Source organism: Scyliorhinus canicula, chromosome 7 (genome assembly GCF_902713615.1).
Source record: "Scyliorhinus canicula chromosome 7, sScyCan1.1, whole genome shotgun sequence".
NCBI lineage: Eukaryota > Metazoa > Chordata > Chondrichthyes > Carcharhiniformes > Scyliorhinidae > Scyliorhinus > Scyliorhinus canicula.
Genome location: NC_052152.1, coordinates 206,048,854 through 206,165,487, shown reverse-complemented (window position 1 = coordinate 206,165,487; position 116,634 = coordinate 206,048,854). Strand labels below are relative to the sequence as shown.

Below are 116,634 nucleotides of genomic sequence, written 5' to 3'. Positions count from 1 at the left end.
AAAGTATCTTCTGTCAAGCTTTGCCTTTATAACTGTCCCAACTTCATCCCGCAGTGGTTCCATTAATTCCCTGACTGCCCATTGAGTTCTGATAGAAACACCAGGAAGAGGCAGTGAGCTTCTTCAAATCATTCATCGGAAAGGCCTCAGAAATCCCTCCAATATAATATTCACCAACAAAGAATTGTCCCATTGCCCACCAGTCACTTCGCTAGAATCATTTCACATCATTTGTCCAAAACGAACATTTTGTATTTACGAATTAGAAAGCTAATTAGCTACATCAAGATTACCAATTGTCCAGATGTGTGTCACGGCTAATGGATTGGACAGCATTGTCTCAAGTCAATGCTCACTACTTTTGTACCTGTCTGTAGGGCCGTTACCACATTCGTCATGTCTAATATGCCTAACCTTTGATGCCAGTTGCCAAAGTCAGTTCCATATTTTACCGTTGTGCCTTTCTGCTCTTATTCACTTTGTTCCTTCCCCTCATTTCAGGATTTTCTCTCAAGAATGCATTGGGTGAGGCCAAGGATAATACAGACTTGGCTTTGCTACACATATTAGAAACAGACATACCACTGTGAAATTAAAGAAAACAAATATGTTTCTTCCCCCTTCAAAACGTCACAGCGCTTTGCTCCACGGGAGCTGGCATGGACTTGATGGGCCAAATGGCCTCCTTCTGAGCCGTAAATGACTCTTGAGAACCCACAGAAGATGTAATGTGCTGTCAACCCAGAAGCTCGGTCTCATCACGGAGCTTTACTGATAGTCTCCCTATGATTCCACCGCCATTTGTGTCTGAATGAACAGTCCAGGGGGTAATGGTCATTACTGGTTACTTTTGCCCCCTGACCTAGAACGTTTAATCAGACGTTGGAGTCTATGATGTACCATCAATTGGACTCGAGACACGATGAAGATCCAAACTGTGGCTTTAATCAGCTAGTTGTTAGCCCGGTGGTCGACTACAGAGAAAGGCCGACCGCCAGGAACTCTGGGTACTTATACCCTGCCTCGGAGGCGGGGTCTACTTGCCTCTCGACCAATTGGTGAGCAGTCACATGACTAGTCCCAGCCAATCGGACGAGAGGCACGTGACCAGCCAGAGCCAATGGGAAACCCATGCTCTGCACCAATGGCAGTGCTCACATTCATACCACCACAGTCTAATTGCTACAATGTGCTTCCTCCATTTAGAGGGACACCTGGTGTTCAACTCAAATTATGCAAATTATTCCAATCAAAATTGGAAGTGGCAGCCGCCTATTGCTCAGGTTGCTGATTTCAGCCTGCTTTGTGTTGCTTCTCTCTGCACACAAAGGTCAGCCACTGAGACTCAGTTCATCCTGTCCTACACTGTTACACAAGAATCGTCCAGCAGGAAAACCGGATTGAGCTCCCTCGCTGCTGTGACGGGTGGAATTGGCAAATCCGGTTGGACAATAGTGATGGAGGTGTCATCGTGCAACATCCCATCCCCAAACACCCTTCCCCTCCCTCCTCCGCATTCCCGCACCCCTTACCCCGCTCTCCCACCATTGGTCACCCCGACATGTCAACCCCGACAGTGTCCCGCCAATCAGACGGTGGATAGACTCTTCCTTACCTGATTGGATAACTTTTGATAGCCAGTGAGGTTTCTGCCCCAATTTCGCTACTTTGGGGTCGCGAACCAAACTATTCGAAGGAAGGTTTAAGACAGCTTTTTTTTTTTTAAAGCCTCAGTGATTTCTCTCCTGGATTTTCCACCCGCAGCAGTGTCCTGGAGGTTGATATTTAATTGCTGGGGACTCCGGGCCGATCCTGGGGTCAATCCCTAATCACACCCCTGACTCTGAACTCATTGTTTGAAAGGTTAATTCTGTGTCCAAATGAGAAACTCACTTTATAAGGTATGTGCATGGGAGTTGAGGAAGTAAAGTTGTGAAAATGGAATGGGTATACAAAGGTCGATCTTTGCTCAAAAATAGAAAAACAAATACTACAAATCTGAAACAAAGGGAAGTGCTGCCAATACCAGCAGGTCAGACAGCATCTGGGGAACAGGAAGGTAGGGTTCGCCTTTCAGGTTAATGACCCTTTGTCAGAAGTCCAGATCTCAGCTGTTCCCTGAAATATCAGAAATATGAGGGTGCAGCGCAGACTGGGTGCACTGACAAACCCTGAAAATGTGCAGGCCTCCCAACAAATTTAAAGGGACCACGCATTATAAAAACTAGCACGACAGCAAAGCTTTGAAGGGAACATTGATCTGCAGCCCGATCACTATCGAGCAACGTTCTGCAGGAACACCAGGCGTGTGTAGGTACCCAACCAGGGAAAATCTCCTTGTTCATAATGCTCTACACAGTCAACCATCTTTCCATGTCCTGCAGCATTGGAGCGGGGCTCGATGTTCCGGGGGGGGAGGGGGGGGGACGGAAATTGGGTGGGGCGGGGTATTTTTTTTAACCTTTATGGTAGCACAGTAGTTGGCACAATTGCTTCACAACTCCAGGGTCCCAGGTTCAATTCCCGGCTTGGGTCACTGTCTGTGCAGAGTCTGCATGTTCTCCCCGTGTCTGCGTGGGTTCCCTCCGGGTGTTCCGGTTTCCTCCCACAGTCCAAGGATGTGCAGGTTAGGTGGATTGACCATCATAAAATTGCCCTTCGTGTCCAAAAAGGTTAGGTTGGGTTACTAGGTTACAGGGATAGGGTGGCGGTGTGGGCTTAAGTAGGGAGCTCTTTCCAAGGGCCGGTGCAGACTCGATGGGCCAAATGGCCTCCTTCTGCACTGTAAATTCTATAAGCACTGGTCATATTAGAATCCCTACCTCTCTGCACATCCTGCAGTTGCAAACTGCCTGGGATTCCACCATAATCATCTTTTCGTGGTGAGATGTTCCTCGCCCGTAAGCAGGAGCCAACCCTAACAGGTGATGGTTGGGTCACAGTGAAAGTGCATGGTTTCCACATAGAACTACACATCACATCGCACCTAACTAAGCCACCCCATACCCAGTCACAAAGAGGTGCTGGTGGACAGATGCTTCTAAGGTTTCAAGGGTCCCTGACAGGGTGCAGAGGAGACTAACCTGAATGTTTCCAGGCATGAGGAATTTTAGCCACAAGATTAGGTTGGTGAAGCCGGAGTTGATCTTCTTGGAGATTGAGGAGAGATTTGATAGAGGTGCAGAAGATGATGATTGGTGGGGCGGGGCGGTTAACTCAGTTGGCTGGATGGCTGGTTCGTGATCCGCAGCAACGCCAGCAGCCTGGGTTCAATTCCCATACCAGCTGAGGTCATTCATGAAGGCCCGCCTTCTCAACCTTGCCCCTCGCCTGAGGTGTGGTGACCCTCAAGTTAAACCACCAGCCAGCTCTCAAAGGGGGGGTGCAGCCCATGGTCCCCTAGGACTGTGGCGACATTTACATTTTACAAGACGATGCCAGGTTGTCAAAGAAAAGCTGTTCCAGTCAGCTGATAGTACGAGGGCTAGGGGGACACATGTTGGCCAGAGATGCAGAGGGAGGAAGAAATTGTTTGACTCAACAAGTGGTAATGACCTGGGACTCAGTGCCTACAATTTCAAGAGGAAATTGGATGGACACTTGAGGGAAATAAACTGACAGTGTGAGGGAGAGAGCAGGGAAATTACACTTGGGTTGCTTCTCAGAGAGCCAGCCTGGACTCAATGGGCTAAATGGCCTCTTCCTGTGTCGAAATGACTCTATGAATATTCTGGAAGGTGGTCCAGTCCAGAAGTAGTCCTGGGTAAAGTCCTGATTTTGGACTTAATTTCTTCATCCAAGTTGCCTGAGAATAAAACGTTTCTCCCATTGCAGAGTTTCTCGTCGATCTGCTTGATCGTGGGTTTAAAACCTTGGGGCATGAAGGGGAAAGGATTGGTCAACTTGTTTAAAGTTCAACAGTAGTCATTAATACTTCATTCGCAATTTTTTTCCAATATGTTTGTCACTTGTTTGATATGTTTGTTCTCAATCTGTTTCTGCACTTAACTTGGAGTCAGTGTTCCCCTTCAATGTCACAAAGGGATAATAAATGTCTATTTGCCTTTGTCAGAGTAAAATTAAAACTCTCCATATTACCTAACCAGACACTTTTTTTTTCTACAGTGTTTTTTTTTGTGGGGGATGTGGTAGTCTGTGTAGAGGTATTACGGTACCTAGTAATGCTGGAACACCATGGTAGATATTGTATGCTTGCTATTGGTCGAGCCTGTATGGTAGCTTCGTCCACATGTAAAGGGTGCGGCAAAAAGAGCCACTTCGTGGCGGTATGCCAGGCCAGGGCGGTTGCTGCGGTCTCCGCCACTACAACCCTCTCCACGGGCCCCGTGCGGCCAGCGAGCACCGCCATCTTCCTCCTCCAGGGCCACGTGTGGCCTCTGGACGATGCCATCTTGTTCCGCGGACGCCGCGTGCGATGGATGGGCGCCGCCATTTTGTGCACCCGCAGCCATGTGCGACCAGTGGGCGCCGCCATCTTGGATGGACTCCCAGGACCTCGGTGCAGATGACCACACACCGCCCGACGAGAACACCCAGCTGCTGCCACGATGAACCTCGGTGACCCTGGACCAGTCTCGGCCTCAAACACTCTCAACAATGACGGTGCTCATCAACGGACACGGGACGTCCTGCTTAATCGACTCTGGGAGCACGGAGAGCTTCATACACCCCAACACGGTAAGGCGCTGTTCTCTCCCCGTCCATCCTGTTAATCAAAAAATCTCCCCGGCCTCCAGTTCCCACTCAGCAGAGATAAAGGGGTTCTGTGTAGCAAACCTCACGGTCCAGGGAAGGGAGTGCAAAAATTACCGGCTCTATGTCCTTCCCCACCTCTGCGCAGCCACACTCCTAGGGTTAGACTTCCAGTGCAACCTCCAACGTCTAACTTTCAAATTCGGCGGCCCTATACCCCCTCTCACTGTCTGCAGCCTGGCGACCCTCAAGGTCGATCCGCCTTCCCTGTTTGCGAACCTCACCACGGATTGCAAACCCGTCGCCACCAAGAGCAGACGGTACAGTGTCCAGGACTAGATCTTTATTAGGTCAGAGGTCCAACGGCTACTGAAGGAAGGAATCATTGAAGCTAGCAACAGTCCCTGGAGAGCTCAAGTAGTGGTGGTAAAGACCGGGGAGAAGAATAGGATGGTCATCGACCACAGTCAGACCATCAACAGGTTTATGCAGCTGTACCCTGTCCCCCGCATATCCGACCTGGTAAACACGATCGTGCAATACAAAGTCTTCTCCACGGTGGACCTTAAGTCCGCCTACCACCAGCTCCCCATCCGCACGAGTGACCGCAAGTACACTGCCTTCGAGGCAGATGGGCGGCTCTACCACTTTTTAAGGGTTCCCTTCGGTGTCACTAATGGGGTCTCGGTCTTCCAGCGAGAGATGGACCGAATGGTTGACCAATACGGTTCCCGTATCTCGATAATGTCACCATCTGCGGCCATGACCAGCAGGACCATGACACCAACCTCCGAAAATTCCTCCAGACCGCGAAAATCCTTAACCTTACGTATAACAAGGATAAATGTGTGTTTAGCACCGACCGCCTAGCCATCCTCGGCTACGTAGTGCGAAATGGAGTTATAGGCCCTGACCCTGAACGCATGCGCCCCTTATGGAGTTCCCCCTCCCTCACTGCTCCAAGGCCCTGAAGCGCTGCCTCGGTTTTTTTTCTTACTACGCCCAGTGGGTCCCCAACTATGCAGACAAGGCCCGTCCTCTGATCCAATCCACAGTTTTTCCCCTGTCGATGGAGGCCCGCCAGACCTTCAGCCGCATCAAAGCAGACATTGCAAAGGCCACGATGCACGCCATCGATGAATCCCTCCCCTTCCAGGTCGAGAGCAACGCGTCTGACGTAGCTCCGGCGGCCACCCTCAACCAAGCGGGCAGACCCGTGGCCTTCTTCTTACGTACCCTCCATGCTTCCGAAATCCGCCACTCCTCAGTCAAAAAGGAGACCCGGGCCATAGTAGAAGCTGTGCGACATTGGAGGCATTACCTGGAAGGCAGGAGATTCACTCTCACTGACCAACGGTCGGTCGCCTTCATGTTCGATAATGCACAGAGGGTCAAGATAAAAAACGATAAGATCTTGCGGTGGAAGATCGAACTCTCCACCTATAACTACGAGATCTTGTATCGTCCCGGGAAGCGAAACGAGCCTCCTGATGCCCTGCCCCGCGGCACATGTGCCAACGCACAAGTGGACCGCCACTTCTAGCTTATTAAAGCCTCCAGTTGGACTACAACCTCGCTTTAGTAGTCATTGATCATGCATCAGGGGGGAATGTGGGCCACTCAGGAAATCCTTGCCCATCGTTAGTTACCCCTTGGGAAGTGCTGTCAACCGACCGTTACACCGGGAAACACGACAAGTTTTCTCCAATTGTTTTTGGGGGAAAATATAATTTTCTTAATCCAGCAACAGGCAAAGACCAAAAGGCCTAATAAGTGACGGTACGCACCTTCTCACCCGACAGCGCCAGCCCTGGGCTCAGTATCTCTCGCCTCCGAATTAGAAGGATTGACATTCAAGCCCTGCTCCAGAGAGTTGAGCATGTAATTGAGGCTGGCCTTTCGGTGCAGTTCTGAGGGACTGCCGCACTCTTGGACATTCAGTTAGACAGCAGCCTCACCTGCTCTTTCAGGTGAGTGTAAAATATCCACCAGAAAAGTCCACACGCTGCAGATTCTGGAAATCTGCAGTCCAAACAGAAACTGGTAGAAGTCCAGAGCAGGACTGACAGCATCTGCGAAGAGGAAAACAGAGGGAATGGGGGGAATTTCTGGCCACTCTTGCCCTTGGGATCTTCTGGCCCCTCTGACACGGAACTCCCGTCGCAGGTTTTATCTTGTCGCTTTCATTTTTGATACACGGATCTGTAATGGAGACATATCTTTAATGGAGCAAAGGAAGTGAGCTTTCAGCGCCCACCATGGAGGCTGGAAGTTGGACTACTCGCAGACGAGGCGGTGTGTGAGAGGCTGAGGAAATGCATGCAGAATTACCTGCAGGTGAACGATGCTGGAGAAGTCTCGGCAGCGGTGCTCTGGGAGGCACTGAAGGCAGTGGTGAGAGGGGAGCTGATTTCAATCCGGGCGTACAGGGACAGGACGGATAGGGCAGAGACGGACCGACTGATTAAGGAAATTCTACGGACGGACAGGAGTTACGTGGAATCCCCGAGGCCAGAGTTACTCAGGAAACGACAGAGGCTGCGGCCGAGTTTGGGGTGCTGACTACGGGCAAGGCTGTAGAGCAGCTTAGAAAGGTAAAAGGCGCAATTTATGAGCATGGGGAGAAGGCCAGTAGAATGCTTGCGCAGCAACTGAGGAAGAGGGAAGCGGCGAGGGAAATAGGGAGGGTAGAGGATGGGAAAGGTAATCTAGCGGGTGATCCAGCAGGGCTGAACAAGGTCTTTAGGGACCTTTATAGGAAGCTGTACACTTCGGAACCACCCGGGGGACCAGGGGAGATGAGGTGATTCCTGGACGGACTGACCTTCCCAAGAGTGGAGAGGGGGTTGGTGGATGGACTGGGGGCCCTGGTCAGGATCAAAGAGGTATTGGGGGCCCTGAAGGTCATGCAGTCGGGTAAAGCCCTGGGGCCGGACGGGTATCCGGTGGAGTTTTCCAAAACATTTGTCGGGGTAGTGGGGCCGGTGCTGGTCAGGGTCTTTAACGAGGCAAGAGACAGAGGGAGTTTACCCCCGACAATGTTGCAGGCCACCATCTCGCTCATTCTGAAACGAGATAAGGACCCGGAGTCTGTGGGTCATACAGGCCGATCTCCTTGATCAACGTAGATGCCAAGTTACTGGCCAAGATTTTGGTGTCCAGAATTGAGGACTGCGTACTGGATGTAATTGTGGAGGACCAACCGGGTTTGTAAAGGGGAGGCAGCTGGTGGCCAACATAAGAAGACTGCTCAACGTGATTATGATGCCCCCGGAGTAGGGAAGTGGAGATAGTGGTAGCCATGGATGCTGAAAAGGCTATTGACCGGTCGAGTGGGATTATCTGTGGGAGGTACTAGGACAGTTCGGGTTCGGGGCGGGGTTCATCGACTGGGTTAGGATATTGTATTAGGCCCCGGAGGAGAGTGTAAGGACGAACAGAATGACATCGGACTACTTTAGCCTGCACCATGGGACAAGACAGGGCTGCCCTCACTCCCCACTGCTGTTTGCGCTGGCCATAGAGCCGCTGCCAATTGCACTGAGAGCTTCTTGGGGTTGGAAAGGGCTGGTCCGGGTTGGGGGGGGTGGGGGGGGGGTGGAACAAAGTCTCGTTATACGTGGATGATCTGCTGTTATATGTATCGGACCCAATGGTGGGGATGGACGGTATTATGGCAACCCTGAGGGAATTTGGCCGGTTCTCCGGATACAAACTGAACATGGCTGAGAGAGAGTTGTTTGTAATTCAGGCGAGGGGGCAGGAGAGTAGGCTGAAGGGGTTGCCGTTCAGGCTAGTGGGGGGAGAGTTTCCGATATTTGGGGATTCAGGTAGCACGGGACTGGGGCAGGGTGCATAAGCTCAACCTGTCCCGACTGGTGGAACGAGTGAGGGAGGAGGTCCGGAGGTGGGACGCGCTCCCGCTGTCATTGGCAGGGAGGGTGCAGACTGTTAAGGTGACGATTCTCCCGGTGTTCTTGTTTGTTTTTCAGTGTCTCCCCATTTTTATCCCGCGGTCCTTCTTTAATACATAGATTTACATAGATTTTACAGTGCAGAAGGAGGCCATTCGGCCCATTGAGTCTGCACCAGCTCTTGGAAGAGCACCCTCCCCAAGGTCAACACCTCCACCCCATCCCCATAACCCAGTAACCCCACCCAACACTAAGGGCAATTTTGGACACTAAGGGCAGTTTTTCATGACCAATCCATCTAACCTGCACATCTTTGGACTGTGGGAGGAAACCGGAGCACCTGGAGGAAACCCACGCACACACGGGGAGGATGTGCAGACTCTGCACAGACAGTGACCCAAGCCGGAATCGAACCTGGGGCCCTGGCAGTGAAGCGATTGTGCTATCCACAATGCTACAGTGCTGCCCATAAAGAGGCTGAATAAAATTATTCTGGGATTTGTATGGGCAGGGAAGTCCCCGCGGGTGAAGAGGGTGATGCTTGAAAGGAACAGAAGAGAAGTGGGGCTGGCATTGCCGAACTTCAGCAACTATTACTGAGCGGTCAACATAGCGATGATAAGGAAATGGATGGTGGGTGTGGGGTCGGTTTGGGAGCGGATGGAGGCTGCTTCTTGCAGCTCTGGTACGGCGCCTCTGCCGCTTTCGCCGGCACGGTACTCTACCAGCCCGATAGTGGTGGCGGCTCTTCGGATCTGGGCCAGTGGAGGAGGCATGTGGGGGAGGTAAGAGCATCGGTGTGGACCCCAATCTGCGACAACCACCGATTTGCCCCGGGGAACATGTACGGGGGGTATCAACTGTGGAGGAGGGCGGGGATTGTGAGGATGGGGGATCTGTTCCTGGAAGGGAGCTTTCCGAGCATGAGGGCGCTGGAGGAGAAGTTTGCGCTGGCGAGAGGGAACGACTTTAGATACTTGCAGCTGAGGGATTTTGTGCGCAGACTGGTGCCATCCTTCCCACGTCTCCCGCCGAAGGGCAGGCAGGACATGGTAGTTTCTAGGGGAGAGGTGGGAGAGGGTAGAGTTTCAGACGTCTACAAGGAGCTAATGAGAGCTGAGGATACGCAGACCAAGGACCTGAAGCTTAGGTGGGAGGAGGAGCTCGGGTGGGAGCTGGAGGATGGTATTTGGGCAGAAGCCCTGAGCAGAGTAAACACGACCGCAACATGCGCCAGGCTCAGCCTGATCCAGTTTAAGGTCGTGCACCAAGACCACAGGATGGCGGCCCGGATGAGCAGATTCTTCAGGCTGGAGGACAAGTTGGCTAGATGCGCCGGAGGGCCGGCTAACCATGTACACATGTTCTGGTCGTGCCCTAAACTCAGGGGGTATTGGCAGGGATTCGCAGATGTCATGTCCCGGGTATTGAAAACTGGGGTGGTAATGAGCCCGGTGGTGGCAATCTTTGGGGTTTCGGAGGACCCGGGAGTCCAGGAAGAGAGAGAGGCCGACGTTCTGGCATTTGCTTCCCTGGTAGCCCGGCGACGAATACTGCTAGCATGGAGGGACTCAAAGCCCCCGAGGGCTGAGGTATGGCTATCAGACATGGCGAGCTTTCTTGGCCTGGAGAAAGTCAAGTTCGCCTTAAGAGGTTCGCTACTAGGGTCGCCCGAAGGTGGCAGCCATTTATTGACTTCTTCGCAGAGGAGTAAGCGTCAGCAGGGGGTGGGCTAGGGTAGAGTAGAGTAGAGTAGGGGGATATTGAGGCAGGTCCATGTGTGAACAGAGCCGTGGTTTGCACTATGTTTAATTTATAATTTGTGTCTTGACTTCTTTTTGTTTTGGTACTGTACAATGTCACTTTTTCAGTATGCATAAAATACTTTAATAAAATTGTTTGTTAAAAAAAAGTGAGGCCAGTAGCCGGGGTTCAACCTCTGTACCGGCTGAGGTTTCCCATGAAGGGCTCACCTTCTTAACCTTGTCCCTCGCCTGAGGTGTGGTGACCCCCGGGTTAAATCACCACCAGTTAGCTCTCCCCCCCTCAAAGGGGTTGAAAGCCATCAGGGACTATGACAACTTTACACACTGAACAAAAAGTCCTCAATTGACTCTAAAGCACTTTGGGTCTTTGAAGTCGCAAAAGATGCAATGTAAATGCAAGTCTTTTAAAAATTTGCAGAGGCAGGAGGCTACACCTCATTTGCAATGGGGTTTAATTCAAAGCCGCCAATTCAAAAAGCCGTGTTCTCACTCACTGTGGAAGACAATCCTGCATTCCCTTCATTTCTGACTTGTATGAACATGAACTTCAAACCCTCCTGAAGGTTGGGCCTCACTTGCGTTGCTGAAAACTCAGAACTACACCAGGTTGAAGCCGAACGCCTCTGCAATTTAACTTTCCAAAGTAACCGATATATGCTTTACGCTTTCATGCTGTGCTGCGATAATAAGTTGAGGATTAAATATAGAAGCATCAAACAAGACAGCAGGATATAAAAAGGACACAAGATCTCAGACACTTCCCCTTATGCAGGAAAGGGTGTAACATATTCAGAACCAGCTGACTTCTCTGTGCTCCTGCAATTCTGGCCTCTTCGAGTATGGCAAGCTTCTTATGGGTGACCATTCATCAGCTGCCTGGGCCCGAAGGTCTGGAATTCCCTACCTAAACCTCTCCACCTCCCTCTCCTCCTTTAACAATATCAATTTATATCAATATCAAAGCAAAGATTTTTTTTTATATAAATGTTTTGTATTGAGTTTTCATATTTTATATATGACAAATTACAAATTATTAGAGAGAAAAAAAGAAAACACAAAAATTTTACATCTATATTTACAGGTAAGCATCTTCATAACAACAGTTGTGGCCGCCCCCTTTAGCCGGCATACATATTTTACATTCCCCAATATGGCCGAGGCACATGTTTATAGGCATTTATTTATAGTTTGGTTTTGGGCCTTAGCTTGCCATCAAACCCCCCTAAACGAACCCGTAACCCCCCACCTACCTTCCCCCGATTCCCGTCCATTTTCCCCTGATTCTTGGCCACCCGACTATTCTTCCTCTTGTTCGTCAAAGCAAAGATGAGACAAGACCATCGGGTTCATCTGCAGTCACAGTGTCCACTTGACAACACAGCCCTTGTCTGCTACCCCACTGCCTGCCAGTAGTGCTAAGAGCAAGAGATGGTTCTGCTTTTCCAATTCGCAATCCTGAGTGTTTCCGGTATTTTCTATGCCGCTTTGATAATGCGCGGTAGCACAGTGGTTAGCATTGTTGCTTCACAGCGCCAGGGTCCCGGGTTCGATCCCCGGCTTGGGTCACTGTCTGTGTGGAGTCTGCACGTTCTCCCTGTGTCTGCGTGGGATTCCTCCGGGTGCTCCGGTTTCCTCCCACAAGTCCCAAAAACCGTGCATGTTAGGTGAATTGGACATTCTGAATTCTCCCTCGGTGTACCCGAACAGCGACTAGGGGATTTTCACAGTAACTTCACTGCAGTGTTAATGTAAGCCTACTTGTGACAATAATAAAGATTATTATTATAGAACATAACATAATAAAACGTCCCAAGGTGCTTCAGGAGCATTATAAAACATAGTAGGATGCTGAGCCACACAAGTACATATTCGAACAAATGACCAGAAACTTGATCGAAATGGTAGCTTTGAAAGAGTGTCTTAGAGGGGGGAAGCGAGATAGAGATTCAGAGAGGTGTAGGGAGGAAATCCCAGAGCTCAAACGGAACTGAAGAGACGGCCACAAATGGTGGAGGGATTAAAGTTGGGGATGCCTGAGGAGTCTGGATTAAATGCCCACAGAAATCCAAGAAGTGAGTGGGGCTGGTGAAGATTACAGAAGCAAGGAGGGACAGGCCAAGGAGGGATTAAAAACTAGGCTGAGAATTGAAAACTCAAGACACTGGTTCACCAGGAACCACCGGGACGTCAACACACCTCAGTCACAAAAATTGACATCTTCGACCAAGCCTGACCTAATTATCACCATTTTGATTGTATTCTGGTCAAACATCTTGGGATAATACACAAATTATTTTGTATTCCCTGGAATTTATAAAGTCAAGCGGAGATTTGGTCAAGGTTTTCAAGATATTCAGGCGAGCAGATAGAGGGAAAGCATGTCAGCTCTTTGGAGAGCGTGGGCTCGAAGGGAAATCTTTCCAGGGTGCAATTTGAATACATTTGTACACTTAAAATGGCAGAAGTTCGGACGTCTCTTCCACAAACGGAAGAGAAATTGTTTCCTTTAAATCAGAAATTTATAATTTTTTGGGATTAAAAGGCATTTAGGGATATGGTGCAAAGGTAAGTATATGGACTGAGATCAGGAATAAACCGTGAACAGACTGAACGAGTGGAACAGGCACCAGGGGTTAAATCACCTCCTCCAGTTCCGATTCTACACCATGTTGCACTGTCGTGGCTCAGTAGGTTACATTGGGCAGAGATGGTTGCCAGGGTGGGAGGTCAGGAGACATGAATAAAAGTGGGCCTCCACTATTTTCACTGCAAGGCTGAGTGAATCATTTCCACTCATGAGGCCAGGAAATACAGCAGAAATCTCTCCCCACAATTGGCCCTAAATACATCTGTGTGATGTCAACCTGTTTCAATGATGTTGACTGAGGGATAAATAGTGGCCAGGACATGGTAATAACGCCACTGCTCCTCGACAAAATAGCATAATGGGTCCAATTCCTCAGTACTGACCCTCTGACAGTGCAGCACTCCCTCAGTACTGACTCCCTGACAGGGCAGCACTCCCTCAGTACTGACCCTCTGACAGTGCGGCACTCCCTCAGTACTGACCCTCTGACAGTGCAGCGCTCCCTCAGTACTGACCCTCTGACAGTGCGGCACTCCCTCAGTACTGACCCTCTGACAGTGCGGCACTCCCTCAGTACTGACTCCCTGACAGGGCAGCACTCCCTCAGTACTGACCCTCTGACAGTGCGGCACTCCCTCAGTACTGACTCCCTGACAGGGCAGCACTCCCTCAGTACTGACCCTCTGACAGTGCGGCACTCCCTCAGTACTGACCCTCTGACAGTGCGGCACTCCCTCAGTACTGACCCTCTGACAGTGCAGCACTCCCTCAGTACTGACCCTCTGACAGTGCGGCACTCCCTCACCTCAATACTGACCCTCTGACAGTGCAGCACTCCCTCAGTACTGACCCTCTGACAGTGCGGCGCTCCCTCTGTACTGACCCTCTGACAGTGCAGCACTCCCTCAGTACTGACCCTCTGACAGTGCAGCACTCCCTCAGTACTGACCCTCTGACAGTGCGGCACTCCCTCAGTACTGACCCTCTGACAGTGCGGCACTCCCTCAGTACTGACCCTATGACAGTGCGGCACTCCCTCAGTACTGACCCTCTGACAGTGCAGCACTCCGTCAGTACTGACCCTGTGACAGTGCAGCACTCCCTCAGTACTGACCCTGTGACAGTGCGGCACTCCCTCAGTACTGACCCTCTGACAGTGCGGCACTCCCTCAGTACTGACCCTCTGACAGTGCGGCACTCCCTCAGTACTGACCCTGTGACAGTGCAGCACTCCCTCAGTACTGACCCTCTGACAGTGCAGCACTCCCTCAGTACTGACCCTCTGACAGTGCAGCACTCCCTCAGTACTGACCCTCTGACAGTGCGGCACTCCCTCAGTACTGACCCTCTGACAGTGCGGCACTCCCTCAGTACTGACCCTCTGACAGTGCAGCACTCCCTCAGTACTGACCCTCTGACAGTGCGGCACTCCCTCAGTACTGACCCTCTGACAGTGCAGCACTCCCTCAGTACTGACCCTCTGACAGTGCAGCACTCCCTCAGTACTGACCCTCTGACAGTGGAGCACTCCCTCAGTACTGACCCTCTGACAGTGCGGCACTCCCTCAGTACTGACCCACTGACAGTGCGGCACTCCCTCAGTACTGACCCTCTGACAGTGCGGCACTCTCTCAGTACTGACCCTCTGACAGTGCAGCACTCCCTCAGTACTGACCCTCTGACAGTGTGGCACTCCCTCAGTACTGACCCTCTGACAGGGCAGCACTCCCTCAGTACTGACCCTCTGACAGTGCAGCACTCCCTCCGTACTGACCCTCTGACAGGGCAGCACTCCCTCAGTACTGACCCTCTGACAGTGCGGCACTCCCTCAGTACTGACCCTCTGACAGTGCGGCACTCCCTCAGTACTGACCCTCTGACAGTGCAGCACTCCCTCAGTACTGACCCTCTGACAGTGCGGCACTCCCTCAGTACTGACCCTCTGACAGTGCAGCACTCCCTCAGTACTGACCCTCTGACAGTGCAGCACTCCCTCAGTACTGACCCTCTGACAGTGGAGCACTCCCTCAGTACTGACCCTCTGACAGTGCGGCACTCCCTCAGTACTGACCCACTGACAGTGCGGCACTCCCTCAGTACTGACCCTCTGACAGTGCGGCACTCCCTCAGTACTGACCCTCTGACAGTGCGGCACTCTCTCAGTACTGACCCTCTGACAGTGCAGCACTCCCTCAGTACTGACCCTCTGACAGTGTGGCACTCCCTCAGTACTGACCCTCTGACAGGGCAGCACTCCCTCAGTACTGACCCTCTGACAGTGCAGCACTCCCTCCGTACTGACCCTCTGACAGGGCAGCACTCCCTCAGTACTGACCCTCTGACAGTGCAGCTCTCCCTCAGTACTGACCCTCTGACAGTGCAGCACTCCCTCCGTACTGACCCTCTGACAGGGCAGCACTCCCTCAGTACTGGCCCTCTGACAGTGCAGCACTCCCTCAGTACTGACCCTCTGACAGTGCAGCACTCCCTCAGTACTGACCCTCTGACAGTGCGGCACTCCCTCAGTACTGACCCTCTGACAGTGCGGCACTCCCTCAGTACTGACCCTCTGACAGTGCAGCACTCCCTCAGTACTGACCCTCTGACAGTGCAGCACTCCCTCAGTACTGACCCTCTGACAGTGCAGCACTCCCTCAGTACTGACCCTCTGACAGTGCGGCACTCCCTCAGTACTGACCCTCTGACAGTGCGGCACTCCCTCAGTACTGACCCTCTGACAGTGCAGCACTCCCTCAGTACTGACCCTCTGACAGGGCAGCACTCCCTCACTCAGCTGCTCCATATTCCCAGCCTCTCTCCCGCAGAGCGACTACAGGAGCCGCGCATGCGCCCATTAGTCCGCCCCGGCGCTTGCGCAGCGCTGGTTGCCCCGGAGACGGTGACGTCACGGTCCCTGCCGTGGCGCCCGGGAGACCCCGCGCGGAGCGGTTGCCCCGGTAACCGGGAGGGTGGGGGGAAGGGGAGGCACCGGAAAGGAGCGGGAGAGCGGCGGAGCTGAGACTGAGAGCGGCCCGAGGTGAGTGAGTGAGGGGCCGAGGCGCCAGCTGGAGGGCCGGGGGCTTGCGGGGAGGAGCCGCGCTGGGGGAAGCCGGGGTTGGGGGAGTGCGACCGGGCCCGGCCGCCAAACCACCCCCACCCCACCCGAACCACAGCAGCTCCCCCTGGGAGAGAGAGAGAGGGCAGAATAACAGAGAGAGAGAGAGGGCAGAATAACAGAGAGAGGGCAGAGTAACAGAGAGAGAGAGAGAGAGGGGGCAGAGTAACAGAGAGAGAGAGGGCAGAGTAACAAAGAGAGAGAGAGGGCAGAGTAACAGAGAGAGAGAGAGGGCAGAGTAACAAAGAGAGAGAGAGGGCAGAGTAACAGAGAGAGAGAGAGGGCAGAGTAACAGAGAGAGAGAGAGGGCAGAGTAACAGAGAGAGAGAGAGGGCAGAGTAACAGAGAGAGGGCAGAGTAACAGAGAGAGGGCAGAGTAACAGAGAGAGGGCAGAGTAACAGAGAGAGGGCAGAGTAACAGAGAGAGGGCAAAGTAACAGAGAGAGACGGCAGAGTAACAGAGAGAGAGAGGGCAGAGTAACAGAGAGAGAGAGAGAGAGGGCAGAGTAACAGAGAGAGAGAGGGCAGAGTAACAGAGAGAGGGCAGAGTAACAGAGAGAGAGCAGAGTAACAGAGAGAGAGAGAGAGAGGGCAGAGTAACAAAGAGAGAGAGGGCAGAGTAACAGAGAGAGAGAGGGCAGAGTAACAGAGAGAGAGAGGGCAGAGTAACAGAGAGAGAGAGGGCAGAGTAACAGAGAGAGAGGGCAGAGTAACAGAGAGAGAGAGGGCAGAGTAACAGAGAGAGAGAGGGCAGAGTAACAGAGAGAGGGGGCAGAGTAACAGAGAGAGAGGGCAGAGTAACAGAGAGAGAGAGGGCAGAGTAACAGAGAGAGAGGGCAGAGTAACAGAGAGAGAGAGGGCAGAGTAACAGAGAGAGAGAGGGCAGAGTAACAGAGAGAGAGAGGGCAGAGTAACAGAGAGAGAGGGCAGAGTAACAGAGAGAGAAAGGGCAGAGTAACAGAGAGAGAGCAGAGTAACAGAGAGGGCAGAGTAACAGAGAGGGCAGAGTAACAGAGAGGGCAGAGTAACAGAGAGGGCAGAGTAACAGAGAGGGCAGAGTAACAGAGAGGGCAGAGTAACAGAGAGGGCAGAGTAACAGAGAGGGCAGAGTAACAGAGAGGGCAGAGTAACAGAGAGGGCAGAGTAACAGAGAGGGCAGAGTAACAGAGAGGGCAGAGTAACAGAGAGGGCAGAGTAACAGAGAGGGCAGAGTAACAGAGAGGGCAGAGTAACAGAGAGGGCAGAGTAACAGAGAGGGCAGAGTAACAGAGAGGGCAGAGTGGCAGAGAGGGCAGAGTGGCAGAGTGGCAGAGAGGGCAGAGTGGCAGAGAGGGCAGAGTGGCAGAGAGGGCAGAGTGGCAGAGAGGGCAGAGTGGCAGAGAGGGCAGAGTGGCAGAGAGGGCAGAGTGGCAGAGAGGGCAGAGTGGCAGAGAGGGCAGAGTAACAGAGAGAGAGAGGGCAGAGTAACAGAGAGAGAGAGAGAGGGCAGAGTAACAGAGAGAGAGAGGGCAGAGTAACAGAGAGAGAGAGCAGAGTAACAGAGAGAGAAGGCAGAGTAACAGAGAGAGAGAGAGAGAGAGCAGAGTAACAGAGAGAGAGAGAGAGAGGGCAGAGTAACAAAGAGAGAGGGCAGAGTAACAGAGAGAGAGAGAGAAAGAGGGCAGAGTAACAGAGAAAGGGCAGAGTAACAGAGAGAGGGGGCATAGTAACAGAGAGAGACGGCAGAGTAACAGAGAGAGAGAGACGGCAGAGTAACAGAGAGAGAGACGGCAGAGTAACAGAGAGAGGGCAGAGTAACAGAGAGAGAGAGAGAGAGAGGGCAGAGTAACATTGAAAGAGGGCAGAGTAACAAAGAGAGAGAGAGGGCAGAGTAACAGAGAAAGAGGGCAGAGTAACAGAGAGAGAGGGCAGAGTAACAGAGAGAGAGAGAGGCAGAGTAACAGAGAGAGAGAGGGCAGAGTAACAGAGAGAGAGAGGGCAGAGTAACAGAGAGAGAGGGCAGAGTAACAGAGAGAGAGAGGGCAGAGTAACAGAGAGGGAGAGGGCAGAGTAACAGAGAGAGGGCAGAGTAACAGAGAGAGGGCACAGTAACAGAGAGAGGGCAGAGTAACAGAGAGAGGGCAGAGTAACAGAGAGAGGGCAGAGTAACAGAGAGAGGGCAGAGTAACAGAGAGAGGGCAAAGTAACAGAGAGAGGGCAGAGTAACAGAGAGAATGCAGAGTAACAGAGAGAGTGCAGAGTGACAGAGCGGGCAGAGTGACAGAGCGGGCAGAGTGACAGAGCGGGCAGAGTGACAGAGAGGGCAGAGTGACAGAGAGGGCAGAGTGACAGAGAGGGCAGAGTGACAGAGAGGGCAGAGTGACAGAGAGGGCAGAGTGACAGAGAGGGCAGAGTGACAGAGAGGGCAGAGTGACAGAGAGGGCAGAGTGACAGAGAGGGCAGAGTGACAGAGAGGGCAGAGTGACAGAGAGGGCAGAGTGACAGAGAGGGCAGAGTGACAGAGAGGGCAGAGTGACAGAGAGGGCAGAGTGACAGAGCGGGCAGAGTGACAGAGCGGGCAGAGTGACAGAGCGGGCAGAGTGACAGAGCGGGCAGAGTGACAGACAGAGCGGGCAGAGTGACAGACAGAGAGGGCAGAGTAACAGACAGAGAGGGCAGAGTAACAGACAGAGAGGGCAGAGTAACAGACAGAGAGGGCAGAGTAACAGACAGAGAGGGCAGAGTAACAGACAGAGAGGGCAGAGTAACAGACAGAGAGGGCAGAGTAACAGACAGAGAGGGCAGAGTAACAGACAGAGAGGGCAGAGTAACAGACAGAGAGGGCAGAGTAACAGACAGAGAGGGCAGAGTAACAGACAGAGGGCAGAGTAACAGACAGAGAGGGCAGAGTAACAGACAGAGAGGGCAGAGTAACAGACAGAGAGGGCAGAGTAACAGACAGAGAGGGCAGAGTAACAGACAGAGAGGGCAGAGTAACAGACAGAGAGGGCAGAGGAACAGAGAGAGAGGGCAGAGTAACAGAGAGAGAGAGGGCAGAATAACAGAGAGAGAGAGGGCAGAATAACAGAGAGAGAGAGGGCAGAATAACAGAGAGAGAGAGGGCAGAGTAACAGACAGAGAGGGCAGAGTAACAGACAGAGAGGGCAGAGTAACAGACAGAGAGGGCAGAGTAACAGACAGAGAGGGCAGAGTAACAGACAGAGAGGGCAGAGTAACAGACAGAGAGGGCAGAGTAACAGACAGAGGGCAGAGTAACAGACAGAGAGGGCAGAGTAACAGACAGAGAGGGCAGAGTAACAGACAGAGGGCAGAGTAACAGACAGAGAGGGCAGAGTAACAGACAGAGAGGGCAGAGTAACAGACAGAGAGGGCAGAGTAACAGACAGAGAGGGCAGAGTAACAGACAGAGAGGGCAGAGTAACAGACAGAGAGGGCAGAGTAACAGACAGAGAGGGCAGAGTAACAGACAGAGAGGGCAGAGTAACAGACAGAGAGGGCAGAGTAACAGACAGAGAGGGCAGAGTAACAGACAGAGAGGGCAGAGTAACAGACAGAGGGGGCAGAGTAACAGAGCGAGGGGGCAGAGTAACAGAGCGAGGGGGCAGAGTAACAGAGCGAGGGGGCAGAGTAACAGAGCGAGGGGGCAGAGTAACAGAGCGAGGGGGCAGAGTAACAGACAGAGAGGGCAGAGTAACAGACAGAGAGGGCAGAGTAACAGACAGAGAGGGCAGAGTAACAGACAGAGAGGGCAGAGTAACAGAGCGAGAGGGCAGAGTAACAGAGCGAGAGGGCAGAGTAACAGAGCGAGAGGGCAGAGTAACAGAGCGAGAGGGCAGAGTAACAGAGCGAGAGGGCAGAGTAACAGAGCGAGAGGGCAGAGTAACAGAGCGAGAGGGCAGAGTAACAGAGCGAGAGGGCAGAGTAACAGAGCGAGAGGGCAGAGTAACAGAGCGAGAGGGCAGAGTAACAGAGCGAGAGGGCAGAGTAACAGAGCGAGAGGGCAGAGTAACCGAGCGAGAGAGAGAGGGCAGAGTAACAGAGAGAGAGAGAGAGAGGGCAGAGTAACAGAGAGAGAGAGGGCAGAGCGAGAGGGCAGAGTAACCGAGCGAGAGAGAGAGGGCAGAGTAACAGAGAGAGAGAGAGAGAGGGCAGAGTAACAGAGAGAGAGAGGGCAGAGTAACAGAGCGAGAGGGCAGAGTAACAGAGCGAGAGAGAGAGGGCAGAGTAACAGAGAGAGAGAGAGAGGGCAGAGTAACAGAGAGAGAGAGAGAGAGAGGGCAGAGTAACAGAGGGAGAGAGGGCAGAGTAACAGAGAGAGAGAGAGGGCAGAGTAACAGAGAGAGAGAGAGGGCAGAGTAACAGAGAGAGGGCAGAGTAACAGAGAGAGAGAGAGGGCAGAGTAACAGAGAGAGAGAGAGGGCAGAGTAACAGAGAGAGAGAGGGAAGAGTAACAGAGAGAGAGAGAGGGCAGAGTAACAGAGAGAGAGAGAGGGCAGAGTAACAGAGAGAGAGAGGGCAGAGTAACAGAGAGAGAGAGGGGGCAGAGTAACAGAGAGAGAGAGGGGGCAGAGTAACAGACAGAGAGAGAGGGCAGAGTAACAGAGAGAGAGGGCAGAGTAACAGAGAGAGGGCAGAGTAACAGAGAGAGCAGAGTAACAGAGAGAGAGGGCAGAGTAACAGAGAGAGAGGGCAGAGTAACAGAGAGAGAGAGGGCAGAGTAACAGAGAGAGAGAGGGCAGAGTAACAGAGAGAGAGGGCAGAGTAACAGAGAGAGAGGGCAGAGTAACAGAGAGAGAGGGCAGAGTAACAGAGAGAGAGGGCAGAGTAACAGAGAGAGAGGGCAGAGTAACAGAGAGAGAGAGGGCAGAGTAACAGAGAGAGAGAGGGCAGAGTAACAGAGAGAGAGAGGGCAGAGTAACAGAGAGAGAGAGGGCAGAGTAACAGAGAGAGGGCAGAGTAACAGAGAGAGAGAGAGGGAAGAGTAACAGAGAGAGGGAGAGGGCAGAGTAACAGAGAGAGAGAGAGGGGCAGAGAGAGAGAGAGGGCAGAGAGAGAGAGAGGGCAGAGAGAGAGGGCAGAGAGAGAGAGAGGGCAGAGAGAGAGAGGGCAGAGAGAGAGAGGGCAGAGAGAGAGAGAGAGGGAGGGCAGAGAGAGAGAGAGGGAGGGCAGAGAGAGAGAGGGAGGGCAGAGAGAGAGAGGGAGGGCAGAGAGAGAGAGGGAGGGCAGAGAGAGAGAGGGAGGGCAGAGAGAGAGAGGGAGGGCAGAGAGAGAGAGGGAGGGCAGAGAGAGAGAGGGAGGGCAGAGAGAGAGAGGGAGGGCAGAGAGAGAGAGGGGGGGCAGAGAGAGAGAGGGAGGGCAGAGAGAGAGAGGGCAGAGAGAGAGAGAGAGGGAGGGCAGAGAGAGAGAGAGAGAGGGCAGAGTAACAGTGGGAGAGAGGGCAGAGTAGCAGGGGGCAGAGTAACGGGGAAGAGTAAGAGAGAGAGGGCAGAGTAACACAGAGAGAGAGAGGGCAGAGTAACAGAGAGAGAGCAGGGTAACAGAGAGAGGGCAGAGCGAGAGAGGGCAGAGTAACAGAGCAAGAGAGGGCAGAGTAACAGAGCAAGAGAGGGCAGAGTAACAAAGAGAGAGAGGGCAGAGTAACAGAGAGGGGGCAGAGTAACAGAGATAGGGTAGAGTAACAGAGAGAGAGGGCAGAGTAACAGAGAGAGGGCAGAGAGACAGGGAAATGTAACAGAGAGAGGGCAGAGTAACAGAGAGAGACAGGGCAGAGTGACAGAGAGGGCAGAGTAACAGAGAGAGAGAGAGGGCAGAGTAACAGCGAGAGGGCAGAGTAACAGAGAGAGAGAGAGAGCAGAGTAACAGAGAGCGAGAGAGGGCAGAGTAACAGAGAGAGAGGAGGGCAGAGTAACAGAGAGAGGGGGGGGCAGAGTAAGAGAATGAGAGAGAGCAGAGTAACAGAGAGAGACGGGGCGGAGTGACAGAGAGACGGGGCGGAGTGACAGAGAGACAGGGCGGAGTGACAGAGAGACAGAGCGGAGTGACAGAGACAGGGCACAGTGACAGAGAGATGGAGCAGAGTAACAGAGAGAGAGGGGGAAGAGTAACAGAGAGAGAGGGCAGAGTAACAGAGAGAGAGGGCAGAGTAACAGAGAGAGAGGGCAGAGTAACAGAGAGAGAGGGCAGAGTAACAGAGAGAGAGGGCAGAGTAACAGAGAGAGAGGGCAGAGTAACAGAGAGAGAGGGCAGAGTAACAGAGAGAGAGGGCAGAGTAACAGAGAGAGAGGGCAGAGTAACAGAGAGAGGGCAGAGTAACAGAGAGAGAGGGCAGAGTAACAGAGAGAGAGGGCAGAGTAACAGAGAGAGAGGGCAGAGAGAGAGAGAGCAGAGTAACAGAGAGAGAGGAGGGCAGAGTAACAGAGAGAGGGGCAGAGTAAGAGAATGAGAGGGGGCAGAGTAACACAGAGAGAGAGCAGAGTAACAGAGAGAGACGGGGCAGAGTGACAGAGAGACAGGGCAGTGTGACAGAGACAGGGCAGAGAGGCAGTGCAGAGTGACAGAGACGGAGCAGAGTAACAGAGAGAGGGGGAAGAGTAACAGAGAGAGGGCAGAGTAACAGAGAGAGGGCAGAGTAACAGAGAGAGGGCAGAGTAACAGAGAGAGGGCAGAGTAACAGAGAGAGGGCAGAGTAACAGAGAGAGGGCAGAGTAACAGAGAACGGGCAGAGTAACAGAGAGGGCAGAGTAGCAGGGGGCAGAGTAACGCGGGAAGAGTAAGTGAGAGAGGGCAGAGTAACAGAGAGAGAGAGAGGGGGCAGAGTAACACAGAGAGAGAGAGAGGGGGCAGAGTAACAGAGAGAGAGAGAGAGCAGGGTAACAGAGAGAGGGCAGAGTAACAGAGAGAGAGGGCAGAGTAACAGAGAGAGAGGGCAGAGTAACAGAGAGAGAGGGCAGAGTAACAGAGAGAGAGGGCAGAGTAACAGAGAGAGAGGGCAGAGTAACAGAGAGAGAGGGCAGAGTAACAGAGAGAGGGCAGAGTAACAGAGAGAGGGCAGAGTAACAGAGAGAGGGCAGAGTAACAGAGAGAGAGGGCAGAGTAACAGAGAGAGAGGGCAGAGTAACCGAGAGAGAGGGCAGAGTAACCGAGAGGGGGCAGAGTAACAGAGAGAGAGGGCAGAGTAACAGAGAGAGAGGGCAGAGTAACAGAGAGAGAGGGCAGAGTAACAGAGAGAGAGGGCAGAGTAACAGAGAGAGGGCAGAGTAACAGAGAGAGAGGGCAGAGTAACAGAGAGAGAGGGCAGAGTAACAGAGAGAGAGGGCAGAGTAACAGAGAGAGGGCAGAGTAACAGAGAGAGAGGGCAGAGTAACAGAGAGAGAGGGCAGAGTAACAGAGAGAGAGGGCAGAGTAACAGAGAGAGAGAGGGCAGAGTAACAGAGAGAGAGGGCAGAGTAACAGAGAGAGAGGGCAGAGTAACAGAGAGAGAGGGCAGAGTAACAGAGAGAGAGGGAGGGCAGAGTAACAGAGAGAGAGAGAGGGCAGAGTAACAGAGAGAGAGAGAGGGCAGAGTAACAGAGAGAGAGAGGGCAGAGTAACAGAGAGAGAGAGGGCAGAGTAACAGAGGGAGAGAGAGGGCAGAGTAACAGAGAGAGAGAGAGGGCAGAGTAACAGAGAGAGAGAGAGAGGGCAGAGTAACAGAGAGATAGAGAGAGGGCAGAGTAACAGAGAGAGAGAGAGGGCAGAGTAACAGAGAGAGGGCAGAGTAACAGAGAGAGAGAGAGGGCAGAGTAACAGAGAGAGAGAGAGGGCAGAGTAACAGAGAGAGAGAGGGCAGAGTAACAGAGAGAGAGAGAGGGCAGAGTAACAGAGAGAGAGAGAGGGCAGAGTAACAGAGAGAGAGAGAGAGGGCAGAGTAACAGAGAGAGAGAGAGGGCAGAGTAACAGAGAGAGAGAGAGGGCAGAGTAACAGAGAGAGAGAGAGGGCAGAGTAACAGAGAGAGAGAGAGAGAGGGCAGAGTAACAGAGAGAGAGAAGGCAGAGTAACAGAGAGAGAGAGAGGGCAGAGTAACAGAGAGAGAGAGAGGGCAGAGTAACAGAGAGAGAGAGGGCAGAGTAACAGAGAGAGAGAGAGGGCAGAGTAACAGAGAGAGAGAGAGGGCAGAGTAACAGAGAGAGAGAGAGGGCAGAGTAACAGAGAGAGAGGGCAGAGTAACAGAGAGAGAGAGAGGGCAGAGTAACAGAGAGAGAGGGCAGAGTAACAGAGAGAGAGGGCAGAGTAACAGAGAGAGAGAGGGCAGAGTAACAGAGAGAGAGAGGGCAGAGTAACAGACAGAGAGGGCAGAGTAACAGACAGAGAGGGCAGAGTAACAGACAGAGAGGGCAGAGTAACAGACAGAGAGGGCAGAGTAACAGACAGAGAGGGCAGAGTAACAGACAGAGAGGGCAGAGTAACAGACAGAGAGGGCAGAGTAACAGAGAGAGAGAGGGCAGAGTAACAGAGAGAGAGAGGGCAGAGTAACAGAGAGAGAGAGGGCAGAGTAACAGAGAGAGGGCAGAGTAACAGAGAGAGGGGGCAGAGTAACAGAGGGCGAGAGGGGGCAGAGTAACAGAGGGCGAGAGGGGGCAGAGTAACAGAGGGCGAGAGGGGGCAGAGTAACAGCGGGAGAGAGGGGCCAGAGTAACAGGGCGCGAGAGAGTAGGAGGCCGAGAGGGCGCGAGAGAGTAAGAGGGTGAGCTGCGGAGTAACTGAGAGAGAGGGGGCGAGGTGCGGAGTAACCGAGCGAGGGGGCGAGCAGCAGAATAACCGAGAGAGAGGAGGCGAGGTGCGGAGTAACTGAGAGAGGGGACGAGGAGCGGAGTAACTGAGAGGGGGGGCGAGGAGCGGAGTAACTGAGAGAGGGGACGAGGAGCGGAGTAACTGAGAGGGTGGGCGAGGAGCGGAGTAACACCGAGTGCGAGAGCGGAGTAACCGAGAGAGGAAGCGAGGAGTGGAATAACCGAGAGAGGAGGCGAAGAGCGGAGTAACCGAGAGAGGGGGCGAGGAGCGGAGTAACACAGAGAGCGGAGTAACCGAGACAGGGGGCATGGTTCGGAGTAACACAGAGCGAGAGCGGAGTAATCAAAATAGGGGGCGAGCAGCGGAATAACCGAGAGGGGGGAGCAGAGTAACTAAGAGAGGGGGCGAGGAGCGGAGTAACACTGAGAGCGGAGTAACCGAGAGAGGGGGCGAAGTGCGGAGTAACCGAGTGAGGGAGCGAGGAGCGGAGTAACACAGGGAGAGAGAGAGGAGTAACCGAGAGAGGGGGCGAGGTGCGGAGTAACCGAGAGAGGGAGCGAGCAGCGGAGTAACCGAGAGAGGGGGCGAGGGGCGGAGTAACACAGAGTGAGAGCGGAGTAACCGAGAGAGGGGGCGAGGAGCGGAGTAACCGCGAGAGGGAGCGAGGAGCGGAGTAACCGAGAGAGGGGGTGATGTGCGGAGTAACCGAGAGAGGGGGCGAGAGCGGAGTAACCACGAGAGGGAGCGAGGAGCGGAGTAACAGTGCCTCATTCATGCCCATGCATGAGTTACAAGATCTGTTTTAAGTCAATCCTATTTAACACAGTGGTGATCCATACAATACGAGGGAGGGTATTCCCAGAAACTGTGTCGTGGTAATCCTACCAATATTGTCATAGACAGGCATCTGTGGCAGGCCTGTTGGTGAGGATGAGGTCAAGTATGGTTTTCCCTTTTGTTGGTTCCCTCACCGGCTGTCGCAGAGCCAGTCTAGCAGCTATGTCCATTAGGACTCGGGCTGCACAGCATTTACTGCTGCAAGACCTCTATATACCTTTCCCGTTTTAGTGTATGTAGTGACCACTCAAAGTGATGTAATGTGAGGTCCCCCAGCCAGAGTACATTCTGCTACCTTGCCACCCTCTCTTCCAAGTGGTGTGGTATGTGGTAATCAGCGGATGCTTCCTTGCCTGTGTTTGATCATGTGTCATGTGACTTCAATGTTGATGCCTCCCAGGACAACTCTCTCCCGGCGGTATACCACTGTGCCGTCACCTCTTTGTCTTGTGGGATGGTGATGGTGGTGTCTGGGACATCATCCATAATGTTTCGTTCTGTGAGTATGACTGTGTCAGGCTGTTGTTTGACTACTCTGAAACAACTCTCCCAATTCTGACGCAAGCCCCCACACTTCTTCTCGGAAGGAGCGATCACAATATGGTGGAATTTAAAATACAGATGGAGGGTGAGAAAGTAAAATCAAATACTAGTGTTTTGTGTTTAAACAAAGGAGATTACAAGGGGATGAGAGAAGAACTAGCTAAGGTAGACTGGGAGCAAAGATTTTATGGTGGAACAGTGGAGAACCTTCCAAGCGATTTTTCACAGTGCTCAGCAAAGGTTTATACCAACAAAAAGGAAGGACAGTAGAAAGAGGGAAAATCGACCGTGGATATCTAAGGAAATAAGGGAGAGTATCAAATTGAAGGAAAAAGCATATAAAGTGGCAAAGATTGGTGGGAGACTAGAGGACTGGGAAATCTTTAGGGGGCAACAGAAAGCTACTTAAAAAGCTATAAAGAAGAGTAAGATAGAGTATGAGAGTAAACTTGTTCAGAATATAAAAACAGACAGTAAAAGTTTTTACAAATATATAAAACAAAAAAGAGTGGCTAAGGTAAATATTGGTCCTTTAGAGGATGAACAAAAACAAAGAACAAAGAAAATTACAGCACAGGAACAGGCCCTTCGGCCCTCCCAGCCTGCGCCGATCCAGATCCTTTATCTAAACCTGTCTCCTATTTTCCAAGGTCTACTTCCCTCTGTTCCCGCCCATTCATATACCTGTCTAGATGCTTCTTAAATGATGCTAACGTGCCCGCCTCTACCACCTCCGCTGGTAAAGCGTTCCAGGCACCCACCACCCTCTGCGTAAAAAACTTTCCACGCACATCTCCCTTAAACTTTCCCCCTCTCACCTTGAAATCGTGACCCCTTGTAACTGACACCCCCACTCTTGGGAAAAGCTTGTTGCTATCCACCCTGTCCATACCTCTCATAATTTTGTAGACCTCAATCAGGTCCCCCCTGAACCTCCGTCGTTCCAACGAAAACAATCCTAATCTACTCAACCTTTCTTCATAGCTAGCACCCTCCATACCAGGTAACATCCTGGTGAACCTCCTCTGCACCCTCTCCAAGGCATCCGCATCCTTCTGGTAATGTGGCGACCAGAACTGCACGCAGTATTCCAAATGTGGCCGAACCAAAGTTCTATACAACTATAACATGACCTGCAAACTCTTGTACTCAATACCCCATCCGATGAAGGCAAGCATGCTGTATGCCTTCTTGACCACTCTATCAACCTGCGTTGCCACCTTCAGGCTACAATGGACCTGAACTCTCAGATCTCTCTGCACATCAATTTTCCCCAAGACCCTTCCATTGACCATATAGTCCGCTCTTGAATTTGATCTTCCAAAATGCATCACCTCGCATTTGCCTGGATTGAACTCCATCTGCCATTTCTCTGCCCAACTCTCCAATCTATCTATATTTTGTTGTATTCTCTGACAGTCCTCCTCGCTATCTGCAACTCCACTAATCTTAGTATCATCTGCAAACGTGCTAATCAGACCACCTATACCTTCCTCCAGGTCATTTATGTAGATCACAAACAACAATGGTCCGAGCACGGATCCCTGTGGAACACCACTAGTCACCCTTCTCCATTTTGAGACACTCCCTTCCACCACTACTCTCTGTCTCCTGTTGCCCAGCCAGTTCTTTATCCATCTAGCTAGTACACCCTGAACCCTATACGACTTCACTTTTTCCATCAACCTGCCATGGGAAACCTTGTCAAACGCCTTACTAAAGTCCATGTATACGACATCTACAGCCCTTCCCTCATCAATTAACTTTGTCACTTCCTCAAAGAATTCTATTAGGTTTGTAAGACATGACCTTCCCTGCACAAAACCATGCTGCCTATCACTGATAAGTCTATTTCCTTCCAGATGTGAATAGATCCTATCCCTCAGTATCTTCTCCAACAGTTTGCCTACCACTGACGTCAAGCTCACAGGTCTATAATTCCCTGGATTATCCCTGCTACCCTTCTTAAACAAAGGGACAACATTAGCAATTCTCCAGTCCTCCGGGACCTCACCCGTGCTCAAGGATACTGCAAAGATATCTGTTAAGGCCCCAGCTATTTCGACCCTCGCTTCCCTCAGTAACCTGGGATATATCCCATCCGGTCCTGGGGACTTCTCCACCTTAATGTCTTTTAGAATACCCAAAACTTCCCCCTTCCGTATGACAAATTGACCGAGAGTATTTAAACATCCATCCCTAGCCTCAACATCCGTCTTGTCCCTCTCCTTTGTGAATACCGATGCAAAGTACTCATTAAGAATCTCACCCATTTCCTCTGAGTCCACGCATAAATTCCCTCTTTTGTCTTTAAGTGGGCCAATCCTTTCTCTAGTTACCCTCTTGCTCCTTACATACGAATAAAATGCTTTGGGATTTTCCTTAACCCTGTTAGCCAAAGATATTTCATGACCCCTTTTAGCCCTCTTTATTGCGCGTTTGAGATTCGTTCTACTTTCCCGATATTCCTCCAAAGCTTCATCAGTTTTGAGTTGCCTCGATCCTATGAGAAGGGAGTTTTAATAATGGGAGATGAGAAAATGGCTGAGGAACTGAACGGGTTTTTTGGGTCGGTCTTCACAGTGGAAGACACAAATAACATGCCAGCGACTGATAGAAATGAGGCTATGACAGGTGAGGACCTTGAGAGGATTGTTATCACCTAAGGAGGTAGTGATGGGCAAGCTAACGGGGCTAAAGGTAGACAAGTCTCCTGGCCCTGATGGAATGCATCCCAGAGTGCTAAAAGCGATGGCTAGGGAAATTGCAGATGCACTAATGATGATTTACCAAAATTCACTAGACTCTGGGGTGGTCCCGGTGGATTGGAAATTAGCAAATGTAACACCGCTGTTTAAAAAAGGAGGTAGGCAGAGAGCAGGAAATTATGAAATGAAAATCGCTTATTGTCACGAGTAGGCTTCAAATGAAGTTACTGTGAAAAGCCCCTAGTCGCCACATTCCGGCGCCTGTTCGGGGAGGCTGTTACGGGAATCGAACCGTGCTGCTGGCTTGCCTTGGTCTGCTTTCAAAGCCAGCGATTAGCCCTGTGAGCTAAACAGCCCCTGTTATATAATTATAAATTATAAGCCAGTGAGCTTAACTTCGGTAGTAGGGAAGATGCTGGAATCTATCATCAAGGAAGAAATAGCGAGGCATCTGGATGGAAATTGTCCCATTGGGCAGATGCAGCATGAGTTCATAAAGGGCAGGTCGTGCCTAACTAATTTAGTGGAATTTTTTGAGGACATTACCAGTGCAGTAGATAACGGGGAGCCAATGGATGTAGTATATCTGGATTTCCAGAAAGCCTTTGACAAGGTTCCACACAAAAGGTTGCTGCATAAGATAAAGATGCATGGCATTAAGGGTAAAGTAGTAGCATGGATAGAGGATTAATAGAAAGCAAAGAGTGGGGATTAATGGGTGTTTCTCTGGTTGGCAATCAGTAGCTAGCGGTGTCCCTCAGGAATCCGTGTTGGGCCCACAATTGTTCACAATTTACATAGATGATTTGGAGTTGGGGACCAAGGGCAATGTGTCCAAGTTTGCAGATGACACTAAGATGAGTGGTAAAGCGAAAAGTGCAGAGGATACTGGAAGTCTGCAGAGGGATTTGGATAGGTTAAGTGAATGGGCTAGGGTCTGGCAGATGGAATACAATGTTGAAAAATGTGAGGTTATCCATTTTGGTAGGAATAACAGCAAACGGGATTATTATTTAAACAATAAAATATTAAAGCATGCCGCTGTGCAGAGAGACCTGGGTGTGCTAGTGCACGAGTCACAGAAAGTTGGTTTACAGGTGATTAAGAAGGCAAATGGAATTTTGTCCTTCATTGCTAGAGGGATGGAGTTTAAAACTAGGGAGGTTATGTTGCAATTGGTTAAGGTGTTAGTGAGGCCACACCTGGAGTATTGGGTTCAGTTTTGGTCTCCTTACTTGAGAAAGGACATACTGGCACTGGAGGGTGTGAGGAGGATATTCACTAGGTTAATCCCAGAGTTGAAGGGGTTGGATTATGAGGAGAGGTTGAGTAGATTGGGACTGTATTCGTCAGAATTTAGAAGGATGAGGGGGGATCTTATAGAAACATTTAAAATTATGAAGGGAATAGATAGGATAGATGCGGGCAGGTTGTTTCACACTGGCGGGTGAAAGCAGAACTAGGGGACATAGCCTCAAAATAAGGGGAAATAGATTTAGGACTGAGTTTAGGAGGAACTTCTTCACCCAAAGGGTTGTGAATCTATGGAATTCCTTGCCCAGTGAAGCAGTTGAGGCTCCTTCATTAAATGTTTTTAAGATAAAGATAGATAGTTTTTTGAAGAATAAAGGGATTAAGGGTTATGGTGTTCGGGCCGGAAAGTGGAGCTGAGTCCACAAAAGATCAGCCATGATCTCATTAAATGGCGGAGCAGGCTCGAGGGGCCAAATGGCCTACTCCTGCTCCTAGTTCTTATGTTCTTGTGTTAGTAAGGAAGCCTTGCAGGGTCGACAGGGCTCAGTTTGCCATTGCCGTTTCCGGTGCCTTGGTCGATGCTGGATGGTCTGTCTGGTTTCATTCCTTTCAGACTTTTTAGACCATAAGTCATTGCCAGGTGACTCCAGATCCACACCTGATTTCCTCCCTTAAAGGACATTAGTGAACCAGATGGGTCATTTTTAATTCCACATTTTTTTTCATTGAATTAAAATTCCACTGTCTGCTGAGATGGGATTCAAAGCAGAGCATTCCCCTGGGTCACTGGATTACCGGCCCTGGGACAATACCAATAGACCATCGTCTCCTCTCCAGCAACAGAGGGAGATGAGAGTAACTAGGGCAGATCTGAGTAGGAGTGGCACATCAGAGTAACAGTGGGGAATCAAGAGTGACAAGATAAATTCTAGTCACGGGGTAATCGTGGCAATAGATAGTTCAGAGTGATTGTAGTATATCAGAGATCCGGGTTACAGAGTAGCAAAGAGGAATCCAAGTAATGGAGGAGTGTGGGAGGAACGGGGGAGTGTGGGAGGAACGGAGAGGTGTGGGAGGAAGGGAGGGGGTTAGGGAGGAACGGGGGGGAGGGTTAGGGAGGAACGGGGGGGAGGGTTAGGGAGGAACGGGGAGGGGGTTAGGGAGGAACGGGGAGGGGGGTTAGGGAGGAACGGGGGAGGGTGTGGGAGGAACGGAGGAGTGTGGGAGGAACGGAGGAGTGTGGGAGGAACGGGGGTGTGTGTGGGAGGAACGGGAGGGTGTGGGGAGGGGTGGGTGGGAGGAACGGAAGGGGGTGAGGAACTCTGAGTGAGCAAGATCAGAGTAACAGGCATCCTAGTTACTGAGGGAAATGGGAGTAAGAGAGATCAGAATGACAGATTGGAAGAACAGATCACCCTAGCGGAGTGACCAGAGCAACACAAAGATCGGAGTAATGGCTTTTAATATAGTGGAGAGATCAGAGCGACAGAGCACATTGGAGTGATAGTGGGAGATAAGGGATAATAGAATTGAGAGTAATAGAGGGAGATTGGAGTAATAGATGAGAGTAACAGAGCGATAAGCCTAACAGAGTCTGGTGCTATCGACAACTAACTGGAGTTGTGGAGCGGTAAGTAGGTGAGGCCAGCGTAACAGGGCAGCCACTGGGTTAATTGGAGGAGACGGGAGTAATGCATCAGTAACTGACAGAATCTGCAGTCATTGGTAAATGCTGGAATATGTATTAACAGAAGGGAAAATTGCATTGAGCATTATGTCTCAAAGCAGCGATGTGCTGGGGTGTATAAAAAAATTTGATAATTTGGCAGTAATACAGAGAGAGACTAGAGCAATAATGGAGTAACACAAAGAGAGTGGAGTAACAGTCCAGGAAGATTAGAATAATAGTGCCGCTGCACAGCGGGCCGTGGAGTAATGCAGCTTGGGGATGGTTTGATTTATTGTCACGTGTACTACGTACAGACCAGACAGATTGTTCCATGCATGAAAAAACATAGGACATACATAAATGAGTGACGCATTGCATTCATTTAGGAGTAATCATGCAGGAACAACAGGGAGACAACAGAATTACAATAAAATCTCAGAGAATAATAATCATGTGAGAACATTGGAAAGAGTGACAATGGGGCAGAAATGCATTGAACATGCAAAAAATGGTTGCCTCGGGAGACTACAAGTAAGGGCATCAATGAGGACAGTGCAGTCGCGGCACAGAAGTCGAGATTGAGACCAGGGTAATACCACAGTTTTGTTTTATTAATTTACTGGTACGGGCATCACTCTCAAGGCCAGCGTTTAATACCAATCCCTAATTGCGCTCGTGAAAGTGGTGTTGAGCTGTCGCCTTGAACCGTTGCTGTCGGTGTGGTGTAGACACACCCATAGTGCTTTTAGATAGGGAGATTGGTGATTTTGACCCAGTGATGACGAAGGAACGGTGATATCGTTTCAGGTCAGGATAGTGTGTGAATTGGAGGGGAACTTTGGTGTTTCCATGTACCTACTGCCCTTGTCCTTCTGGGTGGTAAAGGCTGCGAGTTTGAAAAGTGCTATCAAAGAAGCCTCAGCAAGTTGCTGCAGTGCATCTTGAATATGGTACACACAGCTGCCAGTGTGCACTGGTGGTGGAGGGAATGAACGTTTAAGGAGGCACTGATCAAGCAAGGCTGCTTTGTCCTGGACGGTGTCCAGCTTCATGTGTGTTGTTGGCGCTGCACTGATCCAGGCAAGTGGGGAATATTCCATCACACTCCTGACTTGTGCCTTGTAGATGGTGGACGGCCTTTGGAGAGTCAGGAGGTGAGTTACTCAGCACACAATATTCAGACTGATATTGGCTGGTCAAGTTATGCTTCTGGGAATTGTGCATTTGCAAAGGGAAACTGGAATGACAGCATGGCATATCAAAGGAGACAGGCAAAATAAGGAACTAACAGAGGAAATTGGTGATAGTGCAGCAAAGGAGTGAGACTGAAGCCGCCTGAGATTTGGATAACAATACTGAGACTGGAGTAATAGTGCAAGTATATGCGGTGATTTAATTCGTAGCGCAGTCTGTGAGGGAGAGTGGATTAGGATTGTAGTGAAGCTGATGTGTCAATACAGTGAGGAAGAAACTGAAGTAACATGGAAGGAACCAACTTGCATTTATATAGCAACCGCCGGGTGTCTCAATGCTTTACAACAGTGGATTAATTTTGAAGTGTAGTTATTGCTCTAATGTAGAAAGTACAAAAGCACAGCATCATCAGGCAAAGCGAAGGGTGGAGGGGTGTTCCTCCTCGTCAACTCCTCCTGGTGCTTGGATGTGGCAACCTACTGCTCCCCAGACCTGGAATACCTGACCGTGAAGTGCCGCCCATACTATCTTCCACGTGAATTCACTTCAGCCATTATCACAGCGGTCCACATCCCACCCCAAGCAGAAGTGGGGAAGGCGCTGGACGAAGTGTACACAGTTATAAACAACTATGAAACAGAACACCCGGAGGCCGGAGACTTCAACAAGGCCAACCTCAAGAGTGTACTGCCAAAATTCCACCAGCACACCTCCTGTCCCACCAGGGGCGACAACACTCTTGACCACTGCTACTCAAAAATCAAGGGCGCCTACCGTTCCATCCCCCGACTGCACTTTGGGAAATCAGACCATAAGACAGTGCTCCTTCTCCCAGCATACAAGCAGAAACTCAAGCGAGAGAATCCAGCTAAGAAGGTTGTGCAGTGCTGGTCCGAGGAGACAGAAGAGCTCTTACGTGACTGCTTAGAGACAGTGGACTGGTCCATATTTAAGAACTCAGCAACCAACTGAAAGAAGTATGCCACCACCGTCACAGACTTCACCAGCAAATGTGTGGACGACTGTGTGCCAAAGAAAGCAGTACGTACATTCCCCAACCGGAAGCCATGGCTCAATCGCAAGATTGACTCCCTACTGAAGGACAGATCTGAGGCGTTCAGGGCAGATGACCCTGACCTATACAAGAAATCCAGGTACGACCTTCGCAAAGCCATCCGAGATGCCAAGAGAGAATATCAAACCAAGCTAGAGTCACAGACTCTCGGCGGTTATGGCAAGGACTAAACAACATAACGGGCTACAAAGCGAAGCCGAGCAGTATCTCTGGCAGCAGCCCGATGTTCCTCCCCGATGAACTCGATGCATTCTATGCTCGGTTCGAGCAGGTAACCAACAATCCGCTGTCGAGTGCCCCAGCAGCCCATAATTCACCCATACCCACCATCACAGCTTCTGAAGTCAGATTGGCCTTCCTGAAAGTGAAACCTCGGAAGGCGACGGGCCCGGACGGGATCCCTGGTCGTGCACTCAGCCTGCGCGGACCAGCTGGCAGAGGTATTCACAGACATCTTTAACCTGTCCCTACTCCACTCCGAGGTCCCCTCCTGCTTCAAGAAGACCACCATCATACCGGTACCAAAGAAGAACCAGGCAACGTGTCTCAATGACTACCGCCCGGTGGCCCTGACGTCAGTTGTAATGAAGTGCTTCGAGAGGTTGATCATGAAGCGCATCACCTCCATACTCTTAGAACGCCTTGATCCACTGCAATTCGCATACCGTTGCAACCAGTCCACATCAGACACCATTTCCCTGGCCCTACACTCATCCCTAGAGCATCTCGAAAACAAGGACTCCTACATCAGACTCCTATTTATTGACTACAGCTCCGCCTTCAACACCATAATCCCAGCCAAGCTCATATCAAAGCACCAAAACATAGGACTTAGCTCTCCATTCTGCAACTGGATCCTCGATTTTCTGACCAACAGACCACAATCAGTAAGAATGAACAACAACACCTCCTCCACAATAGTCCTCAATGCCAGGGCCCCGCAAGGCTGCGTACTTAGCCCCCTACTCTACTCCCTGTACACACACGACTGCGTGGCAAAACTTGGTTCCAACTCCATCTACAAGCTTGCTGACGATACGACCATAGTGGGCCGGATATCGAATAACGACGAGTCAGAATACAGGAGGGAGATAGAGAACCTAGTGGAGTGGTGTAACAACAACAATCTCTCCCTCAATGCCAGCAAAACTAAAGAGTTGGTCATTGACTTCAGGAAGCAAAGTACTGTACTCACCCCTGTCAGCATCAATGGGGCCGAGGTGGAGATGGTTAGCAGTTTCAAATTCCTAGGGGTGCACATCTCCAAAAATCTGTCCTGGTCCACTCACGCGACGCTACCACCAAGAAAGCACAACAGGCACTATAATTCCTCAGCAAACTAAGGAAATTCGGCATGTCCACATTAACCCTGTTTTTTACAGATGCACCATAGAAAGCATCCTATCTGGCTGCATCAGCCTGGTATGGCAACTGCTCGGCCCAGGACCGCAAGAAACTTCAGAGAGTCGTGAATACCGCCCAGTCCATCACATGAGCCTGCCTCCCATCCATTGACTCCATCTACACCTCCCGCTGCCTGGGGAAAGCAAGCAGCATAATCAAAGATCCCTCCCACCCGGCTTACTCACTCTTCCAACTTCTTCCATCGGGCAGGAGATACAGAAGTCTGAGAACACGTACGAACAGACTCAAAAACAGCTTCTTCCCCACTGTCACCAGACTCCAAAATGACCCTTTTATGGACTGACCTCATTAACACTACACCCTGTATGCTTCATCTGATGCCAGTGCTTATGTAGTTACATTGTATATGTTGTGTTGCCCTATTATGTATTTTCTTTTATTCCCTTTTCTTCCCCTGCACTTAATGATCTGTTGAGCTGCTCGCAGAAAAGTACTGTTCACTGTACCTCGGTACACGTGACAATAAACAAATCCACTCCAAGCACAGCCATCTCCCACAAACTGCAATGTACAGATTTTTGTTTTGCGACATTGAGGTATAATTATTGGCCACGACACTGGGGAGTCCACTCCTGCTCTTCTTCAAATAGTACCATGCAATCACTTACATGGCCTTGAATTTTGTGCTCAAGTTCTGGAGTGGGACTTGAATCCACAACCTTGTCACTCAGCGTGCTACCAATGGACCCACAGCTAACACTTGGGAAGGAGTACCAGACGTAGGGATTAAGAAAAGAGGGGCTATTTGAGGTGAGGCCAGGATAATAGTCTTGTTAAGTGGGGTAAGACTGGTGTATTGCAATGAAACAGGATACTGGTGTAATAGCACAGTAGAATGAGGATGAACTAATGACTTGCATCTGTATAACCCCTTTCACGACGGTCGCACATTTCAAAGTGTTTTTCAGTACAGAGACGGGCAGGTGAACCATGTCTATTCTGAGTTATTTCATTCAAATTATCAGTTAGGACATTTTTTTTGCACTACGTTCCCACTTTGATGTTTTAATTTGATGAATTTAAATGATTGTGCACTTTTTTTCTATGATGTTGTGGCTGTCACAGAAATGTGGTTAAAGGAAGGGCAGGATTGGCAACTGAGTGTTGGAGGATGTAGATGCTTCAGGAGAGATGATGGGGGAGTAGCAATACTGGTTAAGGAGAATATTATAGCTGTACTGTGGGAGGACACCTTGGAGGGTTCATACAATGAGGCAATCTGGGTAGAGCTCAGGAACAGGAAGGGGGTAATCGCAATTTTGAGGGTTTATTACAGGCCCCCCAACTGCCAGCGACAGAGGAGCCGATAGGTAGAAAGATTTTGGATAGGTGCAAAAGTAACACGGTTGTTGTGGTAGGGGATTTTAACTTCCACTATATTGACTGGGTCTCACTTAGTACGAGGGGCTTGGATGGGGCAGAGTTTGTAATGTGCATCCAGGAAGGCTTCTTGATGCAACATGTAGATAGTCCAACGAGGGAAGGGGCAGTACTGGACCTGGTATTGGGAAATGAGCCTGGACAGGTGGCTGAGGTTTCAGTAGGTAAACAGTTTGGGAGTAGTGACCACAATTCTGTAGTTTTACGGTACTTTTGGATAGGGATGAGGGTAACCCTTGTGTTAAGGTGCTAAACTGGGCAATGGCAAATTGCGATAACATTAGACAGGAATTGAAGAATTTGGATGGGTGCGGCTGTTGGAGGATAAATCAACATCAGACATGTGGGAGTCTTTCAAGCGACAGTTGATTAGGATTCAGGAAAGTCACGTTCCTGAGAGAACAAAGGATAAGTATGGGAAGTTTATGGAGCTTTGGATAACAAGGGATTTAGTGAATCTCGTCAAAAAGAAAAAGTAGGCTTTTGTACGGTCTAGAAGAGTGGGGACAGTCAAAACCCTTCGTGGGAAATTAGGAGGGGTCATGAAAAGTCCTTGGTAAGTAGGAATAAGGTGAATCCCAAAGCTTTTTATTCATATGTTAAAAGCAAGAGGGTGGCCGGTGAAAGGATTGGATCACTTAAGGACTGTGGGGGGAATCTGTGTGTTGAGCCAGAGGAAATGGGTGAGGTACTAAATGAGTACTTTGCATCAATGTTCACCAAAGAAAAGGACTTTGTGGAAGATGATTCTTGGGTAGGGTGTGTGGATAGTTTGGGTCATGTTGACATCAAAAAGGAGGAGGTATTGGGTGTTTTAAAAGACATTAAGGTAGATAGGTCTCCTGGGCCGCATGGCATTTACCCCAGAATACTGAATGAATCAAGGAAGGAAATTGCTGGGGTCTTGACTGACATGTTTGTATCCTGATTGGCTACATGTGAAGTCCCAGAGCACTGGAGAATAGCTAATGTGGTACTGCTATTTCAGAAAGATAGCAGGAATAATCCAGGAAACTATAGGGCCACTATGGCTCTGAGGAAGAGCAGACAGGGAGATGTTGCTAAAAACAGCGGGACTGGTGGCCTGAAGTGCACATGTTTTAATGCAAGAAGTATAACAGGTAAGGCAGATGAACTTAGAGGTTGGATTCGTACTTGGAATTATGATGTTGCCATTTCAGAGACCTAATTGAGGGAAGGACAGGATAGGCAGCTAAACATTCCAGGATTTAGATGTTTCAGGTGGCATAGAGGGGGATGTAAAAGGGGTGGAGGAGTTGCGCTACTGGTTAGGGAGAATATCACCGCTGTACTGCGGGAGGACACCTCAGAGGGCAGCGAGGCTATATGGGTAAAGATCAGGAATAAGACGGGTGCAGTCACAATGTTGGGGTTTACTACAGGCCTCCCAACAGCCAGCGGGAGATAGAGGAGCAGATAGGTAAACAGATTTTGGAAAGGAGTAAAAGCAACAGGGTTGTTGAGATGGGAGACTTTAACTTCCCCAATATTGACTGGGACTCACTTAGTTCTAGGGGCTTGGACGGGGCAGAGTTTGTAAGGAGCATCCAGGAGGGCTTCTTAAAACAATATGTAGATAGTCTAGGGAAGGGGCTGTACTGGACCTGGTATTGGGGAATGAGCCCGTCCAAGTGGTACAAGTTTCAGTAGGGGAGCATTTCGAGAACAGTGACCACAATTCAGTAAGTTTTAAAGTGCTGGTGGACAGGGATAAGAGTGGTCCTAGGGTGAATGTGCTAAATTGGGGGAAGGCTAAGTATAACAATATTAGGCGGGAACTGAAGAACCTAGATTGAGGGCGGATGTTTGATGGTAAATCAATATCTGACATGTGGGAGGCTTTCAAATGTCAGTTGAAAGGAATTCAGGACCGGCATGTTCCTGTGAGGAAGAAGGATAAATGTTGCAAATTTCAGGATCCTTGGATAACGAAAGAAATTGTAGGCCTCGTCAAAAAGAAAAAGGCATTTGTCAGGGCTAGAAGGCTGGGATCAGACGACGCCTGCGTGGAATATAAGGAAAGTAGGACGGAACTTAAGCAAGGAGTCAGGAGGGCTAAAAGGGGTCACGAAAAGTCATTGGCAAATAGAGTTAAGGAAAATCCCAAGACACGTACATAAAAAGCAAGAGGGTAGCCAGGGAAAGGGTTAGCCCACTGCTGGACAGAGGAGGGAATCTATGAGTGGAGCCAGAGGAAATGGGCGAGGTACTGAATGAATACCTTTGCATTAGTATTCACCAAAGAGAAGGAATTGGTGGATGTTCAGTCTGGAGAAGGGTGTGTAGATAGCCTGGGTCACATTGAGATCCAAAAAGACAAGGTGTTGGGCGACTTGAAAAAGCTAAGGTGGATACGTCCCCAGAGCCTGATGGGATCTACCACAGAATACTGAAGGAGGCTAGAAAGGAAATTGCTGAGGCCTTGACAGAACTCTTTGGCTCCACTGTCTTCAGGTGATGTCCCGGAGGACTGTAAAATAGCCAATGTTATTCCTTTGTTTAAGAAGGGTAGCAAAGATAATCCAGGGAACTACAGGCCAGTGAGCATTACGTCAGTGGTCGGGAAATTACTGGAGAGAATTCTTCGAGGTGGGATCTACTCCCATTTAGAAGCAAGTGGTCGTATTAGCGAGAGGCAGCACGATTTTGTGAAGGGGTGGTCATGTCTCACTAACTTGATAGAGTTTTTTGAGGAGGTCGCAAAGATGATTGATGCAGGTAGGGCAGTGGATGTTGTCTATATGGACTTCAGTAAGGCCTTTGACAAGGTCCTTCATGTCAGACTGGTACAAAAGGTGAAGTCACACGGGATCAGAGGTGAGCTGGCAAGATGGATACAGAACTGGCTGGGTCATAGAAGGCAGAGAATAGCAATGGAAGGGTGCTTTTTTAATGGAGGGCTGTGACTTGTAGTATTCCGCAGGGATCAGTGCTGGGACATTTGCTGTTCGTAGTATATATAAATGATTTGGAGGAAAATGTAACTGGTCTGATTAGTACGTTTGCGGACGATACAAAGGTTGGTGGAATTGCGGATAGCGATGAGGACTGTCAGGGGATACAACAGGATAAGATCATTTGGAGACTTGGGCGGCAAGATGGCAGATGGAGTTTAATCCGGACAAATGTGAGGTAATGCATTTTGGAAGGTCTAATACAGGTAGGGAATATACAGTGAATGGTAGAACCCTCAAGAGTATTGACAGTCAGAGAGATCTTGGTGTACAGGTCCACAGGTCACTGAAAGGGGCAACACAGGTGGAGAAGGTAGTCAAGAAGGCAAACGGCATGCTTGCCTTCATTGGCCGGGGCATTGAGTACAAAAATTGGCAAGTCATGTTGCAGCTGTATAGAACCTTAGTTAGGCCACACTTGGAGTATAGTGTTCAATTCTGGTCGCCACACTACCAGAAGGATGTGGAGGCTTTAGAGAGGGTGGAGAAGAGATTTACCAGGATGTTGCCTGATATGGAGGGCATTAGCTATGAGGAGAGGTTGAATAAACTCGGTTTGTTCTCACTGGAACAAAGGAGGTTGAGGGGTGACCTGATAGACGTCTACAAGATTATGAGGGGCATAGACAGAGTGGCTAGTCAGAGACTTTTTCCCAGGGTAAAGGGGTCAATTACTAGGAGGCATAGGTTTACGGTGCGAGGGGCAAGGTTTAGAGGAGATGCACGAGGTAAGTTTTTTAGACAGAGGGTAGTGGGTGCCTGGAACTCGCTGCCGGAGGAGGTGGTGGAAGCAGGGACGATAGTGACGTTTAAGGGGCATCTTGACAAATACATGAATAGGATGGCAATAGAGGAATACGGACCCCGGAAGTGCAAAAGATTTTAGTTTAGACGGGCAGCATGGTCGGCGCAGGCTTGGAGGGCCGAAGGGCCAGTTCCTGTGCTGTACTTTTCTTTGTTCTTTGTTCTGTACGCTGGTGAGCGTCGCGTCGGTAGGAGGTAAATTATTGGAGAGAATTCTCAGGGATAGTGCATATACTGATTTGGAAACAAATGGACTCATTAGGGATAGACAGCATGGTTTTTGTTAAGGGGAGGTTGTGCCTCACTAACTTGATGGAGTTTTTTAAGGAGGTGACAAAGCTAATTGATATGGGGAGGGCGGTGGATGTTGTTTTAAATGGACTTCAGTAAAACCTTTGACAAGGTACCTCATGGCAGACTGGTACAAAAGGTGAAGTCACGGGATCAGAGATGAGGTGGCAAGATGGATACAGAACTGGCTCAGTCGCAGAAGGCAGAGGGTAGCAGTAGACGGGTGTTTTTCTGAATGGAAGGTTGTGACTAGTGGTGTTCCACGGGGATCAGTGCTGGGGCCTCTGTTATTTGTAGTATACATAAACGATTTGTAGGAAAATGTAGCTGGTCTGATTAGTAAGTTCGCGGATGACACCAAGATTGGTGGAGTGACAGATAGTGTTCAGGATTGTCAGAGGATACAACAGGACGTAGATAGGTTGGAGACTTGGGCAGAGAAATGGAAAATGGAGTTTAATCTTAACAAATGTGAGGTAATGCATTTTGGTAGGTCTAACAAAGAGGGAAAATATGAAGTAAATGGCAAAACTCTTAGGAGTTTGTTGATTGTAGGAAGTTAGAGAGATCTGGACGTACAATTCCACAGATCTTTGTAAGTGGCAACACAAGTGGACAAGGTAATCAAGAAAGCATACGGAAAGCTTGCCTTCATTGGAACCGGAGTCGAGTATAAAAACTGGCAAGTCATGGTACAGATTTCTAAAACCTTGGTACGGCTGCACTTAGAATATTGTGCACAATTCTGGCCGCCACGCTGCCAGAGGATGTGGAGGCTTTGGAGAGGGTGCAGAGGAGGTTTACCTGGATGTTGCCTAGTCTGGAGGGTGTTAGCTCTGCGGAGAGGCTGAATAGACTCTACTCTTTTCAACGAGATTGAGGGGTGACCTGATAGAGGTCTATAAGGTTATGAGGGGCATGGAATAGAGTGGGCAGGCACTCTTCCGGGGTGGACAGGTCAGTCATGAGGGGGCATAGGTTTAAGGTCCATGGGGCAAAGTTTCGAGGTGATGTGCGAGGCAGATTTTTTACACGGTGATGAGTGCCTGCAACGTGTTGTCAGGGGAGGTTATGGAAGCAGATACATTAACGGCGTTCAAAAGGCATCTCAACAAATACATGGATAGGATGGGTATAGAGCAGGGGTGGGCAAACATTTCCGTGCAATGGCCACATTCAGAAATTCACAATTTTAAAGGGCCGCATAGTATATTAAGTAAAATAATTACTTCACCCGGTTATGATTCTGGGTGCCTCATATAGAACACAGAACAGAACAGGCCCTTCGGCCCTGGATGTTGTGCCGAGCAATTATCACCCTACTCAAGTCAACATATCCACCCTATACCAGTAAGTAACCCAACAGCCACACACACACCCACACACACACACACACCCCCATTAACCTTTAAAAAAAAAATTTTTTTTTTTTTTTTAAATTTTTAAAAAAATAATTTATGACTTGCTGGGCCGCATAAAGACCTTTGCGGCCCGCGGGCCGTAGTTTGCCCACCCCTGGTATAGAGGGATTCAACACTAGGGTGCTGAGGGTTTTGGCCAAGGGTTATATCATGACCGGTACAGGCTTGGAAGGCCGAAGGGCCTGCTCCTGTGCTGTATTTTTTTTTAATAAACAATTTTATTGAGGTAGTTTTTGGCTTTGTAAACAGTTACAGACATCAACAGAAAGAAAGCAAAAAAGGCAAAAATGTGCAAACATCCACGTACATTCAATACTTCAATCGTAACATACTGCACAAGCCCGCTCCTCTCCCACCGGTACTACCCGCCATTTTATCCCTCCTACTCTACTCTACTCAACCCCCACCCCCTGCTGACACTCACTCTCCCGCAAAGAAGTCAATGAATGGTTGCCACCTCCGGGTGAACCCCTGTACAGATCCCCTCATGGCGAACTTAATTTTTTCCATACCCAGGAAACTCGACATGTCCGCAAGCCACAACTCAGTCTTCGGGGGCTTTGAGTCCCTCCATGCCAATAGCATTCGTCGCCGGGCTATCAGGGAAGCAAAGGCCAAAACATCGGCCTCTCTCTCCCCCGGGTCTTCCGAAACCCCAAACATTGCCACCCCTGGACCCATCGCCACCCTTGTTTTTAGCACCCGGGACATGACGCCCGCAAATCCCTCCCAGTACCCCCTAAGCTTAGGGCATGCCCAAAACATGTGAATGTGGTTCGCTGGTCCTCCCGCGCACCTAGCGCATTTGTCCTCTATCCCAAAGAATTTGCTCATCCGAGCCACCGTCATGTGGGCCCGGTGAACGACCTTAAATTGAATCAGCCTGAGCCTGGCACATGTCGCGGTTGAATTTACCCTACTCAGGGCCTCTGCCCACAGCCCGTCCTCCATTTCCCCGCCTAGTTCCTCCTCCCATTTAAGTTTCAGTTCCTCCGTCTCGGACCCTTCCTCCCTCATGAGCACCTTATAAATATCAGAGACTCTACCCTCCCCTTCTTCCCCCCTAGAGACTATTCTGTCTTGGATCCCCATTGGCGGGAGGCGTGGGAAAGATGGGACCTGTCTACGAACAAAGTCCCGCAACTGTAGGTACCTAAAATCATTTCCCCTTACCAGCCCAAATTTCTCCTCCAAGCTCCTCAAACTCGCAAAGCTCCCTTCCAGGAACATACCGCCCGCCCTGTGCTGTATTGTTCTTTATGTTTTTATGGGATGTGGACATCTCTGCCAAGGCCAGCATTTATTGTCCATCCCTAATTGTCCTTGAACTGAGTGGTTCGCTCAACCAGTTCAGAGGGCAGTTCAGAGTCAGCCACATTGCTATGGAGTGGAGTCACATGTAGGCCAAACCAGGTGAGGACGACAGATTTCCTTCCCTAAAGTGAAGAAGGTGGGTTTTGACAAAAATCAGCAATGGTTTCATGGGCATCATAAAATCCCTACAGTGTACAAGAAGGCCATTTGGCTCATCGAGCCTGCACCGACCTAGGTCCACTTCCCACCCGATTTTAGAGGTAGACTACCAACAGTTATTGAATTGTGTCAAATTTATTGTACAGAAACAGGCCATCTTATCAACTGCTCTATGATTCAGTTTTTGCTACACATCAACCTCCTTCTGCTATATTGAGCTTTTCCCAACTGGCCTGGAATCTCTTCCCTTCTTCCTCATGGATGTATCGAGCTTCCTCTTGTATGCATCGATGCCTCAACCGCTCCATGTAACTGCGAGCTCCACATTTTTGCCACTCGTGTAAAGAGGTTCATCTTAAATTCTCTAGTTTATCTGTTAATTACTAGTTTATATTTGTTCTCCATTGTTAACTCACCCACAAGTGAAAACAGTTTAATCACATCCACCCCATCAAACCCATTCATAATTCTATCAAGTTCTTGATCAGGTGTTTCTGTTAGGCGTATCCACTCAATTCTGTGACGGTTCGTGTAACTCTTTGCACTTTCTCCAGTGCTTCAGGATCGAGGGTCTAGTACAGCAGTGTAAAACCACCTCGAACCACGTAAAGAGGTATTCAGGCAGATTACCAAAAACGTTTTGTCAAAGAGGTGGGTGTTAAGGAGCATCTTAAAGGAGGAAAGTGAGGCACAAAGGCAGAGGTTTAGGGAGGGAATACCGGAGGGAATACCGGAGCTTAGGACCCAGACAGTAGAAGGTTCTGCCTCTGGTGGTGGAATGGTTAACATCTGGGATGTTCAACAGGCTAGACAGAGGAGCACTGATATCTCAGAGGCTGTGGGGCGGGGAGAGTTTACAGAGATAGGGAGGGGCAAAGCAATGGAGGGATTTAGAAACAGCAATGAGACTTCTAAAATTCAGGCATTGCGTAACCAGGAACAGTCTGTTTAGTTGATGTCGGTGGGCATGTGTCCAGCTCCCCTGATTGCACCAGCCCGAGCAGGGGCTTTACACTCGAATCTACAACATTTTTAATTGTCCAAAGAAGAAAGGTTTTGATGCTTTTAGTTCTGGGCTGCACGTTTTGCAATTCTAAACGGAACAGATGTAAGAGCTTGTTTAATCCTGGTGGGAGGAGTACTGGTTAAACCAGTTTAACCAAACAAGTTGCATCTTGAGCCAAGTGCTTTTGGGTTTCTGCTAGTGGGAGTAGCAGCTCCAGTTTCAATTCGCCCAATGAACAGATTGCTGGTCGAGAGAGCTGAGGTTTTACCTGCATAGACGTCGTTGTAAGTTACATGGGTAGGTAAGGGCTTCGTTGGTGAGTCTTAAGTGGCTTGGTAATGTGGCATTAGTGACCTTCATGTGATATTTGGAGGTAGATTGTTGGATCTTTAACTTCTGAAAGCTCTGAAACATCAGAAAGTTATGTTCTTATTCCCCTTTCTAAGTTTCTAGTATGTGGCGAGAATATTACTATAAACAATTACTGAGTGGCGTTACGATCTGGTAAATCGGCTGAATTTGAATTGAGCGGTGCTATTAACTATTTTTGGTTTTGTAATCAGACTTTAGCTTTTGAATTTCTCTGTCTTTTATTGAGCAACTTCCTCCTTAATATCTCAGGTGCTATCTATTCATAAACTTGAGCTCATCCAAAATTCTGCAGTTCATATTCTAATTTTCAGCCAGCCCGTTTCACAAATTACCTTTATGCTCACTGAAGCACATAGGCTGCATTTCAATTTTAAAATTCTTGTTCATGTTTTCACATCCGTCCACGGCCTCGGCCCCACCCTGCATCCCTGTAACCACCTCCAACTTTGCAACCCTCCGGAACTCTCTTCCTCCAGTTCTGGTTTCTGGTGCATACCTGATTTTCCAACCACTTTATCATTCGTGAAAATGCTTTCAGCTACGTTGCTGCTAAACTCTGGAATTTCCTCCCAAAACCCCCTCTCCTGTATCTCTGCAGCCACCTGTCCCCTAAATTGATCAATAGGATTTTGGACACCCCTACAGTGCAAAAGGAGGCCATTGTGGCCCATTGGGTCTGCACCAACCCTCCAAAGGAGCACTCCACCCAGGACCACCCCCCCCCCCCCCCCCCCCCCGCTCTACCCCTGTAACCCCACCTAACCTGCACTTCTTTGGACTGATGGTTTGTGCCATGTGTATAACTCTTAGTGTTGAGCACAACTGGAGTGTCCTCTCCAAGACACAAGCTTGGGCAATGTAGAGACCTTGGGCTCCCTAAACCTCCCTCTTGACCTGCCCAGCGGAGTCAAAAGGGATGCAGAGAGCTCTGGCCGGACCGGCTTTGTTGCAGGAATTGACATATTTAAAGATCAGTCTGCCTTTGGCCTCCACTCCAGATTTTTTTGTCAGGGTTTACTCCCTTCGCTCTCCCAAGGACTCCACAAAGCATTGGGGCTATTTTCCCACAACTGGGAGTTTGCCTAATGAGTGCTGGGGATGGCCATATTTCGGTGGGCCTGCACACGGCATGTCTAGGGACAAAATCTCTCCAAGTTCCTCTGAAGTTTTTGCTGCAGCTCTCTGCCCTCCTCTTGTAAGACACGTACTAAACCCTGCTTATTTGGCGAAGTATTTTAGTTACCAGACCCGTTCACTCTGGTGATGCTGTCAGGGTGCCCGCCAGTGCAACAAGACCCCCCTCCAACAATTTATTCAAGTTGCCAGGACAGTGGGTCAAATGAACCCATGCCAAAGGAGCAGCTCCCTCTTTTACCCAGTACTGCGCTAGCTATTTGTCCTAATAGCTCCTTGTGTGGCTTAGTGTTACATTTTGTCCTGTGTCACACCTGTGAAGTACCTTGGGATCTTTTATCAATTAAAGGGCACTAAATGAAATGCAAGTTGCTGTTTCCTGAGGTTTCTTCACCACTTTCCTGTCACTAAGATTGAAAATGTGTTGTGCTTAGGGAAGAGGGGTTGTGAGAATAAATTCTCAATTTGTCTCTTTGCTGCACAGTGCTGGAAGAGGTGATTGAAAGATTGAAATAGGAGTGATAGGTTTCAGTTCACTGGGCAGTGGCAACAGTACTGGGGAGAAGAGGGAGCTGTTCCTTTGGGATGGGCTTCACTTGATCCACTGTTCTGGCAAGTTAAATAAGTAGCGGTGGAATCTTGTTACACTGGCAAGTATCCCGACAGCGTTACCAGAAGTGAGCAGGACCTCCATTCAGAGGCAGGATAGCTGGCCACACGCAATCATACAGCAACCAGCCAATTAACTAGGTACAGTCAAGGGGCCTGGCCGATTATGAAGTGGAGGTGGGCAGGAAGTCCACGATCCTGCCGCTATCTATCTCACAGTGGTCAAAGTTCCGTGTGCTCTATTTAATTGGCACCGGCATCATATCCCACATCACCATTGAGTTAAACCCCTGGTAAAACGACCTGCCAACCATCACCCCGATCATCTTTGACCTTTCCTCCATTGCCCTCGACTCTTCCAGCTGTACCATTGACCTGTCCTCAATCGATTGATTGATTTGATTTATTGTCACATGTACCAAAATGAAATGAAAAAAAAATGAAAATCGCTTATTGTCACGAGTAGGCTTCAATTAATTTACTGTGAAAAGACCCTAGTCGCCACATTCCGGCGCCTGTCCGGGGAGGCTGGTACGGGAATCGAACTGTGCTGCTGGCCTGCTTGGTCTGCTTTAAAAGCCAGCGATTTAGCCCAGTGAGCTAAACCAGCCCCTGCACAGTAGTACAGTACAGAAGTACAGTAAAAAGTATTTTTTTGCGGCCGAGGGAATGTACACAGTCACCCTTGATCGCTTATTGTCACAAGTAGGCTTCAATGAAGTTACTATGAAAAGCCCCTTGTCGTCACATTCCAGCGCCTGTTCGGGGAGGCCAATGTGGGAATTGAACCTGCGCTGCTGGCCAGGTTCTGCATTACAAGCCGGTTGTTTAGCCCACTGTGTTAAACCAGCCCCTGATCTCCCCTCCAGCATGTTTGAGCAACCTTTGGTAGAGATTGACCTCTCCACTGTCATCCAGCTCCCTCCCCGTTGACCCTTCTTAGGGCTGCCATGACCTGTGTTGTTGAAAATTCACCACTATTCTTCGAAGTCCCCCATACCGGGGGCAGCACGGTAGCATTGTGGATAGCACAATCGCTTCACAGCTCCAGGGTCCCAGGTTCGATTCCGGCTTGGGTCACTGTCTGTGTCTGCACATCTTCCCCGTGTGTCCGTGGGTTTCCTCCGGGTGCTCCGGTTTCCTCCCACAGTCCAAAGATGTGCAGGTTAGGTGGATTGGCCAGGATAAATTGCCCGTAGTGTCCAAAATTGCCCTTAGTGTTGGGTGGGGTTACTGGGTTATGGGGATAGGGTGGAGGTGTTGACCTTGGGTAGGGTGCTCTTTCCAAGAGCCGGTGCAGACTTGATGGGCTGAATGGCCTCCTTCTGCACTGTAAATTTTATGTAAAAAAAAGGGACGACATTCTAAATGGTGAACAGGGATTCTCACTCCCTGAAACCACTGTTTCAGGTTAAAACTTTTAAGTTATTTTATTATTATATTTTTTTCTTTTAAAAGCTGCAATCACTGTCTTTACAGAAAGGTAAAAAGATCTTGCATCTGGATCCTTCTGGTTGGTTGAAGGGACCTTCAGGCCCACCTTGACAATCGGTCTTTAAAGTCTGGTCTTCTTTAGATGTATTCACTGGTTAGCTCGGTTGCTATGTTCTATCTTTCCCAAGTACCGAGCTGTGAGAGCTGGCTCTGCTGGCTGTTTCTGAACTGACTCTGCCTCCTCTTTAAATTCTGGTCTTCCTTAGATGTATTAGCTGTTTTAGCTTGGCTACTTTGCTTTGTCCCTTTCCCCATGACCGAGCTGACTGTAAGATGACTCTGCTTGCTTCTCTTTTTCCTTCTCTGCCCTCTGCCTCTCTGCGCCTTTCTCAGGGTTTATATATTTTTCTGATAGTTATTAAGTTTTTATGACTTTATTGCAAAGTAACTTTTATTTCACTTGGATTGTAAAAGGTACCTTTAATCTAATTTTGTCTAACACAACTAAGTATTCATTTTGACATGACCTCTGCTCACAGAGCTGATTACATTCTTCCTTTGTGATGGTCAAAATGCTTTGATTTCAAGAGGTGTTACTTTTAATTCCTGTCATTTCTATAGTTTTATTTTCCAATTGTGTCCCCAGCTCATAATTTTGACTTTGATTTTGGCTTTAAATTATGTTTCTCGTAGACTGATAGTCTCCAATTTTCTTTAATTTACCTGGTGTTAGCAGAATTTCCCACCTATATATTTGCCCCCCTAGTCATTCTTTTCTATCTGCTGATTTTATTTCAATGAAGGTGTGAATCATTGCTTTTAGCTGTATGCTAAAATCCACTTGGTTATGACTTGAAAGACCTACTGGTTTTAAGCATTCGTCACCTAATTCAACTGAAACCCTCATCCATGCTTTTCCAGATGGTTAGTTTCAATGAAGGTGTGAGCCATTGTTTTTACCTTCATGCAAAAATCCTGTTTGTTTGTATGGGAGAAGGACTCTGCATTTTATAATCCTGCTCTTTGCAGCTGCTATTAACCCTTCTTGGGATCTTTCCCTGTATCCTCTCATGTTTCTTAAATCAGGTATTGTGCTAAACAGCCCCTCCATGTGGAATCTCCACATTCTCCCCTTGTCTGCATGAGTCTCACCCCCCACAACCCAAAGATGTGCAGGGGCTGGTTTAGCACACTGGGCTAAATCGCTGACTTTTAAAGCAGACCAAGGGAGGCCAGCAGCACGGTTCAATTCCCGTACCAGCCTCCCCGAACAGGCGCCGAAATGTGGCGACTAGGGGCTTTTCACAGAAGCCTACTCGTGACAATAAGCGATTTTCATTTCATTTCATTTTCGTTAGGTGGATTAGCCACACTAAATTGGAAAAAGGGTACTCTAAATTTATATTAAATAAAAAGGAAACTGACTTTTCACCTTCTGCACTGCTAAGTACCCCACCTGCCTTGTTTCCTCATATCATTAGATTCTGCCTCAGGGCTACCAATAAGACTTTAAACTAAATAGACAGAATTCATACACGGTGAAATTTCGACACTAAAGAGAAAGGGCAAAACAATAGCACGGGACAGTAGTATAGATAATGATAACCCAGACTGTGACAGGAAGGGGCAGAGAATGCAATCATAAAAGTGCACACCAAATAGGATCAGATGGGCGACGCAGCAGCACAGTGGTTAGCACTGTTGCTTCACAGCTCCAGGGTCCCAGGTTCGATTCCTGGCTTGGGTCACTGTCTGTGTGCAGTCTGCACGTTCTCTCCGTGTCTGCTCTGGTTTCCACCCACTGTCCAAAGATGTGCAGGTTAGGTAAATTGGCCATGCTAAATTGCCCTTAGTGTCCAAAAAGGTTAGGTGGGGTTACGGGGATAGGTTGGAGATGTGGACTTGAGAAGGGTGCTTGCTCCAAGAGCCAGTGCAGATTCAATGGGCCGAATGGCCTCCTTCTGCACTGTGAATTCTATGATCCTATGAAAGGAATAATGGTAAAAAGTCACCCCAAATTTTTAACCAGATAGAGGAATTGATAACACAAAGGAAATAAATGCTCAGTTAATAACAGAATGAGATCAGTAGTAGTGAGAGATGATCTTCGCTCAGAAGGCCAAGACGTAGAATCAGTTTGGTCGTGATAAGTAGCAAAGGAACGTCAACATAACAATTGACTGTGGGAGTCGTTTTATAGGACAGAGAATAATCATGAATTTTGGGGACTTGTAAGAAAGGTGCCACAATAATCATTGCCGACTTTAGGTTGGACAAATCAAACATGCAACGGTATCATGGACGACAAGTTTATAGAGTGTATTTGAAACAGTTTCTTAGAAGAATATGCTATGGAACCAACCAGGGAACAGGCTATTTTAAATCTTATGATATGTAATGAGAGAGGATTGATTAATGATCTCGTAATAAAGGTCCCCCTGAGGAAGAGTGACCATAACATGAAGAATTTCACATTCAGTTCAAGGGTGAGAACTTTGGGTCTGAAACCAGTGACTTAAACTTAAATAACGGCAATTACAAAAGTATGACGGCAGGGTTAGCTAAAGTGAACTGGCAAGCCAGATTGACAGGTAAGGCTCTAGATAAACAGTGACAGGCATTTATGGACATATTTTATCGTTTTCATATATGAATATAAAGTTATATTCCATCAAGAACAAATGACAATACAAAAAAAAATACCATCTATGCCTAACCAAGGAAGTTATAGATGGTACCAAATTGTAAGAAAATGATATCAAATAATGTTGCAAAGAGCAGCGGTAGGCCAGAAGATTGGGTTAAAAAAAATTGGAAACTAGTAAAGGATATCAAAAACATAATGAGGGAGAAAATAGTTTGACAGTAAACTAACAAAATGCAAGAACCGGCAATAAGAGCTTCTACAAGTAGGTCAAAAGGAAAATAGCAGCTTATGTGAGCGTTGGCCCCTTGGAGGATAAGATTAGGGAATTAATAATGAGAAGTAAGGAAATGGCAGAGACTTTGAACAAATATTTTGCATCTGTTTTCATGGGAAAAGACAGTAAAAGTATCCCAATAATAATGGAAAAGCAGGGGGCAAAAGAAAGGGAGCGACTTAATTTTAATTAGCAAAGTTAGTACGAGACATTTATTGGACTGAAGGTTGACAAGACTCCTGGATCGTACAACCTGTATCTGAGGGCCTTCAAACATGTGTTTCTAACTAGCAAGAAAGGCGGGCGAGAGAAATCAGGAAACTATAGCACGGTTTCTATCTGTCCAGTATCTGTCACTGAGATAATGCTGGAAACCATTATTAAAGAAATAATAGCAGGACATTTAAGCATAATACAATCAGAGTCAGCATGGTTTGAAGAAAAGGAAGTTGTGTCTGGCAAATTTATAGAGTTCTTTTCAGGATGTAACAAGTGGTTGGGGGGGGGGGGGGGGGGGGGAATGGAATTGAAAACCTATACATGTACAAACGAAGATGAGAAATTGGAGCAGTAAACCGCATGACCCATTTAGCCTGCTCCACCTTTCCATACTATCATGACTTCTTTCGCTTCAATTCCACTTTCTCATCCGCTCCCTGTATCCCTCATTTCCCCTGGGGAATGTAGTGTATTTGATCAGGTGCCACGCATAAGGTTACTGCACAACGTAAGAGCTCATGATGCTGGGGCTGACATGTCGGCATGGGTAGAGGATTGGCTAACTAGCCCAAAACAGAATCGGGATAAACGGGCCCTTTTGAGATTAACTAGTGGAGTGCCGCAGGGAGCAGTGCTGGGGAAAATATTGGCAAATGGAGTACGATGTGGGGAAATGTAAGGCAGAATAGCAAAACAATGATTTAAATGAAGAGACTATGGAATGCTGCAGTACAGAGGATGTACAGGGTGTTCTTGTGTGTGAAACATGCTTTTGCATGCAGTACAGCAAGTGATTAGGAAGGCAAATGGAAAGTTGGCCTTGGGTGGAGTATAAAAGGAAGCCTTGCTGCATCTGCACAGGGCATTCATACACCCACACATTTTTGTATACATCTTATTTAAGGAGGGATATACTTGCATTGAAGTGAGTTCAGAAAAGGTTCACCGGGTTGATTCTTGGGATGAACGGGTTGGCTTATGAGGAAAGCTTGAGCAGGTTGGGCCTGTACGTCCCGAAAGACGTGCTTTTTAGGCGAATTGGACATTCTGAATTCTCCCTCTTGTGTGCCCGAACAGGCACCGGAATGTGGCGACTAGGGGATTTTCACAGTAACTTCATTGCAGTGTTAACGTAAGCCGACTTGTGACACTAATAAAGATTAGTGTAGTCATTTGTGTGGGAAGTAACCTCACTCTGAGGGGGCTTGACAGGGTAGATGCTGAGAGGGTCTTTCTCGCTTGAGGAATTGAACTGTTTCAGAAAGTGAGTCCCCCATTTAAGAGGCGAGGAGGGATTTCCTCTACCAGAGGGTCAGTAATCTTCGGAATTCTTTACCACAGAGCTGTGGAGTTGTGACATTGAATATATTCAAGGCTGAGGTATAGATTTTTGAACAATTGGGGTGGGGCGGGGGTGGGGGCAGACAAGGAAGAGGATTTGTGGCCAAGATCAGATCAGTCATGATCTTATTGAATGACAGAGGCGGCACAAAGGACAAATGGCCTACTCTTGCTCTTAGTCTTCCAATCTGAGCACCCGCCAAAGCAGTCAGAATGCTCTGGGCAGCTGTGAGACTCCATTGGGAATGTACAGTGTTATTGCTCTTCTTCCAGTCTAGGGGATGGTGTCTGAACACTACAGTGTGACTCCCGGTTTTGTTTACTTTACAAACTTTGTTTTTGTGACTTTGTGCTCCACAAAGGGAATTTGGATCAATCTTTGAAATGGAAAAAAATGGGGATTAAATAGCTCTTTCAAAGGGCTGACACAAGCACGATGGGCTGAGTGGCCTTTTTATGATTCTACGAAGAGGGACTTGTGCCGGCGATTTAGATGAAGGGATCAAAAGTATATTTCCATGTTTGCTGATGACACCAAACCTGGTGAGAATATTAGTGGTGAGGAGGAAGTAAAGAGGCTCAAGGTGATTTAGACAAGTTGAGTGAGTGGGCAAGTGCATGGCAGGTGGAGTATGATGTGGGTAAATGTGAAGTTGTCCAGGTAACAGAATGGCAGAGTATCATCTAAATGGTGATAGATGGAGAAATGTTGAGGTAGAAAGTAACCTGGGAACTTACATTAACAGTCAGCTATGTAAATGGAGCGGGCAACACGGCGGCGCAGTGGTTAGCACTGCTACCTCACGGTGCCGAGGTCCCAGGTTCGAATCCCGGCTCTGGGTCACTGTCCGTGTGGAGTTTGCACATTCTCCCCGTGTTTGCGTGGGTTTTACCCCCACAACCCAAAGATGTGCAGGGTAGGTGGATTGGCCACACTAAATTGCCCCTTTATTAATAAAAATTTATTGGTTACTCTAAATTTATTTTAAAAAGGAATGTAAATGGCATGTTAGCCTACATTTCAAGAGGATCTGAGTACAGGAGCAAAGATGTCTTTCAGCTTGGTGCGACCACACCTCGAGTGTTGCGTGCAGTTTTGGTCTCCTTACCTAAGAAAAGATGTACTTTCCATAAAGGGAGTGCAGCAAAGGGTAACCAGACTGATTCCTGGGGTGGCAGTATTGCCGTATGAGGAGAGATTGGGTTGACTTGGCCTATATTCATCGGAGAGTTTAGAAGAATGAGAGGAAATCTCATTTGATACGTATAAAATTCTGACCCGGCCGGACAGACTGGATGCAGGTAGAATGTTTCCTCTGGTAGGGATCCCGGTCTGGGGATACGGGGTGGGCCATTGGGACTGAGACGAGGAGAAACCTCGTCACTCAGAGGATGGTGAACCTGTGGAATTCTCCACCACAGAAGGCTGTGGAGGCCAAGTCACTGAATACAGTTAAGAAGGAAATAGAATACTAGACTTTAAAGGTGTCAAGGGTATAGGGCAGGGGTGGGCAAACTTTTCCGTGCAAGGGCCACATTCAGAAATTCACAATTCACAAAGGGCCGCATAGTATATTAAGTAAAATAATTACTTCACCCGGTTATGATTCTGGGCGCCTCATATAGAACATAGAACAGTACAGCACAGAACAGGCCCTTCGGCCCTCGACGTTGTGCCGAGCAATGATCACCCTACTCAAGTCAACGTATCCACCCTATACCAGTAAGTAACCCAACAGCCCCCCCCCATTAACCTTAAAAAAAAATTAAAAAAAAAAAAAGATTTTATAAAAAAAATTTTTTTTTTTTTTTTTTTTAATGACTTGGTGGGCCGCAGAAATACCTTTGGCGGGCCGCATGCGGCCCGCGGGCCGTAGTTTGCCCACCCCTGGTATAGGGAGAGTGCGGAAGTATGGTGTTGAAATAGAGGATTAGCCATGATCATATTGAATGGCCTCCTCTTATGCTTTCTACCATCTGATCTGGATTCAAATCAGAGTTCTAGAGATGAAGGCAATCTCCTAACTGCACCATCTTGTGGCTTCCTCACCTCTTCTCCACCTTGATCCCTGCTGCATATTCCACTTTCATTCAGCACCCTCCTAAACAGCTGCCACTTTTCAGGTGGTGAATCATGGCTATGAGTCTCTCTCGGTGGAACAGCGCCTTCAGAATAAAGATGCCCCACCCAAACACAAATGGCCTGTTAATGACTCAGGCAATCAGTCAACCCAGCCATTAAATTATAAAAGATTGTAATTTTAAAACTATACAGTTGAGTCAGAACTAAATAACACATTTGCAAATCAAAGGGAAATGAGGATTGGGAAAAGAAAGGGTTTTATTTTGTGTAGTAAAAGTGTGCTCTGCGCATGACATGGCTGTTCCTTGTTGCTGTGGTTTCATTCCTGACCACAGTCCACCTCCAGTCTCAAATTAGTGCAACAGATTTTGCATTATTCTCGTTTTCTTGTTTCATGAAACAATTTCCCCAGTAAATTTCACTTTTTAAATTTATTAAAAATATAGTTTATGTTGCCTTTGATCGTTTGTACATTTAACATTTTAGGATGGCTGGAACCTATCTAGTTGACTCCTATTGTAATGTATGTCACAATGTGGCTATTTGTGAGGTTAATCAGTAATGTCACTCCACCATTGGTGGGACTTTATTATAATTGCTTCGCTGCTTATTCAGATATAACCTGTCCCTGGGAATCTATTGGCTTAGGTGTCTGTATAACTGATTCAAAATCATTGCAGCCAGAATTTTCCAGGGCTTGAGTGGGAACGTGCCCAACCCGAACTCGTGTAAAAGTGCACCTTCAGGTGATTTTTTTTAAATTTAAGTTTAGAGTACCCAATTCATTTCTTCCAATTAAGGGGCAATTTAGCGTGGCCAATCCACCTAACCTGCACATCTTTTGGGTTGTGGGGGCAAAGCCCACGCAGACACAGGGAGAATGTGCAAACTCCACACAGACAGTGGCCCAGAGCCGGGATTGAACCTGGGACCTCGGTGCTGTGAGACATCAGGACTAACCCACTGCGCCACCGTGCTGCCCCCTTCAGGCGATATTTTGGTCAGTGCGCGAAAGTTGGATACGCGCCTGCCGACAATTAAAAGGGCCATTGAACCCATTAAACATATAATTGGCCTGAGTTTTACATGGTCAGTGCACTTTTACGCTTGCCGCAGGGGTCATTCAGCCAGATGGCGGACACGTTTTTTTTACACCATTCCCGATCCAGGGCAGGATAAATGAAATGAAAATCGCTTGTTGTCACAAGTAGGCTTCAATGAAGCTACTGTGAAAAGCCCCTAGTCACCACATTCCGGCGCCTGTTCGGGGAAGCTGTTACGGGAATCGAACCGTGCTGCTGGCCTGCCTTGGTCTGCTTTCAAAGCCAGCGATTTAGCCCAGTGTGCTAAACAGCATCCGGGATTAAATAAAACACGATGCCTGAGGGTTGCAGTGTTGTGTGCTCCGCAGCACGTTAGTTACTCTGCATGATGGAGAGAATTTGCAAATGTCATTGGAACAAAAGTGCAGTTCGCTGAGGCAGCTGTCAGCCTCCCAGCAGCTGGTTGGAAATGCCCGCCTGCACTGTCATTTCTCTTGGCACCCACCCTCCCCCGCAGCACTCAGCCTTTTATAGCACGCATTTCATGCTCGTGGGCTGTAAATTGGGGCTGATCGTGACCTGAAGTCTGTATTGAACCCGCTTCCACCAGGTTTGTGTGCCTGACGAGTGAAAAATTCAGACCTGTGCTTAGTTACCAACCCTATAATAGATACCAGTGTTCGTCACTTCTGAATATTTGCAGAAAGTCTCATGGTGAACGTATTTATCTGTGTCCATGTGGAAACGGGTATTGAGGAAAGAGCAATCTCCCAGCATCTTACAAGCACTCCGTGTTAGTAATAATTAGCATGAAGTGTGAACTGGCTGCTTTCACTTGGTACAGTGGTTAGCACTGCTTCCTCACAGTGCCAGGGACCCGGGTTAGCACTGCTGTTTCTGCCAGGGACCCGGGTTAGCACCTCTGTCTCAGTGCCAGGGACCCGGTGTAGTACTGCTTCCTCACCGTGTCAGTGACCTGGGTTAGCACTGCTGTCTCAGTGCCAGGGACCCGGTGTAGTACTGCTTCCTCACAACACCAGGGACCAGGTTAGCACAGCTGCCTCACAGCACTAGAAACCCTGGTAACGACCCGGGTTAGCACTGCTGTTTCTGCCAGGGACCCGTGTTAGCCCTGCTGTCTCAGTGCCAGGAACTCTGTGTAGTACTGCTTCCTCACCGTGCCAGGGACCCGGATTAGCACTGCTTCCTCAGTGCCAGGGACCCGCATTAGCACTGCTGCCACAACATCACCAGGGACCCGGGTTAGCACTGCTGTTTCTGCCAGGGACCCGTGTTAGCCCTGCTGTCTCAGTGCCAGGAACTCTGTGTAGTGCTGCTTCCTCACCGTGCCAGGGACCCGGATTAGCACTGCTTCCTCAGTGCCAGGGACCCGCATTAGCACTGCTGCCACAACATCACCAGGGCCCCGGGTTAGCACTGCTGCCTCACAGCACCAGGGCCCCGGGTTAGCACTGCTGCCTCACAGCGCCAGAGACCCTGGTTAACGCTGCTGCCTCACAGCCCCAGAGACCCAGGTTACCTCTGCTGTCTCACAGCACTAGGGACATGGCCTTGGGTGACTCTCTGTGTGGAGTTTGCACGTTCTCCCTGTGTCTGCATGAGTTTCCTCCGTTTGCTCTGGTTTCCTCCCACAGTCTACATATATGCAGCTTAGGTGGATTGGCCATGCTAAATTACCCCTTGGATGATGTTGCAGGAATAGGGCAGAAGATTTGGCCTAGGAAGGGTGGTCTTTCGAAAGGTCGGTGCAGACTCGATGGGCAGAATGGCTTCTTCCTGCACTGGAGGGTTTCGATGACTCTTTGCCCCTCTGTATTTTTACAAATACTCAGTTTCAGTAGAAGACTTCCTAAATCTTTGCAGCGGTCTCTTTACTTTTAATTTGTCAGGTGTTGCAGGATTTGGTTTCTGATTGGGTTTTTTTATTGACTTATCCATCTAAGCTTGTTTCACTTTAACTGCACCTCCAAGTCCTTGCTGTGTTTGCACTTACCCTACAAGTGCTGCAACTATTGTGGTTTCATTGAGCACAATCCATTTCCTCAAGCTCTTCCTGTGTAATGTTGAAGTTGGCCTATTTCAAAGTTGTATACCTGACTCTTTTTTGCAGTGGTTAGCACTGCTGCTTCACAGCACCACAGACCAGGGTTCGACTCCAGCCTTGGTGACTGTGTGGAGTTTGCACGTTCTTCCTGTGTCTGCGTGGGTTTTCTCCGGGTGCTCCGGTTTCTTCCCACAGTCCAAATATATGAAGGTTAGGTGGATTAGTCATTATCAATGTGCGGGGTTTCTAGAATAGGGCGAGGGGCTGTGCCTAGGTAGTCTGCTCTTTCGGAGGGTCGGGGCACATTCTGGCTGAATGCCTTCCTTCTACACTGGGATTCTATGGTTTGTGCTGAATCGTGTGGAATTGAACAGTATTCCATTCGCATTTGATAAGGTTCCCCATGGTAGGCTTATGCAGAAAGTAAGGAGGCATGGGATAGTGGGAAATTTGGCCATTTGGATAACGAACTGGCTAACCAATAGAAGTCAGAGAGTGGTGGTGGATGGCAAATATTCAGCTTGGAGCCCAGTTACCAGTGGCGTACCGCAGGGGTCAGTTCTGGGTCCTCTGCTGTTTGTGATTTTCATTAATGGCTTGGATGAGGGAGTTGAAGGGTGGGTCAGTAAATTTTCAGACGATACGAAGATTGGTGGAGATCTGGATAGTGAGGAGGGCTGTTGTCGGCTGCAAAGAGACATAGATAGGATGCAGAGCTGGGCTGAGAAGTGGCAGATGGAGTTTAACCCTGAAAAGTGTGAGGTCCATTTTGGAAGGACAAATATGAATGCGGAATACAGGGTTAACGGTAGGGTTCTTGGCAATGTGGAGGAGCAGAGAGATCTTGGGGTCTATGTTCATAGATCTTTGAAAGTTGCCAGTCAAGTGGATAGAGCTGTGAACAAGGCCTATGGTGTGCTAGCGTTCATTAGCAGAGGGATTGAATTTATGAGCCGTGAGGTGATGATGCAGCTGTACAAAACCTTGGTACGGCCACATTTGGAGTACTGTGTGCAGTTCTGGTCGCCTCATTTTAGGAAAGATGTGGAAGCTTTGGAAAATGTGCAAAGGAGATTTACCAGGATGTTGCCTGGAATGGATAGTAGGTCTTACGAGGAAAGGTTGAGGGTGCTAGGCCTTTTCTCATTAGAACGGAGAAGGATGAGGGGCGACTTCATAGAGGTTTATAAGATGATCAGGGGAATAGATAGAGCAGACAGTCAGAGACTTTTTCCCCTGGTGGAACAAACCATTACAAGGGGACATAAATTTAAGGTGAATGGTGGAAGATATAGGGGGTATGTCAGAGGTAGGTTCTTTACCCAGAGAGTAGTGGGGCCATGGAATGCACTGCCTGTGGAAGTAGTTGAGTCGGAAACATTAGGGACCTTCAAGCGGCTATTGGATAGGTACATGGATTACGGTGGAATAATGGAGTGTAGATTAATTTGTTCTTAAAGGCAGCACGGTAGCATTGTGGATAGCACAATTGCTTCACAGCTCCAGGGTCCCAGGTTCGATTCCGGCTTGGGTCACTGTCTGTGCGGCGTCTGCATATCCTCCCTGTGTGTGCGTGGGTTTCCTCTAGGTGCTCCGGTTTCCTCCCACAGCCCAAAGATTTGCAGGTTAGATTGATTGGCCATGATAAATTGCCCTTAGTGTTCGGTGGGGTTACTGGGTTATGGGGATAGGGAGGAGGTGTTGACCTTGAGTAGGGTGCTCTTTCCAAGAGCTGGTGCAGACCCGATGGGCCGAGTGACCTCCTTCTGCACTGTAAATTCTATGATAATCTATGATTAATCTAGGACAAAGGTTCGGCACAACATCGTGGGCCGATGGGCCTGTTCTGTGCTGTATTTTTCTCTGTTCGATATGTTGTCTAAGGGTGCTATTACCTCTATTTCCAGTTAGCAATCTGGGTCTCCCTTCCTTTATCACCCACAACAAACTCAAATCAGAAAGCAACCCTGAACGACATCCACCAGCTCAGTTCCAGACTGCTGAAGCAGTCACAAGCCTGCCCCATCCTTTACCTTAAAGGAAAAATGAAAGAGCTTGCATTTATATTCAACGTATCATCTTTGTCCCAAAGCAATTTACAACAGTTAAGGTACATTTGAGTTAAGGTCACTGCTTTCACAAATGGGAAAGCCAACTTGTGAAAAGCAAGATCTCCTGTGCAGAATTGAAAGGAATCAGCAGTTTGACAAATTGAGCGAGTGGGCAAACGAATGGCAGATGCAGTATAATTTGGATAAATGTGAGGTTTTCCACTTTGGTAGCAAAAATGGGAAGGCAGACTATTGTCTGAATGGCCATAAACTAGGAGAGGGGAATGTGCAATGAGACCTAGGTGTCCTTGTACACCAGTCACTGAAGGTAAACATGAAGGTGCAGCAGGCAGTAAAGAAGCAAATGAAAATCACTTATTGTCACAAGTAGGCTTCAATGAAGTTACTGTGAAAAGCCCCTAGTCGCCACATTCTGGCGCCTGTTCGGGGAGGCTGGTACGGGAATTGAACCTTGCTGCTGGCCTGCCTTGGTCTGCTTTAAAAGCCAGCGATTTGTGGGAGGATTCGAGTACAAGAGCAGAGATGCGTTGCTGCAATTATACAGGGTCTTAGTGAGGCCACACCTGGAATATTGTGTGCAGTATTTTCTCCTTATCTGAGGAAGGATGTTCTTTCTTTAGAGGGAGTGCAGCGAAGATTTACCAGACTGATTCCTGGGATGGTCGGATGGGCGAATGAGGAGAGATTGAATCGATTAGGATTGTTCCCGCTGGAGTTCATAAGAATGAGGGGGCAATCTCAGAAACCTATAAAATTCTAACAGGACTGGACGGAGTAGATGCAGAAAGGATGTTCCCAATGGTGGGTGTGTCCAGAACCAGTGGTCACAGTCTGAGGATACGGGGTCGACCATTTAGGAGAGAGTTGAGGAGAAATTTCTTCACCCAGAGTGGTGGGTCTGTGGAATTCGTTACCAGAGGAAGTAGTTGGGTTCAAAACATTGTATGTTTTCAAGAAGCAGTTGGGTATAGGCAAAGGTGATCAAACGATATGGGGAGAAAGGTGGGATTAGGCTATTGATTTGGATGATCAGCTATGATCATAATGAATGGTGGAACAGGCTCGAAGGGCTGAATGGTCTCCTATTTTCTATGTTTTCTACTGGAGTTAAGTCAAGGGTGAAGAGTTGGCTGGTAGCACAGGGGAATTCCTCTGCTCTTCAAGTTGCGTCATGGGATCTTCTGCATTCACCGAAACTTCCGGCTTCACACTGTTCATGAAATCCCTACAGTGCAGCATAAGGCAATTCGGCCCTTTGAGCCGGCACTGACCCTCTGAGAGAGAGAGAGGCCCAATCCCCCAGCCTACCCCCATAACCCCACCAAGGGGCAATCTAGCATGGCCAATCCATCTACCCTGCACATTCTTTGGCCTATTATGATACCCTGGGCTTGTGCATGGTCAATTCCAGCCCCACTTGACCCGGAGCTACAACACAAGTGAATTAACCAACAGTTCTTAGAGAAATACCCAAAGTCTTTGGCCCTTGGCTGCCCAATAATTGCACTCACCAGGTTTGTGAATGTAAACACAATTACTGTTTATTTATGATAAAAACTATAATGAAATATTCAGCAATTACAACTGATTATCTAATTCCGATTAGCACTGCAGCCTCACGGCGCCGAGGTCCCAGGTTTGATCCCGGCTCTGGGTCACTGTCCATGTGGAGTTTGCACATTCTCCTCGTGTCTGCGTGGGTTTCACCCCCACAACCCAAAGATGTGCAGGGTCGGTGAATTGGCCACGCTAAATTGTCCCTTAATTGTTTTTTTTTTAGCTTGTATATAATTCCTAATTCCCCACTTAATGTGCTGCCCCCTCACTCTCTATAGACACACAAGGGGACAGGGGAAGGTGGGGGGCAGGAAAGGGAAGGGGGGGAAAGAGAGATTCTTCTAAAACACTGTTCCACACTCCTGTGCACTGTCTTCTTCAACAGGTCCGTGTTACGATTCATTCAGTGTACTGAGCCAGTATAAACACACATGTGCTCTAAACTAAAAAAATAGGTCCTTTTATTTCAGATTGGCAGGTGGAATTGGATGAAATAATGTTTCATGGAGGAGGGGGGTCACCCCTGCTAGCCCCATCTTGGATCACAACTGCACCACTCTCTCAATTCCACCAGGAATTACAAACCTACTGACGCCACTAATCCCATCGAGTATCACAGCCCCACTAATCCCATCGAGTATCACAGCCCCACTAATCCCATCGAGTATCACAGCCCCACTAATCCCATCGAGTATCACAGCCCCACTAATCCCATCGAGTATCACAGCCCCACTAATCCCATCGAGTATCACAGCCCCACTAATCCCATCGAGTATCACAGTCCCACTAATCCCATCGAGTATCACAGCCCCACTAATCCCATCGAGTATCACAGCCCCACTAATCCCATCGAGTATCCCAGCCCCACTAATCCCATCGAGTATCACAGCCCCACTAATCCCATCGAGTATCACAGCCCCACTAATCCCATTGAGTATCACAGCCCCACTAATCCCATCGAGTATCACAGCCCCACTAATCCCATCGAGTATCTCAGTCCCACTAATCCCATCGAGTATCACAGCCCCACTAATCCCATCGAGTATCACAGTCCCACTAATCCCATCGAGTATCACAGCCCCACTAATCCCATCGAGTATCACAGCCCCACTAATCCCATCGAGTATCACAGTCCCACTAATCCCATCGAGTATCACAGCCCCACTAATCCCATCGAGTATCACAGTCCCACTAATCCCATCGAGTATCACAGTCCCACTAATCCCATCGAGTATCACAGCCCCACGAATCCCATCGAGTATCCCAGCCCCACTAATCCCATCGAGTATCACAGCCCCACTAATCCCATCGTGTATCACAGCCCCACTAATCCCATCGAGTATCACAGTCCCACTAATCCCATCGAGTATCACAGCCCCACTAATCCCATCGAGTATCACAGCCCCACTAATCCCATCGAGTATCACAGCCCCACTAATCCCATCGAGTATCACAGTCCCACTAATCCCATCGAGTATCACAGCCCCACTAATCCCATCGAGTATCCCAGCCCCACTAATCCCATCGAGTACCACAGTCCCACTAATCCCATCGAGTATCACAGCCCCACTAATCCCATCGAGTATCACAGTCCCACTAATCCCATCGAGTATCACAGTCCCACTAATCCCATCGAGTATCACAGCCCCACTAATCCCATCGAGTATCACAGCCCCACTAATCCCATCTAGTATCACAGCCCCACTAATCCCATCGAGTATCCCAGCCCCACTAATCCCATCGAGTATCACAGCCCCACTAATCCCATCGAGTATCCCAGCCCCACTAATCCCATCGAGTATCACAGCCCCACTAATCCCATCGAGTATCACAGCCCCACTAATCCCATCGAGTATCACAGCCCCACTAATCCCATCGAGTATCACAGTTCCACTAATCCCATCGAGTATCACAGTCCCACTAATCCCATCGAGTATCCCAGCCCCACTAATCCCATCGAGTAACACAGCCCCACTAATCCCATCGCGTATCACAGCCCCACTAATCCCATCGAGTATCACAGCCCCACTAATCCCATCGAGTATCACAGCCCCACTAATCCCATCGAGTATCACAGCCCCACTAATCCCATCGAGTATCTCAGTCCCACTAATCCCATCGGGAATCCCAGCCCCACTAATGCCATCGAGTATCACAGCCCCACTAATCCCATCGAGTATCACAGCCCCACTAATCCCATCGAGTATCACAGCCCCACTAATCCCATCGAGTATCACAGTCCCACTAATCCCATCGAGTATCACAGTCCCACTAATCCCATCGGGAATCCCAGCCCCACTAATCCCATCGAGTATCACAGTCCCACTAATCCCATCGAGAATCACAGCCCCACTAATCCCATCGGGAATCCCAGCCCCACTAATCCCATCGAGTATCACAGTACCACTAATCCCATCGAGTATCACAGCCCCACTAATCCCATCGAGTATCACAGCCCCACTAATCCCATCGAGTATCACAGTCCCACTAATCCCATCGAGTATCCCAGCCCCACTAATCCCATCGAGTATCACAGACCCACTAATCCCATCGAGTATCACAGCCCCACTAATCCCATCGAGTATCACAGCCCCACTAATCCCATCGAGTATCACAGCCCCACTAATCCCATCGAGTATCACAGTCCCACTAATCCCATCGAGTATCCCAGCCCCACTAATCCCATCGAGTATCACAGCCCCACTAATCCCATCGAGTATCACAGTCCCACTAATCCCATCGGGTATCACAGCCCCACCAATCCCATCGAGAATCACAGCCCCACTAATCCCATCGAGTATCACAGTCCCACTAATCCCATCGAGTATCACAGTCCCACTAATCCCATCGAGTATCACAGCCCCACTAATCCCATCGAGTATCGCAGCCCCACTAATCTCATCGAGTATCCCAGCCCCACTAATCCCATCGAGTATCACAGCCCCACTAATCCCATCGAGTATCACAGCCCCACTAATCCCATCGAGTATTTTAGCCCCACTAATCCCATCGAGTATCACAGCCCCACTAATCCCATCGAGTATCTCAGTCCCACTAATCCCATCGGGAATCCCAGCCCCACTAATCCCATCGAGTATCACAGCCCCACTAATCCCATCGAGTATCACAGCCCCACTAATCCCATCGAGTATCACAGTCCCACTAATCCCATCGAGTATCACAGCCCCACTAATCCCATCGAGTATCACAGCCCCACTAATCCCATCGAGTATCACAGTCCCACTAATCCCATCGAGTATCACAGTCCCACTAATCCCATCGAGTATCACAGCCCCACTAATCCCATCGAGTATCACAGTCCCACTAATCCCATCGAGTATCACAGCCCCACTAATCCCATCGAGTATCACAGCCCCACTAATCCCATCGAGTATCACAGTCCCACTAATCCCATCGAGTATCACAGCCCCACTAATCCCATCGAGTATCACAGCCCCACTAATCCCATCGGGAATCCCAGCCCCACTAATCCCATCGAGTATCACAGCCCCACTAATCCCATCGAGTATCACAGCCCCACTAATCCCATCGAGTATCACAGCCCCACTAATCCCATCGAGTATCACAGCCCCACTAATCCCATCGAGTATCACAGCCCCACTAATCCCATCGAGTATCACAGTCCCACTAATCCCATCGAGTATCACAGTCCCACTAATCCCATCGGGAATCCCAGCCCCACTAATCCCATCGAGTATCACAGTCCCACTAATCCCATCGAGAATCACAGCCCCACTAATCCCATCGAGTATCACAGTCCCACTAATCCCATCGAGTATCACAGTCCCACTAATCCCATCGAGTATCACAGCCCCACTAATCCCATCGAGTATCACAGTCCCACTAATCCCATCGGGAATCCCAGCCCCACTAATCCCATCGAGTATCCCAGCCCCACTAATCCCATCGAGTATCACAGTCCCACTAATCCCATCGAGTATCACAGTCCCACTAATCCCATCGAGTATCCCAGCCCCACTAATCCCATCGAGTATCCCAGCCCCACTAATCCCATCGAGTATCACAGCCCCACTAATACCATCGGGTATCACAGCCCCACTAATCCCATCGAGCATCACAGTCCCACTAATCCCATCGAGAATCACAGTCCCACTAATCCCATCGGGTATCACAGCCCCACTAATCCCATCGAGTATCCCAGCCCCACTAATCCCATCGAGAATCACAGTCCCACTAATCCCATCGTGTATCACAGTCCCACTAATCCCATCGTGTATCACAGCCCCACTAATCCCATCGAGTTTCACAGTCCCACTAATCCCATCGAGTATCACAGTCCCAATTATCCCATCGAGTATCCCAGCCCCACTAATCCCATCGAGTATCACAGTCCCACTAATCCCATCGAGTATCACAGTCCCAATAATCCCATCGAGTATCCCAGCCCCACTAATCCCATCGGGTATCACAGTCCCACTAATCCCATCGAGTATCACAGCCACACTAATCCCATCGAGTATCACAGCCCCACTAATCCCATCGTGTATCACAGTCCCACTAATCCCATCGAGTATCCCAGCCCCACTAATCCCATCGAGTATCACAGCCCCACTAATCCCATCGAGTATCACAGTCCCACTAATCCCATCGGGTATCACAGCCCCACTAATCCCATCGAGAATCACAGCCCCACTAATCCTATCGAGTATCACAGTCCCACTAATCCCATCGAGTATCGCAGCCCCACTAATCCCATCGAGTATCGCAGCCCCACTAATCTCATCGAGTATCCCAGCCCCACTAATCCCATCGAGTATCACAGTCCCACTAATCCCATCGAGTATCACAGCCCCACTAATCCCATCGAGTATCACAGCCCCACTAATCCCATCGAGTATCACAGCCCCACTAATCCCATCGAGTATCTCAGTCCCACTAATCCCATCGGGAATCCCAGCCCCACTAATCCCATCGAGTATCACAGTCCCACTAATCCCATCGAGTATCACAGTCCCACTAATCCCATCGAGTATCACAGCCCCACTAATCCCATCGAGTATCACAGCCCCACTAATCCCATCGAGTATCACAGCCCCACTAATCCCATCGAGTATCACAGCCCCACTAATCCCATCGAGTATCACAGTCCCACTAATCCCATCGAATATCACAGCCCCACTAATCCCATCGAGTATCACAGCCCCACTAATCCCATCGAGTATCACAGCCCCACTAATCCCATCGAGTATCACAGTCCCACTAATCCCATCGAGTATCACAGTCCCACTAATCCCATCGAGTATCCCAGCCCCACTAATCCCATCGAGTAACACAGCCCCACTAATCCCATCGCGTATCACAGCCCCACTAATCCCATCGAGTATCACAGCCCCACTAATCCCATCGAGTATCACAGCCCCACTAATCCCATCGAGTATCACAGCCCCACTAATCCCATCGAGTATCTCAGTCCCACTAATCCCATCGGGAATCCCAGCCCCACTAATGCCATCGAGTATCACAGCCCCACTAATCCCATCGAGTATCACAGCCCCACTAATCCCATCGAGTATCACAGCCCCACTAATCCCATCGAGTATCACAGTCCCACTAATCCCATCGAGTATCACAGTCCCACTAATCCCATCGGGAATCCCAGCCCCACTAATCCCATCGAGTATCACAGTCCCACTAATCCCATCGAGAATCACAGCCCCACTAATCCCATCGAGTATCTCAGTCCCACTAATCCCATCGGGAATCCCAGCCCCACTAATCCCATCGAGTATCACAGTCCCACTAATCCCATCGAGTATCACAGCCCCACTAATCCCATCGAGTATCACAGCCCCACTAATCCCATCGAGTATCCCAGCCCCACTAATCCCATCGAGTATCACAGCCCCACTAATCCCATCGAGTATCACAGCCCCACTAATCCCATCGAGTATCACAGTCCCACTAATCCCATCGAGTATCACAGCCCCACTAATCCCATCGAGTATCACAGCCCCACTAATCCCATCGAATATCACAGCCCCACTAATCCCATCGAGTATCACAGCCCCACTAATCTCATCGAGTAACACAGCCCCACTAATCCCATCGCATATCACAGCCCCACTAATCCCATCGAGTATCACAGCCCCACTAATCCCATCGAGTATCACAGCCCCAATAATCCCATCGAGTATCACAGCCCCACTAATCCCATCGAGTATCTCAGTCCCACTAATCCCATCGGGAATCCCAGCCCCACTAATCCCATCGGGAATCCCAGCCCCACTAATCCCATCGAGTATCACAGCCCCACTAATCCCATCGAGTATCACAGCCCCACTAATCCCATCGAGTATCACAGTCCCACTAATCCCATCGAGTATCACAGTCCCACTAATCCCATCGAGTATCACAGCCACACTAATCCCATCGAGTATCACAGTCCCACTAATCCCATCGGGAATCCCAGCCCCACTAATCCCATCGAGTATCCCAGCCCCACTAATCCCATCGAGTATCACAGTCCCACTAATCCCATCGAGAATCACAGTCCCACTAATCCCATCGAGTATCACAGCCCCACTAATCCCTTCGAGTATCACAGCCACACTAATCCCATCGAGTATCACAGCCCCACTAATCCCATCGTGTATCACAGTCCCACTAATCCCATCGAGTATCACAGCCCCACTAATCCCATCGAGTATCACAGCCCCACTAATCCCATCGAGTATCACAGTCCCACTAATCCCATCGGGTATCATAGCCCCACTAATCCCATCGAGAATCACAGCCCCACTAATCCTATCGAGTATCACAGTCCCACTAATCCCATCGAGTATCGCAGCCCCACTAATCTCATCGAGTATCCCAGCCCCACTAATCCCATCGAGTATCACAGCCCCACTAATCCCATCGAGTATCACAGCCCCACTAATCCCATCGAGTATCACAGCCCCACTAATCCCATCGAGTATCACAGCCCCACTAATCCCATCGAGTATCTCAGTCCCACTAATCCCATCGGGAATCCCAGCCCCACTAATCCCATCGAGTATCACAGTCCCACTAATCCCATCGAGTATCACAGCCCCACTAATCCCATCGAGTATCACAGCCCCACTAATCCCATCGAGTATCACAGCCCCACTAATCCCATCGAGTATCACAGTCCCACTAATCCCATCGAGTATCACAGCCCCACTAATCCCATCGAGTATCACAGCCCCACTAATCCCATCGAGTATCACAGTCCCACTAATCCCATCGAATATCACAGCCCCACTAATCCCATCGAGTATCACAGTCCCACTAATCCCATCGAGTATCACAGTCCCACTAATCCCATCGAGTATCCCAGCCCCACTAATCCCATCGAGTATCACAGCCCCACTAATCCCATCGAGTATCACAGCCCCACTAATCCCATCGAGTATCACAGCCCCACTAATCCCATCGAGTATCACAGCCCCACTAATCCCATCGAGTATCACAGTCCCACTAATCCCATCGAGTATCACAGTCCCACTAATCCCATCGAGTATCCCAGCCCCACTAATCCCATCGAGTAACACAGCCCCACTAATCCCATCGCGTATCACAGCCCCACTAATCCCATCGAGTATCACAGCCCCACTAATCCCATCGAGTATCACAGCCCCACTAATCCCATCGAGTATCTCAGTCCCACTAATCCCATCGGGAATCCCAGCCCCACTAATGCCATCGAGTATCACAGCCCCACTAATCCCATCGAGTATCACAGCCCCACTAATCCCATCGAGTATCACAGCCCCACTAATCCCATCGAGTATCACAGTCCCACTAATCCCATCGAGTATCACAGTCCCACTAATCCCATCGGGAATCCCAGCCCCACTAATCCCATCGAGTATCACAGTCCCACTAATCCCATCGAGTATCACAGCCCCACTAATCCCATCGAGTATCACAGCCCCACTAATCCCATCGAGTATCCCAGCCCCACTAATCCCATCGAGTATCACAGCCCCACTAATCCCATCGAGTATCACAGTCCCACTAATCCCATCGAGTATCACAGCCCCACTAATCCCATCGAGTATCACAGCCCCACTAATCCCATCGAGTTTCACAGTCCCACTAATCCCATCGAGTTTCACAGTCCCACTAATCCCATCGAATATCACAGCCCCACTAATCCCATCGAATATCACAGCCCCACTAATCTCATCGAGTATCACAGCCCCACTAATCCCATCGAGTATCACAGCCCCACTAATCCCATCGAGTATCCCAGCCCCACTAATCCCATCGAGTATCACAGTCCCACTAATCCCATCGAGTATCCCAGCCCCACTAATCCCATCGAGTATCACAGCCCCACTAATCCCATCGAGTATCACAGCCCCACTAATCCCATCGAGTATCCCAGCCCCACTAATCCCATCGAGTATCACAGCCCCACTAATCCCATCGAGTATCACAGCCCCACTAATCCCATCGAGTATCACAGCCCCACTAATCCCATCGAGTATCACAGTCCCACTAATCCCATCGAGTATCACAGTCCCACTAATCCCATCGAGTATTCCAGCCCCACTAATCCCATCGAGTAACACAGCCCCACTAATCCCATCGCATATCACAGCCCCACTAATCCCATCGAGTATCACAGCCCCACTAATCCCATCGAGTATCACAGCCCCACTAATCCCATCGAGTATCACAGCCCCACTAATCCCATCGAGTATCTCAGTCCCACTAATCCCATCGAGTATCACAGCCCCACTAATCCCATCGAGTATCACAATCCCACTAATCCCATCGGGTATCACAGCCCCACTAATCCCATCGAGAATCACAGCCCCACTAATCCCATCGAGTATCACAGCCCCACTAATCCCATCGAGTATCACAGCCCCACTAATCCCATCGAGTATCACAGTCCCACTAATCCCATCGAGTATCACAGTCCCACTAATCCCATCGAGTATCACAGTCCCACTAATCCTATCGAGCATCACAGCCCCACTAATCCCATCGAGTATCACAGCCCCACTAATCCCATCGAGTATCACAGCCCCACTAATCCCATCGAGTATCACAGCCCCACTAATCCCATCGAGTATCACAGCCCCACTAATACCATCGAGTATCTCAGCCCCACTAATCCCATCGAGTATCACAGCCCCACTAATCCCATCGAGTATCACAGCCCCACTAATCCCATCGAGTATCACAGTCCCACTAATCCCATCGGGTATCACAGCCCCACTAATCCCATCGAGAATCACAGCCCCACTAATCCCATCGAGTATCACAGCCCCACTAATCCCATCGAGTATCACAGCCCCACTAATCCCATCGAGTATCACAGTCCCACTAATCCCATCGAGTATCACAGTCCCACTAATCCCATCGAGTATCACAGTCCCACTAATCCTATCGAGCATCACAGCCCCACTAATCCCATCGAGTATCACAGCCCCACTAATCCCATCGAGTATCACAGCCCCACTAATCCCATCGAGTATCACAGCCCCACTAATCCCATCGAGTATCACAGCCCCACTAATACCATCGAGTATCTCAGCCCCACTAATCCCATCGAGTATCACAGCCCCACTAATCCCATCGAGTATCACAGCCCCACTAATCCCATCGAGTATCACAGCCCCACTAATCCCATCGAGTATCACAGCCCCACTAATACCATCGAGTATCTCAGCCCCACTAATCCCATCGAGTATCACAGTCCCACTAATCCCATCGAGTATCACAGTCCCACTAATCCCATCGAGTATCACAGCCCCACTAATACCATCGAGTATCACAGCCCCACTAATCCCATCGAGCATCACAGTCCCACTAATCCCATCGAGTATCACAGTCCCACTAATCCCATCGAGTATCACAGCCCCACTAATCCCATCGTGTATCACAGCCCCACTAATCCCATCGAGTTTCACAGTCCCACTAATCCCATCGAGTATCACAGTCCCACTAATCCCATCGAGTATCACAGTCCCACTAATCCCATCGTGTATCACAGCCCCACTAATCCCATCGAGTTTCACAGTCCCACTAATCCCATCGAGTATCACAGTCCCACTAATCCCATCGAGTATCACAGGCCCAATAATCCCATCGAGTATCCCAGCCCCACTAATCCCATCGGATATCACAGTCCCACTAATCCCATCGAGTATCACAGCCACACTAATCCCATCGAGTATCACAGCCCCACTAATCCCATCGTGTATCACAGTCCCACTAATCCCATCGAGTATCACAGCCCCACTAATCCCATCGTGTATCACAGCCCCACTAATCCCATCGGATATCACAGTCCCACTAATCCCATCGAGTATCACAGCCCCACTAATCCCATCGAGTATCACAGCCCCACTAATCCCATCGAGTATCACAGTCCCACTAATCCCATCGAGTATCACAGTCCCACTAATCCCATCGAGAATCCCAGCCCCACTAATCCCAGTCCCGCCGGAGTTCCCAGTCCCACTATTCCCATTGGGCTTCACAGCCCAGATTGTAAAGTTCTTGTCTGCTATATAATTGGCCTTATTTTTAAATCGTGTTTACACTTTTCACCAGCCTTATATTTTTATATAATGCTTTAATTCATCTAATGCTCTATTTAACGATTGTGCACAGTCAGGGTTACTTGATGCACTAAACTAGATTGCCTAATGCTCGAGTCCGATTACCTTTGCTCAGGCGCTAAATCCAACACGTGGTGGTGACCTTTATTTCGCTGTAGCTCTTTGCTGTCTTCTTTGGTGGCACGAACTACTCACACACAAAAAGTGTTACTTAAACAATACTGTACCTACAAAGAAGAAATAGAGTCTATGAAACTGGCCATATTGCAGATTGTTTTTGTGCTGTCCATACTAGTCACAGCATCGGACTTACTGGTCATCCTAGAAATAATGAACAGGAAATAATATGTAAACTGATATTCTACAGATATAAAGCCTTAAAATCAGAATTTCTTTCAGGAGTAATTAGTCCAGCTGCCTGACCCTGTATAATTTTACAAACAAGTTGCAACACAAACAGGCCTGTGCTGATCCGACCGTAATGCTCCAGGCGAGCCATCCCCTACTTCCCCTCTTCACACCCTCTCAGACTACCCTTCTATTCTGATCTTCCTCAAGCTTAACCTCGCTCCCCTTTTGCGGGTATCTTTGCTTTTCATCTCAACTGCTTGCTGTTGTTGTAAGTTCCGTATTGTTACCATGCTGTGGGTAGCAATTCTTCTCCTGACAACATTATTGGATTTATTCCTTTCCGTTGTGAATTTATGTCTCCCTTGTTCTACCTCCACCACAAGTGGAAACATCTTCCTTATCAAACCCCTTCATGAAGTTGAAGCCCTCTTTTCTTTCACTCCTCAGCCTTCTGTTTTCTAGAATTTGAGAACTTCAGAACCTTGAGCCAGTTCTGTCACTTAGTGAGATTAGGTCTGATCTGTAACCTAACTCCATCCGCGTGCCTTGACTCAGTCCCTTAATACCCTTGGCCAACAAAAGTCATATTGCTCTCAGATTTAAAATGATTAATTGAGTTTACCTCTCCAAGTTTTCTTTTTGGAAGAGTGTTCACCCATTTGTACGGAGATGTGTTCCTTAATTTCTCACCTGAATGGCCGAGCACTGATTTTGGATACGAGAAAGCCAATGTATTCAGTCTTTTCTAATAACTATGGCCTCCTAGTTCAAATATCCTCCTTTTATAGATTTGCTTATTTACACTTTGTCCAAACCCTTTATACCCTTATTGTAATACAAAGACCAGAACTGTGCACAGTGAGTGCACCTAACCGTTTATTAAAGATAATCTCTTGCATCCATGCAGTCCTGAAGATGGAAACTACTGACCTGGTCGAGAAAGCAAAGCTCGCCGAGCAGTCAGAGCGCTATGACGACATGGCAGCAGCAATGAAAGCCGTCACGGAGAAAGGCGATGAACTCTCAAACGAGGAACGGAACCTGCTCTCCGTTGCGTACAAGAATGTAGTGGGAGCCCGTCGGTCATCATGGCGGGTCATCTCCAGCATAGAGCAGAAAGCCGAAAGCAGCGAAAAGAAGAAGGAATTGGCCAAAGTATACCGAGAGAAGATCGAGAAAGAGTTGCAGGACATCTGCAATGATGTGTTGGTAAGGTTATGCACTGCTTGTGGGATTGATGGGAGTTCAAAGGGGAGTTGAACAAATGCTTCAAGGGGATGGGGAAATGTGCTGGGTAAGGAGTAGGACAGTGGGACTAACTTTCCCTTTAATCTTCCTTTGCTATGGCGGCCTGCTGCTTTTTGGACTGTGCCCTCCCTTTAAGATTATTACACGGCCACCCTTCTTAAAGGGAATGTTGCTATTCTTTTTGCCACCTGTGTGGCAAGTTCCTGATTGTTCCTCAGACACTTAGCAATGCCGTTTAGGGGGGACGTTGGGATTCATTGATTAGAGTCAGTTCAGGCTGATGGGTTCACCAACCCCTTTCGATGCTCCGACAGTCCGTAAGCAGGCATTAAGGTGAGATAGCCTGGCCCTTGATTGGTGAATCCATTTATTGCTCCCCAAGTGGGGCAGTTACAATCAGAACTCTCCTTGTAATAAATTACATTTGTGGATTTTCTCATTTTCCAATTTTGCTGAAGGTCAAATTAAATTCATGCAACCATGATTGCAGTGAAGTCTGGGAATTATTAAGTAACATGTTATCCAGTTATTTCTCCATGCAGATTTGTTGCTTGCTTTGGAATTATTCCTCCAGTTGAGATCAGTAAGAAGTCTTACAACACCAGGTTAAAGTCCAACAGGTTTTTTCAAACACGAGCTTCTGATTCACCTGAGGAAGGAGCAGTGCTCCGAAAGCTCGTGTTTGAAACAAACCTGTTGGACTTTAACCTGGTGTTGTAAGACTTCTTGCTGTGCTCACCCCAGTCCAACGCCAGCATCTCCACATCATGGCTACCATCCAGTTGAGATGTTTGGGACTTCGCTCAGTCTCTTGGACCTAGTTACATTATGTAAAATTTTAAGTTCAGCACTCTGGCTTTGTGTTGGAACCTGGCTTTCCCTTTAGTGTAAGAAATAATTATATAATGGAACCATTATTATTCAGAATACTACCTCGGTGAGATCGTCACTGTATCATTGAGAGCCCATGAACAATGCTTTCTGTAGCTTATTTTCCTTGCGCTTACGGAACTTGAGTTTCTGGGGCGGAGCACTCTACATTGTTCCAGTTGCTGGTTGAACGATCTAACCCCATTATGCTGAATAGTAAGCATGGGATGCCAAAGGGTCCTGGTTCTGGTAAACATACGCCAACTACCGAAACTGGAATGCTGCGTAGCTCCGCCTGTCGTTCCACCTGGAGTCGCTGCAGTATTTGAGAAAACGCCAAAGAGTTGAGTGCACCCAGCTGCAGTTATGACCTTTGAACAATCATTCATGTCAGACCCCACAGATTCTGATCACTTTGTGTTTCTCCATATGAGTTATGGGAAAGAGATTGCATCCATGGAGATATTACTTGGTTCCTAACTGGGCATTATCCTGTATCATATGATATACCATCTGTTCAAAGCTCTGTATATATAATTTTGCATTCTTAATTAGGAGACATTGCAATTACAGTTAGACCTGCTTGCTTATTAGCACCAACCTTGGTTGTCACTATATGAATATACATAAGGAGAATGTAGCTCTTTATTTTTTGCAGATTTTTTTCTGTCAGGATATTGATGTGCCTTCCTTTTTATCCATGCCCACACCAATTAGATTAGGTTTCACGATGAATGCAGAATATTTTGTTTATATGTTCATGAAGCTGACATGGGAAAGAGACCATGGTTATCGCACTAACAGAGAAGCAGATTAAGAAACCCTGGGGGAAGAGTAGTCTCCACTTAGTCAGCACCTAAGAATTCCAGTTTCGGTTCATTCTACTCATTCTCTGCAAACTGCTAAGTTTCCTCGGCTTGGCATTGACACTGTTGAGCAGCTCCAATGAGAACTTTCCATATTTTCTACAAGTTAGCAAGTCCTGTTTATCCGTCACGTAGTGCTCAACGACCTACATTGCTCTTGGGCTGCCAAAACAAAATTTTTTTTAAATAATTCTCATCTTCAAATCTCTAACCTCAAATCTCTAACCTCATCCAGCGCTACAACCCACCAAGATCTCTGCACCCCTCCATTTTTGGTCCCTTGAGCATCCCCGATTTCCTTTGCTCCATCATTAGCAGCGTGTCTTCAGCGTCTACGCCCTAACCTCAAGATGTTCCTTCCAAAAACCTCTTCCATCTCTTTACCCCCTTTCCCCCCTTTAAGGTGTGTCATGAATCTGCCCGTCAACAGCAGTAAAACGAATGTAACAAAACATAATGGGATGCGAGATATCCAGCAACAAGTAGGAATCTTCCTAGAGACAGTAGTGGACAGTTTTCAAAAGGCCTCAATGAGATGTGTGTCTCCTAGTAGCGGGTTTAGAAAACAGTTAAATAAGAATAAAATGTGAATAGCTTATGGGGAGAAACAGCTAATAGACATTTGGAAAGATAATGAGGTATACATAACCAGGTATACACTGGTTAATGTATAGTCAAGGAAGTTATTAAGGGAATCAGAGGTTATGGGGAGAAGACCGGAGAATGGGGATGATTGAATGGCAGAGCAGACTCGATGGGCCAAGTGGCCTAATTCTGCTCCTAGGTTTTCTGATCTAAGTTGAGAGGGGTGACGGCCAAATACACAGAATGCATAATCAAAGAGGAACAAAGGTATAATTGGCTGACGACCAGATGCCAGGCAGGCAGTTAACAGCTGGCCGTCTCAGAATGCTGACAAGCCCGTTTACAGCCACCCGGCTTGAAGGCCAAATTTCACAGCTAACAGTCTTGAAGTCTTAGAGCCAAGGCAGTGCAGAAAACGTTGTAAAGGCAGTTTAAATATCTTCGTTGGACCAGACAAAGACGTTTCCCATCCCTGTGTTGTAACTATAAGCTGGTTATTTAAGTTAGATGTTGTTTGGGGAACAGTGAAGTCGAAGGCTTAGAGTTCAGGTATCGTAGATATATTTTGGAATAAGGGGTATGTTCTACATAAATTGTATGTGTTTAATAATTTATATACCATAATTGCCTGAGAGTAGAGTAGTCCTGTTCATGTATATTTGTCATTACTTTAATAATAACTAGTCTTTAATAATAATTGCTACACAGCGATTGGGCTGTTTATTCTCACTGGAGTTTCACTTATCTCAAAGCAAAACTGCACACCCCTACGAACCGCTGTTCCAAGTTGGGATAACATCATCGTGATTTTTTTTAAAAATTTAAAGTACCCAATTAATTTTTTCCAATTAAGAGGCAATTTAGCGTGGCCAATCCACCTAACCAGCACATCTTTGGGTTGTGGGGGCGAAACCCACGCAAACACGGGGAGAATGTGCAAACTCCACACGGACAGTGACCCAGAGCCGGGATCGAACCTGGGACCTCAGCGCCGTGAGGTTGCAGGGCTAACCCACTGCGCCACCGTGCTGCCCCACATCAGCGTGATTCATGACGGATGCTTCTTAAAACATACCCCTTTGATCAAGCTTGTGGTCACCCATCCAAATAGCTCCTTATGTAAGCCGGTGTCACATGCTCCTATTAAACTCTTTGGGATGTTTCATTATGTTAAAGAGACACTCTATACGTTTTTGTTGTTGTTTGAACTTAGCCGGGAACTGTGACATCTTGGTGTGCAGAGGTCAGTTTCTAAGTTTGAGGGTGATACGAAACTTGGAAACGTTGTAAATTGTGAGAGGAACAGTGCAGAAGTTCAGAGGGACATGGATAAGTTGGTGGAGTGGGCAGATATGTGTCTGATGAAGCTCAATGTAGAGAAATGTGAGGAAGTGGTAGGAAGAACATGACAAGCAATATAAAATATGGGGTGCAATTCTTAAAAGGGCGCAGGAGCAGAGGGAGCTGGGTGTGTCTGTGCAGAGATCATTGAAGGCGGCAGGGCAGCTGGAGAGCAGTTAATAAAGCAGAGATAGGGCAGTACGGTGGGGTAGTGGGTTAGCACTGCTGCCTCACAGCGCCAAGGTCCCAGATTCAATCCCGGCTCTGGATCACTGTCCATGTGGTGTTTGCACATTCTCCCCGTGTTTACGTGGGTTTCACCCCCACACCCAAAGATGTAGGCTAAGTGGATTGGCCATGCTAAATTGCCCCTTAATTGGAAAAAATTAATTGAGTACTCTAAATTTTTTAAAAATAAAGCAGATAGTATTCTGGGATTTATTAATAGGGGCGTAGAGTTCAAGAGCAAGGAGGGTATGCTTATACGAGACACTAGTGTACAGTTGTGAATGCCACACTATAGGGAGGATGGAAACACATTGGAGAGAGTGCAGAACAGATTGACAAGAATGGTTCCAGTGATGAGAAACTTCAGGCATTCATAGAACATACAGTGCAGAAGGAGGCCATTCGGCCCGAGTCTGCACCGACCTACATAAGCCCTCACTTCCACCCTATCCCTATAACCCAATAACCCCTCCTCACCTTTGTCACTAAATCATGGCCAATCCACCTAACCTGCACGTCTTTGGACTGTGGAAGGAAACCGGAGCACCCGGAGAAAACCCACACGCACACACAGAGAACTCCACACAGTCAGTGACCCAGCGGGGGATCGAACCTGGGACCCTGGCGCTGTGAAGCTACAGTGCTATCCACTTGTGCTGCCCCTGAGGATAGAATGGAGCGAGTGGGGCTGGTCTCCTTGCTGAGAAGGAGGCTAAGAGGAGTTTTGAAAGAGATGTTCAAAACCATGACCGAATTGATAGGGAGAAACTGTTCCCTGTTCTCACTCGTAAAAGGATTGAGAACGAGGACAAAGATTCAAAATGATTTCATTTTGACACAGCGAGTGGTCCAGGTCTGGAATGCACTGTCTGGAAGTGTGGTAGAGGGAGGTTCAATCGAGGTATTCAAGGGGGCACGGATACGGGGAAAAGGATGGAGAATGACACAAAGTCATAATGTTCATTGAGTGCCGGCCGGTACATTCACAGTGGGACGAATGGCCTCCTTCAGCGCTTCTGCACCGGTGATCTTTTTTCCAACAGATTTCTTTGGCATCAGATTTGCAATATACCTGTTTGAGTCTTTCCCCCCTCCCCCCCCCCCCCCCCCCCATCTCCTTTTATCCCATTCACCCTAAGTGCTATGTCTAATTGCTTCTTGAAAACATGCATGTTTGGCCTCAACTAGTTCCTGTGGTAATAGATTCCACAGGCCACCCACTCTCTGGGTGAAGAAATTTCTCCTAATCACTGTCCTAAATGGTCTACCCCGTATCCACAGACTGTGACCACTGGTTCTGGACACCCCCCACCATCGGGAACATCCTTCCTGCATCTGCTCTGTCCAGTCCTGTTAGAATTTTATAAGTTCCCATGATATTCTTCTCTCTCTCTCTCGCTCTCGCTCTCTCTCTCTCTCTTTCCCCCCCCCCCCCCCATTCTTCTGAACTTCAGCGAGAACAGTCCTAACCTATCTAATTTATGGTCATTCAGATAATCTGCCTTCCCGTTTTTGCTACCAAAGTAGATTTATCACATTTATCCAAATTATACTGCATCTGTGCATTTTCCCACTCACTCAGCTTGTCCAAATATCTCTGCATCCTCCTCAGAGTTTGCCCTCCCACTCGGCTTGATAAATATTGTGAATAACTGGGGTCCCTACAGTATCCCTCTAGCCACTGCTTGCCATTTGGAAGATGACCCGTCTATTCCTACTTTGTTTCCTGTCCGCCAATCAGTTTTCTATCAATACATTACCCCCAAACCCATTCACTTTAATTTTACACGCTAATCTTTCCTGTGGGACTTTTCCTTCTGAAAGTCCAAATAGATCACATCATTGGCACCCCCTCAGCAATTCTATCAGTTACATCCTCGAAGAAATCCAGTAGATTTTTTCAAGCATGATTTCCCTTTCATAGATCCATGCTGACTGTCCGATCCTGCCATTCTTTTCCAAGTTTCAGGAGACAAGAGTCAACCGCATTGCTGTGGGTCCGGAGTCACCTATCGGCCACACCGGGTAAGGATGATGGATTTCCTTCCCTAGAGGGTTGTTTTTGAAAACTCACCACTCTTCTTAGAATTCCCCCTATACCAAAAAGGGTCGATATTCTAAATGGTGAACAGGGATTCTCACTCCCTGACTCCGATGCAGGCTTCGGTGGGTGCTATTCAGGTCAAACTATATTTTCAAGTTATCCCCCAGTATAACCCATACCTTCACTGAAGATTTTATCTACTTACCACTTAGTAGCATCGATGTCCTGGGTCCTGCATTGCTAAATAACTTAACAACCTGAAAAAGTGTTTTTTTCTTAAGTTATTTTATTATTATATTTTTTCTTTTAAAAGCTGCAAACACTTTCTTTATAGAAAGGTAAAAAGATCTTGCTTCTGGATCCTTCCTGTTGGTTGAAGGGACCTTCAGGCCCATCTTGACACTCAATCTTCTTTAAATTCTGGTCATTTTGGGATGTATTCGCTGGTTAGCTCTGTTGCTGTGTCTTGTTGATCCATGTACTGAGCTATCAGAGCTAACTCTGCTAGCTATCTCTAAACTGACTCTGACTCCTGTTTAAATTCTAGTCTTCCTTAGATGTATAACTGTTTAAACTCGGCTGCTTGTCTTGTCTTTCCCATGACCGAGCTCTCTCTCTGAGTTCTCCTCCCCTTCTCTCCTGTTGCTGTTTCTGTTGTTGTTGCTGCTGTTGCACGTTTTACTATGGGCGTAAAACGCGTTTATTGGAGTGTATTAACACGCCTCCGAGTTCGACGTGTGCTTAACACTACTAGGCTCTGTTCTATGTAATTATTTAGCTCTGGAGTCGCCAGTTGCCGTATAGGCAACGTCACAAGTATTCCAAGGTCAAGTTCAAAGTAATAAAGACGATACACCGATTAGTAAAGTTCAAACGATCAATATTTATTATACAGTTATAATAAATACTCATGCACACACTAAGAGACTAAGCTATAACTAAACTTAAGCGAACAGAATACTTATCTAACAGGAACAGGCAAGGTCAGAGAACGAGGCCTTCGTCCTGGTCTGGCACTGCAGCCTTCAGCAAGCGTTCTGGTACTTGGGAGTCTAGTGGGCTTGGATCGCGTAGCGAGCGTTGAACTTACGGTTTCGGCGGCTGGTGCTCAACGGCTGGAGTCAGGATGCAAGATGTCAGTCAGAGCCGGAGCACGGGTTTAACAGACCGGGCTCTGTGGGGAATTTGCTTTTATACCCCTCTCTAATGTCCTTGCCCCCTTCTAGGCGGGCTCTACCTTTCGGTACCGATTGGAACGTTTCCAAACGGCTACCTTCGAAATCCTCCAATGCGGGGCTTCCCTCGATGTTGGGGGGTGGTTTCGATATTCGTTACTCTGGTGCCATCCTGTCTGCTCCACCAATTAAGTGCTACATTGAGATGGAAATGTTGCCATTGTGTGTGCCTGGATCTGGGCTGCCTCATCAGAATGTTAAGCGCTTTGCCATTAACACCTTTGGCTTGGAGATCTGCACCTGGCCAGAAAACTGGTTTGCTGCTTGCAAAATGCTAATTAGTTGAGAGCAGGCTGTCTGTTCTCACTAAACAGGCTTTCCCTGCTGTCTTCCATTTTAGTTTGGCTCAGTGTCCATTTTGCGTGGCCAGCATGGCTACACTGCTCCCTGGGTTTATATTCTCTTTCTAACAATTATTAAGTTTTTAGAGCCTTATTGTAAATTAACTTATTTCCCTTTGATTGTTAAAAAGTATCTGATGTAAACATTCTAATGCAACTAAGTATTCATTCTGGGCATAACCTCGCCTCTCAGATCTGATTACATTGTCCTTTGTGATGTACAAAGTTCCTTTGGTTTCAATAGGTGTTACTTTTAATTCTGTGATTTCGAATCGTTTAATTTTCAAATTGTCCCCAACTCATAACTTTGCCTTTGATTTTGACTTTAAATTCTGTCTCTCGTAGACAGGTCGTCTCCAATTTTCTTTTAATTGACTTGATGTTTGTAGAATTTTACACTTAGAATTAACACCAAATTCAACTGAGCATCACCCATCCTTTCCAGCTGTTTGCAAAGAGAGTTTATTTCAATTAAGGTGTGAGACTGCTTTTAGCTGTATGCTAAAATTTAACTTGGTTATGACTTGAAAGACCTGCCTGCTTTAAACATTCGTCACTTAATTCAATTGAAACTCTCGTCCATACCTTTCCAGATGCTTCCTGAGATAGTTACTTTCAATGAAGGTGAAATGAGCCATTGTTTTAGCTGAAACCTGTGTGTTTGATAAGCCTGCTTGTGAGAAAGAATCTGCATTTTATAATCCTGCTCTTTGCAGCTGCTATTAACCTACTGTGGGATCTTTCCCTGTATCCTCTCAGACCAGATATTGCCAGACTTCCATGTTTCAAATGACACATTTTTCTGTATTTTCAATTACAGGGTGTCGGTGAACCAGATGGGTTTTTACAACAATCAATAAGAATTTCATGGTCACCGTTACTGAGACTAGTTTCCAATTCCAGTTTTAATGATCAGTTAAATTGCATCAGCTGCCATGTGCAATTTGAACCCATGTCCCTAGAGCTGGATTATTAGTCCAACTACCGTACCACTGCACCACTGTCTTCCTCCAAGTACTGATATTCTTGGATCAATAAAGGCCTGTTATCGTGAGAAAAACAACATTTCCGTGAAACTGGTTGGTTGACAATTTGACAGAATGACAGAGTTCAGAAGAGGCCCTTTGGCCCATCGAGTCTGCACCAGTGCATGAAAGACACCTGACCTACCTACCTAATCTCATCTGTCAGCACTTGGCCCATAACCTTGATGTTAAGACGTGCCAAGTGCTCATCCGGGTACTTTTTAAAGGATGTGAGGCAACCCACCTCTACCACCCTCCCAGGCAGTGCATTCCAGACCCTCACCACCCTCTGGGTAAAAAGGTTTTTCCCTTACATTCCCCCCCCCCCCCCCCCCCCCCCCCCCAAAAAAAAAACCTCCTGCCCCTCATCTTGAACTTGTGTCCCACATGACTCACCCTTTAACTCATAATCCTGTACACCTCGATCAGGCTGCCCCTCAGTCTTCTCTGCTCCAGCAAAAACAACCACAGCCTATCCAACCTCTCTTCATAACTTGTGTTCCATCCCAGGCAACATCCTGGTGAATCTCCTCTGCACCCCCTCCAGTGCAATCACATCCTTCCAATAATGTAGCAACGAGACTAACATCTGAGTGGATTGGTGAGAAATCCATGCACTCTACTTTGGTTGCATCTGGCATTTATTTTGGAATGTGGTGTGCCTGACCACAGGGCGCCTGTTGGTTCACACGCTCCTCATTCTTGCCCTGAATGTTGCAATATAGGATAGCTATTGCGGATTGTTTTATCTTTCTGAATTTGTACGCGTGTGAAATGATAGCTGGGATGAAGGAATAGTGTGAGTTTGAATCATTTTCTTGTGATGGCCTTGAGATCTTTCCAACCTTTTTGTCTAGTATAGTTGAGCTTTCTTGTTTAATATTTTTTTTTCTGCGTTAAACATTCATCAGACTCCTGTGAATTTGTTCAGTAACTTTCCTCCGCCTTTGCTGAAAAGATGTTGGAATCTATTGAGCCGCTTTTGCTCTGAAATGTGACTTGTCCGGTATTATTAAAACTCCTGGGATTGTAATAGGACTAACTCCAGTGAAAATTCTGGGATTTGTACACTAGGAAGAACACAAGGAGGAATTGTGTGCCAAAAATATTTCAACGTTTTTCTGTTAGTCCAGGTGATGCTTTGCACCATGTGTTTTTGAATGTATGAGCCATTCAGTTCTCTGAATAGATTTTGGTTTGTTCAGTTTGCATTGTGATGGAGAGTGCACTTGGTTAGCTGGTTACCCTCACAAACCCTCCACACAATTCAGTTGAACCATTGCCTCGCATTGTGGCATTCCAACTAGTGACCTAGAGGTTGAGATTACAAATCCCACAATGGATTAAATCACCGTTGAATGCTGCCACCCTGAAATATGACTGATACGAACACCCAACTGGCTCATTCATGAACTTGCTGGCCTTGCCCGAACCATGCTACACAATTATCCTCTCATTTGGTTTTCTCAGATGACACTGTGCATGAATAGGAGCAGGAGTAGGCAATTCAACCCCTCAAGCCTGCTACACCATTCAATACCATCGTGACTCATCTCCTCTCGGCCTCAATGCCCCTTAAATATACCGTGAATATAGGAACAGGAGTCAGCTAATGATCCCCTCAAGCCCCTTTTGCCATCTAGATCATAAAATTTACAGTGCAGAAGGAGGCCATTCGGCCCACTGCGGCTGCATCAGCCTATGGAAAGATCAACCCATCCAAGCCCACAACTCCACCCTACCCGCGTAATCCAGTAACCCCATCTAACGTTTTGGGATATTAAGGGCAATGTAGCATGGCTAATCCACCTAACCTGCACATCTTTGGACTGTGGAAGGAAACAGGAGCACCCGGAGGAAACCCAAGCGCACGCGGGGAGAAAGTGCAGGCTCCGCACAGAGTGACCCAAGCCAGGAATCGAACCTGGGACTCTGGAGCTGTGAAGCACCTGTGCTAACCACTGTGCTATCGTGCCGCCCATTTTTTTTAATGTACCCTCCGTTATGGTCTCCTTATCTGAGGAAGGAGGTTTTTGCTATAGAGGGATTGCAGAGGTTAAATTTAGAGTATCTAATTTTTTTTTTCCCAATTATGGGGCAATTTAGCGTGGCCAATTCTCCCACTCTGCACATTCCTTTTGGGTTGTGGGGGCGAGACTGACACAGACACAGGGACAATTTGCAAACCCCACGCAGACAGTGACCGGGGGCCGGGATCAAAGGCAGTAGTGCTAACTACTACGCCACCATGCCGCCCCTGGAAGCGGCCAAATGAATAGATTACAACCAATCCTAACTTTATCTACCCGTGCTTGTTCCATTACCACCTTCGCCTAACTAAAGTCTATCTGGCTGAAATTGTAAGTTTTTACCTTGCTCCAATCCTTCCCTCACCCCCCCCCCCCCCCCCTCCCCCACAACCAATCCAAGGAAAAGGTTCCTCTCCATGTGCTCTGTCAGACACTTTATCATTTTAAACATCTCAATTAGATCGGCTGTTGCTCAAGATTACAAGTCTAGTCTATGCAACCTCTCCTCGCAATTTAATCTCTTTGACTCGAGTATCATTTTGGTGACATAGTACCTGGAGATGGACAATCAATGCAGCAGTTTCCATATCCTCCATAACAGTTAGAAATTACAGGTTTGGTAATGCAAGCGTATCATTCAACATCCAAGTTTTATCAACATTGCTTATTTTGTGTACAGTATCTTACATCTTTGTTCAATCTCTTTCCACTCAGGCTCTACTGGATAAGTATCTTATCGCCAATGCATCCCAGCCTATGTGCAAGGTCTTCTATCTGAAAATGAAGGGAGATTACTTCAGATACCTCTCTGAGGTTGCAAATGGGGAGAAAAAGAAAGGTGTGTTTGGAGATCTGATCACTTCCGTGTGCCAACTGTGTGACCACAGCACAATTGAAGTCTGTTGTTTTGTCAACTCCCAGTAAGTCAATCATTGGTTCACTGGATCCCCCATGTGTGGGTCATGAAGGATTGACATGTACCCATAAGATTGCAACAATCTGGTGGGACTGACAGACTAGCTCAAACTGTGTTTGAAAAACTAATGTTTGTGTTTTAGGGCAGAATCATGGCTGGCACAGGTAATTAAGGGTTTATGTGATGTTCCATTTTGTTATTGTCTCATCTCCCTTGTTTTGCATATTTTGTAAATTGACATGAATTGCTTTTCTGTAAATGAAGATGTTGGCATTTCCTGTTAGCATTTGCTCATGGCAAAACATCCCATCTTTCTGCAGTGCCCCCAATACGCAGTTTTAGAAAGACACAATGGGGCCTGTCCAATTTTATATTGAGCTGAGGCACCACTGGCAAGACCCAGTTACATAGTTTTTAGAACATAGAACAGTACAGCACAGAACAGGCCCTTCGGCCCTCGATGTTGTGCCGAGCAATGATCACCCTACTCAAACCCACGTATCCACCCTATACCCGTAACCCAACAACTCCCCCCCCTTAACCTTACTATTAGGACACTACGGGCAATTTAGCATGGCCAATCCACCTAACCCGCACATCTTTGGACTGTGGGAGGAAACCGGAGCACCCGGAGGAAACCCACGCACACACGGGGAGGACGTGCAGACTCCACACAGACAGTGACCCAGCCGGGAATCGAACCTGGGCCCCTGGAGCTGTGAAGCATTTATGCTAACCACCATGCTACCGTGCTGCCCCTAATTTTCCGAAGGATATCCGTCATTTACAATAAAATATGCTTGCAACTCCCACCAGTTCCCAGTTCTTTGGCAGTATGAAATTCTACTCCCTGTTTGTTATGGGCCAGGGTTTAGAAAACCCCAAAGGATCATGGAGTTCACCTGACCCACAACTTTTAATAGATTGTGGTATGGGGAGCACACGGCCCACTCTACAGGTGTGGTACAGCAGAAATGGAAAAGTTTTTTAAAAGCTAAACAATGTTTATTCTATGAATTCAAGTTAACCTTTTTAAAACATACAGTGAACATCTTAGCAACCATTAATTCAAATACAACCCCCAAAGAATACAACACTAAGTAATGCTTACGCTGTCCTTTTAACATCCAGAAGACTTACAAAAGAAACGCCTTTTAACAGAAGCACATCAGTTTAAAGTCACGACTGAAAACATTTATAATTCTGAATTCACCAAATGATCAAGAGAGATAGTCTTTTCATGGCAGAGAGATCAACAGTACACCTGCTCTGTCTGGCTTCAGCTCCAACACTGAAAACAAAACTAAAACACACCCTGCAGCAAACGGCCTAAAACGAAAGTAAAAAGCTGACAGACAGCCCAGCTCCACCCACACTCTGACATCATTGATAAACACCCATTTCTTTAAAACCCATTTCTTAAAGATACTCTCACATGACACTGTTTCAATAACAATGATTTACATTTATACAGTGTCTTCAATATAGGAAAAAGTTCCAAATTGCTTGACAAGAGTATTAACACTAAAATAAATAAAGGTTGGAATACTCCGCTCTCGGAGGGTGCCTCACTCACTGACAAGTGGTGAGACGCCAGCATTGACTGAAGTGGAAGACACTTTGTCAGGCAATTAAGTGGGCATTAACAGCCACCACCACCACTGCCCCCGCACACACACACTCCAAGGTGACATGCAGGCCACAGAGTTTTACCAGTTGTGCAGGCTGCGTGTCCTCATCTGAAGCCGTAAAGATTACACTGGATGGGGGTGGGAAAGAGACCCATAAGTAGTCACTAATTGGCCTCCTAAGGGACTCTGGGAGTGGATGTGAGGCAGGAAAGTCAATCATGGGTCTTCCAGCCCAGAACTTGCTTCCGGTGGAGGTGGGAAGGTGTCTGGTATTGGCCCTGTTGCCAACCCACCAAATCTGCAGACCACTGGCCTCCTTTCTGGGCTAAAGATTACCTGCCGGGGGGAGCTGGATTACCTGCCGGGGGGAGCTGGATTACCTGCCGGGGGGAGCTGGATTACCTGCCGGGGGGAGCTGGATTACCTGCCGGGGGGAGCTGGATTACCTGCCGGGGGGAGTTGGATTACCTGCCGGGGGGGAGCTGGATTACCTGGTGAGAGAGAAAGGTTGATTGTGTGAGAGAGGGTACGAAGCATAAATACCAGGGTAGACCAGTTGGGTTGAATGACCTGCTTCTGTGCTGTAAATTGGATGTTGTAACACTGGATTCCATATGTGGGCAGTAGGTAGTAATTTCTCAGTGAGACATTACCACTTCTGATTCGTGTGCACAAGCATCTACTTCCAGCATCAACCTCTCCTGTTCTTTTCAAAGAAACGGTGGAAAGCTCACAGCAGTCCTATCAGGAGGCATTTGATATCGGTACGACTGAAATGGGTCCAACACATCCCATCCGACTTGGCCTGGCTCTCAACTTCTCCGTGTTTTACTACGAGATCAAGAACTCTCCTGAAAAGGCGTGCGAGCTGGCAAAGAAAGTAAGTAACATCAAAGGAGTTATTCAAGGTGTGGCTAGTAACGTGTAGTGGTGCCAAGATCTGTCTCCAGCGCTCAACATATCCCCTTCTCCCATTTAGTTTTTAAAAATAAATTTAGAGTACCCAATTTTCTTTTTCCAGGTAAGGGACAATTTAGCATGGCCAATCCACCTACCCCGGACATCTTTGGGTTGTGGGGGTGAGATCCACGCACACAGATAAAGAATGTGCAAACTGCACACGGACAGTGAACCGAGGCCGGGATCAAACTCAGGTCCTCGACGCCGTGAGGCAGCAGTGCTAACCACTGCGCCACCGTGCTGCCCCCTTCTCCCAGTTCATGCTTGAGTAGATGATCGCGTATGGATTTATTTCAGCCCTCGCCCACATTTCTCCCTTTCTAACTGTTTTTTCATCCGGTATAGGCCATCTACTGATACCTGTTGCAACTGCCCTGTCTCATAGAATCACAGAGCCATTACAACACAAAGGAGACCATTCAGCTGGTTGCAGCTGCACTGACTGTCCAGAGGTGCACGTTACGCAGTGCCATTCCTCCACCTTCTGCCCATAGACCTGCATGCTCTTCCTTTTCAGATAACAATCGATTCAATTCCCGCTTGAAAGCCTCAATTGAAGCTGGTCCACCGCACACTCCTACATTGCATTCCAGGCCCTAACCCTTGTTCCTTGAAAAGGTTTTTCTCATGTCTCCATTGCTCCTTTTGCATATGATCTTACATCTGTGCCCTCTGGTTCTTGATCCTTCCACCATTGGGAACAGTTTCTCCCTGTCAAGACCCCACATGATTTTGAATGCCTCTATTAAAACTGCACTTAACCTTCTTTCCTCCAAGGAAAACCGTCCCAAATTCTCCAATCTATCTACATAACAGGTTTCTCCTACTTGGGACTGTTCTTGTGAATCTTTTCAGCACTCTCTCTAATGCCATCAAATTGTTCTAAAGTTTGCCCCCCAGAACAGGATGCAGTACTCTAATTGAGGCTAAACCATGTGCTATGCAAATTTAAGTTACGAATTTAGGTTGTGTCAGAGACTTGGTAGATTCATGAACTGTAATAATAATAATCGCTTATTGTCACAAGTAGGCTTCAATGAAGCTACTGTGAAAAGCCCCTAGTTGCCACATTCCGGCGCCTGTTCGGGGAGGCTGGTACGGGAATTGAACGCGCGCTGCTGGCCTTGTTCTGCATTACAAGCCAGCTGTTCAACCCACTGTGCTAAACCAGCCCCTTCCTAGTTCTGCTAGTGAAGCGGATAACCTCACATTACCCACACTATACTGCATCTGCCGTGCATGTGCCCACTCACTCAGCCTGTCCAAATCCCACTGAAGTATCTCTGAATTCTCCTCACAGCTCACCCTCCCACCCAACTTTGTATCATCTTCAAACTGCAGGGGCCATCATTGCTATGCAATATCCTTATCCAGTGTTCACGCACTCTACTAACAGTCACAGGATAGTGATCAGGGATTGATGCCTTGCTTGATTTCTCTTTTCTCCCCTACCCACTCTTCCCTTCTTCACCACCTTTTCCTGCTGTGATGAGTCTTCGTTCATGAGTTGCTGCTTTGGTTGGGATCAATGAGCTGAGCACAGTCAGACTCTAGGCTCTTGCCCCTTCTGCTCTCTCTAATGCCATTAGAAAGAGTGTGGATCACGCATTAGTTTAACAAATTGGAAAATCTGGAGTGCTTCCAGTCGTGCAAAGAAGGACCGAGTGACAGGAGAGAAACCTTATTAATCATTCCCTCTAGTTTCATGTCATTGCATTTACTCCAACCTCAAATCTCCCATTTTCTCCCTTTGTTTTCTCAATTCGCCACTGGCTTCTCACACTCTGGGTACCCGTCAGTCTGGAAGCTGCCAGGCTTCCCCGAGTGCTAGATATATAAAATCTTGGGAATATTCTGCTAAATCCAGACTGCGTACAGATGGAAATTAAATGAAATGAAAATTGCTTATTGTCATGAGTAGGCTTCAATGAAGTCACTGTGAAAAGCCCCTAGTCGCCTGTCCGGGGAGGCTGGTACGGGAATTGAACCGTGCTGCTGGCCTGCCTTGGTCTGCTTTCAAAGCCAGCGATTTAGCCCAGTGAGCTAAACCAGCCCCTGGGATTGCATTGATACCACAACCCGCCAGAAACTTCACATATAACAACCCCTGACTTATACTTATATAGACCATTTAACAAACGCCCCAAGGTGCTGTACAGGGGAATTGTACAGCAACGTATGACACCAAGCCACATCAGGAGGTGCTGGGCCTGATGACCAAAAGCTTGCTCAATGGGCTCGGTTTAGGAGGAAGGGGGAGAGGTTGCTGGAAGGGATCCAGAGCTTTGGACCAGGGCAGTAAAAGACGTGATTACATTTCAGGACTGCACAAGAGGCCAGAATTAGATATCTCGGAGGGCTATGGGAGCTGAAGGAGATTACAGAGATAAGGAGAGGCGAGACCATGGAGAGATTTGAATGAAAGGATAAGAATGTTAAAATCAAGACATTGCTTGACCGGGAGATAATGTAGGTCAGCAAACAACGGACTGATAGGGGAACAGGACTTGCTGTGAAGACAGACATGGGCAGCCGAGCTTCATATTTACAGAGGTAGTAAATTATTTTTGAAGTAAAGTGCAAGCAAAAACAACCATTGAATGCACGTCAAGATCCCGCAGCAATAACTAGTTGAGTGATTGAGTGACCAGTTTATCTGTTTTTAAGGAAAGTTTTGAATCTGGGAAGAATGATGACAACACGAGATGAACTCTGCCCCTCATATAATGATATGGGATCTTTAAATTTCTACTTACAGGAATTCCAATGCAGCGGTGCTGTCTGTCAATCTAGACTGCTTATTTCTGGAGTGGGCTTTTAACCCAAACTTTCTGGCTACGAGACCAGCATGACATCAGCTGAGTCAGGCTGGTGCTGTGCGGTTTCGGCTGAAGGGACATGCAGGCTGTATGCGTGTGATTTTCGCTCCACATTAGTTAAGATGTTCGGAACAGGTCGGCAAGGTTGAGCCAAGTGTTGCACTTGTGGTTTCATCTCTGCCCACAGGAGCCTGGAGATGTCCCAGTCCAATTTTAAAATCGTGACCCTGACAAGCAGCGTCTGGCAAAGGGAAAGAAAATAGGTGTGTACACTCGCTCATACTGGCTTACCCAAAGCACGGGAAGAGAGAGGAAAGGTAGAGGGCTGAATTTTCCTGGGAATTGTCAACAGCTGATAGCGGGTGGGGAAGGTGGCGTGGAAGTTGCCAAAGGTAACTGCAGATTCCTCCGTCGTGTAGTCGTGTCCCCCCACCCCTCGGAGACCAGTTCGGTTTTACGTTGTTTCTGCCCCTCACACCCACAGGAGTGGGTGATTCAGGAGTAGTGGCCTGATAATGATATACTGATGAATTCAAACGAGCCCAAAACAATTCCGCTACCTGGGGATCCACACTAAAGACATGGAACCAGATGAGGCAACATTTCAGTCTAACCGAGCTGACCCCCATCTGCGGAAATCACAAATTCCCACCTGCCATGCTCGACGCCACTTTTAAGAGACAGGAAAGGGGTTACTAACAGATAGGGGGTCATGGGGGACAGACTAGCGACACTGAGCGGACTAATGGAAGACCTGGAACTACCGACAGGACAGGAATTTGTGCACCTTCAAGTCAAGAACTTCGTCCACAAGGAGACGTTAGGATACCCCAGGGTCCCAAGAAACACACTATTAGAGGAACTGATAAACACGGACGGCAAAGAAGGGGGGAACTGCGGGAACATCTATGGAGAGTTACTGGACAGGGCAAGACTACCACTGGACGAGACCAGACGGAAATGGGAGGACGAACTGGGGACAGAAGTGGGTTGGGGATTCTGGAGTGAAGCACCGAGCAGAGCCAGCTCCACCTCCTCCTGATCAGCCTCATGCAGTTTAAAGTGATGTACAGAGCGCACCTGACCAGAACCCGAATGATCACGTTCTTCCCAGAGGTGGAGGACAAATGTGAACGGTGCCAGAGGGGCCCGGCCAACCACACCCACATGCTCTGGACCTGCCCCAGACTTGTAGGGTTCTGGACAGCCTCCTTCGAAGCAATGTCCAAGGTTGTGGGGATGAGAGTGGAGCCGTGCCGGAGAGTGGCAATCTTCGGGGTATAGGAGCAGCCAGAACTACACATGGGGAAGAGGGCCGACGCCCTCTCTTTCGCTTCCCTTTGCTGGAGAATCCTGCTCGGCTGGCGATCGGCAGCACCACACACAGCTGCAGAGTGGCTGGCAGACCTGGTGGAATTTCTCCATCTGGAGGAGATCAAGTACACCATCCGAGTGTTGGTCGAGGGCGTCCATGAAGCGTAGGGACCAATCATCAGCCTCTTTCAAGACCTGTTCGAGGCCAACAGCAAGTAGGGAAAGAGGGAGAGGTGGGGTAGAACAGACAAGGAGGTGGGAAGGGGAGAAGAAATGAGGAAACCCAGGGGAACTACAAGGAGGAGCGTGGAGGGGGAGGAGGTGGGGCAGGAATCCCCCCCCCCCCGAACCAACAAGGCCTGCAACAAAATACACAGAAGCGGGGGGGAAGAAAAAAGGACAGGAGCTCAGCGGTAAAACACCCAGGTCGGAAGCGGGGGATACCAAGAAGAGTGGGGGGGGGGGGGGGGGAGAAGATATACCAAGAAAGATGTATGTAAATAAGAAACTGTATAAATTGTAAATATCAGACACAAAAGTTTCACTCTGTAAAATTGAAAATGCCAATAAAAAACTTTTTAAAAAAAGATATACTGATGAATTCTGAAATGATGATCCTGACGTTGAGTGTTGGGGAAGGTGCCCCATTACTGACTGGAGGGGGCAATCCCGTCACACAGTCACAGAAAACAAAAATCTCGTGAGATTTTCCATTCCCGTTGGAAAACCCACCCATCCCGACCGGGAGTAGAAATCCCGACTCGAGCGTTTCACCTCAAAGCACCGGAAAGCCGTTGATCAGCTATCAAAGTATCAGTTCATCCTGCTGGCTGGCACTATAAAGGTAACACTAATTCCCAAAGCCAGTCGTCTTTGCACATGCACATTCATCCCACACACAGCTTTTCCCACTAGTCACACCATTGGCCTGCGCCTCTCGGCCCATTCACTGGAGCCGCTTCTGGTTGGGAGTCTGTGTGAAGTGAAGCCATCCGACGACTCCTCGCTGCCGGTGATTCTCGCACTCCACCTTTCTCACATAACCACAATCTCTGGATCAGAGTCACAATGTGCTAGTCCCTCTGTCTCTCATTGTGCCTGCTCGGCCGTCCTCCACCGCCTCTCCTGAGCCACCATCTCCCGCACTCTGGGTCAGACAATGCACCAATTTCACCCCCTTGCCCGCACCCCGCCAGAACTCGGAACCTCGCTCATTCAGACAAAGAGCTGACACTCCAGGCAGCTTGAGCTCAACCGGTGTGGCAATTGGCTGAGTGCAGAAGGACTGACAGCCAGTTGTGTGCAGTGATAACGAACCTCACCCTTACCTTGTGTTTGCAGGCATTCGATGAAGCAATTTCGGAGCTGGACAGCCTGACTGATGATTCATACAAAGACAGCACCTTGATTATGCAATTACTTCGGGACAATTTAACTGTACGTATTACCACAAGGGAAAAACTCCCAAAGATTAAAATTAAATCACTTTTTTTAAATGGTCTTGATGCGCATCCTATTCAAGTTGTGTTTCAGATTAGGGAGTGAGAAATACTGGCAGGGTGAGCGGAGTCCTTACCCACTTCCATGCTAGCGATTCTTTGCATTTTAAAACAAAGTCTTCCTTAAAGCAGCTCTGATCAGTAAGTTCTAAAACTCCACTTGACCATTTAACAAAAGTAGAACTGCGGATACTAGAGAGAACCGCAGAGTTTCATATCAATAACCTTTCATCATGAAAAATGAAATGAAAATCGCTTATTGTCACAAGTAGGCTTTAAATGAAGTTACTGTGAAAAGCCCCTAGTCACCACATTCCGACGCCTGTTCGGGGAGGCTGGTATGGGAATTGAACTGTGCTGCTGGCCTGCCTTGGTCTGCTTTAAAAGCCAGTGATTTAGCCCTGTGCTAAACCAGCCCCTGACCATCATACTGGCAAAGTGAGCTTAAATCATTACCCACTTTCACACAAACAATTCCTTGCACTTAAAAATCTGCTCTAAAGTAGCTCTGAACAGTACTGGGAAAACTAGAAGAAATGTAACAATTTTCTAAGCACCTACAGAGGCGGGGACGGACACAGGCGGGGTAGTCAGGAATCGGTGGTGGGGGGTAGTCAGGTTGGGATGAGGAGATGTCGGTGGATTGAGGGGGTGTCAGTGTGTGATTGATTTGGGGGGTGGGGGGTGTAGGGTGGGGGGTGTAGGATAGGATTTTTATGTCCAACATTTCCTGGGGTAACCATCCAGGTATGTAAGTCGGAACCATCTGAAGTGTCTAACTCTTGGGTCAGAGACTTTTTCGGAGCGTCCCGGGGGAGCAAGGCAATTGACCCTCAAGAGTCCAGATTTCCCAGGAACTTCCCACGAAGCCAGTCTCTCTGACAAACCAGAGACCAGAGGTTCTGAGCCCAGAAGGACAGGAGCAGAATCATTCCTAGTTTATGTGACAGTCTAAATCTAAAATATGCTACCTCCCATCATGCTACATTAACCTGCATCTGCCCTCGTTTGTCCTGCTTACCGAAGGTATGTCCATCTGCTAATCCCTCTTCACAATAGACTCAGCAGGCGGCAAAATGGCAGTAAAACCAGGAACTGTCTGCTGCGTGTATACTGAGGGCTGGACGAAGCGTATTTTAAATGTTGTATGAAATATTAGTGGTACAGTCGGGCATTGACTGTTACTGACTTGGTAAATCCAGAGCACATGGGGGAGGATTTAGAAACGAGGATTCCCAGGATAGTAGGTGGGATACAGGGACGACGTGATGATGCATTTTGTAAACATTGGGTTATATGCACCGCAGATGAAGTCACGAAAGTTCCTGATTGAGGTGAAGGGGAGATCCCTGAACAGGAAGCTGGAAACTTGGAAGTCCAAGAAACACTGGTTTAGTGCAGGGGAAGTCTCTTTACACATGAGGATAATGAGTTTGTGGATTGAATTCTTAAAGCTTAAGGATGGCAGTTCAATTGATGCTTACGTAAGAGTATAAAGGGCAGTGAAATGGAATTAAAAAGATGGAGCTGCCATGGTTAACCATGACCGATTGTCATTCCTGTGTTCCAATGCAGTGATGACTTTCCGTATTACCGACTGAAACTACTTATCTATATTTGAAACTAATATCTTCATTGAGATGCTGCAAACGCACTTTTTCAAATAAGAACATTTGCCACTCTGTGTTCAATTTGTTCCTCAATTTTTAATATGAGTTTTTCTTTTCTCTTTTTTTTGCAGTTATGGACATCAGACAGTCAGGGAGATGAAGGAGATGCTGGCGATGCGCAGAACTAAACTATCTGTTACACTTACAACTTATCCATCGATTTATTTTCACATACTCCTGTCTGGCCAAACTGCCCCACCATTCCCCCTCTCCTCCTCTTGTTCCTCTTTTTCAAGACAATGCACACCATTTATTTGACTCCACAGGGTTTCACACCAACGTGCTGTGCTCTGATGTGCTGACAAAACACTGGACTGGAAGAGGCTTACACCAGGGCAGCTCTGAGCTTCCCTGCTTGTAATTGTTGTCTTAATCTGGCTGGGTATCATGGTGTAAAACCAAGTGGCAAAAGGTTCAGAATTTGTTCGGGCAGCTAGCCTGGTCTGGGGGGAGAGGGAGAAAATAAGGGGAGGCGAGAGGGGAATGTGAAAGAACTGTATACTATGGGCACCGCTTGGTGAGGGATATGCTGCTTGTTAAATGAATCAACCCTGGAAGGTAGAGGGCTTCCTTGATTGTACCTGCTTTGTGACTTGCCCCTCTTAAATAGACCCGGGGTTTTCATTCCCTCAGTCCTATTGCCCAAGTGCGCACTCCCACTGGCAAGCAGTATTTTCTTCCCCCTCCTGCCCTGCTCAGCGAGCACGCTCCCCTGGAGTTGCGTCCGTGTCGATGACTACGGGACTGCCCCAGTTCTGCTGTGGCCACAGGGTTCTTATCTCGTAATCATGGGAATCTATAGGGAAGGGAATGCTGGTGGCCTTCATGCTGGAGCCTTTACCCAGTCGGAATTCTGATTGTGCTGATGTTTGACCTTCAGGTGTTGGTGAAGTTCTGACAAAGCAGGCTCGCCCCCCCCCCCCCCCCCCCTCTCCCCTTCCACACACACTTTCTCCTCCTCCCACATAGTCAATGGGGCACGCCTGCCACTTTCCGAGTTCTGACTGTGTTTTATGTTCTGTTCCTGGTGTCTCTGATCGTTGTGCTCGGCTAGCTCTGCTGTCTCTGTTCACTCTGCTCTGGGTTCCCTACGCTCTCCTCTTTTGCTCTTTTCCCCCACACCACACCACACCATCCCCAGAGCAAAATGGGGACTCTATAACACTTTGCACCATTGCAGCAATTTGTGTTATTCTTCTTTAGGTTTTTTTTTCTTGCACAAATCTCAATCACGTGTTGTAATAACTGATACCTTCAACAACCCTATCCACCCCTCATCTCGTTCTGATTCTAATCACTATTTGAATAAATGCTTTTGGTATATTGATACTATTGAATTTCTTCAGACCTGTCACACAAACGTGGACCTTTCCCTCCAGCTTTCGGCTCCTGATACCATGACTATCTTGGGTGAGTGGGGGTAGCTGCATGATGATGTTTCAGTTTACAGTTCCCCTGGAGTTCTATGGTTTCCCAAAATTAGAACCATGGACATGAAGAAAGTGCGCAGGTTTTAATGATGCAGTCCTAGTTGATTTCGTCTTCGATCAAAATAATACCTGTGTCCAAATGTGAATTTGGCAAAATCAGTAATTGACTTAATCTTTCCCACTGTTGTCCCAAATGATGAGCTGACTCTCAGCTGGCAAGCTGAACAGTCGGTTCTGTATGTGGGCTGAGTGGTTTGATCGTTCTCTGCTAACACGGCTGCTGACGTGCACAGTAGGGGAAAAAAGTTGACGCTATCTTGAGGGAGGGAAAAAGCCCTGGGTGGAAACGGACAAATTGGTCAGTATCCTAATGCGTTTCCTGTTGGGTTTTTTTTAGTTACATTCCAAGGATGTGCAATTCCGATTTGTCCTTTTCAGTCTGTTGTCCACTGGAGAACTCGGTGTGCGCTGAAATAATAAATTGAAATCACTTTTTGACTGAACAAACATGCAGTTGAACTCTAGGTGACCTCTGATAGTGAGTGTGGAGCGGATTCTGACCTCGTGTCTGTATATCTGGTAGCTGCCTTCCTGCTTTGTTTTTACTGACCAGTATTCTGCCTCCCGTCGCTTCTGTGACCGTTGTAGCACGCACGTGATTGTGTAACAGTAGTACGAAACATATTAAAAAGAAACTTTTTTTTGATGTACGAATAGATTTGTGTAAGTCTTTTAAATGGACTGTGGGGAAAATAAATTCAAAATGTGTACACAACAGCTCGGTTAAGAAAATAAAGGTTCTATCGAATAACTCGTGTTGTTTTACATTGTCTCACTGAGTAATTTAATGATGCCCACAACTCCCAAGGTGGGAATTATTCTGTGTTGTCTTTTTTTGTTTAATTAAGCTTGTACCAAGCCAGCACATCTTTTGGGATGTGGGGGCGAAACCCACGCAGACACGGGGAGAATGTGCAAACTCCACACAGACAGTGACCCAGAGCCGGGATCGAACCTGGGACCTTGGTGCCGTGAGGCAGCAGCACTAGCCACTGCGCCACCGTGCTGCCCTACTGTGTTCTCATTTAACGCGATAAATAAATCTTGATGGTGCAGAGGAGAATGTCTACAATAGCAGCAGGGATTAGGGAACTTCAGTTATGTGGAAAGACTGGAGTGGCTGCCCTCCTACAAGCATCGACAATGAAGGGGGAGATTACAAAGAAGTATTGAAAATTATGAAAGGGTCCAAGAGAATAGGCAACCACTAACTGGAGTATCGGTAACTAGGCAACATATATTTCAGATGATTGACAAGGAACCGGAGAGGGGGTGAGAATTTATTTAATGCAGCCAGTTTTGATGGTCTGGAATGCACCACTTGAACAGGGTGGGGGGAGGATTCAACAGTAATTTCTTAAGGAATTGCACATATTCTGAAAGTTACAGATTCACAGGCCTTTGGGGACTAACTGGATAGTTCTTTTAAAGAGCAGGTGCAGGTGTGATGGGCCCAATGGGCTTCTGTGCTCTATCTGAAATATTGATGGAATTTGGTCTAAACTTGTCCATTTTTAAAACCAAATTCTTCTCCCAGCTTTTTAAAATGTTTTTATTCTCCTTTTTCATATTTTCTCCCAAATAGTAATGAATATAATGTCAATCCCCATATCAACAACAACGATCCCATTCTCCCACCAACCCCCAAAGTAACTGTCCGCTTGTTAAAAAGGAATCAGGAATCACCCATAGTCACCATTAATACATACAGTCCCCAACCCCCTCCACCCCAACTAATGTTCGATGTTATCCAGTTTTTGAAAGTACCTAATGAATAACGCCCATGAATTGTAGAACCTGGACTTCCGGTTGCAGCTATGCGGAGCTAAGCCGCACGTTCGGCAGCTCCCGCTAGAAATGGACTTTGGGGGGTCATTCCAGGGCCGCCAACGGAGCTTTTTTGACGATTCCCGACGGGGGAAGGGGTCTGCAGTAGATCCCCAGGGTTCTATGGTCCGGACTAGGAGTGGGGTGAGCAGAAAAGCGGTGGCAGCGCCCCTGGAAAAGCGGGGGATGGGAAACAAAATGGCGGCTCGAGGAGTGGAGGCAGTGGGCGTAGGAGCAGCAGGAGACTCTTCTGCGCTGCTTCCAGGAGCTTAAGGTGGAGTCGCTGAAGGCTACCACCAGAGAGCTGATGGAGACTCAGACAGCCCAGGGGGCCGCAGTCCGGGAGCTGCAGCAGCAGGTCTCCAAATGGGAGGATGAGGTCGTGGGGAAGGTGGAGATGCACAAGGCGCTCCATAAAAAGTGGCAGGAGGGGTTCGAGGAGCTGGACAACCGGTCGAGGCGGAAGAATTTACGGATCCTGGGCCTCATGGAGGGGTCGGACCTGGCGGCCTATGTGGTCGTTTTGCTGAACTTGTTGATGGGAGCTGGGTCCTTCCAGGGGCCCCTGGAGCTGGAGGGGGCCCACAGAATACTGGCTTGGAGGCCCAAGCCGAATGAGCTGCCGCGGGCGGTGTTGGTGCGGTTCCACCGGTTCATTGACCGGGAGTGCGTGCTCCGGTGGGCCAAGAGGGAGCGGAGCAGCAAGTGGGAGAACACGGAGGTGCGGATCTTCCAGGACTGGAATGCGGAGGTGGCTAAGCGGAGGGCCGGGTATAACCGGACAAAGGCAGTGCTCCACAGACGGAGTGTGAAGTTTGGCATGTTGCAGACGGCGCGTCTGTGGGTCACCTACAAGGACCGTCACCATTATTTTGAGCGGGGGACACTGGCCAGTGGCGGGCAGGGGATGGGTTATGGCTAGTCGGCAGAGGAGTGGGGCAGGGAGCCGGCTGATAACCTGGAATGTGAGGGGGCTGAACGGGCCGGTCAAGCGGGCCCGGGTGTTTACGCACTTGAAGGGGCTGAAGGCGGACGTGGCCATGCTCCAAGACACGCACCTGAAGGTGGCGGACAAGGTTCGACTGAGGAAGGGATGGGTGGGCCAAGTATTTCATTCAGGGCTGGATGAGAAGAATCGGAGGTGGCGATCCTGGTGGGAAAGAGTGTGTCGTTTGAGGCGTAAAATGTGGTGGCTGACAGTGGCGGGAGGTATGTGATGGTGAGTGGTAAGCTGCAGGGGGAGCGGGTGGTGCTGGTGAATGTTTACGCCCCAAACTGGGACGATGCGGGGTTTATGCGGCGCATGTTGGGCCGCATTCCAGACCTGGAGGTGGGGGGCCTGATCACGGGGGAGGGACATTAACACGGTGCTGGATCCCCCATTGGATCGATCCAGGTCCCGGACGGGTAGGAGGCCGGCGGCGGCTAAGGTGTTGAGGGGATTTATGGATCAGATGGGAGGGGTGGATCCCTGGAGGTTGGCGAGGCCAAGGGCCAGGGAGTACTCGTTTTTCTCCCACGTGCATAAGGCCTATTCGAGGATTGATTTTTTTGTCCTGAGCAGGGGGTTGGTTTTGAGGGTGGAGGATGCTGAATACTCTGCCATTGCCATTTCGGATCATGCCCTGCACTGGGTGGACCTCGGGCTGGGGGAGGAGAGGGACCAACGTCCGCTCTGGCGCTTGGAGGTGGGGCTGCTGGCAGACGAGGAGGTGGCCGAGAGGGTTCGGGGGTGTATCGAGAGGTACCTTGAGGCCAACGATAACAGGGAGGTCCGAGTGGGGATGGTCTGGGAGGCATTGAAGGCGGTGATTAGAGGGGAGTTGATTTCCATCCGAACCCATAGGGAGAGGGGGGAGCAGAGGGAGAGATTGGTAGGGGAGATGGTGAGGGTGGACAGGTAATATACGGAGGCTCCGGAGGAGGGATTGCTGGGGGAGCGGCGTAGCCTTCAGGCCAGGTTCGATCTACTGACCACCAGAAAGGCGGCAGCTCAGTGGAGGAAAGCACAGGGGGCGGTGTATGAGTATGGGGAGAAGGCGAACAGGATGCTGGCACACCAGCTCCGAAAGCGGGACGCGGCCAGGGAGATTGGGGGAGTGAAGGATAGAGATGGGAAGGTGGTGCGGAGGGGGTAGACGTTAATGGGGTCTTTAGGAACTTTTATGGGGAACTGTACCGGTCTGAACCCCCGGTGGAGGGGGGGGGGGGGGGGGGGGGGGAATGGGGCACTTCTTGGCCAAGCTGCGATTTCTGAAGGTGGAGGAGGGGCAGGTGGAGGGACTGGGGGTGTCGATTGAGCTGGAGGAGCTGGTTAAAGGGATAGGGAGTATGCAGTCGGGGAAGGCGCCGGGGCCGGATGGGTTTCCGGCCGAATTTTATAAAATGTACGCGGACCTGTTGGGCCCACTGTTGGTCCGGACCTTTAACGAGGCAAGGGAGGGGGGGGGGCTTTGCCCCCAGCTATGTCACGGGCACTGATATCCTTGATCCTTAAGCAGGACAAGGACCCTCTGCAGTGTGGGTCATATAGGCCGATCTCGCTGCTAAATGTAGACGCCAAGCTGCTGGCAAAGATCTTAGCCACAAGAATAGAGGATTGTGTGCCGGGGGTCATTCACGAGGACCAGACGGGGTTTGTAAAGGGAAGGCAGTTGAACACCAACATACGAAGGCTCCTCAATGTCATTATGATGCCGGCTGTGGAAGGGGAGGCGGAGATAGTGGTGGCATTAGACGCGGAGAAGGCCTTTGATAGAGTTGAGTGGGGGTATCTGTGGGAGGTGTTGGAAAGGTTTGGGTTGGGGAGGGGTTTGTCCGTTGGGTGAGGTTGCTTTATGAGGCCCCGATGGCGAGTGTAGCCACGAATAGGAGGAGGTCGGAGTACTTTCGGCTGTACCGGGGGACGAGAAAGGGGTGTCCCCTGTCCCCCTTGCTCTTTGCGTTGGCAATTGAGCCCCTGGCCATGGCATTGAGGGAGTCAGGGAACTGGAGGGGCCTGGTGCGGGGTGGGGAGGAGCATCGAGTGTTGCTTTATACGGACGACCTGTTGCTGTATGTGGCGGACCCGGTGGGGGGGATGCCGGAGGTGATGAGGATTCTCAGCAAATTTGGGGGCTTTTCTGGGTATAAGCTCAACCTGGGTAAGAGCGAGTTGTTCGTGGTGCACCTGGGGGATCAGGAGGGGATTGGTAGGCTCCCACTGAAGCAGGCAGGGAGGAGCTTTAGGTACCTGGGAGTCCAGGTGGCCAGGAGCTGGGGGGCCCTGCACAAGCTCAACCTCACAAGGTTGGTGGAGCAAATGGAGGAGGAGTTCAAAAGGTGGGATATGTTACCGCTGTCACTGGCGGGTAGGGTGCAGTCCGTCAAGATGACGGTGCTCCCGAGGTTTTTGTTCCTGTTCCAGTGCCTTCCAATCCTTATCCCGAAGGCCTTTTTTAGGAGAGTTAACAGGAGTATTACGGGATTTGTGTGGGCGCATGGGACTCCGAGGGTGAGAAGGGTGTTCTTGGAACGGGGCAGGGATACGGGGGGGGCTGATGCTGCCCAAACTCTGTGGGTACTATTGGGCTGCCAACGCAGCGATGGTGCATAAGTGGGTAATGGATGGGGAAGGGGCAGCATGGAAGAGGATGGAGGTGGCGTCATGTGTGGACACGAGCCTGGAGGCGCTGGTAACGGCGCCGTTGCCGCTCCCTCCAACGAGGTATACCACGAGCCCGGTGGTGGCGGCTATCCTCAAAATTTGGGGGCAATGGGGCAGCACGGTGGCCTAGTGGTTAGCACAACCGCCTCACGGCGCTGAGGTCCCAGGTTCGATCCCGGCCCTGGGTCACTGTCCGTGTGGAGTTTGCACATTCTCCTCGTGTCTGCGTGGGTTTCGCCCCCACAACCCAAAAATGTGCAGAGTAGGTGGATTGGCCACGCTAAATTGCCCCTTAATTAGAAAAAATAATTGGGTAATCTAAATTTATAAAAAAAAATAAAAAATAAAAAATTTGGGGGCAATGGAGACGCCACAGGGGGGAGATGGGGGGCCCGATGGAGTCCCCGATACGGGGGAACCACCCGTTTGTCCCAGGGAGCATTGATGGCGGATTTCTGGGCTGGCACAGGGTAGGGGTTAGGAGGTTGAGGGACCTGTTTGTGGAGGGGAGGTTCGTGAGCTTGGGGGAGTTAGAGGGGAAGCTTGGGCTCCCCCCGAGAATGTGTTCAGGTACATGCAGGTTAGGGCTTTTGCCAGGGGGCAGGGGGAGGGGTTCCCCTTGCTGCCCCCACGTGGGGTACGGGACAGGGTGCTCTCGGAGGTGTGGGTTGAAGGAGGGAGGATTTTGGACATATACCGCGTAATGCAGGAGGTAGACGAGGCCTCGGTGGAGGAGTGTAGCCATCTAAGAAGGACACTGGGCTACAAAATGGAGAACTGCTAAGGCTGCAGGGAAAAACAGTCTTAGTGAGGACAAGCAGCTTGCAGAAGACTAATTTGCATTCTGCACGTACAGAAACCAGTTTCTGGCCAGGTGCAGAGTTTCAGCCAAAGGTGCAAATGGGAAACAGATCTGCATAGTAATGAGGTGATCCAGATCCAGACCCCGCACAATAGAAACATTTAAGTATCAATGGATACTTTTCCGTAGACGCCCAGACAGAATGGCGCCAAAGCAACCAACACAAAGAGCCGTAGGGACCGCCCCACCCATCGAGGAACGACCCTCAGATTGGGGGGTTTGGAAGATATCGATTGGGAGAGGCCCAATCGATACCTGGCAGGTGAAAGAACCGCCCCAAGGGGGCACGGACTTCTAGGACCTATAAGAGTAGGTCCCGCACATGGTTCGGACTGCTTGCTCCGGCCCAAGTCTGTTGTTTTGCTCCGGCCCAGACTTGTTACATCGCATCCTGACTCCAGTTTCATCACCGGCCGTTGAGCCTCAGCCATCGAACTGTAAGTGCCAATACAACGATCGCTACGTGATCCAGACCTTGCTAGATCTTGACAACTTTACGAATCAGAAAGTTGCAGACCAAGAACGGAACGAAGGCCTTGTTCCCTGACCTTGCCTGTTCCTGTCTAGATAAGTATTTAGTTGTTTAGTATTAGAAGTAAGTTAGTCTCTTTAGCGTATGCATGTGTATTTATTATATTTGTTATAATAAACACCAATCGTTTGGACTTACTAATCGGTGTACGGATTTATTACTTTGAACCTGACCTTGATATACTTGTGACGGTGTCTCAATACGGCACCTGGCGACTCCGAGCACAATTACACATACAGAGCCTTAGTAGTGTTAAGCACACGGCCTTTAAACGGAGGCGTGTTAATCACACTCCAGTAAAACGAGCAACAGGAGCTGAAGGGTAAATGGGAAGAGGAGTTGGGTGAGGAGATTGAGGAGGGGACGTGGGCGGATGCTCTGGAAAGAGCGAACTCCTCTTCATGTGCGAGGCTTAGCCTCATACAGTTCAAGTTGCTACATAGGGCTCATATGACCGGGACGAGGATGAGTAGGTTCTTTGGGGGCGAAGACAGTGTGCTAGGTGCTCGGGGAGCCCAGCGAACCATGCCCATATGTTCTGGGCATGCCCAGCGCTGGGGGAATTTTGGAAGGGGGGTAGCAAGCATGGTGTTGAGGGTGGTAGGATCCAGGGTCAAGCCAGGCTGGGGACTTGCAATATTTGGGGTTGCAGTGGAGCCGCGAGTGCAGGAGGTGAAAGAGGCCTGTGTTCTGGCCTTTGCGTCCCTAGTAGCCCGACGGAGGATCTTGCTTCAATGGAAGGATGCGAGGCCCCCAAGCGTGGAGGCCTAGATCAACGATATGGCGGGGTTCATCAAATTGTAGAAGGTGAAATTTGCCCTGAGGGGATCAGTACAAGGGTTCTTTAGGCGGTGCCAGCATTTCCTGGACTTCCTGGCGGAACGATGGGGAAATAGGTCGGCAGCAGCAACCCGGGGAAAGAGGGGGATGGAAGGGGGGGGGGATGGAAGTGGGGGGGGATGGAAGGGGGGGGGGATGGAAGGGGGGGGAGGAAAGGGGGGGGAGGAAAGGGGGGGGAAGAAGAGGGGGGAAGGGGGGGAAGAAGAGGGGGGAAGAGGGGGGGAAGAGGGGGGGAAGAGGGGGGGAAGAGGGGGGGAGGGAAGGGGGGAAAGAGGGGGGAGGGAAGGGGGGGAAAGAGGGGGGAGGGAAGGGGGGAAAGAGGGGGAAGGGAAGGAGGGGGGGGAAAGGAGGGGGAAGGAGGGGGGAAAGGAGAGGGGAAGGAGGGGGGAAAGGAGGGGGGAAGGGGGAAGGGGGAAGGAGGGGGGAAGGAGGGGGAAGGAGGGGGGAAGGAGGGGGGAAGGATTGGGTTTGGTGGGAGGGAGAAGTGTGTACATGGGTTTGTTGGATGTGACGGATGTTATCTCTTTCCTTTCTGTTGTTTGCTTTTTTTTTTGTTGTTTTTTTTGGTTTTCGATTTAGTAGTTGCTTTTGTAGGGGAGTGGGTGTTATTCTTGGGTTTTTACCATGGTTATTTTGTTAATATTGTTTTGTTGTTTATATTTTGTGAAAACCTTAATAAAAAATTTTTTTTTTTTTTAAATGAATTGTAGAACCTTTCCATCCTTCCCCTCAGTTCAAACTTAACCTTCTCAAGAGTCAAGAATTCCAACAGGTCCCCTCGCCACGCCAGGGCACAGGGTGGAGAGGCTGCTCTCCAACCTATCGGGATCCGCCTTCGGGCGATCAACGAGGCGAAGGCTACGATATCTGCCTCCGCACCTGTTTCCAACCCTGGCTGGTCCGACACTCCGAATATGGCCTCCCGAGGGCCCAGATCCAGTTTATGTGCACCACTTTAGAGATTACCCTAAACACCTCCTTCCAGCAATTCTCCAGCTTTGGACAGGACCAAAACATATGAATGTGGTTTGTGGCCCCACCCCCGCAACGTTCACACACATCTACCCCCATCAAAGAGCCGGCTCATCCTCGCCCTCGTGAGGTGCGCCCTGTACACCACCTTCAACTGTAACAGCCCCAACCTCGCGCACGAGGTGGAGGCATTCACTCTCCGGGGCACCTCACACCAGAATCCCTCCTCCATACCCTCCCCCAACTCTTCCTCCCACTTTGCTTTGATCCCTTCCAGTGGTGCCTTCTCCTCTTCCAAAATAGCCCCGTAAACCGCTGACACTACCCCCTTCTCCAGTCCCCCTGTCGTCAGCACCTCCTCCAGCAATATGGAGGCCGGCTCCACCGGGAAGCTCTGTATCTCCTTCCTGGCAAAGTCCCGAACCTGCATGTATCTAAACATTTCCCCCTGCTCCAACCCATACTTCGCTTCCAGCTCCTTCAATCTTGCAAACCGACCCCCAAGAAACAAATCTTTTGGTGTCTTAATCCCCTTTTCCCATTTCCGAAAATTTCTGTCCCACTTCCCTGGCTCAAATCTGTGGTTCCCCCAAAGCGGCATTTCCTTTGACCCTGCCCCCAACCCGAAGCGTTGGCGAAACTGCCTTCAAATTCTTAATGAAGCTGTTATTGCCGGACTCCGAGTATTTCCCGGGGCCATCTGAAGCAGCGCTGTTGCTAGCGCCTTTAATCCCGACCCCCTCCACAAACTCTCCTCCAGTCTGACCCACTGGGAATCAACCCCTCTGGCCCAGCTCCGCACCTTCTCCACATTCGCCGCCCAGTAATAATACATCAGGTTCGGAAGACCCAAACCCCCTACCTGCCTTCCCCTCTGTAGCAGCACCTTTCTAACTCGGCCACCTTCCCTTCCCACATGATGAAGTAATCATTCCTTCAATCTCGCTGAAAAATGCCTTTAGAGAACATAGAGAAATACAGCTCAGAACAGGCCCTTCGGCCCACGATGTTGTGCCGAACTTTTGTCCTAGTTTAATCATGGTGTCCAAAATTCTATGATAATCTAAGGGCAATTTATCATGGCCAATCCACCCAACCTGCACATCTTTGTGACTGTGGGAGGAAATCGGAGCACCCGGAGGAAACCCACGCACACACGGGGAGGATGTGCAGACTCCGCACAGACAGTGACCCAAGCCGGAATTGAACCTGGGACCCTGGAGCTGTGAAGCAATTGTGCTATCCACAATGCTACTGTGCTGCCCTTAAGAACAAATTAATCTACACTCCATTATTCTACCATAATCCATGTTCCTATCCAATAGCTGCTTGAAGGTCCCTAATGTTTCCGACTCAACTACTTCCACAGGCAGTGCATTCCATGCCCCCACTACTCTCTGGGTAAAGAACCTACCTCTGACATCCCCCCTATATCTTCCACCATTCACCTTAAATTTATGTCCCCTTGTAATGGTTTGTTCCACCCGGGGAAAAAGTCTCTGACTGTCTACTCTATCTATTCCCCTCATCCTTCTCCATTCTAATGAGAAAAGGCCTAGCACCCTCAACCTTTCCTCGTAAGCCCTACTCTCCATTCCAGGCAACATCCTGGTAAATCTCTTTTGCACCTTTTCCAAAGCTTCCACATCCTTCCTAAAATGAGGCGACCAGAACTGCACACAGTACTCCAAATGTGGCCTGACCAAGGTTTTGTACAGCTGCATCATCACCTCACGGCTCTTAAACTCAATTCCTCTGTTTTTTTTTGGTATTTTTAAAATTTAGATTACCCAATTATTTTTTCCAATTAAGGGGCAATTTAGCCTGGCCAATCCACCTACTCTGCACATTTTTGGGTTGTGGGGGCGAAACCCACACAGACACGGGGAGAATGTGCAAACTCCACACGGACAGTGACCCAGAGCCGGGATCGAACCTGGGACCTCAGCGCCGTGAGGCGGTTGGGCTAACCACTAGGCCACCGGGCTGCCCTTCAAGTCCTCTGTTAATGAACGCTAGCACACCATAGGCCTTCTTCACAGCTCTATCTACTTGAGTGGCAACTTTCAAAGATCTATGAACATAGACCCCAAGATCTCTCTGCTCCTCTACATTGCCAAGAACCCTACCGTGAACCCTGTATTCCGCATTCAGATTTGTCCTTCCAAAATGGACAACCTCACACTTGTCAGGGTTAAACTCCATCTGCCACTTCTCAGCCCAGCTCTCTGCATCCTATCTATGTCTCTTTGCAGCCGTCAACAGCCCTCCTCACTATCCACAACTCCACCAATCTTCATATCGTCTGCAAATTTACTGACCCACCCTTCAACTCCCTCATCCAAGTCGTTAATGAAAATCACAAACAGCAGAGGACCCAGAACTGATCCCTGTGGTACACCACGTAACTGGGCTCCAGGCTGAATATTTGCCATCCACCACCACTCTCTGTCTTCCATTGGTTAGCCAGTTTGTTATCCAACTGGCCAAATTTCCCACTGTCCCAATCCTCCTTACTTTCTGCGTAAGCCTACCATGGGGAACCTGATCAAATGCCTTACTAAAATCCATGTACACTACATCCACTGCTTTACCTTCATCCACATGCTTGGTCACCTCCTCAAAGAAGTCAATAAGACTTGTAAGGCAAGACCTACGCCTCACAAATCCGTGCTGACTATCCCTAATCAAGCAGTGTCTTTCCAGATGCTCAGAAATCCTATCCCTCAGTACCCTTTCCATTACTTTGCCTACCACCGAAGTAAGACTAACTGGTCTGTAATTCCCAGGGTTATCCCTAATCCCTTTTTTGAACAGGGGCACGACATTCGCCACTCTCCAATCCCCTTGGCAGGAAAATCGGCAGGATTGAAAAATAAGCAGGAATCACGGCAACACGTTCATTTTAACCGCCGGTACCCAACCTGCCAGTGACAGAGGGAGACCATCCCACCGTGCCAGATCAGCTTTCACTCTCCCCACCAAATCAGAAATGTTGTACCTACGGAGCCCCCCCCCCCCCCCCCCCCCACCCCCCCTACCCACCCCCCCCCACTCCCGGGCAACCTGCACACCCAGGTATCTAAAGTGAGTCCCTGTCCTACGGAATGGCAGCCCCCCTTCCCCCCCCCCCCCCCCCGACCCTTGCCGGGACACCACAAACTGCTCACTCTTGTCTAGGTTTAATTTGTACTCCGAGAAAGACCCAAACACCCGAAGCCAGTATTCCACCTATTGACACGCTTGGTTCCAACACCTATAACAACAAGTCATCGGCATATAAGGACACCCTGTGCTCTATCTTCCCCCCACCCCCACCCCTCCACACCCCCACACTATCCCTTTCCATGCCCCTGAACTTGACAATTGCCCTACATAAACAATGCACCTAGTGGTAAAGTTAGGAACAGGAGAAGGCTGTTTCGCCTCTCCAACCTGTTTCGCCATTTAATGAGATCCTGGCTGATCTGCGACCTAACTGCATAGACCACCATTGCCCAGTATCCCTGAATGCTTTCGGTTAACAAAATATAAATCTCAGATTTAAAATTAACAATTGAATGAGAACCGATTTCCACTTGTAGAAGAGAATCCCAAACCTCTCACACTCTTGGAAGTGTTTCCTAATGTTACCCCTGGAAAGTTTGGCTCTAGTTTTTAGACTGTGCCCCCTCGCCCTCTACTCCTAACCAGCAGAAATAGCTTCTCTCAGTAAAACTTTGATCAAATCACACCTGAATTTCCTAAACTCTATTTTGTTTAATCTCTCTTTGTAATTTAGCCCTTGGCAATCGGGCACCATTCTAGTAAATCTGTGCTGCACCACAGCCCAAGATCAATACACCATTCTTGAGCTATAGTCCAACCGGAGCTATGGCTGAAGCATTAATTATATCCCTTTGTATTCTAGTCCTCCAGATTATAAAGAGCAGCATTCCATCCGCCTTTTTGGTTGTTTTCTGTACCTATTCTCTGTATCAGGCCCCCCAAGTCATAGAATATCTACCGTGCAGAAGAAGTCCATTCCGCCCATTGAGTCTGCAGTGACCCTCTGAAAGAGCACCCACCTAAACCTAAACCCTATCCTATCCACAGAATCCCACCTTGGGGCAATTTACCACGGCCAATCTACCTAACCTGCACATCTTTGGACTGTGGGACGAAATCGGAGCACCCGGAGGAAACCCACGCAGACACGGGGAGAATGTGCAAACTCCATAATAATCATTATAATCTTTATTATTGTCACAACTAGGCTTACATTAACACTGCAATGAAGTCACTGTGAAAATCCCCGCGTCGCCACACTCGAGCGTCGGTTCAGGTACACTGAGGGAGAATTCAGAATGTCCAATTCACCTAACAAGCACGTCTTTCAGGAGGAAAGCCACGCCGACACCGTGAGAACGTGCAGATTCCGCGCAGACAGTGACACAAGCGGGAATCGAACCTGGCGCTGTGAGGCAGCAGTGCTAACCACTGTGCTACCATGCTGCCCTGGGAAGTCTCTGGGCTTTCACTGTTCCTGGCTTTTCACCGTTTAGAAAGTGCCCTGTTCTGTGCTTTTGAGATGCGTAGTGGGTGGCCTCACATTTGCCGACATTGAAATCCACTTGCCGCAGTTCTGTCCATTCACCTAATCCATCAATGTCTTTGTAATTTTGCACTCCACACCACCTGAAGTACCACTTATGTCATTAGCAAACTTTGGTATGTGGCTTTCTACCTCATGATCTAAGTCACTAATGAAGACGGTAAATAATTGCGGACAATTCTTGTGTAACACCACTAGTCACATCCTGCCAATTAGAGCAGCATTTTCTTTTCTGAGCTCATCACTGGCAAGGCCAGCATTGGTTTCCATCCCTGAATGCCCTTGAACTGAGTGGTTTTCTGGTCCATTTCAGAGGAGAATGGGTCTGGAGTCGCATGTAGGCCAGACCGGGTAAGGACGGCGGATTTCCTTTCATAAAGTGAATCGGGTGGATTTTCACAACAATCCACGATAGTCTCATGGCACCATTTTTGTAACTCGTTTTCAATTCCAGATTATATTAGTTGGAATGAAAATTCCATCCAGCTGCCTTTGGCAGGATCTGAACCTATGCCAGGGACTGGTGCATGGAGTGGGTTACTGAGCAACAGCCGATGTCACCCTTCCTGGGTGTACCTTTATTCATATGGACTAGACTTGTATTCCCAGGCATATAGAATGTTAACCAGTGATTTGATTGAGGTTTTCAGGAATTGGCAGAGTAGAAACAAGAAGTTGCATTTCTCTGGCACCTTTGACCTCATGCCATCCCAGAGTGCTTTACAGCCAATTATGTATTTTGAAATGTACCCACTGTTATTATGGAGGGGAAAAAATCCAGATCCCAAAACAATGTGACAATGGCCAAATAATTTGTTTTAAATGTGTTGATTGAGGGATGGATATTGGGGAGAACTCCCCTGGCCTTCAAAATATTGGGCCAGGATTGTTTATGTCCATTTCGGAGAGTAGACATTTAACATCTGATCTGACAAACACCAACTCTGGCAATGCAACGTTCCCTTGTTTCTACGCAGGCTTCTCAAGTTTAGATTTTTGTGCTTGTGTGAAGTTGAACTTAAACCCGTAACCTTCTGAATCGAGCAAGAGTGTTACCCACTGAGCCGGAGATGACACGAAAGAGAGGAACATTGTTCCTACTGCTGTACAGGTATATGACATTGAGACATCAGCTTAAAGCGCAGTGGTTAGCATTGTTGCCTCACAGCTCCAGGGTCCCAGGTTTGATTCCCGCTTGAGTCACTGTCTGTGCGGAGTCTGCACGTTCTCCCCGTGTCTGCGTGGGTTTTGCCCAGGTGCTCCGGTTTCCTCCCACAAGTCCCGAAAGACGTGCTGTTAGGTGAATTGGACATTCTGAATTCCCCCTGTGTACCCAAACAGGCGCCGGAATGTGGCGACTAGGGGCTTTTCACAGCAACTTCATTGCAACGTTAATGTAAGCCTACTTGTGACACTAATAAAGATTATTATTAAGTGGGGCGGCATGTGGCACAGTGGATAGCACTGGGACTGCGGCACTGACGACCTGGGTTCAAATCCTGGCTCTGGGTCACTGTCCGTGTGGAGTTTGCACATTCTCCCCATGTCTATGTGGGTTTCACCCCCACAACCCAAAGATGTGCAGGGTAGGTGGATTGGCCACGCTAAATTGCCCCTTAATTGGAAAAAAAATAATTGGGTCCTCTAAAATTATTTTAAAAAAAGATTATCATTAAATCAGAGCCAGGACGTCCACGAGAGAAGTTAGGAATTATTTCTTCACAAAGATTAGTAAAAGGGCAGAACTCACACAAGAAGCAAGTTCCGATGAAAAATCATTGACCTGCAATGTCAGCTCTCTCTCTCCAAAAAAGAAATGCTCCCGGATGTACTGCACATTCCTGGCATTTTCAGTTTTTATTAATAAAAGCAATAGATGTCGCCTCAATGAATGATTTTAAATAGGAGATGGATATTGTTGCCAGACCTGGTCAAGGAAGAATATGAAAGCAAGGCAGGGAGATGGGAGTTCAGATTCAGATCAGCCACGATCGCACTGGTTGGTGGAACTGAAGGGGTGAGTTGTTATTGGTCCCTATTGACGAGCCAATCATTGAGCCTTTTGATAACGTGCAAGTTAATTTCTAGGGGGGTTTTAAACAATTACATGACGGGAAGTGAAGGAAAATCACTGAAATTCAAGCACAGGGGAAATTAACCCCCCAAACAAACAATAAACAATAGTTGCAGGCGACTCGCCCTGATTGTGATGCTCTCCGAGTCGAATAGCCCAAGTCGAGACAACACCTGGGCGAATAAATGAAGGATAGCCACATTTCCTGAAGCCCCCACCTACATAATTCCAAGTGCTTCAATTGACAAGGCGTTGATTTGACCTCTAATTGCAATGATGCAATTAACTAAAACCTAATCCGGGGCCAGAGATCCCAGCAGACTTCTTGTTGATTTGAAACGTTTATTTAAGTATCTGCAGCTCCCCCTCCCGCCCCTGCATGGCGGAGGTGTGAGGGAGTTTGGGCGGATTTTGTGTTGGCCAAATATTTTTTTTAAATAAAAAAAAAAGAGAAACATTATCTTTCAAGACAAACAGCAGCGAGACGACCTTTGATAACCGCGGTTAGTGATGATTTTATTTCTGCTGAAGTTTTTTTGGGGGGGAGTGGAAGGGGTTAATGCTTCAGAAGGTTTGTTTGTGGGAAGGGTTCAAATTGTAAATTGGGATTGTTGCAAACTCACCCTGGGAGCCGGTGGAAAGTTTGCGGAGAAAGTTTTAACTGAGTTTTGGAGTGGGATTATTTCCCTCTGCCTCTTGTTCCACCATGTGGAACACTTGAGTTCCCTTTTCCCAATCCCAGACCAAGGAATTGGGGTAAAGGTTTCATCAAAAACTGTTTGAGAATCTTTCTTGTCTTGAGCATCCAGAGAGTTTGTACATCTTTGATGTTGGAGATTACCGGATTGGTTATTGGGGCTGGGCCTCTGACTCATTGTCAATGTTCTTTAAATTCACTTTTTGTGTGTGATGAGGATTCCCACTGGGAATTTCGCTGGGAGCTGGACGCAGGTGGTTGGCGGTAGGTTTTGAAAGGGGGCACTTTCTGAAGTGTCTGCTCCACACCCCTGTGATCAGCTCCCCACCACCCCCCTCAAATTAACAGCCCCTTTAGTGTTTTATCCTTTTAGACTCGAACAGGTATTGCCAGAGCCCAGAGGTGGAGAGCGTTAACTGTTGAATAATTCAACCACCTTTTTGCAATCGTTTCCTGTTTGGAGGAATGAGCGAGTCTGTCACTGAATCACACGTGGATTGTGATATCGATCAGGAATTTCTATTCCAGGAGTGATTACAGTCCAATGGATCCGTGTCTAATAGATGTACATAGGATGAACTTGGCAGCAGTAGATGCAGGTTATCCATTGCTCCATCTGTTGCTATGCTGCGTTCTATTTGTTTGGAGGATGGGTTATTACCTTCCCGCTGGAATACTGCTCCCTGTGATCTGTCCAGGGGCTGAATTTGTTTCTTGGTCCATTCTGGTAATAGGACTTAATTTTAGTTTTTATTTTGGGTTGTGTTTGCGAGCACAGACGGGGGGGGGGGGGGGGGGGGCAATTTAAACTGCCCTGATTTCCCCACTATCTAGCTGTTCTTAAATGGTATATTTGCCCAACCCTTCAATGGGGAAATGTCCCAATTTTCTCTTAACCTGCACGACAAACTCTAGGTGAGATGGAAATAAAAGGGTTGGTTTATTTTTCCTTACACACGCAGGCACATAGGCAAAGTAGCAGGTTAGTACTTGGAGTGGGTTCAACTACAGGGAAAATTGTGAAAAAGTTAAATGGAAGGAAAACTCGGGAGATGCTATTAATGGAGGTGTTAGGATTTAAAAACCTGATATGAAAACTAGCGTAAGGACACTTTTCGAATAGTTTGTAATGAATTAACGGCACAAATCATTGCGAATGAGTCTGATTTAGTGGCCATTGCAGAGACATGGTTGCAGGATGGTCACGACTGGGAGTTAAATATCCAGGCGTATCAGACTATTCGGAAGGACAGACATGGAGGTACGGTGATGTAGCTCTGATATTTAAGGATGACATCAGGGCGGTAGTGAGAGATGATACTGGTCAAATGGAGAAAAAGGTTGAATCCATTTGGGTGTATCCTTATAGGCCACCAATTAATAACATCATGGTGGGGTGGACAATAAACAAAGGAATAACTGATGCATTTTAAAAATGGTACGGCAATTATCATGGGGGATTTTAATCTAGATGTCGATTGGCTTAACCAGGTCGGTCAAGACAGCCTTGAAGAGTTCAGAGAAAGTATCCACGATAGTTTCCTCACACAGGATGTAATGGAACCTACCAGGGAGCAAGCGGTCCTAGATCTGGTCCTGTGTAATGAGAGAGGAATAATTAATTACCTCATAGTTGGGGATCCTCTTGGAAGGAGTGATCACAGTATGGTTGAATTTAAAATAGGCATGGAGGGTGTGAAGGTAAAATCCAATACCAGTGTCTTGTGCTTAAACAATGGAGACTCCAATGGGATGAAATGAAAATCGCTTATTGTCACAAGTAGGCTTCAAATGAAGTTAGAACATAGAACATTACAGCGCAGTACGGGCCCTTCGGCCCTCGATGTTGCGCCGACCTGTGAAACCACCTGAAGCCTATCTGACCTACACTATTCCATTTTCATCCATATGTCTATCCAGTGACCACTTAAATGCCCTTAAATTTGGCGAGTCTACTGCTGTTGCAGGCAGGGCGCTCCACATCCCTAAAGAAACTGCCTCTGAAATCTGTCCTACCCCTCAATTTAAAGCTATGTCCCCTCGTGTTGGTCATCACCATCCGAGGAAACAGACTCTCATTGTCCACCCTATCTAACCCTCTGACTATCTTATATGTCTCTATTAAGTCACCTCTCGGCCTTCTCCTCTCTAACGAAAACAACCTCAAGTCCCTGAGCCTTTCCTCGTAAGAACTTCCCTCCATACCAGGCAACATCCTAGTAAATCTCCTCTGAACCCTTGCCAAAGCTTCCACATCCTTCCTATAATGTGGTGACCAGAACTGCACGCAGTACTCCAGGAGCGGCCGCACCAGAGTTATGTACAGCTGCAGCATGACCTCGTGGCTCCGAAACTCTATCCCCCTACTGATAAAGGCTAGCACACCATATGCCTTCTTAACAGCCCTATTAACCTGGGTGGCAACTTTCAGGGATTTATGTACCTGGATGCCGAGATCTCTCTGTTCATCTACACTACCAAGAATCTTGCCATTAGCCCAGTACTCTGCATTCCTGTTACTCCTTCCAAAGTGAACCACCTCACAATTTTCCGCATTAAGCTCCATCTGCCATCTCTCAGCCCAGCTCTGCAGCTTATCTATGTCCCTCTGTAACCTATAACATTCTTCAGCACTATCCACAACTCCACCGACCTTTGTGTCATCTGCAAATTTACTAACCCATCCTTCTACACCCTCTTCCAGATCATTTATAAAAATGACAAACAGCAGTGGCCCCCAAAACAGATCCTTGTGGTACACCACTAGTAACTGAACTCCAGGATGAACATTTGCCATCAACCACCACCCTCTGTCTTCTTTCAGCTAGCCAATTACTGATCCAAACCGCTAAATCACCTTCAATTCCATACTTCCTTATTTTCTGCAATAGCCTACCGTGGGGAACCTTATCAAACGCCTTACTGAAATCCATATACACCACATCAACTGCTTTACCCTCATACACCTGTTTGGTCACCTTCTCAAAAAACTCAATAAGGTTTGTGAGGCATGACCTACCCTTCACAAAACCGTGTTGACTATCGCTAATTAACTTGTTCTTTTCAAGATGATTCTAAACCCTATCTCTTATAACCTTTTCCAACATTTTACCCACAACCGAAGTACGGCTCACAGGTCTATAATTACCAGGGTTGTCTCTACTCCCCTTCTTGAACAAGGGGACAACATTTGCTATCCTCCAGTCTTCCGGCATTATTCCTGTCGACAGAGACGACATAAAGATCAAGGACAAAGGCTCTGCAATCTCCTCCCTGGCTTCCCAGAGAATCCTAGGATAAATCCCATCTGGCCCAGGGGACTTATCTATTTTTACACTTTCCAAAATTGCTAACACCTCCTCCTTGTGAACCTCAATCCCATCTAGCCTGGTCGACTGTACCTGAGTGTTCTCCTCGACAACATTGACTTTCTCCAGTGTAAACACTGATGAAAAATATCCATTTAACGCTTCCCCTATCTCCTCTGATTCCACACACAACTTTCCACTACTATCCTTGATTGGCCCTAATCTTACTCTAGTCATTCTTTTGTTCCTGATATACCTATAGAAAGCCTTCGGGTTTTCCTTGATCCTATCCGCCAACGACTTTTCGTGTCCTCTCCTTGCTCTCCTTAACTCTCCCTTTAGGTCCTTCCTGGCTAACTTGTAACTCTCAAGTGCCCTAACTGAGCCTTCATGTCTCATCCTAACATAAGCCGCCTTCTTCCTCTTAACAAGTGCTTCAACTTCCTTAGTAAACCACGGTTCC

The 116,634-nt window shown here is 48.6% G+C and overlaps 2 protein-coding genes across 4 annotated transcripts in view; both read left to right on the top strand.

Annotated features, from left to right (window-relative positions):
- The first annotated feature begins 15,876 nt into the window (after positions 1 to 15,876).
- Positions 15,877 to 97,570, top strand: LOC119969748 (14-3-3 protein beta/alpha-1-like). 3 transcript variants are annotated; one of them, XM_038803789.1, is made up of 6 exons: positions 15,877 to 16,017; positions 73,615 to 73,916; positions 85,235 to 85,358; positions 87,784 to 87,947; positions 93,502 to 93,597; positions 95,401 to 97,570. In XM_038803789.1, the coding sequence occupies exons 2-6, from the start codon at positions 73,623 to 73,625 to the stop codon at positions 95,455 to 95,457; spliced, it is 735 nt and encodes a 244-aa protein (XP_038659717.1). In that variant the 5' UTR covers positions 15,877 to 16,017; positions 73,615 to 73,622; the 3' UTR covers positions 95,458 to 97,570. The 3 variants fall into 3 exon arrangements, with proteins under 3 accessions (XP_038659717.1, XP_038659716.1, XP_038659718.1); XM_038803788.1 differs by lacking the exon at positions 15,877 to 16,017 and adding an exon at positions 45,114 to 45,217; XM_038803790.1 differs by lacking the exon at positions 15,877 to 16,017 and adding an exon at positions 45,138 to 45,204.
- Positions 97,571 to 112,201: 14,631 nt separating this feature from the next.
- The window catches only part of LOC119969747 (embryonic polyadenylate-binding protein-like), a 62,491-nt gene continuing 58,058 nt past the window's right edge, over positions 112,202 to 116,634 (top strand). Inside the window, exon 1 of the mRNA XM_038803786.1 lies at positions 112,202 to 112,669. The gene's annotated coding sequence lies outside the window, so the exon portion shown is untranslated. The remainder of the gene's footprint in view (positions 112,670 to 116,634) is intronic.

Coding starts and splice junctions, on each gene's coding strand:
- LOC119969748 (XM_038803788.1), top strand. Junction 85,359..87,783: donor AAATGGGGAGAAAAAGAAAG/GTGTGTTTGGAG, acceptor TTCTTTTCAAAG/AAACGGTGGAAAGCTCACAG. Junction 93,598..95,400: donor TACTTCGGGACAATTTAACT/GTACGTATTACC, acceptor TTTTTTTTGCAG/TTATGGACATCAGACAGTCA.